This window comes from Setaria viridis, chromosome 6, assembly GCF_005286985.2.
Source record: "Setaria viridis chromosome 6, Setaria_viridis_v4.0, whole genome shotgun sequence".
In the NCBI taxonomy this organism is placed as follows: domain Eukaryota; kingdom Viridiplantae; phylum Streptophyta; class Magnoliopsida; order Poales; family Poaceae; genus Setaria; species Setaria viridis.
The window spans coordinates 1,552,674-1,662,201 of record NC_048268.2 but is presented as its reverse complement, the minus strand read 5'-3'; the positions used below and the strand labels follow the sequence as shown (position 1 = coordinate 1,662,201).

The following is a 109,528-nucleotide window of genomic DNA, read 5'->3' as shown; positions in this document are numbered from 1 at the left end:
CTGCTCTACATGCTGTTGCACTAGAGACAGGCCCGATCCAACGAGTTGTCGTTCTTTTGATACTTGATTCCGATTATGATGACGTGGTCTTTTTGAATTACTGGGGGATAGTTTTTAGCATTTTGCTATGTGTTATATATTTTTTGGAGAAATTTTTTTTAGCATAGCCAATACTTTGTTTTGGGAAGAATTTTTAGCGTTTTGCTATGTGTTATATATTTTCTGGAGAAATTTTTTTTAGCATAGTCCCAATACTTTGTTTTGGGAAGATTTTTTTTAAGAACTCTGGGTTACTTTGAGAAGGTGATTAAATGAATATTTTTCGTGCGACAAGTTTTGGAGGTGAAACGTCAGCTGCGAAGGAATATGAGGGTGAGCGGCGCCTGCTCTGCCAGCCTGCCACCTGCGAGCCTGCGACAGCGATAGCCGCACGCGCACGGGACGCCTGCCGCCGGCCAACGGCGACTGCGGGGAACCCCGCGTCGCGCCTCCGGGGTCGGCGGACTTTTTAAAAACCGTGGGGCGGTTGATGGAGACGTCGGCGGCGGCGCGCGCACCTGCACGCACACGTCCTACTGGATGCGGACGGTGCATCGTGGCCGCGCGTACACCACGGCACCACGCTGCCGCGCTGTCTAGCTGCCCTGCCGACACGGGCGCGTTGCCTCGAGACCACGTCCTACTCCTACCTGCCCTGCCCTGCCCGGCGACGCGTACGTGACGCCGCCGCTTGCTACCCGCATACCCGTGCGCGTACCCAGACCTCATATCCGGATGTCATCCGAGTCTGCGAACCCATATCCCGGCGCGCGGCGCGCTACAATTCGGAGGTTTCAGGAGCTGCTGGAGCTGTGAGACTGGCAGACGAGAGATTGTAGTAAACCGGGAGGGAAGATCATCCTCGTTGTTTCATTGCAAGAAGATGCAGATGTGCCAGTACAAAAAGAAAGGAAAACGAAGGGCTGCATTAACAAATCTGCAGCCTATCTTACACTGGCCTGATGGCATCTGGATCCATCATCAGCTAATTCCTACTGTATGCAATTAACCAATTGATTAGTCTGTCCGCTACACCACCATCGTCCCTGGCGCCGGCAGCGCCAGGTTCAGGTCCAGCCCCAGGCCCACGGCCGGCGGCGCCGAGTCAAACACCACGGGCGGCGAGGAGCTCGACCCTGCGAAGCTATGCTCTTCCTCGCTCTTCGGCGGCAGGAACTGCAGCAGCGCCGGCGCCACGACCACCACCGTCGTCGTCGTCGGGTCCAGGAACAGATGGCAGGGCTGCGCGGCGGCCGTGGCCGGAAGCGCCAGACTCGGTGCCAGCGGAGAGTCCCGAGAGGAGGAGGAGGACGACGACGCGCCCTCTGACAGCACGATGCTCCCGCTCCCGCTACCGCTCGTCGCCGGAGCCGCCGCCGCCTTCGCGTCGGCGGCGGGGTAGTTGGTGGTGGCGCCGGGCCCGCGGAGCTTCAGCGCGGCGGCGTCGTAGGCGCGCGCGGCCTGCTCGGGGGTGTCGAAGGTGCCGAGCCACACGCGCGCCTTCCGCACGGGGTCGCGGATCTCCGCCGCGTACCGGCCCCACGGCCGCTTCCGCACGCCGCGCAGCCTGGGCTGCTCCGCACCGCTGCCGCTGCCGCTGCTGCTGCTACCAGCCGGCGAAGTCGACCGCTTGGGCGCCATGTGGATCGATTAATCCTACCGGTGTCACAGCTCGCGTCCTCGCCGCTCGCTGGCTTCTTGCAGACTAGCTAGAGGAGATTCTCGCTCGCTTTGTTTGCTGTTACGGCTTGCGAAGAATGGATGGGGATGCCGCTGGTCAGGCTTGGAATTTATACACCACGAGCACGAGAGGGCGGGGGCGGCGGGGCGGTGACCAGTGAGGGTGACAGGGTGAGGTGGACGTCGGGACCCACCGCGGGAGAGGTGGGAGGAAGGTGAGGCCTGGTCTGGCTGCGGACCGGACCGGGGCTTGAGGCGTGGGGCCCTCAGGACGCCGCCGCCCCAGCGCGTGGTTTTGGCGGCTCGTGGCGCCGGCCCGGTTTGCGGGGCCAGTTCGTCGGCGCGTCGCGCGCGGTGCGGCCGTGTAGGTGACCCTGCAGCCTTCGGATGAAGGAACCACGTCCGCCGTCCGGTGACCTGCTGACTGCTGTTGAGTGTAGCTGAGTTCGTAGGAGGGTTGGTCTCTCAATCGTAATCCGTGGTTGCTCGCCTGCTGACACTCAAATCTTCTAATAGGTCTCAAACACTCAAAAGTAACATTCTATTAGGTTGAATTGTAGTGCATTCGGCGGGCAAACCTTGCTTTTTTATACTTAGCACATATATATTATATTAAAGCAGCCAAACTACATTGAGGTTTTTAAAATCATGTTTGAATCACGGGATTTCCATAGGAATTATGTAAGAATTCTACATTTTTTTTATAAAAGGAGGAACCGTTCTTCCTTTAGAAACGTTTACTCCGCTTCACAAAGAGTTGGTACGAACTACGAAGCATTTAGCTTGAGCTCAAGTTTTCGCTCAAGCCCGACGCAGGTGAGCATGGGGGAGAGTCGGGCACAGCTGAACCTGTTCGCTTCAGCTTATTTAACCGGCTTATCAGCCATCAAACAGTATTTTCCTATCACAATTAATCAGTCGGTTCAGCTTTTCAGCTGGCTTGTAGCCCGACACAGCTCAGCGACATGCCGATTGACGTCGAAAAGAAAACAACGGAAAATAGAAACAGAAAGCGGTGGAATATGCAGATGTCGGCGCCTGCAGCCGCGCTGGGACCTGCCTGCGAGCGCCGCCGGGTCCAGGGACCTTTTAAAAAAAACCGTGGGGCGGGGCGGCGGCGGCGCGCGCACCTGCACGCTCACGCCGCTGTCTGGAGGACCGGACTGGATGGTGGTGCCCCCGCTCGGCCGCCACACGCGTCGGCATCGCTGCCCGAGGGGTACGGCACCCCTGATGATTTTTTTTTATTCCTCCGTCCAGGTCCCCCACCCACCCCACGCCGCGGCCTGCGGGTGCGTGCGCTGCCTCGAAACCTCCGAGCACCTGCCCGCCGGTGCCAGGACGGGCGGAACGTGGCGCCGCCGCGTCTCTCGGCCGCTCGCTCGCTCGCTCGCTTCACGCGGCCTTGAACTTGACCGTGCCGGCGCCGCGCGTTGCGCTTGCGTACGTGCTGCAGCTACCGGGGCAGGAGGACGGCCGAGGGATTCCGGAGCTAGAACGACGCCGTCCACGTCTCTTTGAACACGCATGCGCCCTACCATTGCCATCGCTCGCATCAAGCGTACGCATGTCAAAACAAACCTTGTTATATTCAAGGTACAAGGATCTTCCATGGTTTCATCACTTCATGTAATTTTGAAAAACTGCACGAGAGAGATCATCTGCTGGGGCTAGTGAAAAGTTGAAAATTCCCTCGTTTCTTGAATTGCACGAGAACAAGTGAGACAGACCTAGCTAGCTGCGCCTATTTACATTTGGCTGGTGATGCCTGTTAACCGATTCGTTAATCTTCTCTTGGGCGTGTTGTTGGCCAATTCCCGTCGCTACATCACCATCTCGGCCGGCGGGGCCAGGTTGAGGTCCAGACCCAGGCCTACCAGAACCGACGACGGCCTCGGCCTCGAGCAGCTGCTCAGCTCTTCCTCGCTCTTCAGCGGCAGGAACTGCCGCAGCGCCGGCACGGCGGGCACGGTCGGCGCCGGCTCCAGGAACAGGTACGGCTGCGCGGCCACCATCGCGGCGGGCAGCCCGAGCCTCAGGTCCAGCGACGACAACGGAGCCGGCGCCGCGGCCGCGGCCGCCGCCGCCGACGGCGAGTTCTCCATGGAAGACGACGAGGAGGACGAATCATCATCATCCACTGTGCCGCGGCTCGCGCTCGCCGCCGGCGCCGCTGCTGGAGGAGCGGGGTAGTTGGTGGTGGCGCCGGGCCCGCGGAGCTTGCGCGCGGCGGTGTCGTACGCCCGCGCGGCCTGCTCGGGGGTGTCGAAGGTGCCGAGCCACACGCGCGCCTTCCGCGCGGGGTCCCGGATCTCCGCCGCGTACCGGCCCCACGGCCGCTTCCGCACGCCGCGGAGCCTCGGCTGCTGCTGCGCATGCTGACCGCTGCCGCTGCCGCTGCTGCTGCTGCTTCCGGCCGGCGACGTCGACGAGCTCTTGGGCGCCATGGATGGATCGAGCTCTCTCTGTATGGAGACGCGCGCGCTTGCCGCTGGGTTTGGGTTCTCGGCTTCTTCTTGATTAGCTTCCGCACTCGAGGTCGGGGGAGCTTGGAGGATGGGACATGGGAGGTCGCGGCCGCCCGAACTTTATACCGGAGCGCAGAGGGCGGCGGACGCGGGAAGGGAGAGGCCAGGTCTTGCTGTTGACTTGGCCGGGAGCGTCCCGTGTCCGCCCTCGCATTTCGGCGGCAGGTCCCGTCGGTTTCCCAGGACGTTCCGGCGGCGGCCGCGTCGGTGGCTCGATGCGGTCCGCGTGGGCTCGACGTACCACGGCTCGTGGCTCACGTGAGGGGCGGCCGCGTCGGTTGCCGGCCGACCCGACGGTTGGAGAAACGACGGGCGATGCGTCGTTGTTGGGTGAACGATATTGCTGCCATTTTCGGAAACGAGGAACGGCAATTTCAGCGTCATCCATTTTATCTACCTGGTAGAATATCCTGCTTTAGTCTCAACTTTTTCACCCCTTTCAGCTCAAATAATTAGACACTAAGCTGATGTAGCCTGGCACAGTGGCAGCAATGCAGCTCATGAACTTAGCAGGAGCTTGTTCTTCCTCCTCGTTTTCTTCCTTGCCTTCTCTTATTGTTCCTAAAAAATTATGGAGGAACTCAAAGGTTAAAGGGTGCTCCACTATTTGAGAGGTGGTAGGGGAGCTTGAGCTCTGCCCGTCCTACCGCTAGATCCGCTCCTACCGTACCGGTAAGTCATCAGGTGCAAAAGTAATATTTGCCTTTGTTTTTCTCCGGTGGCTAAGTGTAAAATTCGTAGTGGTTTGCTGTGCACTTGCACATATTCATGTCAATCAAATAAACTCTATAAATATAAATTCCCCCCAAAAAACTATAAATCTATATGAAGCATATAATCTATACATGTTAAAAGTATTTCCATTCGACATTAATCAAATTATCTTACTACTAATAATAAAAATAGACGATAGCGTCGCAATATAGATACAAAGATATTGCAAAACTTACTATTCACATAATCTGTACAGATTCGTGATAACCAGGCCGCTATAAGGGTGCTTTTGGTTGGGCTTTCCAACGTGCTTGCAAAAGCCAAAAGCTAACGAAAGGGTCTAAAAGCCATATGTGCTTTTATCCAAAAGCCGCTTTTACTCTAGTACAAAACCAAAAGCACATTCTCCCTGCTTTCAAGTGCTTTTGGGGTAAAAAATTACCCACCTGCTACTGGTTACGAAGGTACCGATTCGTTTTCTATTTCTCCTTCTATTTCTCCCACGCACAATCCTCCGTCCACCCCCTCCTCCACACAGCAACCGCCTGCCGTCCGCCACCCCCGGTCGCCGGCACATGGCGGCGATGTTGGAGTCGTCGAAGGGGAGTTGGCCAGTGGCGAGGACGAAGAGGATGACACCGCAGGACCACCCATCGGCCTTGGCGCCGTCGTAGGCCTTGCGGCGGAGCACCTCAGGTGCGGTGTACCGTCAGGCGGTGTGGAGGCGGCTGTCGTCGCGGAGCAAGTCCGGGAACGTGGAGAGGCCGAAGTCCGAGACCTTGAGGTTGCCGTCGCCGTCAAGGAGGACATTCTGCGGCTTGACGTCGTGGTGGGCGACGCCGCACGCGTGACAGTAGGAGAGCGCGACAACGAGCTGTACGAACACGCGCCGCGCGGCGTGCTCCGGTAGGCGTTGCCGCGGGAGCGCGGCGAGCCTGGAGAGGACCTCGTGGAGGCGGAGCACGTTGGGGTGGCGCAACTACGGGCTCGCCGGGCACGCGAGGTAGACCTTGGCGAACGTGCCGCGACCCAGCAGTGGCCTAGCTTGTACTTGCCGAGCAGGCTCTTGCTATCCATGGCGTCCATGCGCGACGTCATGTGGGTTTTTTTTGTGCAACTTGCCATTTCTTTTTTTGTTTTTTTTGTTAATTATTAGATCGAATAACTTGGGTTTGATTAACCATGGTTAGTATTTGTGGGCTGGGGATTCCGGGGCAACCGCACCGCCGTGCTGCCCGACGGGGAGGTCCTCGACGTCATGTGGGACGTGCACGACTGGTGGTTCGGCGGCCGTGAGCGAGAGATCCGCTATGGGTGGACTGGCCAGTGGGAGGAAGAAGAAGGGGCTGATGAGCAGGAGCCGCTCGTCAGTGAGAGAGGGAGAGAGTTGAGTGGGATGGACTGTGGATGGCATCAGTGGCGGATCCAGAAACGGGCTCCGCCCCGGGCTAACTAATATAAGGCTTAAAATCTTACTAGCCATACACTATTAGATATAATATATTTTTCAAAGAGCACAATTCAACCAATAGACTCAAACAATACATATAATATTGAAGGTAGAAAAGTACCAAATTAAGAGTCTTCCATGATAAAAAAAGAACCATACATGTCTTCATGAATTAACACCACTTCCACTTGTTCCGACGTCCTCAATTCTACATTAAAATTTTCAACATATCAGCCCTATATAAAGCAAGATAACATTATGTATTGAAATAGACTAATACAAGTAAACAACACACACCTTGAGCACTCGTTTGGCAAATTCATCTTACGGTTTCTTAAGCCTTGAAAGCGCTTTAGAATTTTTTCATCTTCAATCGACGCAAACAAATCTCGCTCAATATAGCACATCATGCTATTATTCAACCAATCATCATTCATTTTATTACTTCGTTCAGTCTTGATAATATTCATAGCAGAGAAGGCTCTTTCAACTGTTGCTGTTGCCACCGGCAAAATCAATGCAAGTTCAATGAGACGATACACCAAAGGAAAAACTGTATCTCTTTCAGTCTGAACCATCTTCTCAGCAAGGTTCCCAAGATCAATACAAGTGTCAAAATTATCATCATTTCTGACTTCATCAATGAATATAGGAAGGTCACCTGCAAGCTTTATGCAATCATAATCACAGAAGTCATCTTTATAAATCTTAGCAAGCTCAACTAACTTCTGTACTTCAAAGTTGGCAAAAGAATCCCTCGGATCAAGACAAGCAACGCATCTCAAGAGTTGAGTTGATCTTTCTGGAAATCGATTGTTTAACTCACAATAAACTTGATCAATCACAACATTGAAAATTCCATGATGAAAATGATGGTAGTAACTCACTAGTTTAGCACCACGACATCTCGAACGACCTCTAACTGGTATCATATCTTCCATATTAGGAATTTCTATGTTGTTGAGGAGGCAAAACTCCTTTACTTCTTCAAAAAGAGCATCCCAACCATTTTCCCTCATTTCATTCATATTTCTCATCACGGAGCCAATTAATCCTATTGCACGAACAATATTTTGATTTTTCTTTTGCAAATATTGTGACAAGTCTTGAGTCATCCCCAGTACTCTAATCATAAGATGTAATATGAACACAAATTCAAATGACTCCATTCTTTGAATCAATCCAGAGGCTGTAGTTTTTTTTCCCCATCAGTTCCATCTTCACTAATATTTTCCAACACCTCCAGTACAGAGGACCACATGATCATAAGATGTGCCAATGTTTTGTGATGTGTACCCCACCGTGTATCACCAGGCCTAGCAAGACTAGTTTCTTGGTTTTTCCCTCTCCCAGAAAAATAGCACTACTATCTAACTGCTCAACAAGCTTATCATGATGACTTTGAAGGAGTTGATCTTTCCTCTTGCAAGAAGCACTAACAACATTGACGATTGAAGTGACATAATTGAAGAAATCAAAAGTTGAGCCACAACACTTGGCTACAGAAACTACCACAAGCTGCAATTGATGAGCAAAACAATGGATGTAAAAGGCCTATGGGTTTTCGTTCAATACCAGTCTTTGTAACCCATGAAATTGTCCTCTCATATTTGAAGCTCCATCATATCCTTGCCCTCTAATCTTGGAAATAGATAGACCATATCTTCTAAGCATAGTATCCAATGCTTCTTTTAGTGAAGTTGATGTGGTGTTAGAAACATGTTCAATGCCAAGAAACCTCTCAATCACACTTCCTTTATCATTGACAAACCTACAAGAGAAAAGAGAAAATAGTGTTACTTGAAAGCAAGAAAACAAAACTAATAAAATAACCAAATAGAGAGAAGGTATATACCTCACAACCACAGCCATTTGTTCCTTAATAGATGCATCACGAGCCTCGTCGACAAGAACCGCAAAACAACGATCTCCTATTTCACTTTTAGTTAACTCACTTGTCTCCTCTGCACAAGCCCTAACCAAATCTTTCTGAACCATTGGACTACTCATTTGATTATTCCCTGGAGCATTTTCACCAGTCACAAGTGCAGCCTTAGAATCCTTCTTTCTGTACCATTCGAGCATCTCCATAAAGTTTCCTTTATTTCTTGATGTTTTAGACTCATCATGTCCACAAAAGGCTAGAGCTTGCAAAAGGAGAAATCTAGCAATGCCTAACATGATACTTAAACGAGCTTTATATGCCTCCTCTTCTGCTGCACTTGTAACAGTCCACACATGTTCAACACTTTGCCTCTGATTTTTGAAATCAAGTGCACGCTTTTTTGCATTATTATAAAAGCCATCAATTGATTGAGCATGCTCCTTGAAACAATTTTTTGCATTCTTCCAATTTCTAAACCAACCTTGGTAAATGTATCATTAGAATGAAACCCAGCTTGTTGTGGCTTAAAGAGATAGCAATAAAAGCAATAAGCTGCATCCTTGGCTACACTGTACTCTAACCAATCAAATTGATCAAACCATGATCCAACAAATCCTCTTGATTGGCCTTTACCATCTTTTTTCATTTTTGGAAACTTATGACCAGCTGGCCTATATGGACCTATTTGTAGATATGCTCTCCTTGCCTCATCCCTAATGTCATGATGAAAATCATCAATTGGCTTCCTTTGTCCTGGATCAGCAACTATATCTCTCATATCAAGTTCAATCTGTGGTCTTTTTTGCTCAACCCGGCTCTCTATAGTTTCGGCACTACCACCGCTCTTTGTTGCATCTTTTTTATTAGCATAGTATTTCTCCATTCTAACTTCTAAGATATGAAATGTTGCAATTGCAAAGTAAGACTCAATCACTCAAATACCAGTCCTGCTCAATCAGTCAATGAAATGAAATATTCATGATTTTGCATTTTTGCTAGTAGGCAGTAGCAATCATAGAGCAATTTTCAAAAAAAAAAAATAAAACCTCAACACTTGCATATTGCAGTTCAGCAGACAGCAGGCTTGGGGCAGGGCACTGGCCAAGTGGCTGGCCGCAGGGGGCTAGGCACCTAGGCGCCAGGGGCCAGGGGGCAGCCGGGCAGGGCCGCAGGGGCGCCGCGCAGGGCACTGGCCGGCCGTAGGGGGCAGGGGCCAGGCGCCCAGGCGCCAGGGGGCCGGGCGACCAGCGGGGGCGCCGGGCGCGACCGACCGCGCCGCCGGTCAGGCATCACGGCCAGGGGCAGACCGGAGGTCGGAGGAGCGCCGGGCGCCCGGGCGGATTTGGGCCCCTGGCGGCTGGCGCGTGGGGAGCTGCCGAGCCGGGGACGGCGGACGGCGGGGCGCCGGGGCCGCCGGGCGCCGGGGGCAGGTTGCGGCGTGCGCGGCCGGCGGAGGCGCGGCCAGGCGCGGCGCTGCCTCCGGCCGAACTCCGGAGCGGCGGAGCCTGGGGCCGGGACTCGTCGCGGCCTCGCGGGTGTCGGGCGGATGTGGGCTCCTACCTTATGCGCGCGGGGAGCCGGGGACGGCGGCGGGTGGCGGCGCGCAGGACTGGCGGCGCGGCCGCGCGGGTGGCGGTGCGGCGGACTGGCGGAGTGAGTCGGGAGGGAGGCGGTCTAGCGCTGGCAGACAGGGAGGCAGGGGCACAGGGCGACGGGCCGGGTGAGTTCGCGAACCAGTACGAGCCAGAGCCAGCTAGAGCGACTCCGCGAGGCCCGCGACGGGCAACGGCCTGCTGGCCAGCCTACTGGGCTTTCTCCTTCTCGGGGTAGGCTAATAGGCTAATAGGCCTTTTATGCTATTTTTATGAAGCAATTTTCCACTGTTCATGGGCCTCACCCCGGGCTACAGCCCGGGCAGCCCGGGGCCCAAATCCGCCCCTGGATGGCATATAGGGTTCACTCGACAGTTTATTCAAAAGTCACAGCTGATTAACCAAACGGTCTTCTATTTTTTCCACAGCTGCTTTCTCACAGCTGTTTTTCTATAACCCACATCTCACAACAGCTTTTTCAAAAGTCACAGCCCAACCAAACACACCCTAATCCTGGACTCCTCCTTATAACCAACTAGAATTCCGACCCCCTGGAGTATATAAAGGAGCGTAGGGATCCCTAGATCGGTAGGCGAAGACCTCGTAGAACCATAACAAAAGATCAAATCCTCAACACCAAACAATACCCAAGCGTATGGCATAATATACAACACCCTAAATATGACGTAGGGTATTATGCTACTCTGGAGGTCCGAACTTGTATAAATCCATGTCTTATGTCCTCGCTTTTACCTTCAAGTTCTAGGTCCGAAGATCCCCCACCAACCAATCTACTAGCTCAGGATACCCCTCAGCAGGTGGGTATAAAACACTGACATCTGGCGCGCCAGGTAGGGGTGATCGTCGAGATCATCAGGCGAGCTTGAAGCACCTTATCTTCAAAATCAATCTACTCGACGAGAAGCAAGTCGGCGAGTTCAAATTCGAAGCGGATACGAGAAGCTTGTGGGAGATCAATCGTTTGTCGGCTTGTTTGCATGCAAAAAGCTGCATCACTAGTCACACTGCTATAGCTTATCATCCTCTGTGGCTCCATGCGTCGCTCAAGGCTGATGATCCGCTACCGCTCCACACCCACGAGAAGGAAAAATACTGGCAGAATTATTTTTCCATCTCCGAGTCAAAGTCACCGATGATGCATTTTAAGCTAATTGCCTCTAGTTGCTGAATCCTATACTGAAGCAATGAAGGCCAATCAATATTCCATCTACTACCTGTGCGCGGATCGTGGAAACTACCAGCTCGAGTACTCTCCATGCAAGGCTACTTTTTGGAGTTTTACACGTACTAGGAAGGCCACTAGAAGATAGGTTCCTTTTCACTACACGTACTCAAGAAATGCACGTGGGACTTCAGCATGCATGATTGCGCTAGCTTCACTGGAACGCTCGGCGACACAATAGTGACTACCTAAAACTTTTCGTCTCGACTACAAACTAGTCGAGGATGGGTTCCACATGATCAACAACTAGTCGGGATCGACTCCGACTAGTCGGCTTCACAAAGTAACATAGGACTGTAATTCAGATCTAGGCCCAAGAATTTGGCGAAAGCAAACATAGAATACTACCAAGGCATAGCTGAAATACATGGGCACCTTGACCAAGCAAAGCATATGTTAATTCTCTCTCAATTTCTGAACTATTTCCCGGATAGCTGAACTCAGATCTTGTCAATGGTTACTCTAGATTGTGTACAGCACCTGATTGACACAAAAGCTGAGGAAAAATCGGTGCAGTGCAGGTAATTATGTTTTGGCAAGCTTCTGCAATATAATAAAATAATCAAAACACATACCATGCAGAGATAAAAGAAGGATGCCTGTGTGCAAAAAAGATTCCATGAATTACCCTGTTATAATTTATATGCACCAATTAAGGTATGCAAGGAGCTAAGTTCTTTGATCTGCACACTGTGCCGGTCCTAAGATTTTGAGGACCCTCTGGGGAACTCGTCGCAACGGTCCCTCTAGACTATATATAAATCTTATAATATATATAGGAACTAATTTTTCTTGCAAAGCGAAAACAAATCTAGTGATTTATTTTTAATTTAATATGTTTGATAATTATCGATGAACAATGTAGATTAAAACTAATATGATTACCTCCTTAAGCATAGAACTCCATAATATCCATTGCTTCTCATAAAAAGATAGTTCTTCGGGCGTTTCTTGATGCAAAATCATCAAGTACGGTACTGAGATCAATAGTGTCCAAGATATCCTTCTCGATGGTGCACATAGCCAATCCATTTAACCTTTCCGTTTTCTTTTCTAAGCCCTGACAAATGTTTCTTAGGTAACATTCTAAGATTCTAACACCTAAATTAGAAGAAAAAGACGACTATATGAGTACCGAGTACTAGAAGTCCGAAATAATTATTTTAGATTAAAAAATGGTCAAGGAAAAAAATAATATCTAGGGGCAAGGGCCTAATCGGCTGATGAACTGATGATCGGCTGCAGTGATCAGCTAGGGCTTGATCGCCGCCTTACCGTGTGCGATGCCGTGAGTCCGTGCGCTGCATGATCATCCCAAAGAGGGCTTTCCGGTCGTCCACGATGCCACGCCAAAAGGCCCAAGGGAGCGCCGGAGCGGGGCGCGCGGCATGCCGTTCGCAACGACGACGAAGCGGACGCGCCAACGCGGGACAACCCCGGGACGGGAGCCGCACGCTCACGGAGTCGCTCGCACGGTCTTCGGCTGATTGGTTCGCATTCGGTGGCGCTCGCGGAGTCGTGTGTCGCGTACGCGGTAGGTTAAGGCCGGCCGGCCGGGAGTCTCTGTAGTCTGTATTACTGTAACTGTATACCTTGGCCTGGTCCCCTCCCTCCCATGAGCCCTGGGCTGTTGCACCTCCAGCACCCTTCCAGGGTCGGCACTGTCTGCACAGATATCCAAAAGACAGTAAAGGCAAAGTTCTTTGATTTGCAATTGTTCTAACCTTACATATACCATTTGATAAAATATAATCCATCTTCGACAAAGTTACTGCAAAGAACAACTAGTATTTTTTAGTAATTCACACTATACTACTAATGATTGAAAAGGAAGAAAATTGGAAAAAAAACATCAGCTTCTATTAGAGAGATGAAAAAAGATGGATTATATTGACAATGAAATGAAGAGAAAGCTTCTGATTCCAGTTATTAGCTTCTATTAGTCTACTTGGCCTTCTTCTTTTCTGCCTTCTTCTTTTTTCTTTTGACTAGCTTCTGATTCCCGAGTGAAGATTGCCAGGATTTCAATGCTGCACTATTAAGTTCTTTTAGTGCGATTCAAAGTACACGGTATACACATCATAAAGCACATTGGTTAGCTACAAACCGATGGCAAAGTTCCTTAAAATATACCAGATACGAATACACACGGGTAGAGAATTGACCTTTAGTCCCGGTTGGTAAGGTGCAAATCTTCTGAAAATCCATCCGGGGTAAACCAATCGGGACAAAAGGGGGTGTTACCAACCGGGATAAAAGGGGGGGGTCTTTTATCCCGGTTGGTGTTTCAAACCCGGATAAAAGACCTCTCAGGGTCTTTTTTTTCCACTAGCCTTTGTAACCGGGATAAAAGGTCCCGATTGGTGAGCCCCCCACCAGTGATCGAGCTTTAGTCCCAGTTGGTGAACCTTTTGTCCCGAGCCAACTTTAAACCGGGATAAAATGGGGCGCATCGAAAGCCAATTCTCTACTAGTGACAACACACAAGAATGATCAACTTTACTACAGAACACTCAAGTCTATAATGAGCCGAAACAGGTGTCATTTAGGATTGATCAGAGCAACTTCAAAGTTGTAAGGGCTGATTTTTGTTCTTGCAGTCCCACAACTTGGTGCAATGCATAAGGATCCGTTGCAGTAAAATATAGTTTAGTGCTTTCTAGTCAAGTAGCAGAAATAGTTATCCGTCTGTTCCAGTAAAAGCATGGGCATTCTCCAACTTCCAGGCCTTGCTGATATCAAGCTTTTGCAGTCCGCACGCAGCCGCCCTCGATGGGGAAGCTCCTCGCGGCCCTGCGCCACCACTCCCGCGGGGGGAGCTCACTCCTGGCTCGCGTGCCACCGCTGGGGTTTGGGGGGTGCCGTCCCCTCCGCCGGGGCAGGGGGGTCGGGAGAGGGAGGGAGGGGAGGGGTGGCGGCGGCAGGGGCCGGCGTCGGGCGTCGGCAGCAGGGGAAGGGAGAGGGAGGGAGGAGGCTGGGAGATGGAGGGAGGGGAGGGGGTGGTGTAGGGAGATCAAGGGAGGGAGGGGCGGCGGTGGGGAAAGGGATGGGAGGGGGCGGCGCCGACTGGGAGGAAGGGAGGGAGGCGGCGGTGCCGGTCGGGAAGGAGGGAGGAGGCAGTGGTGGGGAGAGGGATGGGAGGGGGCAGCGCCGGTCGGGAGGGAGGGAGGGAGGCGGCAGCGCCGGCCGGGAGGGAGGGGCAGCGGTGGGGAGAGGGATGGGAGGGGGGCGGCGCTGGCCGGGAGGGAGGAAAGGCCCGTGGGAGGGGAGGGGCCAGCCGGGTTGCTTTATAGATGTGGCTTTGCCGAGTGTCCCAGATCGGGACACTCGGCAAAGCCACATCTTTGTCGAGTGCCAGATTTGGGACACTCGGCAAACTTTTTTTTTATTTTTCATTTTTTCCTTCTTTTCTGTAACGTGTTCTTCTAAATTTTTTCCGATTCACTTTGAAAATACCTTGTCAAATTTATTCAACAATATATATTTTTCTATAAATATTATTCCATTATTTTATGCGGTTATAGTTCAAATTCAATTTATATCAATTAAAATTCTATAATTGGACTTAATAAATTAAAATTATCAAATAGTTCCAAAACATTGCCAAAATTTCACATGAAACAATCTATATTCTCTATTGCCTATACAAAAAGTTTTAAAGTCAAACCCCAATTCGACTGTCACTTTGACTTCAAATCTTACCGAATCCTTCTCAATGCTACGATTCTTCTTTTGAGATGCTTCGATTTGTAAATATCGTACGTGACAAATTGTACAAGACCTTCTCAATTTTTTACCACAGCCTCCATGTATGATATCATCACATCATGACAAATCTCATGATTTTCAGAGTTCGTTTGCTTTTTTTAAATTTAAAAACCATTCGGCCACATGTTCGTGGTCGTGTTTCCGGAACGAGATGTTCGAAATTTCTTTTCATTTCCCGGTAAGGCCTCACACTGAACTCAATAACATGAATATTATTTTTCTACTCATTTTATTCTATTATTTGAATCACTTGTAGTTCAAATTTAACTTATACCAAAATATTTCTTGAAATACAATAAATTAATTAAATATAGCAAACAGATCCAGAAATATACCAAATTTTAACACTGAGTACCACATGTTGTATGTGGAGAGTAGAAAAAGTTTTAAGGTCAGAAGAGAAAGAAAACTTATTTCTTTGCCGAGTGCAAAAAAAAACACTCGGCAAACTTATTTCTTTGCCGAGTGCAAAAAAAACTCGGCAAAGAGATTCTTTGCCAAGTTGTGCCAAAAAAAATCCTCGGCAAACCTACATCTTTACCGAGTATTTTTTTTCAGCACACGGTAAAGAATTTGTTTGCCAAGTGCAATTATTTTGCCAAGTGTTTTTTGCGCAGCACTCGGCAAAGAGTTTGTTTGCCGAGTGCCCGAGGGAATGCACTCGGCAAACATAAAAACACTCATCAAAGAGCCGGTTTCTGGCAGTGCTTCTTAAAACTTTCCCACCCGTAGCTAATGTATATAAGGGTTTCAGGCCAGGTTTCACTGCTGTCTTCTGTTGTTGTATTATCAACATGAACAGCTGCCTCCCTTTGACCGTAAGATCCATGGTCTTTTCTCGTCCTTAACCTTTGCAAGTGAACTGTGTTCATAAAATCAACATCTTATTAATAAAGTTACCACAAGGTGAAGGTATTCAGAATCGCAGAAAATTAGCATTGCATAATTGTTTTTTTTAAATTGCAGCATGCATAATTATCATATTACGGGAAATAAAAGCATGAATGTACATAAACAATATAATGCTGCAAGCTACACCTTTTAGCCTTGTATCCCTTATGCTCCGATAAAGCAACTTTCTCTAAAGCACTGATAACAGATGGTGCAATCCCTTCCTGGGAGGATCCATAATAATGACACTTGACCCTTCAAGCCAGTGAACAAGTTCCTGGTGTCATAATGCAGAATTGCATATTCCAGTGAATGCCTAAATATAAGATATAACTGCAGTAGAAATACAAGATTGATTGCTTACAACTGAAACGTCAGTATTGTGCCAAGTGATGGTGCAATCCAGGTTTGTTGGAAGTCGGCTTGCTGATTTCTCAAAAGACATCTTCGATTGTTTGTTGATCTCAACACATTTCACAGACCTGGAAGTGGAATGACTTTTTTCATGAAAAAACGCTAGATAGGAAAGCATGAAACATTGAAACCTAAAATAATGTGCTGAAAGTAGGCATGTCCAATTGGATATGAACAGCACTGAACTGCAGCACAAGGCCCAAAAGAAAACATAGGGATGTTTGGTTCCCTTTACTTATTTTTAGTTCCTCTCCTATCAAATGTTTAGATACTAATTAGGAGTATTAAACATAGACTAATTATAAAATCCATTGTACGGATGGAGGCTAATTCACGAGACGAATCTATCAAGCCTAATTAGTCCATGATTTGACAACGTGCTGCTACAGTAACCATTTGCTAATGATGGTTTAGTTAGGCTTAATAGATTCATCTCACGAATTAGCCTCCATCTATGTAATTAGTTTTATAATTAACTCATATTTAATCCTCCTAATTAGCATCTAAAGATTCGATAGGACACGGATTAACTTTAACTCAAGGATCCAAACACCCAAGATCCAATAAAGCTTCTGGAGCCAAACATAGACTGCCGCAGGGCAAGAAGTAACAAGAGAAATCAAATCTAATCCAATTGGCAAGCAACGAGGAAAAGAAATTGGGCGTCAGATCCAACTTATCGCAAAAGCTGCGACTCTGCAGCATGCTAAAGCAGCGACTGCCTCCTTTGAGCGGGCCACAAATTCCACAGCATGCGGGAGGCGAAGTCACCGATGGCCGATGGGCGAACCCACAGCGCAGGGTGGCGGACCTCGCCGGCGGCGGCGCTGGCGGTTTGGATCTCGCGGGCGGCGGCCTGGGCCTCTGCGTGTACAGGCCAGCTTCCCCTGCCGCGGCCGGGACCACCACCAACGGAGGGGAAAGAAGCAACAGCAAGCTCCCCGTTGTGGTCGCCTTCCACGGCGGCGGTTTCTGCACCAACTGCTATGCGACGCCACACTTCCACGCGGCCTGCACCAGGCTCGCCACGGGGCCGTCGCGCTTGTCCTCTCCTCCGACTACCCCGATCACCGTCTGCCGGTCGCCATCGACGACGCGGCCGCGGTCCTCCTCTGGCCCCGTGGCCAGGCCTGCCCCGTCCCGGCATTGGCGTTGGTGTCGACGACGCCGACGCCTGGCTGGCCGAGCTCGCCAACTCGGGCAGGGTCTTCGTCACCGGGGAGTCGGCAAGCAGGGTCCTCGTGACACCCTAATTTTCAACTTTTGCAATTTAATAAAATTGGTTAGAATTTGCTAAAATTTAATTGCTTGTGTTTAAGGACATAAGGATTTTCTAAGATTGCATTTAATTTATTAAGCATTTAAATCTTTTCTAAAATAAGTTAAAGAATTATAGAAGTTCATTATTGCATTCATGCATGTGCATTGATTTTGGTTGTTTGAATTCAAATTTGTATTCGAATTCAATTGTTTGAAAGAACAATTCTTTCTAAACATTAGAAAAATCTTTTCTTTTTCTTTCTCTTTTCTCCTTCTCCTTTTGGCCCTTGCAGTGCTGCAGCGGGCTGGCCCAACAACGGCCCATCCTTTGCGTTGGCCCTCTCCCGCGCCTGCCTCCGCCGCCTCCCGATGACAAGTGGGGCCCGCTGGTCATCCCTTCCACCGCGCCGCACCCATGCCTGACTCAAACTCGAGTCCGAGCCGGACCGCGCCGCCCTTGCGCCGTGGCGCGCACGGCATGGCCACCCCCCGGGCTTTATAAACCGCGCCGCCGCCTTGCCCCGAAGTCCCTCACCAAACCCTAAGCCCCACGCCCGAGCTCCAGTGTGGCTACAAAGCATGCATTTTTTTTCTTTTGCATGCATTTCATTGTGGCATGTTTTCAGGGGGAGTGCATGTGTTCAGGGAAAGCTTGTGAGTTTTGTGCTCTCTTTTGCTCTTTTGCCGGTTGTGTTGAGCTTTTGGTTTGGTTTGAGCTTTCGATCTTTATATGATTGTTGTTGAGCCCTTTCTGCCTCTTGTTGAGGGATCATGTATTTTTTTTGTCTTGGTTGTATTAAGCCGTTGCCGAAATCTTTGGGGACTGAGACTTTTCAGGTTGATTTGGCTTTTGTGATGTTTCTTATGCCAAGTGACTTTGATCTTTACCTTTATGTGGTTTTTGATTACTTGGATGAGAGTTTTACCTAATTGGTGTCACAACTTGGCTTTTATGGTTCTTCCCATTTCAAATGACTTTAATCTTGGCTTTTGATTACTTCGATGAGATTTTCAAATTTTGACTTTCAAACTATTTCTTTGTGCTTGAATGTTGTCAACACACTCATCAAGGGGGGTGGGAGATTGAGAAATCAAGTTGATATGAACCTTAATTTGAATGTGATGAGCGTTTGACAAATGTTGAAATGTGTTTGAAGATTTTTGGGATGGAGCTCTTGTATCTTTTGCTTAACTCTTCAGTTGTGTTAAGTCTTTGCCTTTTTTTCTTTGGGAATCGAGAACTTTTTTATTCGGAGCTTGCATAATCTCTTCTCATTTCGAAGCATTTTTTACTCGGTGCATGTGTTGGCTGCCAGGAGCTCTCTAGCTTTATTTTTGTTTGGCAGCTCGTTTTTAGTCCAGCAGCCCAGTGTGGGTGGTACAGTCCTGTCACACTGAATGTTTAGATACTAATTAGATGGCAGCTCGTTTTTAGTCCAGCAGCCCAGTGTGGGAGGTACAATCCTATCACATTGAATGTTTAGATACTAATTAGAAGTCACATCGAATGTTTACATACTAATTAGAAGTATTAAATATAGGTTAATTACAAGACCAACTGCATAAATGAAGGCTAATTCGTGAGACGAATCTATTAAGCATTTGACCATGTGGTGCTACAGTAATATATGTGCTAATTATGAACTAATTAGGCTTAATAGATTCATCTCTCGAATTAACCTCCATATGTGCAATTGGTTTTATAATTAGTTCATGTTTAACATTCGATGTGATAGGGACTAAACTTCGTGAAATCAGTTATCATATGCCATTTTCGAGCTACAGTGATGCAATAGTGAACTGATTATTCAAGCAGTCATGAGCGAATCATTTAGATATTAATTTATTTGGTTTCGCTTGCTCAAGTGTGCTTAGGAAAGCTTTTAGGATCTCTTTTTTTTTTGCGGGCTGATTTGTACTAGCTTGTATGCTTGAGCATTCTTTCAATTTGAGTTCCGAAGACAACAACACATACATACAGTAGTAGTATAGCAGCACTTGTGTACATGAGCACTTGCATGCTTTGTCTAGTTAACTTGTTTATTTTCATGAGCTCTTTTAACAGGTTAATTTGGTGAGAGTTTTTTAAGACGTGCTTTATTATTTTGCTTCTGCTACGCATTGAGAGCGTTTACTAAATCGTTCCTAGGATGAGCTTGTCACGAGTTGACCTGTGTCATCTTAACGATTAGAAGCGATGTGCTTTTAGGGTGGCAATTGGGATACAAGTCTTGTTAGAAGAATTTTAAAGGCTTCCATTCATCCACTGGTCGACCGTCTTGATCCTTCACTTTGTACCGGTTTGTTTAAAATACTTGGTACCGTAATTGCAAGAGGTTGCTCACGAGTGCTTGGGGTGTTTTGTTCCATGGACTAAAGTTTAGTTCGTGTCACGTCCAATGTTTGAATTTTAATTAGGAGAACTAAATATGAACTATAAAACTAATTACACAGATGGAGGCTAATTCATGAGACGAATCTATTAAGCCTAATTAATCCATCATTAGCACATCTTTACTGTAGCACCATATTATCAAACCATGGACTAATGAGACTTAATAGATTCGTCTTACAAATTAGTCTCTACGTGCAATCGGTTTTGTAATTAGTCTATGTTTAATACTCCTAATTAGTATCTAAACATTCGATGTGACATAAATTTTAAGAGCTCCTAAGGGGGTGTTTGGATACCCTTTGCTAAACTTTAGGGACTAAACTTTAATCCCCTTTAGCTCCTAAAGAGCCAAACATCCTTGCTTATTTGAGCTAAAGTTTAGCCTCTAAAGTTTAGGGTCTGTTTGGATACACACTCATAATCTTTAGGACTTCACTTTTAGTCCACTTTTAGGACTTGTGCATCCAAACATATGTCATAAAAGTGCATTCATAATGTTTAGGAGTGCTATTTTCGTTAGGAGGATCAAACCATCATAATGAGTCATTTTTCTCCTAAAAGTGGTCCCCAACCCATCATTTACCCCTCTTGCCCCTCCCCTTCTCTCTCCACGGCGCTAGAAACGGAGCAGGGATGGAGTAATTAGGGGTACAAAAGTCATTTCCCCTCTAACATCCTAAAGATTATGATTCCATCCAAACAGCCCACACATAAATTTTAGGACTACCAATTTCTAGCTCCTAAACATTATGAGTGTCCTAAAGTTTATGAGGGTGTATCCAAACAGGCCCTTAGTCTATAAGTCAACTTTGGGTTGCTTATTTGGGCTAAAAGGTGCACTGGACACCTATTACCCTCATTTAATGCCAGTCTGATTCCTCTTTCTCCGCAATGATTAGGGATAAATAGATCATTGTTTAAATGATGTTTAGTGCTCCAAATAAGCAACTTTTAGTCAAAAATAAGCCAACGGAACCAAAAGGCTCTAGAGAACAAAACGGGCCGAACGCGGAGCGCCGGCCCACAATCTGTGGGGAGCGTGAACACGGACGTGGGCCTGGGAGACTTGAAGTCCTTGCGCTGACCCGAGGTCATCGCCCCCGCCGTCCGTCACATTTGCCGCACCTTTCCCTGTACCTTCGCTGCTCCATCGCTCCATGGCATAGCGCCGCCGGCCGCTCGCTCTCGCAGAGGCCGCACGGCTCCTCCCGCTCCCCCGGAAACAACGCGGCCGGCGTCTCCCCCGTGTAGATCCGGGCGGATCCGCTGGTTTCTGGCTCGCCCGTGGTCACCATCCTCCACGGCGGCGGCATCCCAGAAGGGCAGTCAGAATGGCAGAGAAGATACTGGTGAGTGCCTCAATGGGAGTGATGAACTCGCTCCTAGGAAAGCTAGCCACTCTTATGGGGGAAAAGTATGCCAAGCTCAAGGATGTGCGGAAACAGGTGCCTTTTGATGCAATTTTTTTTCACGGTCTCTTGGAGTTTGCCTTTTTTTTTTAATCTTAATTCTTGAACTCAATCCTGCAGGTGGCGTTCCTCCATGAGGAGCTCAGCAGCATGGCCGCTCTCCTGGAAGATCTCGCTGACATGGAGGACCTGGACAACCAAACCAAGCAGTGGAGGAACAAAGTGAGGGAAATGGCATACGACATCGAGGACTGCATCGATGAGTTCATGCACCGTGTTGGAGGTTCCTGCGACGGTAAAGGATTGTTGCGCCGTCTTAAGACGCTAAGGGCGCGGCACCAGCTCGCCAGCCAAATTCAAGAGCTCAAGATCCGTGTGCAAGAGGCTAGTGCGCGGCACATGAGGTACAAGCTAGATGACTGCAAGACTAGATCCGGTGGTGTTACTGTCGACCCTCGGATATCTGCTCTTTATGTGGAATCGTCAAGACTTGTTGGTATTGATGGCCCGAAGGAAGAGGTTATCAATTTGTTGGAAAAGCAGGTTGGCATCCTATAGTACCATTATTTTGGTTTGTTTCTGTGCTGCGTTATTCTGACCACAGCTTGGCTTCGAATTGATTGAAATAGGTGGATAATGCGTCAGTGCAAGAGCTAAGAGTCGTGTCTATTGTTGGGTTTGGAGGTCTAGGAAAGACCACACTTGCAAATGAAGTATACAACAAGCTTGGGAAAAGTTTTGCTTGCAAGGCTTTTGTATCAGTGTCTCAAAGACCTGACATGGTGGTGCTTCTCAAGAGTTTGGTCACACAGATTTTGGGGCCAGGGACTGATACTTGCGAGTTGAATGGGCTCATAGATAACCTTAGAAAGTATCTACAGGACAAAAGGTATTTATTCTTGTCCTACACTCCTAGATTCTTTTCAACACATCAACAGTCACATTTCTAACCTATCTTAACATATTAATAGAAACTAGAAAAGTACTAAAAGAATGAACAAAGCGTGATGACAACAGAGCACAATTCTAATGACACATAGCTTGCTTCCCTGTCTATAGTGGGAGGTGGCTCTCTTTTGGTCTTATTTCACTAGATTATCTGGCATTGATTTGTGTTTCCTGTTCCTTTTTTGTGGCCTTTACATAAATGGCACTATGAATTGAAGTTCAACTGTACCTCTCACCAACACTCTACTCTTTTCTATGCACCATTTTAAGCTGCAGGATTTGTAACTTCCGCGTTTTTAACTAGATTGAATTTCAATTTCTTTGAAATTTAAATATGCACAATAAAATCAGAATTTCAAAATTAAAATAGTGTAGGGTCAAATTTATTTTACTTACTTTGCTTTGCTCATCCAATACAATACATTTCCTTAAGGTTCATCTATTTATTGAGACAATCTCCGGTACATTTCTAGGGCTCATATGGGTGATGTTACTATCTTTACTATGAATCGGAATTTTGGCAGGCTAATTCAGATGGTTTAGCTAACAAGTTACATAGGATGTTATTTTTTATGTTAAAGTTCTACAGATTTATTTTAGTTGAAAGCAGTGCAAGTTGTTTATAAAAAGAAACCTTTTACTTGCGGTATCATATTAATATGTGTATTTGGACACGCATATTGGCAGGTATTTGGTTGTAGTTGATGATTTATGGGATGCATCAGCATGGGAAATTATAAAATGTGCTTTCCCCGAGGGTCACTATGGTAGCAAAGTGTTGACAACTACACGAATTGAAAGGGTGGCAGTGACATGTTGCAATTTTCAGTGGGAATTTGTTTACAGGATGAAAGCTCTTGATGATCATAGTTCCAGGCAGTTGTTTTATGGTAGAGTTTTTGGGTTGGAAAACACACGTCCTCATCCATTTGAAGAACCATCTGAAAAAATTCTACAAAAATGTGGTGGACTGCCACTAGCAATCATCAGTATAGCTAGCCTTTTAGCTAGTCAATCGAACAGATCAGTGAGCCAATGGAACTGTGTCCTTAATTCTTTACGTTCCGATCTGAGGTCAAATCCAACTTTAGAAGGGATGAGACAGATACTAAACCTTAGTTACACTCATCTTCCTCATCATCTGAAGACATGCTTATTATATATTGGTATGTATCCGGAGGATCATGATATTGAAAAGGATCACTTAGTTATGCAATGGGTAGCTGAAGGATTTATCTGTGGAATAGATGGGAGAGATGCATTGGAAATTGCGGGGAGCTATTTCAATGAATTGGTGAATAGGAGTATGATCATCCAGCTTGTGGAAGATCGTGCGCTTTGGAACATGGAGCGTAACTATTATAAAGTTCATGATATGGTTCTGGATCTAATTGTGTCCAAGTCTGCAGAAGAGAATTTTCTGTGCATGGTAGAAAACATAGAGACAATCACCAGAAGACAGCATTGCCAGATTCGCCGGCTCTCTCTGCAGCTTGGTGAGGCAGAACTTGATAAAATCGCACCTCGCATGAGTCTGACACATGTTCGATCACTGTGTAGTTTTGGGTGGCATGATCATAGCATTGAACTGTTGGAGCTGAAGTTTATCCGAGTTCTGTTTGTTTGTAAGGTTGATGGTTTGGACCTCACTCCAATTGGGAAACTGTTTCAACTGAGGTACTTAAATGTTAGTGGATCGAGCATTGAACTGCCTAAACAAATTTGTGGGCTACATCATTTGGAGACATTGGTTATACATGGGCGGGTGTCCCAACTTCCTCATGATATTGTCCATTTGCCTGCTTTGTCATATTTGGAGGTTTTTAAGTGCATATCTTATCCTGATGGGATTAGCAAGATGAAATCTCTTCGTACTCTGAACTGGATCAATCCAAGCAAGCAGTCGGTCGATAATTTAAGGGCTATCGGGGAATTGCTGAATCTAAGGGAGCTGTACATGTTTATCACTGATCGTAGGTTCCCCACTATGGAAACACATAAGGATGCTCTGTTTTATTCCATCCAGAAGTTACTCAATGGCAATCTGAGGCATTTCACTGTTTTCGCATTAGAAGAAACCCTTACAGGCTACTATGATGGGTGGAACTCATTGTGCTTGTCTGACTGTCGTCTCGAGCAACTCCACCTGCTATTCCAGATTCCAAGGTTACCTATGTGGGTTGGTCAGCTTAGCACGCTCAGCAGCCTGGAAATCCATGTTGACAAGCTGTGCAAGGATGATATTTCTGTTCTTGCAGGGTTACCTGCCCTTGCCCATCTTGAGCTATTTGTGCGTGATGTCCCTGATGAAGGGATTGTCTTCAGCAGCAGTGCGGCGTTCAGATCTCTTGATTACTTCGAAACTCGTCAACCACTTATTCAGCGGTGCCACTCCTTCCACTTCCAAGCTGGAGCAGTACCCAAGCTTGAGACCCTCAGGTTTCATTTGGGTGTGTGTGAAGTGAAGACGTGTGGCATCAGGCTTGCCGGCGTCGAGCATCTGACGAATCTGAAAAGAGTAGGCATCGGTTTGAGCTACTCTTGGAATACAAGTGAAAAGTCAGATGTACCAATGATAGAGGCTGCAATAAGGGCCTTCTTCGACGAGCATCATCCAGGACGCCCCGTCATTCATATAAGCTACCTGTTCATATAAGCTACCTGTATAGCTAGGATGATGATTAAATTGCACTTATATTGTAGAACTTCTCTACCAATTAACATAAACAGATTGCGTTAGCGCAATCCTAGCACGCATCTTCATAGATTGTTGTGTCCTCGTGACATAGTAAATTGTGTATCTATTAGCCTGCTTTTAGAAAATGTAAATGTACTACCGTATTTGGAAAAATGTTACAGCAGAAAATTTGGTAAAATTTTATTCGTGCAACACCTAATGGATGGTGCTCATCTCTGACGGACCTAGCACAAAATTGAGCGGCGGCCTAGAGTGCTGGGTACAGTAAAATAGTGCTTAAATATACTACTCGGTTCTTGAATTTGAGGCGTCGGCCTGTGCCCTCACTCACTGTATGCTGGGTCCGCCATCCTCTCACACTGTCACTACCTCTCGTAGCCGAAGATGAAATCAAAAGTGGGAGCGGGAGCCTCGATGGCGGCGACTAGAGGGAAAGGTGTGGGCAATGCACAACCCCACAAAGAAATACTGCTGGAGTTGCAGCCAATGATAGAAGCATAAAACAAAAAATTTGGCCATAGTATCATTGGCCCAGCATATATGGTATGCACGTAAATCCATAAATCTGACGATACATTATTATTAGTTCGATATTTGTATCTTTGACAACAGACGGAGTATAAACAAAAAGGTCACATCGATCTCGTAGGGTGGGCAGCTCGAGCAAAGCGGCCTTTTTGTTGGTACATTATTATTGCCTCGTGCATATAGTTGCCTTGTCCTCTGCCTATTTTGTGGACTCTAAGGGTAAATACATTGCTACACATCAGCGGTCTCATATATCTGCCTTGTCCTCTGCCTATTTTGTGGGCTCTAAGGGTAAATACATTGCTACACGTCAGCGGTCTCATATATCATCTCATGTAGTGCCACGTAGGATTTTTGATGACGTGGAGGAAAGAGAGCGAGGAGAGAGAAAGAGGTCGTTGTTTCGTGAAACAACCACCTCATGAGATAAATTTTAGGATTACGAGACAACTCAACAATTATTGTACGAGTTGTTGTTGCTATGCAATTCATAATATTTCTTTTTTCATATGCATAAATTAAGAAATTATATAGCTCTACCAGACAACTTATAAGACAGCGTATTGTAAATATCCAAGTTTATAGAGAACTGCTATTACAATTCGTGATTTGTTTGAGATGTGCTATATTGTACGTATTTGCTCTTGGACCCGCATGCAGACTATGGTATTTTTCGTATGGACAAAGATGCCCCCATAACACATAGCTATAGTTAGCCATATGGCCCGTGGGCTGGCCCACGGCACGATTTTTTGGCCCGGTCCAAGCATGGCTCGGCACGGCGGCCGTCATGCCCGTGCCAGCCCGGCCCACCACGGGCTGGGCTTGAGCTGCTGCCTCAGCCCGTGTGCTGCCCGGCACGGTCTAGCCCATTTGGCCCGTGGACTTTCAACGGGCGCCCCGACCTGTTTAGGTCCGCTCGACCCGCATATAAACCCCCCCACCCGGCCACCCTCAACCCTACCTTCTCCAGTTCTCCTCCATTCTGCCGCCGCCTCCCCCGCCGCTTCCCGCGACCGCTGGGCGCCAGCCCCTCACACCCTCCACCGCCTCCCACCCTCCGCTGCCTCCCGGCCCTCCCTCGCGCCCTTCGCCGCCTCCCCCGCCACTTCCCTCCACCGCCGCACCCTCCGCCGCCTCCCCCACCACTTCTCCCGTGGCCCTCCACCGCCTCCCTTTGGCCTCTATCTCCTCGCCTCCTCCTCCTCGCAGATCCGTCAGCGCCGGAGGCGAGGTCGCGGAGGCGCCAGGAGCGGCGTGCCTCCCCCGTGGAGGTGGACTTGGGGAAGTCCCGCTCGCGGGGGACCCCGGTGCGGACCGCGGCGCCCACGCACAGTAGGTGTCTGGCGCCAGGCGAGGCAACCTGGGGTGCCGGCATCATCGCCTTGTCGTCACCGCGGTTGAGAAGGTGGTGGTCGGCGTCCTCCGCGCCTCCCCTGCCCCCGAACCCTTGCACCCTCCGCGGCTCCGGCGCTCCGCCGCCTCCCCCCGTCGGTCGTGGGCTGGCACGAGCACGGCGAGCCCGTTAAGGCCTACCGGGCTAGCGTGCCGGTACAACCCGCCTGAAAAGGCAGCGGGCCGTGCCTGAGCTGCTCCCTCGGTATGTGGGCCTATGTGGGCTTGCACTGCCTAGCACAACTACTGTGCATGACTAAATGTGCCGGGCCGAACTGTGCTCGTGCCAGGCCGGGTCGGGCCGCCCATTTGGCCATCTATACACATATAGCTTCTTTCCAGCAATCACCGACGCCTCCCGTCGTCCAAGATCCTTCCTCTCTCCTTCATGCTCCTCTGCCAACGCTGTCGACCTGTCGGGATAGGCTTGAGCCTTCTGCGCAGCACAGTGTTGGCGGGCGCGCAAGCACAGCTAGAGCATGACCGGCAGCGGATGAACGAGGCCGAAGTGGAGCGCAGTCTCGGTGGCGGTCGAGCCAGGCCAGGGGGAGTGAGGTCGGCGTGGGAGCACGGCCGCGGTGGCGCACGGGCAGGGCTAGGTGGGAGCGTTGCCATGGCGGCGCACGAGTGGGGCCAGGGCAGGAGCACAGCTGCGGCGGCGCACGAGTAGTGCCGGGGCGGGAGCGCGACTGCGGCGGTGCAAGCGGGGCCAGGGTGGGAGCACACCTGCGGCGGCGCACAGATGGGGCCGGGATGGAGCGCGGTGTGCGGGACTGTTTAGGAGCACGCGCAGCGGTGTTGACGTGGGGACGGGGATGGGGTAGTGGCTGACGCGCGAGGATGGTCCGGAGCTCGGCAATGACAAACTCGCACAAGGCTGGGTGGAGCTGCAGCCTCCATTGGAGGAGCGAGGAGGAATGGAAGATGAGGAAGAACGAATGCGAGGAGGGTAGAGATTGGGCGGGTTCAATTTTTGTCCATACAAAAATACCAGAGCCTGCATGTGGATCTGGGTCCAAGAGCATTAAATACGTAAAAAATAGCACATCTCAATCAAAGCACAAATTGTAATGGCATATTTCTAGATAGACGAATTATAATAGCAGGTCTCCAAACTTGAATATTTGCAATGGTACATATATATATCCAATTAACCCATTCATCAATCCACTTCGACAGACTCCACGCTAATCCCCACATGATCCAACGTGTTTTCGGATATTATTATTGATGGACATCTAGTCTAAAGCGGGTTCCGACTTCCGCCCAATGAACTTTGGATTATTCGGATCCAATAACAAGTGTTTTCTTGAAGGCTGGTTCATCCAAACCATTTCGTCCGGCTTGTCCTTCCTAGTCCATGCCGCCCGCCCGCCACCATCCTTCCCGCCGCCGCCAGGCCCCTAGCACCCCTCGCCGCGCACCCAACGCCGACAGCAACAGCCCCAGCCACCGCACCCCCAGCCTGAAACGCCGCATGCCCTCCCCTCATCGGAGCGCTTCTTCTCCGACTCCCCGCCACCGCCGCCCCGGCGCGGCCGTCCGACGCTCTCGGACGAAGAAGCTGTACCGGAAACGCCAGATGCGAGAGCTTCCACACCGGATCTACAACCTGCGCTGAAGGACCTTCCCCCTGCCACGCCGATCTTGCGGATCTCCTACGCGGAAGCAGTCAGGCGGGGCAAAGTCAACGGCTCAACCGCGCAGCGCCATAACGCCTCCTACCTTGAGCGCTGCATTTACGGCGACGAGACAAGGCCGTGGTGCCTTCACTCCCCTGCTGCAGCTGCAACGGACCGTGACGGGGCCCGACGTCGGGAACCAGCAAGCAGCGCCGCTCAAGCATGGGTGCCTGTGGCAACGGACCGTGCCGGGACCCGGCGCCAGGAACCTCCAAGCGGCGTCGCTCAAGCATGGGTACCAGTGACGCGTCGCAGACAACATTCACGCCGTGCGCCGCCCGAGCAACCTCGACAAGACGGCGGCCGCAGACGCGAAAACGACCGGCGCTACAGGGCGCCTTCAACGCAGCCAACAACCGGGGCTCTACGCGCCTTCATCCAAGCGACCATCGGGCGCTGCTTCAAGTGCCTCGCCTCGGACCACCACGCCGCGGCGTGCCGCGACCCAGTCCGCTGCTTCAGGTGCCACCGCTCGGGGCATAGGCAGCGTCACTGCAGGGCCACACGCCTCTCCACCTCACTGCGACCTCCTGCTGCCGGCCACCCCTACCCGCCAACACGTCAGCGTCCACGGCCTCAGCAGCTCAACCACCAGCGTCCTCCTCCGCCACCGCCACCACCACTGCCAAGCAGACAGCAGCCCCCCAGAACGGCGCACCAGCCATGGCAATTGGTGACCCCCACACAAGGCCGGAGGTAGAGACAGTCTTTGTCTCCAACTCCTTCCATCTCGACCACGATGCGAGAGATTGGGAGTCATGCGCCCATCCCGTGGGCGCTCCACCTGCCGCCACATGCCGGAGTACGGGACATCGCCGACCTCATCACCCGAGAGCTCCGCTGGCAACCTGGGAAGGTCACCGTCACAGTCCACTAGCCGGAGCCGTACCTTATTCGCTTCGAGCACGCCACAGACGCGGCAAAGGCACGCCGCCACGGACGCTTCATTCGGAGGCGGCATCGACATTTGTCTCCATACCTGGCGCAGCCTAACGCACGCCCTCAGCTTCCCCATCTTCTACAGGGTGCGCCTCTGCCTCGACGGGATCCCGGCTCACGCCTGGACGTTGGAGATCGTCGAGCGGGTCGTCAGTCACAAATGCGCGCTTCAGTGCATAGTCACCAACCTCATCCAACCGGCGGACTCGAGGCACATTGAGCTGTGGGCGTGGACGGCGGACCCGAGTGAGATACCCAAGAAGGTGTGGCTCGCCTTCACGCACAAGCTGACAGACAGATCGTCGGCCTTCTCCGTGTCGGCCGAGCCACCGCCAGAGTCTTGGCAACAGGGCGCGCGTTATGAGGTCTTCATCCACGTGCCCCAGCTCGAGGACTACACGGCGGCCGCGCGCAACCTCCACGAGGCGGTCGACAACCCGGCGAGTATCACCCCGGTACGCCGGAGATACGAGTGGCGCTATGGCCTCGTCAATGGCGCGCTGCCGGACGCTCGCTCCCGCTTCCCAACCTGCCTACCTTGGCCGCCGCGGGAGCCAGAGGGTCGGGATGACGGGGAAGGACGCCGAGCGCACGGTGGTCAGGGCCGCGAACGGCGCAATGGCGACACCCACGGCGATATACCCGCGTCCCTGATCACGCGGGGGACGGGGAGCGTGGCCGTGGTCCACACACGCGTCGCGACCCAAAGGACGACCGCAACCAATGCCCCCAACAGGACCACCTGCAAGGACAAGGGCTTCCTCTGGCCACCACGCCGGGGAGACGACGACGACGGCGGCGACCACGACTACGAGCATCCGGGGCACGGGCGTAAATACGGAGACGCGTACTGGGGCGGCACGGAACTGATTCGTCGGGACCGTACCAGGTCCCCCCACAAAGGAGCTATGCGCCACACCACGGGAGACAGCACGACGGAAATGAAGAGGGCTTCAGCAGCATGCCTCCTGATCAGCTGCGAGCACTCTTCGTGGCACAAGCTAATGCCTTGAGGACCTATTACATGCAAAGCCAGGTATACAACATGTCTTCGTCTAACACTGCAGTTTTGGATGCCAGGAGCACCCGCAGCCTCGTCGGCGCCTATGACTACGTCTACAAGGCCAACTGGCTTGCGGACCTCCTGGGCGTGGATGGGGCCGACGGGGAAACCAAGCCTAGTCCAAACCAGTGCCGGTGCCGCGCGCCTTCGACACCCTGCGAGCGATGTTGAGGCCGGCATCCCCACCTCCGACGGTCGCCGACGTCGACCAAGCGCTGCACCAGCTCCTCCTGGATGCCAACAGAAGCTCATGCGCCCTTGTCTGCAACGACGACGCACAAGACAACGGGGCAGCCCACGCAGCTGCCAGCCCCGAGGCTCTGGCACCCGGAAAATCCACCAAGCTGGCCCAGGCGGCGGCCCACATCAGCGACGCGCCCACTGGCCCGGACACGTCCCACAGCGGGAGCACGCCCACGAGCGCGGCCCGCGAAGGGAGCATGCGCGCCTTGCTGTGCCAGGGGGTTTCCAACTTCCTGGGCCAAAGCGGGGGCGCGCCTACGGCCCAGATACAAGATGTGGCCCACGAAGGGGCCGCGCCTTCTCTGCTGCTGCACGGGAGCGCACCAAGGTCGCTGGATACAGCAGGTGCGGCCATAGACGGAGGCGCATGCGACGTGCGAGATGGTGGGCTGCACGCGGCCAACAATAGCAGTGCGCCCACAGCCCAGTTGCTGGACGAGGCTCACCTGGGGAGTGCACGCACTGGCCTGCAGAGCGAGCAGGACCCTGCACCTGCCGTGCCTGCCCCAAGCGTGGATGACCTCTTCCTGACTCCACCGCTGGCAGTGCTACAGCTTCCAACGCGGCGCACGCGCCCGTGCCGCGCTTTCGACATGAACAAGGTGCGGCGGAGCGCGCGACTGGCTAAGAAGCCGGTCATGCCGGCCATAGAGCGAGCCCAGCGCAACCTTTGGAGGAAGCTTGGCGTCGACGACGATGAAATGACACAAGTCCTACAAGACTTCATCAGCATGTACCACGGGGCACTACCGGACTTCATCGTAGCGGCCATGACTGCCCTCTTCGACCTCGACGACGACGCAACAGAGCAGATGAATGACGCGCTTCTGCAGATGGTGGGCGACGCCGTAGAAGAACTCCAGCACGAGCAGTGCGCGGCTACATGATAATCAAGATGAAGCACATCACCCATGCGTTTTACCACTACTTTATGTATCGCTACTTTTATGCATTTCAGTGCCTCACCCCTCTCCAGTGCCTCACCCTGCTGGCTGCGACCTTCATGGAGGACTTTCCACTAGCCCTGCTGGCTGCGATCTTCGGACAAAACTCGCGAACTACAAACTATGCCCGGCTAGCCATGATCTTCGGACGTTGCATTCGATGATTCCCACGACAAACGGCGCCAATGACCGCCACTCGACGGCCTCAACAACATCCATGCTCTACACGTCACACATCATAACAACGTACTACTCTGCCACATGCCTCGCAACGCACAAGCAAGCACACCAAACCACATCCAAATGATAGGCAACTTTGAAATAATGTGCTGGAATGTGAGAGGTCTCAACGCTCCAGCTAGATGTCTAACGGTCCGCGAAACTATTGCGACAACAACATGCCACATAGTGTGCCTACAAGAAACGAAACTACAAAACATCGATGCAACTTTAGCCAATTTCTTGGGGGGACACCAACTAAATCAATTCGCATACAGACCGGCTTTAGGCACAAAAGGAGGAATTCTCATCCTCTGGGATGACGGGGTTTTTGACATACAGGATGTCCAGATGGGACGTTTCTCCATTTTGGCAACGACGGTAGTAAAATATAGCAACACACCCTTCCAACTAACGACAGTGTACGGCCCATCACGTCATTCCGCAAAGCCTGCCTTCCTGCGGCACCTACGAGCTATGAGACCGGATGATGACACTAAATAGCTCGTACTAGGGGATTTGAACCTAATATACAGTGCAAGAGATAAAAACAACAACAATCTAAATTGGCGGCTGATGAGTAGTTTTAGAACTGCACTAAACTACTGTGGTCTAAAAGAGATACATTTACAGAATAGGAGGTTCACCTGGAGCAATGCCAGGCATCGACCGACGCTGTCACGACTCGACTGAGTCTTCTGCAACGAGAACTGGGATCTAAATTTCAACGAACATGTTCTACACGCGCTCTCCTCCTCACACTCGGACCACTGCCCACTGCTACTGGCATAGCAATCTGGACCTAGGAAACTGACGCCCTTCAAATTTGAAAACTTCTGGACGCGTCTACCGGGATTTTACGAAGTGGTAACCCGGGAATGGTCGAAGCCGACAACCCATACTGAGCCTTTTCACAGACTGGGGCACAAATTACACACCACGGCCCGAGCGCTACAATCCTGGAGTAGATCACTCATCTCGGATGCCAAATTGAAGATGCACATGGCCCAAGAAGTCATCCTATGCCTCGATACGGCCGAAGAGATAAGAATGCTCACAGATTCGGAACACTCCTTGCAATCGAGTTGTTCGTTCCTCCACCACTGCAGCTGCACAGGGACAGAGAGACGGACAGGTGCATCCATCGACATGTGCTGGCGGGCTTCATAAGCGTCCGCCAATACAAATGATTCTATCTGTGCTGGCAGGTACTTATGTAGCTCGCCAGCACAGTAGCTATTGTGCTGGCGGTCGCTCCCCTACCAGCCCGATGAAACTGTGCTGGCGGATGCCAAACACGCTCGCCAATGCAAATCGTTTATGGCGCAGTGAAAAGAACATATAGTCCGCGTACACCTTGCTTGTGCTTTTGACGAGATCCAACAAATTGATATTCATTGGTCCCCATGAGCAGTGGATGGAATAACATTAATTGGACTTCACCGCTTCCATACGGTACTCGGCAATTTGAAGGAAACTTCGGGCACCTTTGGTTTTGGACATAGCTTTGCCTAACCTCGCTTTGCCGGGCATGGCTTGCCTTGCCGACGGCTCTCCGGAGAGCCGTTCCGGCTGGCTTGCTTCAGCAAGCAAAAACTTGCTTGCACAGGCCCCTAGGCAACACGCCAAGCAAACCAAGGCCTTGTTTAGTTGTCCAAGTTGGGACCTCCCAACTTGGGAGTTACTGTGCAGCCGAAATTTGGCCCTCATGCCAAATTCTGGAGGTCCAAACTGCTGTCCCCAAACTTTGCATTACACTGTTGAATCATTATACCAGGCACTGTTTCACCATTATAACACAATTCAGCATTGGCCCATGCATGTTGTCCTCCAAAAAATGCACTGAACCAGGCCAAATGACAACACAATTCATTGCTGTTTCAACAACAAAACTTCAAGGAAAATATTCTCAAGTGCACCGCAAATTATTACAGATTCACAACACATAAAATTGTTACAGATTAACAACACCGAAAATTATTACACCGAATCACAAAGTACATAAACAATTATATGTCCTCAAACACAAATTATTCAAGACCTAGCAAACAAATGTTCAACAAGCATGTCTCGGAAAGCATTCATGCTTGCCATGTCCGCACTCTCCGGTGCAGGCACTATTTCCGGCTGATCCTGAGTGCCTTCAATAGGCACATAGTTAATGTTGCTATCCACTATACCAAAGTGACTATCAAAGTCACCATTAATCCTAATGAAGTTGTGCAACGCCATGCATGCACATATAATCCGTGTCTGTGTTTCTGGTGGATAGGCCGGGATGTCCAACAATATGCGCCACTTCATTTTCAACACTCCATACGCCCTTTCGATCACATTTCTAAGAGATGAATGTGCAAAGTTGAATATCTCCTTCATACCTTGTGGTTCTGGCGCGTTTTGAAAGTCTTGGATGTGATACTTGGTCTGGCGGTAAGGAGCTAGGAAGCCGGTGCGGTTTGCATACCCCGAGTCCACCAAGTAGTATTTCTCTATAGGAACAGTAGATACATGTAAGTTTACAATGGTTGTATTAGAAAACACTACTGACCTAGAAACAGTTGTGTGTACCTCTAGGTGGCTTTGGGAACTTGTCGCTGTAAGTTGTCATTGCATCGTCAAACACCCTCATGTCATGCACTGAACCTGGCCACCCAGCAAGCACAAATGTGAAAACCATATCCAAGTCACAAGCGGCCATGACATTCTGGGTTGTCTTGCCCTTCCTACACATGTGCTGCATAAACTTTGCACTTGGCACTACTACAGGAATGTGAGTGCCATCTATTGCCCCTATGCGACCCTTGAATTCAGGGTAGAACCTATTGTTTTGCAACCTAGGATGCATTGTTCTAAACTCTGGGTCCCTAGGTTTAATGATGTCGGCAGATAGGTCTACCAGACAATTGAGGACTTTGTAGAATAGGCTATGCACAGTGGCTAGTGACCTCTCAAATCTGTCCTCTGCTTGCCTAACAGATTGTGGTGCCCCACATATCCAAAGGAACAATCCTAGAGCCTCAATAGTGCTAGATTTATTTGATGCAGTCAGCCCATACTCAGATGTCAACAAGTCATGCAGCCTATAAAACATGTGTGGGGTCACCCTAAACATGGTGTAGCAAGATGTTTCATTGGCAAGCTTGTTAACTACCCATTGCTCCCCAGTCAATGGTGGATTCCTATACGGTCCTCTATTGCAATACTTGTCGATATGAATAGCATATCCATACGTACCATAGATAAATGGTGCTTCATCATCGTCTTCTACCACCAATGTCCAGAATAGGTCCCACCACTCGGCCAGCAACTTCTCCTCCTCCTCCTAGTCCTCGACCTCCTCCTCCACTTGGGCACCAAAATGAGCAGCAACATCCTGGGCATTCCAAAATAACACAGCAAAAGTTAGTACAAATCAATTGGTAGCCACAGTAGTAATTGCTGCTACCTTCAGTCAAATAATACCCATATGAAGACAGAGGCAATAACTTTAACAAGTAATAACCAAACTGCTCTAATGAACAACCATGCTGTTAATAACCATGCTGTTCATATAGGATTAGCCAACACAGTTCATCAAATGTTCATCCTCACAACATAAACAATACCAACACAACTTAATTCAACAACAAGACATGACAGTAACACAAAAGACATGCCAAGCACAGACAAAAGACATAGGGTCTGGTTTACACCATTGATGCATATTGCTTGATCATTGACAGCCTTGCTTGAACAGGTGTGCACAGGAAGATGTTGCGTAGGTCATCATCCATGCAGATCTTGACGACACCATTCCAGAGTTGTCCTTCCATCAGGTGCACTCCAAGCTCTGTCGTTGAATCTGTCACAAGTTTCTGTTCTTGCTTCCTAGCCTCCTCTCGCTGCTGCTTCTTGTCCATCACATCCTCACCCTCCTTCATCTTATCCTCCAAGGCCCTTTGGATAATTGATGTCCTGTGATCGTAACTGGAGTTGAACCTTGTCATGTTGCTGTTCATGTTCTGAACAGCACCGCCCTTGTTCTTCTTGCTGGGGCTTGTAGCAGTGCTGCGGATGCTGCTTGAGCTCCTCTTGCTCCCACTGCTGACTGGGGTGGCACAGCTGCGAGGGGTGGCACAGTCCGCATCAGCAACATCTTCTTCGCCGCTGCTGATGAAGTTGATCTGCCGGCTGACCCCTGGAACAAAGGACGTATCTCCAGTCACTGCTACTCCACAGAACATGCGGTCCAGCTCGTCAATGTATTCTGGCCATCCATCCTTCAAATCATACCAGTCTGCGTGCCCCTGCATTGCAAATAACAACACAAAAACATTCAGTAGCTACGACAGGAAGGAAAGGAGTACATATGAGGTGTTCACATATCACTAACCCTGCAATTTTTCTACCACCAGTTATCACTAGCAATCACAGAGCCATCTTCTCGGTGCCCCAAGCCTGTGCACTTTGTCCGCAAATCTTGGATGAACTGCCAAAGCAACTTCAACTGCCTGTACTTGTAACCAAACTGCTCACTGTTCCTGAACTTGCCAGTCGCCGCTAGGAACTTCTCCTGAACATCTTTCCAGCCCCACTTGCTCATGTTGCCACTCTTGCAGTTACCCAACTCAATTTGTTGGCAGTAAAGCTCACAAAAGATCTGTGTATCCTCTTTTGTCCACTTGGCCCTGCTTGGCTCATTCTGTGCACAATGTAATTGAACAAGCAATGCATGAACTCCTATTGACAGTAACCATGACTAAGCAATACATTTGATGCACACCAGGGATAAAAGTAATTGAACAAGCAATGCATGAATTCCTACAAACAGGAACCATGACTAAGCAATACATTTGATGCACACCAGGGATAAATGTAATTGAACAAGCAATGCATGAACTCCTATTGACAGTAACCATGACTAAGCAATACATTTCATGCACACCAGGGATAAATCATGATCGAACAAGCAATGCAAGAACTCCTATTGACAGTAACCGTGAGTAAGCAATACATTCCATGCACACCAGGCACGGCTGTACGCGCCACCACATATCCAGATCATGGAAGTAAAGAGGGGGGAGGGGGAGTGGGAACAAGTACCGGATTGTTCTCGGCTTCCACTGCTTGAGCCGCGCCACGACGCCGGGAACCGCGTGCCCTGGCCGTAGGACGCCGCTGACGAGGCAAGGGAGCCGTGGCCTGGACACCGCTGCCGGAACCCTCTCCGCCGGGAGGGCCGACTCGGCTGCTGCCGCCTCCTCCAACTCGGTCGCCGGAGCGAAGGATGCCTTCGTAGTCGTTCATGTTCAGCCACCCGGAGGTTGCATTCAGGTTGAGGCCGGCCATGCCCAGCTGGCTTGGGGTGGGCAAGGTGGACGATAGGGTCTTCTGCGGCACAGAGGAGAAGGGGTTGTACGCACCGCTTCCTGAGCCCGGCGGCGCCAGGGAGAACAAGTTCCTAGTGCGGTGGCCGGCGTCGTAGTCGGGGACGTTGCCGAAGTCCAAACCCGAAAAGCCATCTCCGTATCCGCCGGCGTTGAAGGGAGCGGGGTTGCCGGATCCGCTGGCGGTGAAGCCCGCGGGGAGTCTAGATCCGCCGGCGTTGAACTCCGCGCCGTCCCCTTCCTCGTTGAAGTGGTCCATCGCCGCCGCCTGGGTCAACAACGGTGCACCCGGTACCGGACGCGGTGCAGCGGACTGAGTACGTCCTGGATCTGGTGGTGGAAAGGTCGATTGGAGCGGATGCGGCGATATCCTGGCGGGGGAGTGGGACAGCGGCCGAGGGGGACAGATCTAGGCGGGGGAGAGGCGAGCGCGGCAGGGGAGAGGCGAGCGGTGCGGGCGAGGAGGAGAGCGGCGGGGGAGCGTACACCGGCGAGGAAGAGGGCGAGCGGCGCGGGCGAGGGGGAGATCTGCGGGGGAGGGGGAGATTGGCGGGGGAGATGAGAGCGGCGCGGGCGAGAGGGATAGCGGCGGTGGAGCGAACACCGGCGGGGGGAGAGGGCGAGCGGCGCGGGCGAGGGGGAGAACGGCGGGGGAGAGGACACCGGCGGGGGAGAGGGCGAGCGGCGCGGGGGAGGGGGGGAGAGCGGCGGGGAGGGGGAGAGCGGCGGGGGAGAGGCGAGCGGCGCGGGGGAGAGGGAGCGTGACTGCGGACGGTGCTAGGGTTGGGAGTGCGGCCGGTCGTCTGCCGCTGGATAAGGTTGCGAAGTTTGGGCCGAAATCGGGCAGGTCGTTTAGTTCAAAAGTCCCAAAAGGAAGCCCAAACACTGTACAAAGCTAGATTCGGGCCTCAACTAAACAAGGCCCAAACTCATCTACTATCTCCGTCTTCTGTGCAGACAAAGCGAGGCGAGGCTTGCCACTGGATCCAAACGCGACCTTCCTTGTGGTCCGGTGACTTCGACTTCGACGACGGCGGCTAATTTGCTGGCGACAAACAGGCGCTTGCTATTTTGATGGTGTGGTGATGCATGCTGCATAGCCCATGATCGGGAGTTGTTAGGGGCACTGTAAAGCCCAATAAAAGAACATGCAGTCCGCGTATTGCTTGTGCATTGATCCGCGTGAGCAGCGGATGGAATAAACTTCACCGCTTCCGTACGGGACTCGGGCACTCGGCAAGTTGGAGGAAACTTCCTTGTGGTCCGGTGACTTGGACTTCGATGGCGTCGGCTAATTTGCTGGCGACAAACAGATCCTGTCCGCTCCGATCTTGAAATTGACGAATTGATCTGTGTCAACACGCCACGCCGAGTAAAGAATATGCTCCCTTTGTACGTGCTGTTCAATCGGAAAACATCCCTGGTTCAATCTTGCATGCATCGGTAGCTACATTTCCTTCTTCTCGTGCTGTTCCGGTTCGTTTCATGGAGTCGCATGGTCATAGGGACCTGGTGTACGTAGATGCGTCTGGGAATCTTGTCTGTACGGCCAACCAGAGAAGCGAAGGCAACCTCGGTGGCGACTACGAACGGCGATGTCGACGACCTTCAGTGATTCAGCGTCGAACTCCTCGATCGCGACTCGGTAGCCCAACTCGATGGTGTGCATGTGTTCGCTAACGCCGGGAGGCCCTCCTCCCAGCTCCCACACACGCCCCACGCCCCACGCCACCTCCTCGGCTGCGCCCCACGCCAGGCCTTGCAAATGAAGTATACAAAAACTTTGGTGAAAGTTTTGCTTGCAAGGCTTTTGTCCCAGTGTCTCAAAGACCTGACATTTGCGAGTTGAATGGGCTCATACATAACCTTAGAAAGTATCTACAGGACAAAAGGTATTTATTCTTGTCCTACACTCCTAGATTCTTTTCAACACATCAACGCTCACATTTCTAACCTATCTTAACATATTATTAGAAAGTATAAAAGTACTAAAAGAATGAACAAAGCGTGATGACAACAGAGCACAATCCTAATGACACATAGCTTGCTTCCATGTCTATAGTGGGAGGTGGCTCACTTTTGGTCTTATTTCACTAGGTTATCTGGCATTGATTTGTGTTTCCTGTTCCTTTTTTGTGGCCTTTACATACATGGCACTATGAATTGAAGTTCAACTGTACCTCTCACCAACACTCCACTCTTTTCTACGCACCATTTTAAGCTGCAGGATTTGTAACTTCCACGTTTTTAACTAGATTGAATTTCAGTTTCTTTGAAATTTAAATATGCACAATAAAATCAGAATTTCAAAATTAAAATAGGTTAGGGTCAAATTTGTTTTACTTACTTTGCTTTGCTGATCCAATACAATACATTTCCTTAAGGTTCATCTATTTATTGAGACAATCTCCAGTACATTTCTAGAGCTCATATGGGTGATGTTACAATCTTTACTATGAATCGGAATTTTGGCAAGCTAATTCAGCTGGTTTAGCTAACAAGTTACATAGACACGTTATTTTGGATGTTATAGTTCAACAGATTTATTTTAGTTGAAAGCAGTGCAAGTTGTTTATAAAAAGAAACCTTTTACTTGCTGTATCATATTAATATGTGTATTTGGACACGCATATTGGCAGGTATTTGGTTGTAGTTGATGATTTATGGGATGCATCAGCATGGGAAATTATAAAATGTGCTTTCCCCGAGGGCCACTATGGTAGCAAAGTGTTGACAACTACACGAATCGAAAGGGTGGCAGTGACATGTTGCAATTTTCAGTGGGAATTTGTTTACAGGATGAAACCTCTTGACGATCATAGTTCCAGGCAGTTGTTTTATGGTAGAGTTTTTGGGTTGGAAAATACATGTCCTCATCCATTTGAAGAACCATCTGAAAAAATTCTTCAAAAATGTGGTGGACTGCCACTAGCAATCATCAGTATAGCTAGCCTTCTAGCTAGTCAATCGACCAGATCAGTGAGCCAATGGAATTATGTCCTTAATTCTTTACGTTCCGATCTGAGGTCAAATCCAACTTTAGAAGGGATGAGACAGATACTAAACCTTAGTTACACTCATCTTCCTCATCATCTCAAGACATGCTTATTATATATTGGTATGTATCCGGAGGATCATGATATTGAAAAGGATCACTTAGTTATGCAATGGGTAGCTGAAGGATTTGTCTGTGGAATAGATGGGAGAGATGCATTGGAAATTGCAGGGAGCTATTTCAATGAATTGGTGAATAGGAGTATGATCATCCAGCTTGTGGAACATCATACTTTTTACATGGAGCGTATCTATCATAAAGTTCATGATATGGTTCTGGATCTAATTGTGTCCAAGTCTGCAGAAGAGAATTTTCTGTGCGTGGTAGAAAACATGGAGACAATCACCAGAAGACAGCATTGCAAGACTCGCCGGCTCTCTCTGCAGCTTGGTGAGGCAGAACTTGATAAAATCGCACCTTGGATGAGTCTGACACATGTTCGATCACTGTGTATTTTTGGGTTGCGTCATCGTAGCATTGAACTGTTGGAGCTGAAGTTTATCCGAGTTCTGTTTGTTTGTAAGGTTGATGGTTTGGACCTCGCTCCAATTGGGAAACTGTTTCAACTGAGTTACTTAAATGTTCAATGCTCCTACCCTGGATCGAGCATGCAACTGCCTAAACACATTTGTGGGCTACGTCATCTGGAGACATTGGTTATAGATGCGCCGTTGGTCGAACTTCCTCAAGATATTGTCCATTTGCCTGCTTTGTCATATTTGGAGGTTTCTGTGTGCATAGCTTATCCTGATGGGATTAGCAAGATGAAATCTCTTTGTACTCTGAAGGGGTTTGATCCAAGCAAGCAGTCAGTTGATAATTTAAGGGCTCTTGGGGAACTGCTGAATCTAAGGGAGCTGGACATGCATTTCACTGATGACAGCTTCCGCACTACGGAAACAAGGATGCTCTGTTTTATTCCATCCAGAAGTTACTCAATGGCAATCTGAGGCACTTCGATTTTTCCGCAGCAGTTGGCTACTATGATGAGTGGAACTCATTGTGCTTGTCAGACTGTCGTCTCGAACAACTCCGCCTGGGATTCAACTTTCCAAGGTTACCTATGTGGGTTGGTCAGCTTAGCACGCTCAGCAGCCTGGAAATCCATGTTGACGAGCTGTGCAACGATGATATTTCTGTTCTTGCAGGGTTACCTGCCCTTGCCCATCTTGTGCTAGGGGCGACGAATGTCCCTGATGAAGGGATTGTCTTCAGCAGCAGTGCGGCGTTCAGTTCTCTTGATTACTTCGAATCTCGTCGAACAGGCCACTCCTTACACTTCCAAGCTGGAGCAGTGCCCAAGGTTGAGACCCTCAGGTTTCAATTGGATGTGGATGAAGTGAATTCGTGTGGCATCAGGCTTGCCGGCGTCGAGCATCTGACGAATCTGAAAAGAGTAGCCATCGGTTTGGGCTACACCTGGGAATCAGATGTACCAATGGTAGAGGCTGCAATAAGGGCCATCTTCGACGAGCATCATCCAGGACGCCTCGTCTTTCATATAACAAGCTTCTATGGATAGTAACCTCTCCGATCACTGGCAAGTTTGATGATGATGATTAAATTGCACTTATATTGTAGAACTTCTCTACCAATTAACATAAACAGATTGCGTTAGCGCAATCCTAGCATTGCATCTTCATTAAATTGTGTATCTATTAGCCTGCTTTTAGAAAATGTAAATGTACTACCGTATTTGGAAAAATGTTACAAATAGGGTGTACCGGCAACAGAAAATTTGGTAAAATTTTATTCGTGCAACACCTAATGGATGGTGCTCCCCTCTGACGGACCTAGCACAAAATTGAGCGGCGACCTAGAGTGCTGGGTACAGTAAAATAGTGCTTAAATACACTACAGTAAAAAAAACAGCCTCCTCTAACTGGTCCAATGAAGCAAATAGAGGTCCAAAGCATAAACGAAGCCCGACCTTATAGCAGCCGTAGGCAGGCAAAATCCCAACGCGCTCGGACTAGTTGGGGGCACGGGCTCGGCACGGTTAGCCTAGGCCAGCAAGGAAGATTCTTGACCGCACAGAAATCGAGACAGTGAGCAAGACAACCAAATTCAAGATTTCTTGCCTAGCCTAGCAAAGCAAGATCCGGCAAAGGTACCCAACACTCACCCTGGATCGGTTCGGTTCTTCGGTTCTTCAGCTAATTCTGTTACTTGAGAAGAAGGAACCAATCAGTTACTTTGAAAATGGGGAACCGAGAAATTTCGGTTTCGGTTAATTTGGTTCCATTTCGGTTCTAACCGATGGAACCAAATTTTTCAGGAACCAAGAAACAACTCATTCAATTACAAATTTTGGCGATATTTTGCCTAATTTTGATGTAGTCAAAAGGGACAATTTAAACAGCAATGCAGCATAAAACAACAGTACAACACATATATGTTATTGTTCTCTCAAATATTCAAGCATAGAGCAATATTCAAGCCTGCATTCTATGGGTCTTTCGGTTATTTCAGGTCAATTCGGTTAACCGAGTGATGGAACCGAATTAACCATAATAATTTCGGTTCCTAGGAACCTGGACCAAACCTGGGACTGAATTTTTTGGTTTCGGTTACTTCAGTTTCGGTTAGTTCGGTTTGGTTCTCAATTCTCGGTTTTTTGTGCCTAGGGTTACCCAACATACCCGAAGTTGCAAACTGCCACAGAGACCCAACGACTAAGCCACCTTGCCATCTTTAACACCGCAATCTTCACATACTTCGTTCTTCACATTTCACTTGCTTGAAACCGGTAATCATTGCTCCCTCATCCACCACCAACATAATCACCACTAAGGGTCTGTTTGGCTCCAGTGTACTAAAGTTTAGCACCTGTCACATCGGATATTTTGATACTAATTAGAAGTATTAAATATAGTCTAATTACAAAACTAACTGCACAGATGGAGTCTAATTCGCGAGACGAATCTATTAAGCCTAATTACTCCATGATTTGATAATGTGGTGCTACAGTAACCATTTGCTAATGATGGATTAATTAGCCTTAATAGATTCGTCTCGCGAATTAGACTCCATCTGTGCAATTAGTTTTGTAATTAGCTCATGTTTAATCCTTCTAATTACCATCCGAACATCCGATGTGATCCTGCTAAAGTTGCACCTCGTATCCAAACACCCCTTAAGCTCATTGAGGCCATCGACATGAAGCTATCCCTGTTGATATCAAACTCTCCCATGCCACAAGCTCTGGTGAGCACGATTTTAGTGCACGGAAGTAGAGACGCTTGTATGGTGGTAGTTTTTTTTTAAAAGGGTACGGTGGTAGATTTTAAGGTTGCTTGCCAAGTTTGTCATGCGGCATATGCCACTTTTACTCTATTTCGATTGTGTATTCCTCTATAATACCATCGTTGCTTAATCATTTGTTCTGGGAGAGTAACTGATTAGGTCCAGTGTGCCGTAGTTAGGTTAAGGGGTAGTTACAATGAAAATGTGAAAGTTTTGTTTCTCTTACAAATTTTACAGTAGTAACAATAAGAGTTTAGGAACCCAGATCACACTTTGAGATAAATTTGAAGTTCTAAAAATCTACTTTTGAGAGTTTTGGGATCCGGATGATAACACAAGATAAGTTCAAAGACCGTCGTGTATTTTACTCTTCCCAAATCCACGAGACCCAGATTTTCCCAAACACCCCTGGACCCTGGGTGGAGAAATTGGGGGCGGGAAAGATGTTTCCATTACTGATTGGCGTAATATGCAGGACATGGATGCCACGATCCTCCCGAAATGGTAAGCATTTTTTTCCGATTGACGGCCATTGCTCGTTCAGTTAGAGAAGAGTCAATCAGTTCCCCAGATCAAACAAGGACAGCTATTCATGTGGATTGCGCAACAAGTGCACCTGTCCTCAACGAAACTGTTGACGGGCATGGTTTTAGGAAGAAATATAGACCATCAGCTAGTCCTGGATCTGCATGTGTAGACAGGGTAAGATTGGAGCATCCTAACAAGGTCAACCATGCACAAGGGCTCTCCAATCATTCTATGCATGCAGAGGAGGTCCACGGAGAGAATCAAAGCGGACATGTTATTTCTAGTAGTATCGCGGAGCAGGAACTGTAGAGCCTCCAAGTCAAACTGCTTGTGCTGATCAGGTGAAAGTCGATTCAAGTGATAACACAGCTGAGTGGGATCAGATCAGTAAAAAGGAGCAGCAAAACTAGCGCTGAGGATCGAAAAGGGAATTTCAGTTCTTCAAGTGAAGATATTCATCGCACATGTAGTAAGCATACACGGCCAGAATGTACCAGAAACAGGAATCCTATCCAGGAGCCAGCTTTTTCTACAAATGAAGATCAATTTGACCCTACAGATATTGACAGAATCATCACTAGGTTGTGCCCCAGCGCATTGCCTCAAAAGCAAGTGTTGCAAGCAAGCGCAAATGACCTTGCTAACTGTGTCCACCAATCATGACTGCTTCCCACCTGGCTACGGGCAATACCAAACAGTGGTTACAGGTTCACTTGCCAACCAGGGCTTCACTACAACTTCACTACAACAAACGAGTGTTGCAACAACTCCTTCTGTTGTCTCAAGTTTGTCTCCTTCTGTGCTAGGTTTTATCTTTTGAGGAAAACCTAGCACTGTTGTATGTTCTGGTTTTGCTCTTGCAGGACAACCAGTTGAGCAATCACTACCTCAATGCCAATTATCAGGCACTCCCCATTCCCAGGTATATCCCTCCACTTTGGCCTTGTTTAGTTCCCAAAATTGGGAGTGCCAAAATTACTGTGCCGGCACTGTAGCACACTATAGCATTTCGTTTGTATTTGTGAATTATTGTCCAAACATTGACTAATTAGGTTCAAAAGATTCGTCTCGCAAAGTACAACAAAATTGTGCAATTAGTTTTTAATTTCATCTATATTTAGTACTCCATGCATGTACCGCAAGTTTGATGTGATGGGGAATCTTCTTTTTGCATAGTGTTAAAATTGGGAGTTAGGGGTGAAGTAAATAAGGGCTTTTTCACGTTTGTCACTGTCATACTGAATCCAGTGGCATCTTTCTTAGTGGAAATGCCTCATTTGTATCAATGAATTCGGGCCTGTTTGGCAACGATGTGTTAAAGTTTAACACCTGTCACATCGGATGTTTGGATGCTAATTAGGAGTATTAAACATAGGTTAATTATAAAACTAATTGCACAGATGGAGTGTAATTCACGAGACGAATCTATTAAGCCTAATTAGTCCATGATTTGACAATGTGGTGCTACAGTAACCAATTGCTAATGATGGATTAATTAGGCTTAATAGATTCATCTCGTGAATTAGCACAGGGTTCTGCAATTAGTTTTATAATTAGCTCATGTTTAGTTCTCCTAATTAGCATCCGAACATCCGATGTGACACTGTTAAAGTTTAACACCTCGTATCCAAACACCGAATTCTTATTCAAAGGAAGTGTCTACAAACATTCTTCACTGTTAGTGACTGTACTTGAGCATGTGCAGGGTGCACGGTCTGTTGGCATAGGATGTATAAACGGATCATCCAAAAAGCGCAAGGGGCGGGACCCTACAAAACTCATCGAACCACTGACAGGCCTGTGCTGACTCCAAATAACATGGGGCGAGTACGTCTAGTAAATTCATATGCTTATCGCCAGATGCTGAGGGTGACTTGTATTTCATAATTTTCATGAACATGGCATACTGACTTGTCTTCTTATCCTTCCCCTTTCCTTCCCTTCCTCTCCCTCTTATCCATTCACGCGCCCCAGCCCCTCCAGCTCCGCCCCGCCCCGCCCCGCCCCGCGCCCTCCAGCTCCTTGCGCTGACCCGAGGTCATCGCCCCCGCCGTCCGTCACCTTCACTGCTCCATCGCTCCATGGCATAGCGCCGCCGGCCGCTCGCTCCTCCCGCTCCCCCGGAAACAACGCGGCCGGCGTCTCCCCCGTGTAAATCCGGGCGGATCGGAACGATCAAGCCCGCCAGGTTCCACCGCTGGTTTTTCGCTCGCCCGTGGTCACCATCCTCATCCTCCACGGCGGCGGCATCCGAGAAGGGTTGTCAGAATGGCAGAGAAGATACTGGTGAGTGCCTCAGTGGGAGTGATGAACTCGCTCCTAGGAAAGCTAGCCACTCTTATGGGGGAAAAGTATGCCAAGCTCAAGGATGTGCGGAAACAGGTGCCTTTTGATCCAAATTTTTTGTTCATGGTCTCATGGAGTTTGCCCCCTTCTTTTATCTTAATTCTTGAACCCAATCCTGCAGGTGGCGTTCCTCCATGAGGAGCTCAGCAGCATGGCCGCTCTCCTGGAAGATCTCGCTGACATGGAGCACCTGGACAACCAAACCAAGCAGTGGAGGAACAAAGTGAGGGAAATGTCCTACGACATCGAGGACTGCATCGATGAGTTCATGCACCGTGTTGGAGGTTCCTGCGACGGTAAAGGATTGTTGCGCCGTCTTAAGACGCTAAGGGCGCGGCATCAGCTCGCCAACCAAATTCAAGAGCTCAAGATCCGTGTGCAAGAGGCTAGTGCGCGGCACATGAGGTACAAGCTAGATGACTGCAAGACTAGATCCGGTGGTGTTGCTGTCGACCCTCGGATATCTGCTCTTTATGTGGAATCGTCAAGACTTGTTGGTATTGATGGCCCGAAGGGATGAGACAGATACTAAACCTTAGTTACACTCATCTTCCTCATCATCTCAAGACATGCTTATTATATATTGGTATGTATGCGGAGGATCATGATATTGAAAAGGATGAGTTAGTTATGCAATGGGTAGCTGAAGGATTTGTCTGTGGAATAGATGGAAGAGATGCATTGAAAATTGCAGGGAGCTATTTTAATGAATTGGTGAACAGGAGTATGATCATCAAGCTTGTGGAACATCTTTCTTGGCGCACAGAGCGTATCTATCATAAAGTTCATGATATGGTTCTGGATCTAATTCTGTCCAAGTCTGCAGAAGAGAATTTTCTGTGCGTGGTAGAAAACATAGAGACAATCACCAGAAGACAGCATCGCAAGACTCGCCGGCTCTCTCTGCAGCTTGGTGAGGCAGGACTTGATAAAATTGCACCTCGCATGAGTCTGACACATGTTCGATCACTGTGTATTTTTGGGTTGCATCATCGTAGCATTGAACTGTTGGAGCTGAAGTTTATCCGAGCTCTGTTTATTTGTAAGGTTGATGGTTTGGACCTTACTCCAATTGGAAAACTGTCTCAACTGAGGTACTTAAATGTTCAAAGCTCCTACCATGGATCGAGCATGCAACTGCCTAAACAAATTTGTGGGCTACATCATCTGGAGACATTGGTTATACATGGGCCGTTGTACCAACTTTCTCATGATATTGTCCATTTGCCTGCTTTGTCATATTTGAAGGTTTCTGCGTGCATAGCTTATCCTGATGGGATTAGCAAGATGAAATCTCTTCATACTCTGAAGTGGTTCGATCCAAGCAAGCAGTCGGTCGATAATTTAAGGGCTCTCGGGGAATTGCTGAATCTAAGGGAGCTGTACATGCGTTTCACTGATCACCACTTCGCCACTATGGAAACACATAAGGATGCTCTGTTTTATTCCATCCAGAAGTTACTCAATGGCAATCTGAGGCATTTCACTGTTTCAGAATTCAACCAAAGGCATACAGGCTCTTATGATGGGTGGAACTCATTGTGCTTGTCAGACTGTCGTCTCGAGCAACTCCACCTGCAATTCTCGTTTCCAAGGTTACCTATGTGGGTCGGTCAGCTTAGCACGCTCAGCAGCCTGGAAATCCATGTTGACGAGCTATGCAAGGATGATATTTCTGTTCTTGCAGGGTTACCTGCCCTTGCCCATCTTGTGCTAGGGGCGTGTTATGTCCCTGGTGAAGGGATTGTCTTCAGCAGCAGTGCGGTGTTCAGATCTCTTGATTACTTCGAATCTCGTCGACCAGGCCACTCCTTCCACTTCCAAGCTGGAGCAGTGCCCAAGGTTGAGACCCTCAGGTTTGTATTGGGTGTGCGTGAAGTGAAGACGTGTGGCATCAGGCTTGCCGGCGTCGAGCATCTGACGAATCTGAAAAGTGTAGCCATCGGTTTGGGCTACTCTTGGAATAGAAGTGAAGAGTCAGATGTACCAATGATAGAGGCTGCAATAAGGACCTTCTTCGACGAGCATCATCCAGGACGCCCCGTCATTCATGTTACAAGCTACCTGTATACATTGTTGTGTTAGCGCAATCCTAGCATGCATCTTCATAAATTGTTGTGTCCTCGTGATATAGTAAATTGTGTATCTATTAACCTGCTTTTAGAAAATGTAAATGTACTACCGTATTTGAAAAATGTTACAAATAGGGTGTACCGGCTACAGAAATTTTTGGTAAAATTTTATTGGTGCAACACCTAATGGATGGTGCTCCCCTCTGGCGTACTTAGCACAAAATTGAGCTGCGGCCTAAAGTGTTGGGTACTTAGCAGTTCTTGAATTTGAGGGGTGGCCCGTTCTCACTCACTGTATGCTGGGTCCGCCAAGTCCGCCACCCTCTCACACCGTCACTACCTCTCGTAGATGAAGATGAAATTAAAAGTGGGAGAGGGTGCCTCGATAGCGGCGACTAGAGGGAAAGCTGTGGGCAATGCACAACCCCACAGAGAAATAGAGCTGGAGTCGCAGCCAGTGATAGAAGCATAAAACAAAAAAATTTGATAAAAAAAACCCTAAACCAATCAACTGCTGATTCTGTTTAGTTAAAAGATCGGTTTGCTAAAAAATACAGCGATTCTGTTTAGTTAAAAGATCGGTTTGCTAAAAAAACAGCCTCATGTAATTGTTTGCATCCATCCCATCCCTCTCAACCCCTCTAATCAAATAAAAAACTGGAACGATCCCATCCCTCTCATCCAAACACGAGATGGGTCGACCCCAACCCGAAAAGGAGGTCAGCTACAACCCAACCCATATCGTCTCAAAACCAAACACATGCCTAGTAATTTACAATGCTGAGGGTGACTTGTATTTCATAATTTTCATGAACATGATATATTGACTTGTCTTCTTAGCAGCACCTGGGATGTAGATCCTCCTTGTCCCAAGGTGGCGTCCACCATTTCTGCACTTCTCAAGCAGTGGCACCCAGGATCAACCTATGTACCAGCCAATCGCCGCACAAATGAATTGTACCAGGAAAAATTGATTCTCCATTGGCACCAGTATCATTCAGATACAAAGGCTATCATTATGGATGAATTTCTTGTAAGATTCATAAGTCAATAACATATTTCTAAATTCATCAGGTGTGAATAATGAATACCAATCTATTTCTATTCTCCTGCAGCGACGCTACAAGTGGAATTGGCAGAGCCCCTGAGCACGAAGCAGAGTGCCTGAAGCTATTTGAGCGCAAAATAGTCAGAACATTCACTTCGCTCCTGTGTGATGAGAAGCCAAGGGCTAGGGTGGAATTGGCTTCATCAAGGAAAGCTAAGGAAGCGTTTGATGCTGCCAGGTCCAGACAGACAAATTTGGATGACGAAGATGAGCACTGGGCTTCAGACGAAGCCCTGCAAGTCTCAGGCCAGAAGAGACAAAACCGATACACTGGAGGTTCTGCCCAGCACACTGCAGGCTCACGGAGCATAGCCATGCACCAAAAACTCATGGTAAGTTTTGACGTCTTTTTCGGCTAATACACGAGTGCGCTAGATCGTGCGGGTCGCGAGCGGACCGAGTAGCACAGAGGCTGCGCAGGTCGGTCAGACCGGTTCAGCAATCCGGTTAGACCGGTTTGCTAGGGTTTGGCCGGGATCGATCGTTCGAGGGGATAACAACCACACTTACGTGGTGGAGGACGGCTAGGTTTACGAGCAAACTAGCAAAGAGATAACCGACGCACTTACGTGGTGAAGAACGACTAGTTTACGAGCAAACTAGCAAAGGCCGTCGAAGCTCTCGCCCGGGAGGGACCCCGTCAGGGCGTGGACGTCGCCGGCGTGCCCTAGGTCGACCAACAAGCCTAGAACGCCATCTATAGTCGTGGAGAACAATAGATGAACAACAAGGGGGTCGGAAAAGTATTAGGGTTGAGGAAATAAAGTAAATTGTAGATTGATTCGATTGGGATGTCCTCAATCGGCCATGACCCTTTATACTTATAGCGTGGGGAGGTCTTGCCCCAGTAGGAGTTGAAGATTACATAAATCCCATGTCAAAATACAATTCCTAACTCGGATTTGGCTGGTCAGACCGCCCATCCAAACCGGTATGACCGGTCAGCCCAGGGATGAATCTTGTCGAAGCCATAACTCTCTCACCCGGACTCCAAATTAGACGTTCCACATATGCATAATTGTCTCGACGAGCTCTACGCAATGGTGAAGTACAATATGCATTTCGAGCACTTTGTTCAGACCGGTCTGACCGGCCAAGACCACCGGTCAGACCGGTTGGCCGTGTCAGACCCCGGCTGAGAGCAGCCTGATCGGCTTGATGCCACTTTTGGTCGTCAGCACATGCTCCCTGTTTCTTAGTAAAACTTGCGTACCAAGAAATATTTATATTTGCACAAAAACAATGTAAAGTACAAGTGCATTAACCATGTTTCACTTTTAAGGACGATAGTGTCTATCAGCCATATTCTTGATTCTGCCTAATATGAAGGAACCATCTTGTTGTTGATGTTTATACACCTTGTGCGAGTGAGATAAGCCTGAGTATCACTGCCTCAGCTATGAATTCTTCAAATACTAATTCAAAGTCATTCTCACACCTGCAAACTATCGTGGATGCATAAAGCGATCGAATTGCTATAATGTCAATTGGTCTTTACAATTCTTTTCAAATTGAGAATGAAGAAAGATAAAATGATTCAATATCACACCCACAAGTCATTTCAACAATAAAATAAAGTAAGGTGAGTAGTCAGCCTAAAAAGGCAAATATGACACAATTTCCTTGGAATTGATGATGGCCAGATTACTCTTGAACCCTTCTTGTTTACTCTTGCTTTATATTTCAATGCATCTTGTATTATGCAAATAAATGACAACTGACTTTCCTCAACTACCAGCGTTGGCTCCAGCAAATTCCGAAACTTTATTGGCCAAAGTGGTAGACATAACGATTAGACCGGTCTGCCCAGGATGCGCTCTCTGACATTGCCAAACATCAGCCTTTAAATATAAAAGCGTCCCCATGGATGTTATAGCCTGATGTTTGTTATGCCAGAGTGTTAACTTTTGATTCTCACGCCTAGGTATAGGATTGTATTTATCAAATACGATCTCTAGGCATTTATAAACATTCAATGATCCATTTACGCATGGATATCTTCTGCACTACTAGCAATGAACCATCAAATGTCTCTGTATGATTTATGCTCATAGATTGCAATCTTTCTAGCTCGAACTGAAAAACTAAGATTCAACTTAATTCCTAATGTTGAAGCTTTCAATCGGCTAAGGATCAAAACCACATCATGTGATGAAATAAAGACATCATCAACGTGTGATGAAACCTTTTGAAAACCGATCAATCATAATTTCCATGAGATAAATAAGCCATACCGGTCAGACCGGTTCCAGATGGCGGTCAGACCGGTGCTCAGGATGTACCCTCTTGCATTTCTAAACATCGGTCTTCTCTTATGAGAATGTCCTTTTGGACACTGCGACCTGATGCTCATTATTCCAGAGTGACAATCCTGGACTTCTTATGTCTAGAGCCATGACACATAATAGAATTCGAGAGAATCCTCTTGACTTCTATTAACAAAAACATCCAATGACTCATTTAAGCATAAATATTTGCTATACGTTCAACAATGAGCCATTAAATATTTCAGCATGCTTTCCAACCATGGATTCCAAAATTTTTAGCCTGAGTAGAGAAATTTCATATTCAGCTTAATTACTAATGTTAAATACTTCAACCGGCTAAAGATCTCAAAACAACAGCATTTGGTGAAATAAAGATAGCACCAATGTTTTGAAAACACTTTGCAAGCCAATTTAGTAAATACAAACTCCATGATGGCAAATTACTCATTTTGCTAATATCTTGCCCCTCGAGCACTTAAAGCACTAGTAAGGTAAAAATGATCTCTCATCGGGAAGCCATTACTTTAGGACGATGATCAAAGAGCTTCATCGACCATATACGTTGCCAAGGATGATAATTCAATATCATTCATAATGAATCCATCCGTAAGAATATGCACAGCCAGAAATAAAAGTATATAGAGATATATAAATTCAGGAATTAAAACCATCTCTAAGAACTAAATATTTCGACTTTTGAAATTACACCTATTGCAATTTAATTAATGTGCATAGCAATTTGGTGACAACCCTCTATGATATAAAGACCCATATGACCAAGGATCAAAATAAGAGTGTGAGGGACAACCAGACATATCCAAGGATGAATTCCAAGATATAGGCACATATGGTATTTGTAAAGCAAATGGATGAGGTACTGACCAAAAATTTTGATGATTTGGTGTAAACCTTAGTTTTGGAGATTGTCTCTCAAACTCCCTCTTCTCCTTCAACTGTGTTACACCCTTTGCTTGAACATCATCCTTGCTTTGAGTTTGAATGCTTCTTTTAGGAACCCATGCCATGCTCTTCTTTCTCAAATCTTGAGCACTAAGCTTTTGCAGCTTCTTCTTCTGCCAATTTGATAAACCAAGTGGATGGTTTGACTTTGCTTCAGTTTTGGACAGCAATGCTCTTTTCTTGTTTTCTGCCTTGTTCAACTTCTTTTGTCAGATTTGGCACTTGGAGGATCAATGGCTGATCTTTTTATCATCTTTGCCATCACTAGCCGAAGTACCTAACATGTTAATTAGCTTTTCATTAATTGAATTCCGATATGAACTTTTACCTTTGCAACCATCTCTTTTCACTCGATAAACTTGCTTGACAACCTTGTTCTTATTTTGAACACTAGACCGATCATTTTCCTCAAATTGGTCATTTTTCACATATGGCTGCCTTGCACATGATGGTTCTCTAGGCGCTACATACTCTACATGATATGGTCTAAAATGTGAAGGAGTATGCACCCATGGATCATTCCACCCCCATAATGAGTAAGGATAAAAACTAGTGGGATGTGGAGCACATGGAACTAGCATTGATAGCCTAAAAGGAGGACAGGATGCCGCTGAATAAAACATTTCTCCTTGCCAATTCCCATTCCTAGAATTACGTTTAGGAGGCAATCTTGATAACTTAACATCTTTTAACCAATTAGCACGCTTGGCCTTGTTATCTCTTTGATATTTAGCCAGAAGTTCATTAAATGTGAGCTTCAGCTTTTTAACATTGTGCTTAACACGGTTTTTACCCCCATTCACTACAGGATGCTCAGGCCTAAAGCGTTCCCACATCGGCGGAGACTAAATGTGTTAGAAATATCAGTCCCAGGAGGCTGATAACACATCTATTTCATCAGATAGTTCAGAAACCGTATAAGTCCCGAAGGAGCGGGAGGGCGAGCCATCCCCAAAGGAGAAACAAACAGATAACGATACAAATCCAAACCAAAGTCCAGTCAAAGTCTGAACTGCAGTTGGAACTAGGCGACAGTGGAACCATCTGCAAAGGCCAACACCACAGGCAGTGTTGGGTGCTGAAGCGACCTTCTACTCAAAGTCCTCGGTGACATACTCCAGGTCTTCCTCTGGAGCAACAAAGCAAGGGTGAGTACGAAAGTACTCAACAAGTCCAACCCCATCCACAGAGCGGGATACAAGCAAAAGTATGCACAGGATGTATATCAAGGATAAGGTTTAGGTTTATTTGCAATAAAGCCAAGTTTTCTAACACATGCAAGGGTTTATTTTCAAATGGTTTTTGCAAGCAATTCCATAATAACCAAATTAAGTAGTAGGGTTGATCCTACTCAAAGGATCCAAATTTTAGTGCTACTGGACTCCCCGTCCAAGGTAGCTCATGGCACAACAGCCGAACACTTCCCAAAAACCAAACTCACACCATGAAACTATCCCTTTCCCAAGCACTAGTTATGTGTCCAAGCCGTAACTCATCCAATACCGTGGATACGACTACCTGGATAGATTTTAACTCTGTAGAGGTTGTACACTTTTCCCACAAGTAGGGTACCGCAACACGAACACCTTAGTGCCGGGGCAGATCTTATCAAAGCCATTACCCAACTTAGCTAAACTGTCTAGCCATCACGGAAGCAAACCAAGGGGCTAACAATCCTAGGGAGGTCTTAGCCAGGATCTAAGGTCATACAGGGTTTAGTCCCGCTCCATGGTCTCCCGTTGCTCACCAGCTCTCCTGACGGCTATCAGACTAGCTAGCAGGGTTTATGCTAAGCTGTTGCCACATACAACGGTCGAGTGGGTTGCACGATAGTTGGGTTAGGCAATATGGCACATCAACTCGGTCCTTAGCTGGGACAAGATGGATATCTCCCAACCTTGCTCAACCATAGAGGTACGAGCTCAACATTTCGGTACTCCACACAAGAAATTGTTGGGATACGAGGTAGGCTACACTAGCGCAATTCAAAAAATCTACCGCGTATAACCAGGAAGAACTGCCGTATAAGGATCACGGGATTACCACTCGACGCACTACTGGTGCGGAAGATGTAGATATGCGTCGATGCAGTGAAGACGATCACGTAGTCGTACGTAGTCGATCAACGTAGTTGTACGTAGTCGATCACGTCCAGCAGCTCCTCAGCAGCTCGTCCACGTGCAACAAGATCGCCTCCGGTACCGCGGCTCGTCGTTGGCTCGTCGTGGCTCGTCGGCGGCTCGTCGGCGGCTCGTCCAAGTGCTGCAGGCACAACACCTCCAAGGTATCCACACGTGCAGGGAGGAAGCGTCGCAAGCCGGACTGCTAGATCCACGAGTTGCAACAGGCGAGGGCGTGGGAGGCGCGGTAGGTGTGTTTCGCCAAAAAGGTGTAAACCCTAGGGCGCCCTCACCCCTCTATTTATAGAGGTTCCTGACGGGCCTCTGGATCCGAGGCCCATTAGTACATCTAAACCTAATCCAACTCGGATCTGATCCGAATTGGGCTTCCAGCCCCTTAAGTGTGTGACCCTATGGGTTCGGATACGTATGGACATGGCCCGAGTACTCCTACTCGGCCCAATAGTCGGTAGCGGCCTCTAGCAAGACGTGCCAACTCCTATACGCACACGAAGATCATATCAGACGAACCATCACAACATAATATACATACTATTCCCTTTGCCTCACGATATTTGGTCTAGCTTCAAGCCGACCGCTCTTTCTCGATCCTGTGATTCGGAATCCCTTTGTAGGTTAACTCTTAACCGTACGTAGCATGGCCATGCATTTTCGGATCCGATCACTCGAGGGGCCCAGAGATATCACTCTCAATCAGAGAGGGGCAAATCCCATCTTGATTGACCATGTCTCATAGCATGCTTCTTGACAAACCCGAAAGCTACCTTTATAACTACCCTGTTACGGCGTAGCGTTTGATAGCCCCTAAGTAGGTCGATCCACATCTAGAATACATGCGACAATCTCAGGTCTAAGGACAAAGCGTATATGTTGTTTAAAGAGAGAACTACTTCTCGTGTTAGGTCAGTCCTAGCACATGTCTCCACATGTGTCCACATTATTAGTTCAACATCTCCATGTCCATGACTTGTGAAACATAGTCATCAACTAATACATGTGCTAGTCTAATATTCATGTGTGTCCTCACATGAACTCCGACTAGGGACAACTTTAGAATAACCATACAAGTAAAGAGTTTCACATACAATTCACATAATTGCAAATCAATTCAAGTAGCCTTCAATGGATATTCAATGATACAAATCATGGATACAAATGGAATATCATCATCTCTATGATTGCCTCTAGGGCATACCTCCAACAGAAATACCCATCCATCTCATCTAGGCAACTCTTTCATTTATTCCCAGACCTGTTTACACATTGGAAAAACACTCACACTTCTAGTTGTTAACAAAGCATGTGATAGTCATATTGGAGTGGAGTAACAAGTCCTAAGCAATCTAGCAGTAATTATCTTCTGAACAGAGCGAGTCATATTTAGCGATAATTATAGGACAATTCAAGGAATGTTTATAGCAATTAAGGGGTGGCTATCCAATTGTGTTTAGCAATAAAACATTGTGCAATTTTATAAAAATAGGCCAACAGGTTGTGTTTGAAAAACTAGGACAAATACGTATCAAAGGGTGACATTAGACTTGCCGTCCTCGAAGTCGGCCAGGAGTTCTTGCTCGCGGGGTTGGTTCTTGGGCTCAAGCTCGTAGTCAAACTCCTCCTCAGGCTCCTCCTCGGGTACTCCCCGATCTACGGTACACACAAACAGGCACACAATAAATAAATAAAAATTAAAGCTTTTCCCGTTGAGCTTGAACAGAGAACGTGAACGGTAATTAGAGGAAACGAGTTTGAGCATGTAATTCAGAGGTGACTTGGTGGAAATATTTTAGAGAACGGCGTGATCGAATTTGGGATCGAACGGAGGTGGTTTGGTGCATGAAATGATGAGTTAACGGGGTATTAGGGGATTAAAACAAAGCTTAGGACCAAACTTTAAGAACCAGGGACCTATTTGCAAATATTTCTAGGAGGTGGAAGGGCATATCCGTGAGAAAACTTTGAGAGAGGTGGGAGGGCTGGTTCGCGAATATGGAAAATGAGGGGGTTAGATCAAAATTGGGGGAAAAGTCTTGTTCTTCCTTGGTCCTGTGCGTGACAGGGATGGAGGGAGGGAGGGGGGAGGGGGGCTGCCGGCGGCGAGCTCACGGTGGGGGAAAAGGGGGAGGGGATCATGGAGGTCCCATTTTGCCTTTACCTTGGGCGAAACGGCTAGGGGAAGGGGGTGGCCGGCGGTAGCTTGGGGCGGCCAGAGTTCTTGTCGGGCGGCAGCGAGGGGGCGCAAGGGACAGTGGGGGAGGCACTGGTGGCTTGGACAAGGAGGTTAGGCGGCGGCTGGGGCGTCACCCCCATTTTATAGGCCGGTTGGGGAGGAAGAAAATGAGCCACCGGTTATGGGCCCCCGGTCCAGCGAGCTTGGGCGGCCGGTGAGGTAGGGGATCGGCGACAGGAGGGGCCGGCGGAAGGCGAGTCACGACCGCGGCGGCAGCGTCGGATGTGCTACCGGCGGGTAGGGGTCCCAGGCGTGGCCTACGCAGGGAAGGGGGCCAGGCGCACAGCGCCGGCTAGGGCGCAGGTGGGGCTGGCCAAGGGGAGGGCCAGGTGCGTGTTTGGGGCCTCGGGGAGCCGGCTAGGGAAGGGGCAAGGGGGAGGCGCGGTGCGCCGGGGGGGGCTGCGCACATTGCTAGGAAGAAGGGAGGAGGAGGAAGAAAGAGGAAGGAGGAAGAAGAAGGAAGAAAGGAAGAAAAGAAAAGGAGAAAAGAAAAGAGAAGTGAAAAAGGGAGAGAAAAATAAAAGGAGAGTTGGCGGGAAATGCGGAAACGGTCGGGCACATATGAGATTTTTGTTTGAGCGCGCGGCGGAGAAAAATGAAGGAAGGAAATCATGGCGGTTGGCTTGGTTGCCGGGATGGCAAAATCGCCAGAAAGGTTAGAAATTTTGGAAGCTCAACGGTCGAAAGATTTTGAAAATAATTTTAACGAGTAATCTAAGAGTGGTGATTTTTACGGATGTTACAAACCTACCCCACTTAAATTGAATCTCATCCCCGAGATTCGGCTGAATTCTGAACAGATGGGGAAACTCTTTCTTTAACGCGTCTTCGCGTTGCCATGTAGCTTCCTTTTCTCCATGTCGGCTCCACTGAACTCTGCAGATCCTTACTGTTGAATTCCTTGTCCTTCTGATGATAGTATATGTTGGCGTTGAAAATCGACCGATGATCCCCAGCGTCCGACACACGACCCGGGAGAATCTACTTAACTCCTGTTCGAGTTATCGCCTTGGTGCGGTTCGCGCGGCGTGCCAGTCAATCTGACCTGTTGATTGACAAGAAAATGAAAGTATTAAATTCTAGGGGCTCCGATCGGCTAAAGTTCCGATTTGTCTTTAAAAGCGTATCGGCGAATCGACCGATTTACTGTAGAGGTGACCAGCTATAAAACAGCCGATACCGTGTAACGATTGTAAAGAAAAGCTACTAGAGCAAACTAAGCAACGCTAGAGAAGCAACACTTGGGATAGATCTAATCGGCTGTATGATAACAAAGAACGAAAGCAATAAAAGCCGACAATTCGTACCTGAAGCTAGATAACTGATAATAAAAACTAAAATAACAGGTAAGACCTACGATTCTAGTTGATATCGATAACTGGTGAATAAATCTAAACGAAACAGCAGCGATGCGTCCGAAGTTAAAGCCTAGATATTACTCGATAAGCGGAACTTACAGAATCGGCCGAAGATCGTGTTGATGCAGTCCTGCCAACCCGTACGAACTCGTGAAGAAAAAAGGTGTTTTGGTGAAGTCGCCGACTTGAAAGTAAAGTACGCTGCCTCAGCCTCAGTCAGTGCCCAAGATCGGATGTTGGGATACCAATTAGAAGGATGAAACGCGAACTAATTATTAGAAAACTAATTGCATAAGCCGTAGCTAATTCACGAGATGAATGTATTAAGCCTAATTAATTCATGATTAGCAGATATTTACTGTAGGTCAAATCATGGATTAATTAGGCTTAACAGATTCATCTCGCAAATTAGCCTTCATTTATACAATTGGTTTTGTAATTAACCTATATTTAATACTCCTAATTAGTATCTAAATATTTAATGTGAAAGGGACTAAACTTTAGTCCCTGGAACCAAACACCCTCATAGCCTGGCACAGTGGCAGCAAAGTCACCCTCCGGTAAGCAATGGCAGTTCATGAACTTAGCAGGAGCTTGTTTCCTTCTCGTTTTTCTTTCTTGCCTTCTCTTATTCTTCCTCAAAAACTATGGAGGGACTCAAAGTGGGCTCCACTATCCGAGAGGTGGTAGGGGAGCTTGAGCTCCGCCCGCCCCACCGCTAGATCCGCCCCTGCCGGTAAGTCACCAGGCACAAAAGTAATATTTGCCTTTCTTTTTCCCTGGTGGCTAAGTGTAAAATTTGTAGTGGTTTACTGTGCACTTGTGCATATTCATGTCAATCAAATAAAATCTATAAATATAAATTCACCCCAAAGAAGCTATAAATCTATATGAAGCATATACCCTATACATGTCAAAAGTATTTCCATTTGACATTAATCAAATTATCTCACTACTAATAATAAAAATAGATGATAGCACCGTGCAATATAGATACAAAGATAGTGCAAAACTTACTATTCACGTAATTTGTACACACCCGTGATAACCAGGCCGCCATAAAATGGATAATTTATATTATTCGCTTCGCTCTTCGTGAAAGCATCCAGTCACAACCCAATTGACAGAGGAGGCACCGACAACAAAGATGGATCCCAATTACACACAAGGAATAAAGAAGATGGACTCCTACTATGATCCTTCTGTAATCCTATTAGAACTCATACCATGTAATCCTACTATGACTCCTTCTTGTAACCGACTAGTAATTCCCCCTATAGTATATAAATGAGGGCAAGGGTCCCTAAATCGATAGGCGAAGATCTCATAGAACCACATCAAATGATCAAATTCTCAACATCAAATAACAACCAATCGCAAGGCGCAATATACAACACCCCAAACAAGATGTAGGGTATTACGTTACTCTAGCAGCTCGAACCTATATAAATCTGTGTCTTGTATCCTCGCTTTTACCTTCGAGTTCCAGGTCCGACGATCCCAAACCAACGAATCTACTACCGAGGACCCCTCGGTAGGTTACCAGGTATAAAACACCGACATCTGGCGCGTCAGGTAGGGGTGATTGTCGAGATCATCGAGCGAGCTTGAAGGAACTCATGTTAAAAATCAATCTACTCGAGGAAAAGCAAGTCGCCGAGTTCCAATTCAAAGCGGATACAAGAAGCTTGCGAGAGATCAATCGGTTATCGGCTTGTCTACATGCAAAAAGCTACAGCACTAGTCGCACTGCTATAGCTGATCATCCTCCATGGCTCCGTGCGTCGCTCAAGGTTGATGATCCGCTACTGCTCCACACCCGTGAGAAGGAAAAATATCGGCGGAATTATTTTTCCGTCTTCGAGTTGAAGTCACGAACGAAGGCATCTTAAGCTAATTGCCTTCGGTTGCCGAATCCTATACTGAAGCAATGAAGGCCAATCAATATTCCATCTACTGCGCGTGCATGGATTGAGGAAACTATCTATTGACACCATTTTTTAACACATGTCGAAAAACTAATGTCAAAAGGAGGCCGAGGTGCTGATACGTGGTGGAAGAGCAACGGCCAGGGAAATCAGCAGAAGGAGTCACCAATTTTCAGCCGATGGAAGATAATGGAGACTCAGCTGATGAAGACAGCCGATGCGGATGGAAGGGTTCCAGCCGATCCAGCTGATGAGGACAGGGGGGCTCAGCTGATTCCGCGTGAGGCGAGCAGGACTCCAGCCGATCGGGGATATTGGAGGTTCGGATGATAGAAGGCAGAAGAGAAGCTGGATCGGTGAAGATATCCTGACTTTTATACAAGTTTTTTTTATTTAGTGTCCGTACTCTTGTATGAATCGTTTTTATTTAGAAAGTTTGTTTTTTTAAGTTACAGATATTGTATCGCGTCGTAATCGACTAGGATTAGGGTTTTTGAGGTTAGGCTACAAATAGAGACCCTACGAGGTCTAGAAAAACACATACACATCAATAAAAACAAATCTATTATTGTCGCAATTTACTTTCAAGTCGGCGACTTCGCCAAAGTTTTTTCTCTTTTCACGAGTTCTTTCAAGCTAGTGGGGCTGCATCAACTTGATCTCCGACTGGCCTATGAGTTCCGTGTCTACCGAATAATCTCCAGGCTTTAACTTCGGGCACATCGCTGTCGTTTCATCTGGATTTATTCAAGTTATCGATACTTGCTAGATCTTCAAGTTCACCTCGTTGTTCTAGCTTTTATCACAATTATCCAGCTCGTAATAGTTTCAGATCGGCTTCTTACTCTGTTTTGCTATCAAGGATACATCGTATAGCCGATTAAATCTATTTCAAGTGTTTTCCTCGTAGCACTGTTTAGGTTGCGCATTATCGTTTCCTCTGCAGCACTTACATTGGCTGACCTAGCCGATCGTATATCTCTATTTCAGCTAATCAGCTGTTACGATCTTCATAGGGCCAATCGGCAAACCAGCCGATTCGCTTTCATATTTGACATCCGGATTATCCTTGTCAATCAGCAGGTCAGATTCATTGGCACGCCGCGGATCAACAGGGCTTCAACCCGAACAGGAGCTAAGCAGATTCTCCCAGGTTCGTGTGTTAGCGCGTGAGGATCGCATCTCGATTTTCATGTCAACACTATCAGCTCAAGCACTCTCCGTGTAAAGCTACTTTTTGGAGTTTCAGTGCACGTACCAGGTAGGCCACCGAGAGATCTATTCCTCTTCACAACACGTATTGAAGAAATGTACATGAGACTTCAGCATGCATGACTGCGCTGGCTCTCGGCGACACAATAATGACTATCTAAAAGTTCTCGTCTTGACTACAAACTAGTCGAGTGTGGGTTCCACGTGATCAACAAGTAGTCGGGATCGACTCCGACTAGCCGACTTCATCAACAACTGTCACGGCTTCACAACGAACGCCAAGGCTTCGTCGACAATCGTCCACAAATCAAACTAAATCACTTTTTTTAATTATTTTATATAATTTTACAGCTTGTTTTCCACATACATGGCAACGCAATTTTTGGTTGCTAAATGTTATTATTAGTGATAGAGATAAGGTATTCACTAGCAATTTTTGGCGAGAGTTATTCAGGCTCACTGAAACCACCTTAAATATGATAAATATGAGTTCATCCTATCACCCTCACATGGATGGGCAAACAGAGAGACTTAATCAATGAAACTTACTTGCGATGCATGGTTCAAGATTGTCCATCCAAGTGGGCTAAGTGGTTGTCATTAGCGGAACATTGTTACAACACCACGTATCACTCAGCGTTGGGCAAAACTCCATTCGAGGTTGCTTTAGGAAACCCAGACATTTCTGTGTTCCATCTGAGTCTAATGTGAAAGTACCAGATTTGGTGCGGTGGCTTTAGGAAAGATCTTTAATGAACAAATTGGTTCAACAATATTTAACTCAGAGCTCAAAGCAGAATGAAGGCACAAGCAGATAAGAATAGAACAGAAAGGTCATTCGAAGTTGGAGATTAGGTATGTTTGAGGTTACAGCCATATGTGCAAGTCTCAGTTGTAAGGAGATCCAATCATAAGTTGAGCTTCAAATATTTTGGCCCCTAAATCGTTCAGAAGGTGGGAACAGTGGCATACTAGTCTGCATAAAGTGGGTAATTCAGTAACTCCATATGGCCTCATTCGTTGGTCTTCCTCGCCGGCGGATTGGACTACTTGGTCGAATTTAAACTATCTGCATCAGAGGTTTCCATTACAGCAGCTTTGGGGCGAGCTGATTTCCAATGGAGGGGGAGTGTCACAGCCCAAGTGACAGAGGAGGCACCGACGGCAAAGAAGAAGAAAGGAGAGTAGTAGTTGGGCCAAAGGCCGTGTAAGTAGCAGCCTATGAGCCCATGTATCGTCTCTGTGGGCTGAGAGCCGGACTGGATATGCAAGCGCTAGAGAACGCTGAAGGGGGGGCATGGAATGGAGAAAACATCAAACCTATCCTACTGTTCTTCTTCTCGCTGCCGGCTGCGCAACTCTGTCCAAAGCTCGCCGGCGCGGCGGCGCGCCGCCAGCGTAGTTAGGACCATAACACATCCGAAATCATAAAGGCATAGAGGGGAGTATTTACGACCTGTAGAAGCGTCTTGTATTTCAAAGGTGAGTAAAGGGGAAAAAAAAATTGGGTGCAGGAACGGACGCGTGGCGTCCTTTTCTACCCGACGCTCAACGGCCTTCCGCTGGGGAATTGATGCTCAGCTCAGGCTCGAACGGACGCCGCTCGCCGTCACCGCCTTCCTCGGTTCCTGTGGGTCTTGTGCAAGCTCCAGGAGGAAGGACCTCTCCCGCACGCTCCGGTTCCTGCTGCCCGTGCCTCCGTGGAGGCCTCCCACGCCCTGGTTCCTGCAGTCCCCTGGAGCACTTCATGATTTTCGATTTAAAGTTGTTATAGATAAACTAAGTCGTTCTGTTTCTACAGGTCCATGCAATATATATGCAGGATATGATCATCAATCTCTTTTACATTGGTTACTGGCATTGTTTTGAAAAAGATTTCTGCCTTTGAGTTCACTGGAAGTTTCTTAATCTTGACAATCGCCAAACAACAGATACTGGTTTAGCAGCTCTTACACGTATATGCTCCTCATATTTCCTACTTGGAGGCTTGGAGCTCGCATAACTGATGGTGGCACGCTGACAGTTGTAAATGAGATGACAGAGATGCGTTATTTTTACTGTTATGGATCACCGGCGGATTTTAACACTCGGGCGTCGGCGGCGCACCGCTGGCTTGGCGTGCAGCTGGGACGGGCGGGCAGCAACCGTCACGCCGCGCGCTGTCAGGTCCCGGACGGCGCCGTACGCACGCACGCAGGCGCCAGCCGAGGAGGGGAGCGCCGCCCGGTTTTTTCTATTCTTCGGCCCGCCGGCTGCTGCTCGTGGCTGCCTGCCGACATGGGTGTGCGTTTCCGCGAAGGTGCGTGCAGTGCAGGCCTGGCGTGGCGTGTCGCCGCCGCGGCCGCGCGCGCACGCGGCTGCCAGTTTTGTTGTCTGACTCCATTTCAATTTGGAACTCGGAAGCTTTGGCTAGTCCGCAGTTTTGCGCCCTCCAAATTTTAGGCCCGTTTGGCAGTTCAGATTCTAGCGAGACACACTAATCACTGCTAAATGGGCAAAGGGTGAAACGTTTCTTGTAGAAACGGTTCCAAGTGATTCAAGTTTTTCTGCTTATGAATGTGAATCGGTGTAAACGTGGTTTCGCAGTGATTCTGATTATGCAGCCAAACAGTCCAGTGATTCTGATTCATCATCCCAAACTCATCCGAAACGTTACCGGTGAGAATCTGGATCCCTATCAAACGGGATCTTAAAATTTGTGCGTATATCCTCTTTGCTCCCTCCGTCCATCTTTGTCTATCGTTCTCACTTCCCGAGAATTTAGACGCAATCAACTTTGACCAAATATATATATATATATATATAAAATATTCATATTTATAATACATAATCAGTATCATTAGATAGATCGTTAAATCTATTTTCATAATAAATTTATTTAAAAATATAAATATTGCTAATATTTTAAATTTAAAAAAGTTTGACCATTCCCACGACGACATATATTAAAGGACAGAGGAAGTAGGACTCAAGCAGAGCAGGTTTTCCAAAAAAAATATACGAGGGAATTCAAAAAAAATTAGAGACACACGTGGTGTTGCAGGTTGAAATTTTTTATATCTCCAGCCGTCCCAAACAAACAAGAAATTCACGGAAACCAATTCTCTTTGTTAACTCCTGCATCGCACCTTTCATATACACAAAACAGTTGACTATCTACACACCGGGAAGTGCTAATAATCATTTTCATTTGTGATTAACAAGCCGACGGATGATGGATCAATCTATTTTGCCACGCCCATTCCTACACCAGGATCTCGGCCGCCGGCGGCGGCAGGCTGAGGTCGAACCCCATGTTCCCCGGCGGCTCGTGGGGGTCGGGATTGAGATGCCGTCGCGTGTGCGGGCGGCGTCCGTCTGCGTCGGTGCGTCGCCCCGCCGTGGCTGGGTATAGTACGGGTACAGCCGCTGAGTTTCAGGCCAGAGTTGGGCCTGGTGGGTCATTTCAGGCTGGCTTTCCCCCCCCCCCCCCCCCCCCCCCCCCCCCCCCCCCCCCGAGAGGGGCCATGATGGCGACTCTACTATTCGGGTTTCAACGCGGAGCGCCGGCCCACCATCTGCGGGGGGCGTGAACACGGACGTGGGCGGAGACTTGAAGTCCTTGCGCTGACCCGAAGTCGTCGCATTTGCCACACCTTTCCCTATACCTTCGCTGCTCCATCGCTCCATGGCATAGCGCCGCCTGCCGCTCGCTCTCGCAGAGGCCGCACGGCTCCTCCCGCTCCCCCGGAAACAACGCGGCCGGCGTCTCCCCATGTAGATCCGGGCGGATCCGCTGGTTTTTGGCTCGCCCGTGGTCACCATCCTCCGCGGCGGCGGCATCCCAGAAGTGCAGTCAGAATGGCAGAGAAGATACTGGTGAGTGCCTCAGTGGGAGTGATGAACTCGCTCCTAGGAAAGCTAGCCACTCTTATGGGGGAAAAGTATGCCAAGCTCAAGGATGTGCGGAAACAGGTGCCTTTTGATCCAATTTTTTTTCTCATGGTCTCATGGAGTTTGCCTTTTTTTTTTTAATCTTAATTCCTGAACCCAATCCTGCAGGTGGCGTTCCTCCATGAGGAGCTCAGCAGCATGGCCGCTCTCCTGGAAGATCTCGCTGACATGGAGGACCTGGATAACCAAACCAAGCAGTGGAGGAACAACGTGAGGGAAATGTCGTACGACATCGAGGACTGCATCGATGAGTTCATGCACCGTGTTGGAGGTTCCTGCGACGGTAAAGGATTGTTGCGCCGTCTTAAGACGCTAAGGGCGCGGCATCAGCTCGCCAACCAAATTCAAGAGCTCAAGATCCGTGTGCAAGAGGCTAGTATGCGGCGCATGAGGTACAAGCTAGATTACTGCAAGACTAGATCCGGTGGTGTTGCTGTCGACCCTCGGATATCTGCTCTTTATGTGGAATCGTCAAGACTTGTTGGTATTGATGGCCCGAAGGAAGAGGTTATCAATTTGTTGGAAAAGCAGGTTGGCATCCTATAGTACCATTATTTTGGTTTGTTTCTGTGCTGCGTTATTGTGACCCCAGCTTGTCTTCGAATTGATTGAAATAGGTGGATGATGCGTCAGTGCAAGAACTAAGAGTCGTGTCTATTGTTGGGTTTGGAGGTCTAGGAAAGACCACACTTGCAAATGAAGTATACAAAAACTTTGGTGAAAGTTTTGCTTGCAAGGCTTTTGTATCAGTGTCTCAAAGACCTGACATGGTGGTGCTTCTCAAGAGTTTGGTCACACAGATTTTGGGGCGAGGGACTGATATTTGCGAGGTTAATGGGCTCATAGATAACCTTAGAAAGTATCTACAGGACAAAAGGTATTTATTCTTGTCCTACACTCCTAGATTCTTTTCAACACATCAACGCTCACATTTCTAACCTATCTTAACATATTATTAGAAAGTATAAAAGTACTAAAAGAATGAACAAAGCGTGATGACAACAGAGCACAATCCTAATGACACTTAGCTTGCTTCCCTGTCTATAGTGGCAGGTGGCTCATTTCTGGTCTTATTTCACAAGATTATCTGGCATTGATTTGTGTTTCCTGTTCCTTTTTTGTGGCCTTTACATACATGGCACTATGAATCGAAGTTCAATTGTACCTCTCACCAACACTCCACTCTTTTCTACGCACCATTTTAAGCTGCAGGATTTGTAACTTCCGCGTTTTTAACTAGATTGAATTTCAATTTCTTTGAAATTTAAATATGCACAATAAAATCAGAATTTCAAAATTAAAATAGTGTAGGGTCAAATTTATTTTACTTACTTTGCTTTGCTGATCCAATACAATACATTTCCTTAAGGTTCATCTATTTATTGAGACAATCTCCAGTACATTTCTAGGGCTCATATGGGTGATGTTACAATCTTTACTATGAATCGGAATTTTGGCAAGCTAATTCAGCTGGTTTAGCTAACAAGTTACATAGACACTCTATTTTGGATGTTAAAGTTCAACGGATTTATTTTAGTTGAAAGCAGTGCAAGTTGTTTATAAAAAGAAACCTTTTACTTGCGGTATCATATTAATATGTGTATTTGGACATGCATATTGGCAGGTATTTGGTTGTAGTTGATGATTTATGGGATGCATCAGCATGGGAAATTATAAAATGTGCTTTCCCCGAGGGCCACTATGGTAGCAAAGTGTTGACAACTACACGAATCGAAAGGGTGGCAGTGACATGTTGCAATTTTCAGTGGGAATTTGTTTACAGGATGAAACCTCTTGACGATCATAGTTCCAGGCAGTTGTTTTATGGTAGAGTTTTTGGGTTGGAAAACACATGTCCTCATCCATTTGAAGAACCATCTGAAAAAATTCTACAAAAATGTGGTGGACTGCCACTAGCAATCATCAGTATAGCTAGCCTTTTAGCTAGTCAATCGAACAGATCAGTGAGCCAATGGAACTGTGTCCTTAATTCTTTACGTTCCGATCTGAGGTCAAATCCAACTTTAGAAGGGATGAGAGAGATACTAAACCTTAGTTACACTCATCTTCCTCATCATCTCAAGACATGCTTATTATATATTGGTATGTATCCGGAGGATCATCATATCAAAAAGGATCACTTAGTTATGCAATGGGTAGCTGAAGGATTTGTCTGTGGAATAGATGGGAGAGATGCATTGGAAATTGCGGGGAGCCATTTCAATGAATTGGTGAATAGGAGTATGATCATCCAGCTTGTGGAACATCATGCTTATTACAGTGAGCGTATCTATCATAAAGTTCATGATATGGTTCTGGATCTAATTGTGTCCAAGTCTGCAGAAGAGAATTTTCTGTGCGTGGTAGAAAACATAGAGACAGTCACCAGAAGACAGCATTGCAAGACTCGCCGGCTCTCTCTGCAGCTTGGTGAGGCAGAACTTGATAAAATCGCACCTCGCATGAGTCTGACACATGTTCGATCACTGTGTATTTTTGGGTGGCGTCATCATAGCATTGAACTGTTGGAGCTGAAGTTTATCCGAGTTCTGTTTGTTTGTAAGGCTGATGATTTGGACCTCACTCCAATTGGGAAACTGTTTCAACTGAGGTACTTAAATGTTGAAAGCCTTGGATGGGGCATGCAACTGCCTAAACAAATTTGTGGGCTACGTCATCTGGAGACATTGGTTATAGATGGGCCGTTGACCCAACTTCCTCATGATATTGTCCATTTGCCTGCTTTGTCATATTTGGATGTTCCTGATTGGACAGCTTATCCTGATGGGATTAGCAAGATGAAATCTCTTCATACTCTGAACTGCTTCAATCCAAGCATCCAGTCGGTCGATAATTTAAGGGCTCTCGGGGAATTGCTGAATCTAAGGGAGCTGTACATGCGTATCATTCATGACAGCTTCCCCACTATGGAAACACATATGGATGCTCTGTTTTATTCCATCCAGAAGTTACTCAATGGCAATCTGAGGCATTTCAGTGTTTTCGCATTAGACTACTATGATGGGTGGAACTCATTGTGCTTTTCAGACTGTCGTCTCGAGCAACTCCACCTGCGATTCCAGTTTCCAAGGTTACCTATGTGGGTTGGTCAGCTTAGCACGCTCAGCAGCCTGGAAATCCGTGTTGACAAGCTGTCCAAGGATGATATTTCTGTTCTTGCAGGGTTACCTGCCCTTGCCCATCTTGTGCTAGGGGCGCGCTATGTCCCTGATGAAGGGATTGTCTTCAGCAGCAGTGCGGCGTTCAGATCTCTTGATTACTTCGAATATTGTCGAGCAGGCCACTCCTTGCACTTCCAAGCTGAATCATTGCCCAAGGTTGAGACCCTCAGGTTTCGATTGGCTGCGGGTAAAGTGAAGACGTGTGGCATCAGGCTTGCCGGCGTCGAGCATCTGACGAATCTGAAAAGAGTAGTCATCCGTTTGTGGTACTATACAAGTGAAGATTCATCAGATGTACCAATGATAGAGGCTGCAATAAGGGCCTTCTTCGACGGGCATCATCCAGGACGCCCCGTCATTCATATAACAAGATGCTATCCCTCCGAGTTGATATGAAGCTATCCCACGCCGCAAGCTCTGGTGAGCACGATTTAGCGCGCGGAGGTAGAGACGCTTGTGTGGTGGTAGTTTTTTGTTCTTTTTTTCGAAAGGGTATCGTTGTAGATTTTAAGGTTGCTTGACAAGATTTTAAGGTTGCTTGTCATTTGTTTAATCATTTGTTTTGGGAGAGGGAGGAACTGATTAGGCTCAGTGTGCCGTAGTCAGGGCAGTTACAATGAAAACGTGAAAGTCTTTTGAGGAACCAGATAACACTCTAAAACAAATTTGAGGTTCTAAAAATGAGTACCTTTGAGAGTTCAGGACCCGGATGATATCAAGCCCAAATCCACGGAATCAGTAGTCTTTGCACGTGTACCCCTCAAAAACTCAGATTTTCCCAGACACCCCTGGACCCTGGTGGAGAAACTGGGGGCGGGACGGGAAAGATGTTTTCGTTACTGATTGGCTGCGGTGAAAACCCACTCTTTTCCCCTAACACCGCGGCGGAACACCCCTCCTTCCCACGCTGACGGCGGAAATCCTCACACCCGCCCTCCGCGATGGCCGGCTGCGGCGCCTCCCTCACCCCGGCAGCCGCCGTACAGGTGCGCTGCGCCGGCTGCCGCGGTGTCCTTGCTGTGGCCCCCGGCCTGACCGAGTTCATCTGCCCCAAGTGCCGCATGGCGCAGCGCCTCCCGCCGGAGCTCATGCTGCCGTCCCCGCCCAAGGCCTCCCTGACCCCGCCACCCTCAGCCCCAACTCCGCCGCCTCCCCCGCCTTCGTTGCCGCTGCCTCAGCCTCAGCTGGCGCCCCACCCTCCTCCCGCCCGCCGCTCCGCTCCCCGGGCGTAGGGCGTGGACCCCACCAAGATCTAGCTCCCCTGCGCGTGCTGCAAGGCCGTCCTCAACGTGCCCCACGGCCTCGCCCGCTTCCGGTGCCCGCAGTGCGGCGTCGACCTCGCCGTCGACGTGTGTATCTTTGGTCACAGGTTCCCCACTATGGAAGCACATAAGGATGCTCTGTTTTATTCCATCCAGAAGTTACTTCAATGGCAATCTGAGGCATTTCACTGTTTCCGCATCAGGCTTTTCAGACTGTGATGGGTGGAACTCATTGTGCTGGTCAGACTGTCGTCTCGAGCAACTCCACCTGAAATTCATTGTGTTTCCAAGGTTACCTATGTGGGTTGGTCAGGTTAGCACGCTCAGCAGCCTGTTCTTGAATTTGAGGCGGCGGCCTGTGCCCTCACTCATTGTATGCTGGGTCCGCCACCCTCTCACACGATCACTACAGGGACGTTTGGATATCAAGGGCTAAACTTTAGCCCTATTACATCGGATGTTTCGATGTTAATTAGGAGAACTAAACATGAGCTAATTACAAAACCCCTAGGCTAAATCGCGAGACAAATCTATTAAGCCTAATTAATCCATCATCAACGAATGGTTACTGTAGCACCACATTGTCAAATCATGAACTAATTAGGCTTAATAGATTCATCTCACGATTTAGCCTAGGAGCTGTGCAATTAGTTTTATAATTAGTCTATGTTTAATACTCCTAATTAGTATCAAATATCCGATGTGACAGGGACTAAAATGTCCCAAACACCCCTACCTCTCGTAGACGAAGATGAAATCAAAAGTGGGGGAGGGTGCCTTGGCAGCGGCGACGAGAGGGAAAGGCGTGGGCAACGCACGACCCCACAAAAGAAATAAAGCTCGAGTTGCAGCCAATGATAAAAGCATAAAACAAAAAAAATTTGATAAAAAAACCCTTAAAGATTCTGTTTAGTTAAAAGATCGGTTTGCTAAATAAACATGATCCTCTAACCAGTCCAATGAAGCAAATAGAGGCCCAAAGCGGAAACCAAGCCCGACCTTATAGCAGCCATAGGCGAGCAAACATCCCAACGACCTCAAACTGCCACAGAGATCCAACAATCCTCATACGTAATCATTGCTCCCTCATCCACCACCGAGTTTGCGTAGCTATGTAATCATAATCACCGCTAAGCTCATTGAGGCCATTGACACGAAGCTATCCCTGTTGATATCAAACTCACCACGATTTAGTGCATGGAGATAGAGTCACAGAGATGATTGTATGCTGGTAGTTTTTTTTTCTTTTTTGGAAAGCGTATGGTGGTAGATTTTAAGGTTCCTTGCCAATTTTGTCATGCGGCATATGCCACTTTTACTCTATTTTTGATTGCGCATTCCTCTACAATACCATCGTTGCTTAAACATTTGTTTTGGGAGAGGAACTGATTAGGCCCAGTGTCAGAGGCGGGCGCAGGATCTGGACTATGGGTATTTAAAATTGGAGATGGCAAGAAAAAAAATTTGATAGAATAAATTATAATTTTATAACACAGAATTAAGTGGTAGCATCATTGATTAATAAAATTGATCACAAATTAAAATTGTCCAGCTACTAATGATCAACATATAAAAGTGGCAACATGTGAAATAAATAGAGGCTAAAACAGCAAAATGGTAACAAAGATTACTACTTACAAGCTATAGGCTAAAACAATTGAAAGTTGATGTGCTTCCTAATTTGACAAACAATTGAAAATGGCAAAATGCTCACCTCAATTTCACAAACAATCAGGAATAGCAATCAGTAGACTTGATGAATCACTGGACTCGCGGAGGAATAGCAATCAGTTCTGATAGCAATCACTGGCAATCACTGGCTCGGGCGCTCGGCCACCAGTAAAGCGCAGCGCGCTACACCTGCGCGCCCGCCGCCGCCGGCCCGTCGTCGGCACTCGGCCGTCGCCGGCGTCGCGGCGCCCAACCGCGCGCGCGGCCGCGCGCAAGCCGCCGGGGCAGCCCTGGCAGGGCGGCCGCCAGCAGGGGCGCAGGGCGCAGCCGCGCAGGCCGCCCGACGCCCGCTGCGGCGCTGGCGCGCTGCCCTCCTGGCTCGGTGGCTCCAGTAGCCGCCGCCCGCCGGTAGCAGCCGAGCCCGAGCAGGCGCGCGCGGCGCGCCCGCCGCCGCCGGCGCGTCGGCAGCTGCGGCCCGCGGCGCCTCCGCTTGGCGCCAATCGCGCGCCGGCCGCAGGGCCTACCGCCGGGCGCCGCCGCCGCCGCCGGCCGCCGCTAGGGACCTAGGGTTCGCGCAATCGCGCGCCTGGACGTCCCTGTGCCTGTGCTCACGGTGGCCGGTGGGGGTGGCCGGGTGGGCCGGTGGGGAATTTGGGGTGTGGGCAGATGCAGGCCGGATGGGCCGGATGGGCCAGTTGGGCCAGTCGAGGGAGAGCGAAGTTGGCCTCCGGTGGGCCTTTTCGAGTGAAATGTGTATGCTAGCTTTTGTATTTTTGTTTTTTTCATACATACACCTAAAATACACTATATACATGAAATTTTTTTGCAAAAATAATGGGTATTCAATTGAATACCCTTGAATCAATGTGGGCCCACCACTGCCCAGTGTGCCGTAGTTAGGTTAAGGGGCAGTTACAATGAAAATGTGAAAGTTTTTTTCTCTTACAAATTTTACGGTAGTAATAATAAGAGTTTAGGAACCCAAATAATACTCCGAGATAAATTTGAGGTTCTAAAAATAGAGTTTAGGAACCCGAATGATATCACAGGATAAGTTCAAGGATCGTTGTGTATTTTGCTCTTCCCAAATCCACAGGACCAGAAGTCTTTTTTACGTGTACCCCTCTAAAAATCTAGATTTTACCCAACACCCCCCTTGACCCTGGTGGAGAAACTGCCGGCGGGAAAGATGTTTATTGGCGTAATATATATGCAGGAAATGAATGCCACGAGCCTCCCGAAATGGTAAGCTTTTTTTTTTCCCGATTGCCAAAAAATGCCAGAACCCCGGTAAAAACCCACTCTTTTCCCCTAACACCGCGGCGGAAACCCCCCTCCCTCCCCACGCCGACGGCGGAAACCCTCACCCCCGCCCTCCGCGATGGCCGGCCGCGGCGCCTCCCCCGCCCCGGCGGCCGCCGTCCAGGTGCGCTGCGCCGGCTGCCGCGGCGTCCTCGCCGTGGCCCCCGGCATGACCGAGTTCATCTGCCCCAAGTGCCGCATGGCGCAGCGCCTCCCGCCGGAGCTCATGCCGCCGTCCCCGCCCAAGGCCTCCCCGACCCCGCCGCCCTCGGCCCCAACTCCACCGCCTCCCCCGCCTTCGCTGCCGCTGCCTCAGCCTCAGCCGGCGCCCCACCCTCCTCCCGCCCGCCGCTCCGCTCCCCGGGCGCAGGGCGTGGACCCCACCAAGATCCAGCTCCCCTGCGCGCGCTGCAAGGCCGTCCTCAACGTGCCCCACGGCCTCGCCCGCTTCCGGTGCCCGCAGTGCGGCGTCGACCTCGCCGTCGACATGTCCAAGCTCCGCCATTTCCTCGCCTCCGCGGGCCCGGGCTTCGTCCCGCCCCCAATGCCGCCGCCGCCACCGGTGCCGATGCCGCACATGCCCTTCCTGCCCATGATGCCGCCGCACCTCCAGGTGCCCATGGCGCCCATGTTCCCGCCCGCTGAGCCACCTGAGGAGATCAACGAGGTGAGTGGCTCTGCCTGTTCATCGTTACTGCTATGCTGTCAGTTAGACTACCGTATCACTAGTCGCCTGACATGATTAAGGTCAAACGTCAAAATTGAGGTGTCTGTTGACTTGATCTTGGGTCAAATGACCTTTTTTTAGCTGTGGTGAATGACACATTTGATTTTCTCGCATGCATGTCTGGATGCCAATGCCAATGACTTCTCTGTAAGACTAGAAGTAGAAACTGAACTTCTGGTTGCACAAGACACCATAGCATTGTCTATCCCTGGTTGTAAAATTCTGTTGTGTGACTTAATAATATCATGTGAAACTCATGCTGTCATGCACTAGTTTTCTAGAGTCTTCAGAGGGATACCAAGGGCATCTGTTTATGGCTTTGCAAATTACTTTGGTTCTGAAAACCTATGAGGTGTTTGGAGTCAACAAACCTTGGATCTTTGGAAACCATGGCATTGTTAAAACTGTAGTCTTTTTGGATGTTTAGAAACTCCACTGACGACCTCTTTTTTCTAAACTGTGCTTTACCACACTGCTGGTTTCTAAAACTACAGTTTCTCCATACCGTAGTTTTTCTAAACTACAACATCCAAACAGGCTCAGTTTAAATCTTAATAATTATGCATTAGCTTACTTTGCATAAGCACCTTGTATTAATTGAGGTTTTTTTTGTCTACCTTATGCATGCGCTAACCACTATGTTTGCCTTTGCTCCCGCCTTTTCTTATCTGTATTCAATCAAGTTTGGTTGTTGAATGATGCATGTAAATATTGAACAGTCAACAGTCCATAGCATCCTATCATCTGCCATTTACCAATGCCTTTTTGATATGGTTCTGGGTTCCTGGCTTTATGACTATATGATGATAATTGGTTTCATGCAGGTTGCAGTTGATGTTGAGCGTGACGAAGATGAAGGTGGCACTTTTGGGGAAACTTTCACTGATTATGTAAGGGTTTATGTTTTAATAAATTTGATGAAAAAAAGGGAGAGCAGCTTTGGACTTCGTAGATCCCTTTCTATTTCACTTTTGTTGTTGATTTGAGAAATTTACATATGCATATTATATTTCCAGAGGCCTCCCAAGCTCTCTCTCGGTCTTCCTCATCCTGACCCTGTAGTAGAAACATCCTCCTTATCAGCGGTGCAACCTCCTGAACCTACTCACAAGTTGACTATTATGGAAGAATTGGATGAAACCAATGCATTATCTTGCTTACAAATTGAAACGTTAGTGTATGCTTGTCAGGTCAGATACCTTTTCATTGTCTGATATTTGTTTTCCGTGAAGTTTTTGTAAATACGTTGCATCTCATGTCAGTCTTGTATGGCAGAGGCATCTTCATCATCTCCCGACTGGTGCTAGAGCAGGTTTCTTCATTGGTGATGGAGCTGGTGTTGGTAAAGGACGTACTATTGCTGGATTGATCTGGGAAAATTGGCAGCAGGGAAGGCATAAGGCTTTGTAAGAACTTCTGCAAGAAAAGAAATTCTGTAACTACCTATCCAATTTTTCGGCTGTGCTAGCATTATTTGTTGCTTCTTTGTACTTAAATGATGGATAAACTATTCAGGTGGATATCGATTGGTTCGGACCTGAAATATGATGCCCGTAGAGATCTGGATGATGTTGGTGCAAAGTGCGTGGAAGGTGTGAATCTACAAACACACCATTCTTTGAGTTATGAGCAAAATGGAATTGCAATTCGCTCTAAGTGAGCCCATCTGATGCAAATAAATGGAATTGGGAGACAGGATACATCTACACCATGTCATTGTTGAAAACTTCTATAAAAGTATATCGTTACATGTAATGCTACTTATGTAAAACATTGTAAAAGGTGCATATAGGAGAGAAAAGTATTATAAATAAACTATAAGTATCAACTCATGGTCAACAGTATGGAAGCATTATTATTTCCATTTTTCAGATGTCTTTATGGCAGTCTTCATGAGAAACAAGACTAGCATGAATTGTTAAACACTTAATAGAATTCATTGATCAAATGGCCTGTCTTAGCTCTATCAATTGAGTTGAAATGAACAACCTTGAACCTTTACCAGGAATGTATGTCAATTATCTATTTCATGTCTGTTGCTGATGTTTATGACTGACACCAATATTTCTTCTGCAGTGCACGCTTTAAATAAGCTTCCATATTCTAAGCTAGACTCTAAAGCCATTGGGATCACAGAGGGAGTTGTTTTTGTAACTTATAGTAGCTTGATAGCATCCTCTGAGAAAGGCCTCTCCCGTTTGCAGCAGTTGGTACAGTGGTGTGGATCTGACTTTGATGGTCTTCTGGTGTTTGATGAGGTATATAAGGCACATGCTTGAACGTACAAGCCACCAACAAAAGAGAAATAAGATTAATTGAACGAATTTGGCATATTCTAGAAAACATCCATTTATTATTCAAACATGATGTGCATTAGTTTAATATGCTGAAATGATCTCTCTTGCAGTGCCACAAGGCCAAAAATCTGATTCCTGAGGCAGGGAGCCAGCCCACCCGCACTGGTAAAGCTGTCCTTGAGATTCAGGTGTGTGTAGATTCCTGTTTGGTGATGTTTCCTTGTTCAGTTTGCCCTTGTGATCAACATAAAGCATGTTCTGCTGCTGTCGCCTTCCTGTGCAATTTCTTGAATGCGAGCTGTGTGGCTTTGAAAGAGCTAAAATTTTTTGTATAAATTACTGTCTACTAAAATATACGTTTGAAACCATAAATTCGAATTGTCCTCCCATAGGAGCATAAACCTTAAAAAATTATGCAAGGGTGTTTATTTGGAGGAAATTCTTTTGCCACCATAGTCTTACTTGATATGCCATGTTCTTAAGTTCATTTCTGAGAATTTTGTGATTGAGCTGGCAGCCTGCCAACTCTGGTAGTTGCCATGAATTTTGTAACTTTAAACAATATTTATGGTCTTATCAGTGTGCCCCTTCTTTGTTGTAACAAAGATCTTTTACTTTGTAGGGGCGGTCTTATTGATGTTAGTTTGTCAGATTACTTGGTATTTTTTTACAGTTTTTTTTTCTGATGATATATTGATACACTGATGGCAAACATCACAGGAAATGTTACCTCAAGCTCGGGTTGTTTATTGCTCAGCAACGGGTGCATCTGAGCCTCGAAATTTAGGTTACATGGTTCGGCTTGGTCTCTGGGGAGATGGAACATCATTTGAGAATTTTCACCAATTTCTAGGTTTATGTTTATTCCTCTTTTCTTTTTTTCTTTTTCTTTGTGTATACTTTTTTTCCTTTGACATTTCTTATCTGAATTTACAAACAAATGATCACTAATCTATCCATCCTAACCGCACTTACTATATGAATATCGAGTTTTACTATCAGATTACTTCCAAACCATTTATAGCACAACAAAATGTACAAGAACTGCTACATTTCTTGTACATTTTGTTGTGCTATAGATGGCTTGGAAGCAAATCAGATAGAAAAGCTCAGTATTATCAGATGTCTTTGCTGTTAAATTATCATTCAAACATGAATGCTGCCCATAAATGGAAATGAACTGGTGCTTTATCTGCATTTTCTTTACTCGAATGATAGGACAGCACTATCTATTTCCTATTCAGTTTATTGATTAAAAAGGCTTAGAGGTAACCGCTTTCCATAGGGATTTATAAATTGCAGGTATGCTGCTAATTGAAAACTACCGTTGTAAAAATGTACACTACCAGCAAATACCATTATTAGTTCTTCTCACAGTTGTATTAGTGTAGGGCAAATATTCCTTTGTCTTAGCAATAATGGATCTTCTGGTTTTAGGCACATATATTCCACGATAGTAAGCATTGTATCCTTTACATGATACTACTATGCTTAGCTACCATCAGAAATTCAGCCTGTTAAATCTAAATAAATATTAGTGATTTTAGCTATTGTTCATGCTTTATGGGAATAATTTTCAGGTGCTCTTGAGAAAGGAGGTGTGGGTGCTCTTGAACTTGTTGCTATGGACATGAAAGCCAGGTTAGTGTGTCTGGTACTGCTATATGACCATGCTCTGCCTTATATTTGCACAAGTGCACACTAATTGACATAGGCAGTGTTTTTGTGCACCATTAATATTGCTCTTGTTAAATCTTCCCCAGAGGTATGTATGTTTGCCGTACCCTAAGCTATAAGGGTGCTGACTTTGATGTTCTGGAAGCTCCTCTGGAGGAAAGAATGATGGTAAATTGACATGCAACCTTTTTCTTCTGTTTTGGTGATATGATTAGTTTTATTGGAGCCATTTTTATCTGTTTTGTTAGAATGTTTTTGTTACAAAGTGTGATTTCTCATTAACATAAAGTAATATCCTTTTAAAATCAACTTTTCCTACTAATTTTTTTTAACCTGTAGTTATCTCATGTTGCAGAATATGTATAAAAAGGCAGCTGGACTTTGGGTTGAACTGCGTGTTGAACTCCTATCAGCCATCGAATATTACGCAGAAGATAAAGGCAATTCAGCTCAAATATGGCGGCTATACTGGGCCAGTCATCAGGTGATTCCCTTTCAGGGTTCAAAAATTAAATTTCGCGAATTTTGTTCTTTACGCCGGGGAGCAAAAAAATAATTATCGTTTAGAAAATTTGTTTAGTTTGAATTTATTTTTGGTTATATAGAATAGATAAGTATGTTTAGACTAAAAGCAGCATGTAGCGCAGTGGTTTGGATGTTCTTTGGGCACAATAGAGGTCTCAGGTTTGATTCCTGCCTCTGAGTTTTGCGTTTTTCACTGCCACTGACAAGTGGGCTCCATTACGCCACCGCAACAAAAAAACTAAAACAGCCACGAACATGATTCGAACCAGGGACCTGTTGACCGGGCAATAGGAAGCATACCATTGAGGTAGAGAGAAAGCTGTGAATACAAATTACACATGATTTCTTATAAGGACTTTAGAAATTTAAATTGATTTTTTTTTGAGAAATTTTATCTGAAATTTTTTGACCGAATTTCACGAATTTTGCTGATTTCACCAAGGACCAAAAAAAGGAAAACGAAATCAAAAACCATGTCCCCCTTCATTTTATGCAACAATATGTTTATTACCGTAAACATGTTGACCAATAAGAGAGTTCATGGGCTCCCCGAAAGTCATATTCACATATTGTCATTACTCCTTGATGATCACCGGATGTCCAGATCAGAGAGAAAATTCTATTGCGGTACTTGTGAAGTCTTGCAGATTATGTGCTTCTCATATACTCTTAACTCTACCCCATATTGTTAATAATTTAATAACTGTACATTCTGTACATTCTTTTTCACAGCGCTTTTTTAGGCATATGTGTATGTCTGCGAAGGTACCTGCTGTTGTGAGATTGGCAAAAGAAGCCTTAGCAGAAGAAAAATGTGTGGTGATCGGTCTTCAGAGCACCGGAGAAGCCCGAACGGAGGAAGCTATTGCAAAATATGTGTGTTATCTACTCATCATTTTCTACCCATCTTGTGTATTCTATAGCTCGACAGGCGAACTGATGCTCCAAAATTTTGTTTCCCAATAAAATGTGGCAGGGCGTTGAATTGGAAGATTTTGTCTCTGGTCCTAGGGAGCTTCTTCTTAAGCTGGTAGAAGATCATTATCCTTTGCCACCAAAGCCTGATTGTTTTCAGCAAGGTTTGCATCGGCAACCAGCAAAAACTTTATAGATGGAACATAATGCTAATGTTTGAGTTAAATCTGTAGTTTTGTGATAAGTTTGCCAAAGTATCTGTAGTTTTGCAAATTTAGTCTCTTATTGTCTTCCAGAATAAGTTAAATTTCTACATAAAATTTTTAATTGATGTTTTTGTTATGAGTAATTACTTCATTTTTCTCGGTTTTTCATGGTTTTGTGCTGAAATCAAAGTGGTTTTATGTTTGTAACCAGATGATGGTTTGCAATAGATAAAGGACTTATGAACTCCTGTTTTCGCTATGGTTTTTGCAAATGGGGTTGGCTTTTTTTTAGTTTAAGTAATTGTAATGCGGTCATGCTGCCTTCTATTGTTGTGATATAAGACCACACACCTTACTGCTACATCACATTTATGCACATCATATTTACCATCACTTATTTCTGTACAAATGTACAATAACCCCACTTGTAGCCATCCTGCACTATCATAGACACCTTTTGGGAAAAAAAGGTCAGGACTTGTGGTTTAAGCAAACTTCAATGTTTCGGATGTCAACTGTCGTAACACTCACAAAAACTACTACTACCTCTGTTTGTCATTGTATACGTCCTAGAATGTGCGCAGTCAACACCTTTTATCTTTGACCATAGATTTAACAAAATGTATATGGATTGGTCACGTTGACATAGTATCATTGTATTTATCACGGGAAATAATTTTATAATATAGGAAGTATATATTTTTTGTTACCATTTTCACACAAAAAGTAGTAGTCAAATGTGTGTCTTCGAGGCTGTTGATGTCCAAAACATCATACATTTACGTACTGATGGACTATTTGAAAATTTGACTAATTATATTGCGGAAAGTGAGTTTTAGTACTCTCTTGATTTTTATTTAGAAGAGAATATGAGGATATATCACTTTTTATTTGTGTTATGAAGGATATAACATAGTGACATAATAGGGTACTGTAGTTCTTTTTGTATTCCTATTTCCACTCTCATGTACCCTCCATATATTTTGCTCCCTTGTTGGTATTTAGTACAAGTTCTATTCACAAAAAAATGCATATGCTGTTGCAGATGAAGAAAAGGTCGTGGAGTTTCAGCGTAAGCGGCATTATGGACCCGATGTGTCCTTGAAAGGACGAGTTAGTAAACTTGGAAAACTGGAAGATGTGAGTGACGATGGAAGTGACGGGCATCCTCCACGTAAGTTTCTTGACAGTGTGGTTGCTAATGAATGCTATGTATGGTACTGCAGTGGCAAAAGATTTCTATTTTAGTTATAGTTATCTCTTGGAAGCATTATTCTCAATGATCTAAGTATTCTCGAAATTGGTACAGATTTCTGTGTGCTCCGAGGTTCCATAGTGTAGCACTGTAGCACAACCACAGACCTGACATTGGTGGATGTTCTTAACCACCTCAATTATTTTGAGACTCTGGTGTAAATCACAAAGGCTATGACCCATGATCATTGGTTACTGCAAGAAATTGCAGGGATAATTATTGCCATACTTTCACATTAAAAATTGACAAGGAAATCACCTTTTCTATCTTCAAGAACCAATGCACATGGTTTGTATTTTATATATTATTCCATCTATTTATTTAGTGTCAGTACAGCAGGCTAGTTTATTTTGTTGAAGGTGACTATGCGTGTGCATACACTGATATACACATAGATGCCATGCTTTATTACTTGACAATTTCATAATTGCATGAAATGACTTGGAAAGCATCCGAATAACACTTATGACCTCTGAAACTGTAAAAGTAATTTCTTCTGATAGTACTTTGTGGTGTTTGAAATTTGAAATAGTTAATTGCTATTGTTGCATGGATTTTTGAAGAATAAATATGATCTATTTCCTGATAATCACTTGAGTTAATTATTGATCTATTATGTAAAATTTTGCAGCAGAGTCAGATCATGAATCAACAGATTCTGATGAGGAATTCTATACGTGTCAGATCTGCAACACTGAGGAGGTGACTTGTTATGTTTCAATAAACACTGCAGATTTTAATCTATTTGTGATTTAATTGTGCCTGGCACTTTTACCCATCAGGATCATTTTATTGTCACACCAGAGCTTAAAAATCATTTTAGGAAAAAATTCCGCAAATGTCAATACCGGTTTGCTGGCAACCAGTTTTAATTCACCTGCCAAATCTAAATTGAATTTGTAACGTTAGCCAGGCCCCAATTGTTCAAACCACCGCTACCTGGTAACTGTTCAGTATCGTCCAGAAACCAGTAAATACAAACCACTAACTGCATCCGGCCTGTTAGAGTATGCAGGGATTTGACCAAATTCCTTTGTTGGAAGGGAGTTATCCTCCCTCCTAATCCAAGGCAACTGAGCCTGCTCCATTCAACAAGCCCTTAAGGGTTTGTCTTAGATTTGGGGTATGTGGAAAATGTATGTTTTTAATTGTAACCACCTTTAGTTAATAATAACATAAAATATTAGAAGGTAACCCATGAAAGAAAATCAACACTTATTATTAGATCTTTACTCTGGAAAGGAAAGTTGTTATTGCAAAGCCATTAAGATCAATGACGCGTGCACGAAACTGGGTATGAGCTGTTGTATATTTCTTTTTGAGAACTTTGTTTGACTTTTTCTAGGTGATGGAATAACCATCTGATCTTCTCTTTATATGATTTATTTACTCTTACAAGCTGCAGCTACTACCAAATAATGTTCAAGTATGTTTGGGCTGTGAAAGGGCCTCTAGCCTAGTGGTTAGAGCACCTGAGTAGCATCCAGCAGGTCTGGGTTCAGCTCCCTGGAGCGAAATAAACAGGTCTGGAATAAAAAAATATATAAAAAAATAGGTTGGGGCTTCCCATGCTGACTTCGGTAAAAAAAAAGAGTATGTTTGGGCCAGCAAAATAGGCTAGGATCTATGTCAGCCATCTATAATATCATTTCCGATGTCAGAACTGGACTCCTACTCTGATTTATTTCTTTGTTTCAATCTTCTTACGTAGATCATTTAAAGCAGCTACCATATCATGCTCATGCATGTTCATATCTTTGCATTCTGATAGCTAATATTGTGTGCAAATCTTAAAGGTTTCACCTTTAAGTCCTTACCTGAATGGATATATATGTCCTCCCAAAGTACCTTTTTCGAATTTTGAATTTGACCAGATTCTAGTTTGCCGGTAAATTTACAAAAGCAAAAGGGGGGAATAATTGCGGCAGCCATTTTATATTCATCATTGGTGGATAAAAACTTGAAATTGATATGTATGTCACCGCACTAGGCAATACTGAGATTGGAGAGAATAGCTGTTTTATATTCTATTTGCCTACTTTTTTATTTGTTTGACCCTTTAATTTGCATGCCATTTCAGGAGAAAAACCTGTTGCTTTATTGCTCTGTTTGTGCTGCACGTGTTCACCCTGGTTGCCTGACTCCACCTTGGACTGAAACCTTGACTGATGATTGGTCATGTTATAGTTGCAAGGAGAAAGTAGAAAACTACTTGAAAAAAAGAGATGCTTACTTGACTGAACTGTCGAAGAGGTGCCTGTTATGCAAATCAATAATTATTCATTAATTTGACATGCTCATATGGCCCAGTTCAGAAACTTACCTGCAAAATTGTTTTCAGGTATGATGCTGCAGTGGAGCGAAAGTTGAAGATTCTTGACATTATCCGGTCATTGGATTTACCTAATAATCCTCTAGATGATATCATCGATCAGGTAATTGAAGTTTCAAAATGGAAATGGTGAATTCCCCTCTTATGAAATTTTTGTTGAATGCTGAGCAGTAGTTGGTATTAGTAACCTCAGGCTACAAAGAGGAGTATGTGAACCCATATCTAAGCCATGGAAATGTAGAATGACCTATTGATAACTGCTTATGTGGCTTAATGAAACACATGAGTAAATGTGAATAAGTTATGTGTTTTAGGAGGTGTCATTGACTTTTGATGTATGATCTAAGACATCCAGAGCCCATCCAGTTATCATCTTGATAATTTCAATCCTATTTGTGTACTTCCTCAGTCCGTCACACTTTTGAGTGAGCAGAGTGGTATGGTTGTGTAAAGAATTTAGTTGATTATTTGGTCATCGACAATGCCATTTTGTATTTTGTAGCTTGGTGGTCCTGATAATGTTGCAGAAATAACTGGGCGACGTGGTATGCTAATAAGAGCATCAGACGGAAAAGGTGTTACTTACCAGGCGAGGAACACGTGAGAGAGCTTTCTTACAATGGGCCTGTTATCTTCTTTGATTCAGTAATTCTCATTTACAACGTTACGCCCTTTTCTAGGAAAGAAGTCGCATTGGACATGATCAATATGCATGAAAAGCAGCAGTTCATGAATGGAGAAAAGAATATTGCTATAATCTCGGAAGCAGGATCAGCTGGTGTTTCTCTACATGCTGATCGAAGGGTGAAAAATCAGGTTTTTTTTCCTCTCTTGCTCATCCATATAATTATTTGAGACGATTGTCTATAGGATTGCTCCTTATCTTTCTTAACTACACATGCCAGAGGAGAAGGGTACACATAACACTAGAGCTTCCTTGGAGTGCAGACCGTGCAATTCAGCAGTTTGGGAGAACCCATCGTTCTAATCAAACTTCTGCACCTGAATATAGGTATTATATGAACACGAAACTTTTCAATTGCTCATCTATACTGTTTGTTACATTACTTTCAAAGAAAGTGATCAAAATCAGGGTCTTAGTGTAGTTCTGATTGATGAATTACTAATTGTTGATGATTAAGTATTCAAGTTTTAATTTTTGAAACACCAATCTAGGCTTCTTTTTACAAACCTTGGTGGTGAGAAGCGATTTGCATCCATCGTGGCGAAGAGACTGGAGTCTCTTGGAGCTTTAACACAAGGAGATCGAAGGTTCTTTCTCCCTTTGGTTGATCTCAGTCAGCTTAGATCTGTAATAAGTATAACCTCGAATATCTCTGAAGATTACATCGTGTGATCTAACTTTTGTAGAGCTGGACCATCACTTAGTGCCTTTAACTATGACAGTAATTATGGAAAGAAAGCCCTGACAATGATGTACAGAGGAATAATGGAACAGGTTAGTAGTTAATATTTTTTATTTTCCCTGTGGAAGGAAGGGTTATTTCAAAGTCCATGCATTATCCTAAAGCATTTTTTTCAAGGTTACCAGGATGCATTTCCAGTTGTGCCTCTGGGATGCTCTGAGAATCAATCTACCCTTGAAGAGTTCATCACTAAAGCAAAAGCTGCTTTAGTGTCAGTTGGAATTATTAGGGATCCTGTAATGTGTAAGTTGTTTTAGACCTATTTGTATTGTTTCAAAATTAAAAGTATGAACTTTGGAAAGTTATATTTTGTTTGTTTTGTTATCAAAATATCATGTTCTACTATCCAAATCTAGTGATGCTTCGTAGCAATTCCGCCACTTTTGAACTTAATATATTTCAGCTGTTTCATTCTACTCTTTGTAATAAAACCTGTTATTATCATAGACAAAAGGTACCACATTCTAGATAGCCTTTTTGATGGGTACACATCCCAAAGCTACGAACATATGTTTCTTAGCCACAAATTTGATGTTTTTGGCCAATTTATCATATAAACTTCACTTCTGGATTTGTTGTTATACATGTCCTTTTGTAATTTGTTTGAAGTAGTAGTTTGGCTGTGGCCTGAGGTCATAACCATGAGTGTAATGGTGCTTGCTACTGCTACTTAACATACTTGCAATGCACAACAGAAATGTTCTGCTAGTTTTTACATTATAATCTGTCCTATTTAGTTTCAAATGGAGCATGTGATTAGCAATTTTTGTGGCAGGCAATGGAAAAAATGGTGGAAAGCTTACTGGTAGGATTCTTGATTCTGATATGCATGATGTGGCCCGTTTCCTTAATCGTATTCTGGGATTGTTTCCAGACATCCAGAATAGGCAAGTTTTCTGAGCACCAGTTTCTTTCACTATATTTGTATCTTGTCAGTCGATATCTCATGAACACACTTAATTTGACAGATTATTTGATCTTTTCACAAGCATACTGGATTTAGTCATTCAGAATGCACGGACTGAAGGGCAACTTGATTCTGGTATTGTTGATATCAAAGCTAAAAGTGTCGAAATGAAAGAATCCCCAAAGGTAGTATTTCCTTCAGATAAAACTTTGCTGCAGTAGTTGTACTTCCAATAGTTATAACTGAAGTTTGCTTGTGCAGACTGTTCATGTCGATACCTTGTCTGGTGCTACTACAATATTATATGCTTTTACAATTGATCGTGGAGTTTCTTTTGAGGTAAGCTGCATTTTGAAGCCCTTATCTGTTTTTCATTAGAATTGGTTCTACATAAATTGTAGTCATATTCCAGTTTGGTTCTGCATTAGTTTGAAGACTGTAACTCTTGACAACTGCATTGTTCTTTATATTTTCAATTGCAAATGTTTAGTTAGCAAATGCAATTCTTGAAGAAAGGCTGAAAGATGAAGCAGGTTCTTCCAGTGATGGATTCTATGAGTCCAGAAAAGAATGGATGGGGAGAAGGCACTTTCTGCTAGCTTTTGAGGGGTAAGATGTGGTTGATGAATATGTTTGTAGTTATCTTTAGTTCTGTTTTGCAAAATATCTCAGGATTGCAAATTTCTGTCTTAAAATTTAAATAAGAAAGATTCTTGTTGAGAAAGGTAGCTATCCTAAGTAAAAGAACATTGTGTAATTCTTCATTTGATCAAGAGTGAAGCAATTCAGCAAGTAATCTGCACTTTGTTGGGAATCCTTGGACACTTTCGATATATTTTGTTACACTGTTGGAGAATTCAGCAAGTATTTCATGAATTCCATGAATTCTAGGAGCCCTATTTCAGCTTGGAGTCAAGCAATAATTTTAAATACATAAGAAAAGGTGCCCTATTGGTCCCATAAAAATTTGACATACATCTATTACTGTTGTTTGAAGTTAGGTATATGGATATTGAGGTGCTTGGTTTAATAAAATACGCTCTGTTATACATCTATCATGATTATCACACTACTGTTTGCTTGGTTGCCAACAAATATAATGCCACGTTGTAATTGTTGCAACTATGCTTTTTTACAACCTGAACCCTTATTGCAATTGTTCTCGTTTTTCCTGTACCAGCTCAACTGAAGGAATGTACAGAGTAATTCGTCCTGCTGTTGGGGAGGCTTCAAGGTACCTGATTCATCATTTTTCTTTTAGTGTTCTTTTCTATTTCTGCTTCCTAAATACATCAAACTCTTGATGGAGTTTTATGATTCATCTTGAGTACTCTCTGCGTTTATAAATGTATGACGTTTTGGACATTGAATTACATGATCTTTACTGTGCAACGTTAACCACAAATTTTAAATGAACATGATAATAAAAAGTCATTAAATTACTATATGATGAAAGCATTTTCCACGAATTCAATGATACTATTTTCATATGATCAATCCAAATGGTCAAAGATAGAGAAGTTTGACTGCACGCATTCTACAAAGTCGCATATTTATGAACAGGTTGTAAAGCTTAGCTGTTATTTGTGGGCTATGAATGTCTTATATCATGTTAGTTGGCTAAATTTTGGGGCTAATTTTTTTTATTATCACTGTCTTTTTTCAAGGGAGATGCCTTTGGTTGAACTTAAAAGCAAGTATAGGAAGGTCTCATCTGTTGACAGAATTGGCAAAGGTTGGCAAGAAGAGTATGATGCTTCATCCAAGCAGGTAATACTTTAGTTCGATAATTTCATTGAACATTGATTGTAATACTTGTAGAAACTATCCAAAAACATATTAGGATTAAGCTGGCTTACTTCATTTCTAAATTTCCAGTGATCTGTTATTGCCAAATGAGTTAGCAAATTAGGAAAAGAAATGCCAGTAGTTTTTTACCAGTAGCACAAAGGGGAAAAACATGAAAATGATACAATAATCCATTCATCCAGTCTACGATGTGCTTTTAGCTCTTCGTTTGTCTCTACCCCAACTTGCTTGGGACAACAAGGCTCTGTTGTTTTGGCTCTTATTTTATTTCCATAGATTATAGTTCCAGCATCTAAAAATGATAATGCATACCTTCTTATGGGACACTGAGGAAAATCAATTGGTTACAAGAAATACAGCTAATTACAAGAAAATACGTTCTTGGCGGTGTCCTGCAGCAAAGAAACTAATGTGTTAATACAGCAAAGAAAGCACATTTCAGTGTCCTACAGCTAATTTCATGAAGGAGCAGAGTTATGTAGCAAAATTTTCCATTTTGTTATCCATGACATGATTGGCTATATTTTCTGCCCTTTAACCAACTTGGCCTAGATTCATTCATTAATCAGTTTTTTTTTTTACTTTCAGTGTATGCACGGGCCAAAATGCAAACTTGGAAGCCATTGTACTGTTGGGAGAAGGTTACAGGAGATTAATATCTTGGGTGGTTTAATACTTCCTGTATGGGGTGTAGTAGAAAAGGCACTAGCTAAGCAGGTTTGTTTTTTTAATTATTTTGTTCTCTCTTTACTACAAGGAGCTGCCGCAGTTATCAGTTCATTACTTCAAATATTATATTAGACAGCTTGGTGAAATTAAATAATTGGGTCTTCTAATCTACTCTTCTCTAATTATTTTGCTTACGTAATCAAATAGGTGCGACAGATTCACAAGAGAATACGTGTTGTCCGCTTGGAAACGACAAATGACAACCGGCGATTTGTTGGGCTTATTATTCCTAATTCTGCAGTGGAATCAGTACTCAAAGGTCAGTTCCAGTTTTCCACCTTCAAAGCACTCCCATCTGCTTATTACCTTTAATGGTCTATAGTGAAAAGGAAACTGTGGATGATGTGCATGCACGACTGGAAAATAATGCCATCAAATTTTGGATACTGTTATCTGTTAATTACTCCCTCTGATCACAAATATAAGCAGTTTAGGACATCGACATGGTCTACAAGGTGACATTTTGACTACCAATTTCTACGAAAGTATTCCATTCCAATTATATTACGAAACTATTTTTGATTAAGATACAGTACCGCAAGCTCATGTTGCAAAACTATTTGAATTTTAGTCATCAACAGTTAAAAAACCTTTTACTTGGACGGATCTAAAAGTACTTATATTTGTGATCAGATGGAGTATCTTTGAGTATTACAGGAGATATACACAAGAAAATGGCTATATTTGTTGCCTAATGTTATGGTAGTTTTAACTGAGTTTTTAGTTGGAAATTAGAGATAAGAATATGACCTTGTATTTTTCCTCCTCTTTTTTCATGCACTTGCAATTTGCTTAGCACGGGATATTGCATCCCTTTTTGTTATCCTATGGCAGGTTTGCAATGGGTCCAAGATATTGACGATTGACTTGGAAAGATGCAACTCTTTTCGCATCCTTTTCAATGTTGTGGACCAAATCTGTGAAGCTAAGGAGAGGCATCCTGGGAGGCTTATCTAATCTGGTGTGATTCTACTTGTGATTAGGAAAAGTATAATAGAGAACCTCTCCTTGCATCTTTTGTTTGTTATATAGTTAGGTTTATCAATTTAGGTCCAGTTACAGGTCTGGTGTGTACCCATGGACCATCTGCCAGTTAAATCAGAGGTCTACATGTATGATATGCATCTTTGTCATGTAATGTGGCTGTGGCTCTTTTAGCTACCATGTTTGACAGTCGGCCGCGCTAGCCTTTCTGACTGGATTGCACAACAGAGGTTAAGGTATCAACCAGATCGACGCGGTGATGTAACTTTTCGCTCCACCAAATTGGTGCGTGATTTTTCGGTTAACATCTCCAGTTCGTGTTCTTCCGTTGTTTCAAGAAGGAATTTGTGTCCCCATCAGAGAGAGAATTTGTGTTCCAAATTCAGGTTCAGTAGCTGTGGGCTGAGTCATACAGCACTTGCTGCATTGGTAATATTGCTGTGGGCTGACTCGCCAGTTGCCACGACAGTGACTGCCTGTACTTGTCGACGTGGCAACCGTTTCTTCTTTTTCCTTTTTTTTTGTTAGTAGTACAAGGTTTGATGCTGATGAGGGGAAAATCCCAAGGGGTTCCAGGTCGGCCGAAAAATTGCCTGTTTTGGTGCCACTTCAGCACAATGTGTTTGAACATCATGGTAAGTATTTGTGCAGTCCAGAAAAAATTGGAAATATTGTGAAACTATTTTTCATGAAATGTCTACGCGTATGATAAGTTTTGAAAGTGATTGGTGGTCAATGTTTTGACCGGATCGTGCCGGAAGTGAAGTATTTGTGAACGGAGGGAACCGGTCGCTTTGTTTCAGCTTACTGCGCACGGCACCTCCATGGTTCCAACTAAGCAAAGGAGGCCCCCTACTTTATAAAAAGCAAAAAAAAAAAAATAAAGCAGAAGTTTTTTCATGCACTAATTGTACATCGTTTTAGTTTTTTTTCATAGATATTATTATACATTTAAATACAGTGTATGTCTAAGTGCAGGATAATATCTATAAATTAAAAAATTAAAACAACCTACAATTTGAAATTGTACTACCAATGCTGTCATGTCCATAGGGTCAAGACTGTGAACCATAAAAGATGAGGCTTTACGGAATTAATTATCTTTTTTTAATAGACGGAATTAATTATCTGATGTGGCCACGCCGGAATTAATTATCCCGTTAACCACAAGGAACTCATGAACAGAGACATAGGAGAGAGAGAGAGAGATGGGGGGAAAGAAATGAAATTCACGGGAGCAAGGACACGGACACGCCGATGTAAAGTAGAGCCACTGGAGGGAACCGAGGAGACCGACCCAAGAAGTCCTTTTGCGGCGGCGGGCGGCCATGATCGGCGGGCAGGCGGCGGACAGCCAGCCGCCGTCGGCGTCGGCGTCCTGCTCCTCCTCCTCCTCGTCGTCGCCGTCGGGCCCGGCGGCCGGGGGCGGGCTCCGCATCCACCGCAGCAAGAGGCGGCCCGACATCCTCAACATGCTCATGGTAATAACCAGCTGTCTCTGTTATCCTTTTTTGCTTCCCCGGCGCCGGCGAGGCCGGCTGCCGCCGGCTGGCTAGCTCGCTGGCCTCGCCCGATTGCGGGACGAGACCCTTGAATTCGCGAGCCTACATGATGTTACTGTACGCCCTGAGTGCTAATTTAGGAAAGTTGCTTTAAGTTCACTTCCTCAGAAAGGTTCAAGCTTTTAATTTGCTAGCTTTTGCTCCTCGCGCGGGCGGGTGGTCTGTGCCATCGGCCGGCTCAGAGCAAGCTGTGCGTCCAGGACATGAAGCGACTTCCGATTGGGGGTGCTCGGACGTAGGACGGGGATTGATCGTTAGCTTGGTCATGAGGGTGGGGGAAGACTGAAGAGGGCTACTTACCTTGGAGGAGCCTTACACTGGGTAGGATCCGATGCTGGTGGGCAAGCGTTAGCTTGCCTAGTCCTGAGCCTGCACAAGAACGCTGCAAAGCCAGTAAGCCACACGTGCTGCGATAAAGAGCTGGGTTTGGGGTGTAGTTGCTATGAATCATTCTTGTCAGAGTGGCAAATCGCAGAAGTGAGGCTTCTCAAATCTTGATGCATTCCAGTTCTAGATTTTCAGCTAGCCTTCAGGGTTTCTGAAATTGAAACTGCAATATAGCAGCTTTTGGTGTTACCGTGTTAGGTATAACTGTATAAGGAGTAACTCTGAATCTGAGTGTCATGTTTCAGTAGGGGTCTATGGGCTATGATGGATCTGTTGGATTTATGAATGCCACATATATGTTTGTCAACCCAGCACATGCCTATATGTAGAAGATAGGGCGGTGAATGTGGTCGTCTGTGTCCCAAATTGTTGCATTAATGGATGAGAAACATCTGCACAACCATCAGGATTTAACCATGCCTAACATTAGGGATGAATAATTATAACCATCTCTCAAAATGTTTTTTTTCTTTTGGAACTCCCAAAACATACAACTCCCAGTTTCCATTTTGTCAAACTAGTACTGGGCCTGTCTCAGCTGATATCTTCGATGATTTTCTCTTCCCACCTACGCTGGCAAGCTCCTTCACAATAACTAGTGAGGCTATGGTGTACTTTTTTTTTTCCTTTGAGCAGAAACAGTAGGGGAAGCCCCTAGTGGTAATTGGTAAATATATTATATACAGGAATAAAAACGGAAAAGAAAAACTGTACATGGTGTCAAAAGGCCAGAAAATAAAAAGACTAAGGGAACATGCACCAACTATGGCCAAAGCTATAAAAGGGCATTTAGCCAGGAAGATAAATAGCTCTAGTGTACCATTCATTCTGTGCAGTTGAAGGGAGACTAAACGGAAGAAGTCATTTTTCCACTTTTGAAACCTGGGTTTGATTTGTTAGAAAATACAGTCATTTCTCTGTTTCCAGATGATCCAATCCAAGTCCAAGATCCTATAGTGAACACTTCAATTTTCATGATAATTATATAGTAATCAGAATATTAATTTTCATCAACTATTTTTATGACATTATAAACTTCATTTTCATTGTAAATGTTAATACTTTCACACTTGGATTCCTTTTCTTTGTTGTGTTCCATCAGTGCTTTAACAATTGCTAGCGATTTAAAATGAATCTGTTGATGTAACCTTTGTTTTCTTACATGTACTCTAAAGACTGCAGCGTGTCTCAGTTCATCATCATCTGATACTGGAAAAGGACAAAGTAAGTTGTCGAGCAACAAAGTAACACATGGATTTCACTTAGTGGAAGGAAGATCTGGCCATGACATGGAAGACTACCACGTAGCAGAGTACAGATATGAAAATGATCATGAACTTGGTCTGTTTGCCATTTATGATGGCCATTTGGGAGATAGCGTGGCCAGTTATTTGAAAGCTAATCTTTTTAACAACATACTGAAAGAGGTAAGATTTTCATTTTCTTGTGTATTTTCCATGTAAAACATGACTACATTTATGTAATTTCCATGTAAAACATACTGAAAGAAACTTATGCAATTTCAATTTATGACATTTCCTCTACGAAGGTACTCATCCTGTTTCCGATTTATGGTATTTACAGCCTCTCTTCTGGTCAGACCCTCAAGAATCCATTAAAAATGCATACAGCTCTACAAACAAATATATTCTGGAAAATTCTAAACAACTAGGACCAGGCGGTTCAACAGCAGTTACTGCTATTGTAGTTGATGGTAAAGATATGTGGATAGCAAATATAGGTGATTCAAGAGCTGTTGTGTGTGAAAGAGGTACTGCTAATCAGCTTACCGTTGATCATGAACCCCATACAACTAATGAACGAAAAAGGATTGAAAAGCAAGGTGGTTTTGTTTCTACTTTCCCCGGTAAGCATCTAGTTGCCTAACTATTTCATCGTTGTTTTATCCTATCGCAATGTAAACTGTCTCAATGCATTTTCTAGTTGCTGATAGGTGACGTTCCTCGTGTAAATGGCCAACTTGCCGTTGCAAGAGCTTTTGGTGATCAGAGCCTCAAGGCGCACTTGAGCTCAGAACCGGATGTTAAGCATATACAGATAAATCCGAGTGTAGAATTTGTCATACTTGCCAGTGATGGATTGTGGAAGGTATGTGTTTTCTCCGCCAATTTCACTTTATGATATCACCTTCCATAGTACAGAATTTGTGACCACACATTGACATTTTCATTTGGGAAATCAATCCATAAATTTTTTTCTTATTGTTTTCTTATCCATTAGTTTATATTTACCTTTTTTATTGCGAAAGACAAGAAAAACTTTCTGAGCAGAAAAATTGCAATTTCGTAAGACCAATTAGCTGATCTGTCACTTGGTTAAGATGGGCCAAATCGTAGTAGCTTTGATTAGTGATCCAGTTAAAATACTGCTATTTCTTGTCGTATGTTAAACACAAATAGATATGCCTGAGCAACAAATTAACACGTGGAGCCATGTATAATTATGATTTATATTCCTAAAAGTGTGCTTATAAATCTGTTGTTTGTCTGTGTCTTTGCTGGGTAAAGGTAATGAAGAACCAAGAAGCTGTTGATCTGGTGAAGTCGACCAAGGACCCACAAACAGCAGCGAAGCGACTAACATCCGAGGCCCTGGGGAGGATGAGCAAGGACGATATCTCGTGCATCGTCATCCGGTTCCGATGCTGAGTCTCGGACCATCCATCTCACTAGTGTGGGCCTTTTCGCATTTCTCCTTATCTGCATCCACGGAATGGTCTTCTCCTCCTATACCAGGTCTGTGTACATTGTAGCTGGTGAACTCTGGATCTGTGGGCAGCTCGGGACCGAAGATGTGGGCAGGTTCTTGACCAAAGGAAAAAACTGTTGGGTTGGGTGTTTGCAGCCTGTTCAGGCTGTTTCTTTTATGTGCATATATGTATACACGTTAGAAGCAAATATATACTGTTGGGCCGGAGACAAGAAAATAAACTGCCCAAAGATGCAAAGACGGTACAGATTGTATATGTAAGACTTGGTAGTGCTAGTTTGATTGTTGTTTTTAGTGACTCGTGTGTGTTTGATGTGAATATGTACACTTCAGAATTTGAGATGAAGTACCGTTGCCATTCACGTCCGAATGGAGCCAGAGCTAATGTTGGATGGCTTTTCTCTGGTGTTTTATTATGCAGCCTCTGTCATTGGCGTCAGCTGTGCCTTTGAAACTGCTGGTAACTTCAAAATTAATGTAGCATGCATGGGTGAAATTTTTTTGTTGTTGTAGAAGTTGTAGTAGATACTTTAAACTAGTGATGAGAACTGCTCCAGCACTCCTCTTTTAAATTCTTGCACGAATCTTAAAGCAGCCCGTAGTTTAATTAACATTCTTTAGGTGCTTTCATCTGGGTCCCGAATGAGCCTGATCTTACCCGTGCCCAGCCCAGCCCATGCATGCTCGCCCACCCACCCATCGTCAATCACTATCCGCATTCACCGTTGTTCCTTCTTCCCGACATGTTCGTGTGAGGAGATCGACCGAGCGAGGGCGGCGGCGGCGGCGAGCTCATTTGTGCCATCCGCAGTCTGAGAGCTGCTCGGCGTCCCGATCTATCCTTCGTGGCTTCAGGGCCGACCTGTTCGTGTCCAGTGGACTCATCACTGCCTATGCGAACGTCGGGGTCACATGCTCTGCTCGACTGCTCACAAGGTGTTCGACGAAGTGCCCCAGCGAGACATCATAGCCTGCAACTCGTTGAGATCGTCGTATACCCGTGCAGGATGGTACCGGGAATGCCTGCCTGGATTCCAAGAGTTAACACGGGTTCATGCTGATGGTAGTGTGGAACTCAATATTTGGTTTTTATGCCAAATATTAGGCGGCTGCGGTATGCAAGCAGGGAATTGTTCTAACGGATGCCTAAGAAAGATTCAGTCAATTACAGTTGCATTATCACTCGGTACATGAACCCATGGCCATGTTAACTAGGGAATGGAGCTTTTCTGGCAAGCAGATGCTCAAACAAGCATTTGGACGATTGCATGAGATTATTTGTTCTGGCATGCTACCTAATTCAGCCACACTTGCAATCATCCTTTTTTTTTTTGAAACTAAAGGCCCGGCAGAGATTGCCGGGTTTGTATTAATTAATAGAGAAGGAAATACAACACACTTGCAATCATCATTCCTTCAGTAGTTCCTTTGTTCTGCATGCAGCTGGGAATTTAAGCAAGTTCATGGGTATGCTATCAGAAAGAACTATGACCAGAATATCAGTGTTGTGAGTGTGTTGATCGATGCTCACTCAAAGGATGGAGTTTTTATGGGAGCTCTGAGGGTGTCTGAATTGGTGATAGAAGCAAAATTGTATGGACATCAATCATACCAGCCGTCGCTGCCCATGGGGAAGAACCTGCAGAGGCACTGCTCCTGCTCGATGAGTTGATCAGTGCTGGCACTAGTCCAGATAACTTAGCTTTCACTGCCGTCCTTGCTGCTTGCATGCTCATGCTGGCATGGTAGTTGAGACTTTTGAGGCTGTTACAATGTCTAAGCATGCCGCCCGGATAGGTAGTGATTGCAAACCACATGTGGTAGGCGTTGTATTGACTTCTGAAATACTCCCCCTCCGTCCTTAAAATACATGACGTTTAGGACAAGCTAGTTAATTTAAAAATGAACTAATTTGTTTGTCCTAAACATCATATATTTATGAACGAAGGGAGTATATAGTAGCATTCATATTCGATTTGTTTCACTTAAACTGCTGTATATTCTCTTTGTTCGGTAGTGTGTGTCTAGCGTACGTACGATGCTATCAGCGAGTTGCAGGACACGACGACATCTCGTCGAGGCATTCTGTCAAACAGCGCCAGCGCCCAGCAGTCCAGCAGAGCGCGTCGTCCCCGGCGTTGGCAGAGGTAGTGATGATCGAGCCCATAGGACACGAATGGATCGGCCCGGCCTGAAGCCGCGCAAGATCGCAACGCCATGGAGCTCCCCGGCCGGCCGGCGACGACTGCGGGCAGCCCCGGCCCGGACGCGGCGGCGAGCGACTTGAACGCGGAGAGCATGATCTCGTCGAGGGAGATACCTGAGGTGGCCGAGGGCCCGCCCGATCGGGGCGTGAATGGGAGGAGCGTCGGCTGGCAGAAGGAACGAACGGTGTGCGGATCGGGATGGACTATGGGGGTGGGCGGGCATGTCCTGGGCACGGATAGGGCCGGGCCCATTCAAGATCCAGATGAAAAACAATTAAATGCTTGTTGCGTAGTCTTTTGTTTAGTTTGTCCACAGCTGTGATAGATTCTAATTAGGCGGCTAAGTAGAAATTGTAGTACCTTCATTTCATACGGACTTGTACTCCATCCGTTCCAAACTGTAGGTCGTTTTAATTTTTTTTTCAAAGATATTATTATGCATCTAGATATAGTATATGTCTAGATGTATAATAATATTTATAAATCTAAAAGAACCAAACCGCATACAATTTGGAACGGAGGGAGTACTTCATATCTTCTTTAAGGTGTGTATTAGCATTTGATAAAATTAGCGTAAAAAACTTTGAACATTAATTCTTCTAAAGTATAATATCAGCTATTATAAAATCAATATCATATTGAAGATACGTGAAATATGAATCTTTAGGTATAATTTTTAGACCTAAATATGTATATATTCTTTTATCAAAACATTTAAAGCTTGATCTTTCGTAATACGCTCTATGTAAAGAAAAGGTAGGAGTATCTTATTCCAAACGGACAAACGATAAGACGAGGGGAAGCTTCTATTTGGTGGAAACGTGCATGAAAACCATCTAATACAAAGCTTGAAGTTCTTGAAAAAATTTAAAAGATGCACATCTTGCAGTGCATCCATTTATGTACTTTTGTCACAAAAGTTGAGGTGCAAATTTGTTTTGTGAGAATTCGTAAAAGATAACAAATTTGAGGTGCCAAAAGAAAAATTCTCATGAATTTTGCTTGCCAACTATCTTCTTTGTTTATTGTTGCAGTGTACACATATGCTATTTTATTATCTTGTGGTATGTCTATAGTGCTATGGGTAGTTTTTACTATTTCTTCCTTATAGACCACTTCCACAATGGGATAAGAGGGTTGAATGGAATATTATATTCCCTCTTCCACAACATTGTAGTCACCCTAACGCACTTATCCACATGCACCTAGAATTTATCATTTTCATTTGAACTTTGCTGGATTGAATTTCGCATCTCAACTTTTAGAAGCTTACATGGACCTATACACGGAACTAAAATAAAAAGTTTGAACCCCAGGTCATTTCAATAGTTTTTCTTTTTTCAGATGAAAGTGCTAGCTTTGTTATTTTCCTTTTTGTCTGATATACGACTGATGCCACTACGGCGGCTATCTATATCGTGCTAAACAAACCTGAATGCGCAGACAATGGCGCTACTGCCTTGACCAGTAGCTGGACTGTCTTGTACAATCGGCTCACTGTTTGTTTACTTACTCCATGATTACAACCACTCCAGATTAAACCAAGTTGTTATCCCATCCAATGGGTAGAAGGATATGGGTGTGCATTGCGTATACTCCTATAAATATACTACTAGTGCGAGCTGGTGGAACCTGAGACTTCTCAGCAAGGTTCGAGTTCTCCACTCGACACTGGTGCTCGTATTTTTCTAAATTTATTTTAAGATTTAATTAACGTTATTTTTTCAATGATAGATGACGTGCTCGTCGATAGTGAGGCGCCAGTGGTGGCTTTATCAATCTCAAGAATTTCCTATCTCAATTCGAAGGTGCTCATAAGGGTAGGGGTGCATGCGTGTATTTGCAGGGGGTAAGTGTGCGTCCGTGTATGTAAGCATACGTAGCATCTGATTCGGAAAAAAAATATACTACTAGTATACGGAGTAGAAAGCTGGCCCGGTGGTGTGGTCCACACTGCACGGCAGGACCCATCTCGTCCGTCCCTCCCCGATCCGACGGCTGATGCGCGAGGAGGGAGGAATGCATAGGATATTGGTGGGCTGGGCCCCACGGCCTCTCAGTCTATCACCCTCAACAACCCCACCCCAGCGGCAGGTCGATTCAGTTCCCAAGGGAGACCGCCGCCGCCGACCGACCGAGCCATCCCCTCCCCCGCTGACCTCCGCCGTCGCCGGAGCCCGGAGGCGAAGCAAGCGTAAAGTAACCCGCCCCCCCTCACCTCTCCTATCCCTTCCTTCGCATATCCAGCTCTGGTCTACCGTACCGGGTTCGCGGCGCGGAGGGCGCCTGCGCCGATCGTTCTGGGACCGCCCGGCCTGGGTTGTTCCCGGCGGGTGGGGTGGGGTGGGGTGGGGTTCCGGACGTTGCAGCCGGCGGCGGATTTGATTCTGGTTAGGTCGTTGCGCTAGCGCCCTGTTTATTTTCCCTAACATTTTCCGTTAGCTGAAGCGGCCGCAGCACCTGATACCTGGATACGCAGTATTGCTCGCTGAATTAACCCAGGCCGTAGTACCATCTGTTAGTGCCAGTTCGTTCCCGGAGTTGCTGTTCCTTTGACTTTTATACAGCTAGAATTCTGCCCATGGAAAAGTGATGAGACCGCCCCTGTACCACTACTGAATTCCAAGTTGCTTGTTGTATAGCGTGTACAGAGTTTGGAAAAACCCTGTTGCTTGTTATAAAACATTGTTGATGGGACTCGTTGGGTATTGGAAGTTTGGAACTGCGGCACTCCAGGGTTCTTGTATTCTGGACATTTTGATTTTCGGGCGCCACCATTATATCAGCAATTTATCTCTTAAGACTGCAAAAACTGCTGTACCATCATGTTCTTGATATATTTTCCCTATGCCCAATACTAGTATGATAGTTACTTTCTTGAAGCATTTATTGTTAAACTATGATGAAAAGCTCATGAGACATTATTTTGTTTTCCTGCTTGCATGGGGACCGCAGATTGTGAAATCACCCAAAGAGTCAGGGAACTGTCCAATAGTTTCAATGGCTGCTACAAAGCTTCAGGCCTTTTGGAACCATCCTGCTGGCCCCAAGACCAGTGAGTTCTTTTCTCTGGGATTTTATCTGTCATTGCTGATCTGTCCGTGAAACAATGAACAAAGAACAATGGCATCTCTCATTTTGTGTAATGTTCTCTTTATCATTACTGATCATGCACTGTGCTTTGGTTTGATCTTGCACAATGATAAGATATATAACGACTAAACGTGTCTTCCTAGCCTGTGCCAATTCCAATATTGCTAATCATGCTTAATTCCCGGTGGTATTTAATACCGAACATATGAACTTACTATTACACTGGCATCTGTAGTGGGAAATGTAATGTGCTTGGTACTGCAAAAGTGCGAAGCATGTTCTAACAAAAATGGCCGATACTTTTTTGCATTCATTTGTCAATAATGTGATGCTTAGTGCGCTTAACAAATTATCCCTACGGCCTGTGACTTCAATCTGACCATCACTGCAGTTCACTTCTGGGCGCCGACATTCAAATGGGGTATCAGCATTGCCAACATTGCTGACTTTGCTAAGCCACCTGAAAAGATATCTTATCCTCAACAAGTTGGTATGTTTCAGTTACCCAATCAGTTTAAGTTTAAGATAACATGGCCATTAGTTTACAGTGCATTCTTGTGTAATTCTGGTATGCTTACTCTTTTGCGTGGTGTTCAGCTGTTGCTTGCACTGGACTCATTTGGTCAAGATACAGCTTGGTGATCACACCGGTAAGCCCATCAGTATCTGGTAGTGGTACTTGTCCATGGTACTAGAATTAGGTACTGAAACGCACAAGGTGATGTAGAGTAACTTTTAAACTTGACCTTTCTTGCATCAAATATATACATTCTTCTATTAATATTGTGATGTATTTTTTTTATGTTCCTCCTTGAAATGCAATGATGATCAGTTTGCTTGTCACATGTTGAGTTCTGCAGTACTCATCATCCTAGCAAAGAGCAATCTCTGTTCTTAGGAGTTTGAACTTTTAACTGATAACCAAAACTTTTCACCTTACTGATTCTTTATATATCTTGTTCTGGTTTTGTTCTTGTTGAAATGAGCTGATATTTCAGAAGCGAAATTCTCACACATTTTTTTAAAGAAAAAAACTGGGTTGTAATGTTGTCCTTTCATGTTAATTGCTGCTTATCTGATTGCCATGGGTTGTTATATTGTTTCAGAAAAACTGGAATCTTTTCAGTGTTAACGTTGCAATGGCTGGTACGGGCCTTTATCAGCTTTCACGGAAGATAAGGTTTGTCCCAAAGCCAAGCCATCAAGTTTCTTCTTGCTGTTGATGTGTCCAGTGGCAAGATGACATGGTTTATTTGTCAATCTCCTTTGCAGGCAAGATTACTTATCTGATGAGAAGGATGCTGCTCCACAACTGGAAGCATAATGACAACAACAGACAATAATAACCGATTGAAGAGCCTGAAGTCTTGGAGTTGGTCTTTATTTTCCGGGGCTGCAAGGACCTTTCAATCCAGGACATGAATCTTCTTCTAGATGTTTTCTTGTTCTAAAGTCATGAGCAGATCAAAGTGAACTTTCTGCCAAAAAGAAAAGTCATGCACATGCATCTTCCGCTTTGCTTTTGTTCAGTCAATCTTTTGCTCGCTAGTAATTTGGAAATCATTTGCTAAGCGGATTGGTCATAACCCAGTGTTCAGAGGTGTTGGTACCCTTCACCGTGAAGATGCTCGTTTTGTTATGATTTATGAAGCTGAGTTGTTGTCCATGGATAGTGAGGGTACTCCTCAGCGAAGAAACATTTCTTTTTTTCTATTGCAGGTTGTGGTTGTAGAAATTAGCCTCTCATGTCCATATTTCATTTGCAAAATTTGGCCACAATTCTCTCTGATTCAGCGACTTCTCCCAGAGATACTGGTAAATGTGCATGCAATTCATGTGACCAGGCAAGACGGTGACACAAAGGAATGAGCACATGCATGGGTGCTTCTCCAGAAAGCATGGCACAAGAGAAGAGACCGAATTGGCCGGCATGCCTACCTATTTCCGGGGGGTTCGTTCGTTGCCCCCTGATCCCAGGCATGTCAACTTGTGAAGAATCCTGGCCAGTGGACAGTGGTATTGTTTGTTCGTTGACTTCTGCAGATTTAACGGCCCCGTTCCCCGATTCCCCGCGGGGAATTCACTCATTAGGGGATGGGGATGGTAGAGCTTTTACCCCCACGGGGATCTTAACAGTGAAAAAGTCTCCCCCGTCGGGGATGGTGGGGACAGGGAAGGGGAAGCATCCCATCCCCGTTTCCCCGTTCCCCGCATTAGCTTAGTTATTCTCAGCATTAGCTTAGTTTCTGATCCGTAGTGCGAAAAATCACTCCTGGAGGCCGATCTGCCGCCGGCATCAGCCCTCGGTGTCGCATCACGGGATGTTGCATCCTGACCGGTGATCGCCGTGACTCCGGTACTCGTCAATCGGCCGATGCCAACGAGGATCAGCGTCGCATATAAACGATCCCAGCACGCAACGCCTGATCTGGAATGTTCTCATTAGCTGGAGGAGCCTCATCAATGTTTTTCTTAAGAAAAGCTGACTCATCAATGGCTTACTACAGCTCCATGGCCCAGAATCATGCTACATGCAGAGTTTATTTCCGGTTTTCCTATTCTGATTGCCTGGACGCGACAGTCGTTGCTTGGCTGCAAATACTTGACCCAGAAATAAAGTGGAGGACAAACTTGCATTTGCAGCAACACGTAATTAAACTTTGACCCAATCGTGAGTAGAATATCTAGAGCTCCAATGCGCGGTCCCATCTGTTGATCGATAGGGAAAGGAGGCCTCGCTAACCTACTTAGCTCAAGTTGACTTGACCAGAGTTCAATTTATTTCTTGCCATATCAGGCCTTCTTCCCGACCACTTGTGTTTCCCTTTCTTTGAAATGGTTATTGTCCCGTTGACTTCACCCACAAGTATGTCCTCGTGAATTACTCCCCTCATCTCAAATTATTATTCGTTTTGACTTTTTCTAGATACATATGGGACGGAGAGGGTATTATAAAAAAAGAGTATTATCCTTGTGATTCGTACATACAGGGAAATGGATGAATGGCAAATCAAATAAACGCCAAGGAAGGAAGAAAGTTAAACAGGATCGCAGTATCGCACTTGCTTGTTCATAGACTAGAGTCGAGTCATCAGCCATGACTTTAATGTGGCGTGGCCGATGTTGTATGTTGCACAACAAAACGTAGGTACTATACAATGCTTGCTCAAAACATTAGCCTTAGTTCACCACTAGGGATATCGCCTCTAGTACCGGTTCGGAACCCCCCTCTAGTACCGGTTGTGCAATCCGATACTAGAGATGGTTGCCCATCAGCAAGGCCATCGCTTCGCTGTCCGTCGCAGTCTGTCACAAATAAAGGTTAGTGCGGCGGGCAGCGGCCACCATGTCCTGCACTAAATGGAGTGTCACACAGATGCAAACGCACGTAGGGTGTCACCGCACATGCCTTCTTGTCCACAAAAAGATGCCAAGTGACTGCATCGGACCAAGTAACGTTTCAAGTAGACAACCGCTGGGGGTCGGGGTGGAGAATGGAGAGTGCAACATAAGCAGACTCTCTCTGTAGGTTTAGGGTATGGCAGAGCAGACATCCTGACCTCTTCAGAGAGCGTCGGTCAAAGATTAAGGGTCCAGGGCTTATTAGACAGCTTCTCGGGCGGCTTCTGGAAAAGCAGTACCAAACACCCTTCCAAAAAACAGCTTCTCTCATGAAGTACCCGTGAAGCCATTCTCCAATTTGTAATGGGGAGGAGAAGCCAGAAAAACCAGCCCCGCGTGGCTTTCCCTCCATCCACGCCCCCCATATTACGAAACTACCCCTGGACTTCGTGAAAATTACAGACAAATTACCACTGCCTCCTTCCCAAACCGCTCAACTCCTCTCCCGTTCTCACGGTCTCATCTAGTGGCGGCGGGCGGAATGGATGAGGGGGATGCGCCTCCGACGGCTGGAAAATGGGCTCCGGCGGCTGAAGGGGGCAGATCAGGTGGTGGGCTCCAGGATGCGGCCAACGGCGCACTGTTCATGTTCGGCGGAGGGGCTGGCGGCGCCTCGTTCGTGTGGCCGGGAGGTCCGCCGACGGGTTCCTAGGCGCCCTCTGGCCACTGCGGGAGTGCCTCCCGGCATGGTGGTGGGCGCATGACCCGGACTCCCCGGTGCGCCTGGAGGCGCAACAACCATAGGGGCGGACGGCGCCGCCCAGACCGGCCACGCTGCCGCATCGTGGGGTGGCATCCCAGCCGCGACGGGCCTAGCCACCAGCGCGTGGCCCGGTGAGGCTTGGGGATCATATGTTGGAGACGAGTACTGAGGCCGCGTAGGAGCGTGATGACAAGATCCGATTCCGACATCGGAGAGCCAAGATCATGCAGCTGATCTGTCGCAACCCCGAGGCCACCGGCGGTGAGGACTGGGACGTGAGGAAGATAACAAGCTCAAACCGGATAAATTATCCTGTAGCTGCTGACGAGATCGCCATGACGTAAGATGGAATCGCCGCCGCCGCCGCCACCGAGGACGAACAAGCAAGGGAATAAGTTTCTATTTGATTTCTTTCATTCCCTTCTCTCTAGCAGCTGTTGGCTTTTATGACTTCACTCAATTATCTTACACGTGGACCCTGCTGTTCATAGACGAGTCCATGGGTGTTACATGATCGGCGAGCAGCTTCGCCTTGGTGCAGTAGGCCATGACGTTCAGATCACCCTGATGGATGTTCCTGAACTCAATGCCATTGTACACGGAGCGGGTGGCGCTGTTGTCGCGGAAGAGGCCACGGATGGAACGCCACAGGGAATACGCCGTGTCGGAGGTCGGAGGAGATGGTGCAGTAGAGCCAGGAGACGATGGAGTAGTCGTTCTGCACCCAATCAGAGGTGCCTTGCGCGTTGGAGGAGCTGATGTAGTCGAGGAGACCGAACTTGGCGAAGACGGCGAGGAAGCAGGCGCCATTGTCCATAGTTGGCGGCGTCGAACTCAAGAACCATGGGACACATGGGGCTTGATGTTGATCATCTGGACCTGGGAGGCAGGAGCTGGATTGGTGACAACCTGAGGAACGCCGTGTTCCGGGGAGGACGGAGGGGACGAAGCGGCGGAGCCAGAGGAGGAGGAATCCATGGCAATCGCGAGTTAGACTGATATCATGTAGGATATGATTCTAGGAATGCCAACGTATTCCATCGATGAATCTGTTGTCCATATATAGGAGAGTACAAGGGCTGAAAGCCCACGTCTAACTGCCTAACAGTACATGCGCACGATCAGCTACATACATGGAGAACTAGTCAATTCAGTTCACTAACATGCGCAATTCATAATGAGATTTAACAGAGTTGCAATTCATAATGAGATTTAACAGAGTTGCAATTCATCGGGAGTGGCTCTCATAAAAGATCACAACTGAAGAGCTATTTGACATAAACAAACCAACATAAAAACAGTACACATCCATTATCAAAATAATACATAGATGAGCTCTTAACCGACCCACGACACGAATGCAGAAGAAAGCATCTTCAATTTCCACTATTAACCATCAATAAATAGAATATTGTGGAACTTGGCAGGCTTTTGAACGTGGCAGATGAGATAATCATCCAATTCCAGGTGACAAGCACACGGGGAAAAACCCTCCTCCCTCCCCTCCTTATTTCGGCGGAGATCTCTTGGCAGCGTGGTCGTCCCATCCTCGAATTGGTAGGTACCGAAGCGGCGAACACGCTGCCAGAAGTAGTTCATGTACACCGTGTTGGCAGCGATCTTGGGAAACTTGCCGGTGGACAGCATGATGGAGTGTGTGTCGCCGACAAACACCGCCGCACTGTTACCGATTCCGTGCAACGGGATCAGCCGTCTCCCGTCGATGTCCATCTCCGACACCTCCATGCGAGAGGGATTACCGCAGGACATGAACGTTTTCACTGGTGGGTTACCATCTCCATCCGTGAGGTCACCGTGGCGCGAGAATGAATAGCGCACCATGAGCATCCGGTCGTCGTTGTGGGACCTGACGAGGTAGGATGCAGCTTCCACTCGGTCTCCGAGCGCCATCTCCCTGTGCAGGTACACCATGCGAGGCTTCTTGGGTGACCGATGGCTGGTCATCGGACCCAGATCCACCGTCATGATGTCACCCCTCGGCGTCGTGAAGTAGCAGCGTCCCCTGAAAGACAACAGGGACTGGAGCAAGATCCCGCCGAGGGCGGTCACTAAAACAACACGCTGCTCGCCGTGATGGACAGACACCCAGTGTCCGTCGCCAGGCTTGGCGCAGACCACGTGCGACAGCTTATTCCTCAGGCAGAGCACGAGGGTGGGCGGGCACGTCGAGTCGTCGATGCCGGCGCCCTTGATGACAGGTGGATTGGGAACGTCGACCTTCGTCGAGGGTGGATCGAGAAACTTGAATTGGACACGGTACGTGAACAAGTATGCACCGGTCGGGACCGTCAAGACCCGGACATCGCTAATGGCGGGGAATTCAACAAGGACTCGTGTAAGCGGATTGAGGAGGCGAATAGCATTACTAGCCTTGTCGCACAGGACGAGGAGGTCCTCGGCCAAGCAGAAGTGGCGGTGATGGGTGGAGAGCTCCGGGAAGTCGACGTCGACGCGGGCGCCGGTGGCGACGTTGAGGGGCGTACAGCGCGACGGCGAGGCACAGTGGGACATGGCGATCCAGTCGCGCGGGCGGAAACGGTGCACATGCAAAGAAAACAATTAAAAAGCTAGCACCCATCACAAACAACTGCAACTTTGGCGGTCCTAGAGACAATCCTGATTGAAATACTCATTAAAGCTCCTAACTTCTTCCTTGAACTTTTCCACCGTAACATAGGGGCGGAGCTAGGCAACAACACCACCGGGGTCATTACCCTTTACACGCTAGGGTCATTAACACATATGAATGGTAGTTTCTATAGGGCTAATGGAATTTTATCGTAAGCTTAGCTCCACCCCTGCCCCCCTACCTTCACCTTTCAAGCAGTTCAGTGAAAGGTTTGATATTCTTGTTTTATTGTTCTTCACTTCCATGCTCTATAAAAACGACACAAATGCATGATTGGTTAGAGAAACCAATAAATTCCTTCAATTTGTTTTAGTCAATTCTAAACACACTTTAATTTTGCTGCAAAATCCAACACGTTCAGTGTTCATGTGCATGTCTGCTTGCATTGGTGACGGTGGGGTGGGTGTGTTAGTTTCTACATCTGTCCAGAAAGTCCAGCGAACGAAGTTCAGCCAACATAGCAACCGAATATGAGTATTCAGAAAAATGGAAAAGGATGGATTGACAAATAGTAGTCCCATCCTAAGTAGACAAACTGGACAGTTGGACAGTAACAGGCTTCGTTGTGCTCCTTGGAGGTGAAGCGCCTCCATCTACTTCCACCTTGCTGCAACAGGTAAACAAAACGAGCATAAGGTAAATTAGCTTGCAAATTTTATTAAGGCAACTGCAAAGTAATAACGCTGTATACATGCAGCAGCAATAAAAAGAAACAGGTTGGCAGAGCACGTGGAAATATGCAAGAAGAACACTCACAAATGCAAATTACCAAGAATCTTCAATAACCATAGTTAGTAATGAACACAAACAAACATTGATATATGCTGCAAAAAGATAATAGTTCCAGTGCCACAAAAGTATGGCCTCTCAAAATAGATTAGAGCACCTATCACCTTATATTGATCTTGGCTAAACTGTCTAGCATCTATACCTTAGATCCATTCAGATGTTAGCAAAAGAAATAGGAATGAATTCAGGATAGCACCATAAACTACTGTATTTCATACTTTCGTAATCTCACCTGAAAACTTGATGTATCACCATCATGTCAGCTACCTTCTTTCTAGGACTGCTCGTACTCTTCAGGAACACCGGCATCAATTTGCCAATCATGTTCAGCTCCATGATTTCAGAGCTAAAGTACAGAACAGCCAAGCCTACCATTTGTCGTATCTACTCTACTGCAAAACAGAATGCCACATATATTAGATCATCATATTCAGGAATCACCAGCTAGCACTTGCAAAGGAATGAAGGATGTTCGTTGTTGTGATGTACTTATTTGTTCTCATCAATCATCATTATAAATGCAATTATACAAAGTATATTGACAGAGCGGAGGGGGGAGCGAAGGGGAGGAGAGGGGAGGGAGGGAGGAGGCTGGTGGAGGAGGGAGAGGGTGAGAGAGGGGGCCGGGTGAGCTGAGGGAGAGGGGGGGAAGGGGGGGTGAGTTGAGGGAGAGAGGGGGTGGATGGATAAGGAGGGAGGTGGAGGAAATTATTAAGGCCAGCTATAGCACGCGCCTCGAGGGAACTCTTTAGTACCGGATAGGGTCCTCAAATTTGGATATACTAAGGGAGTGGACGAAAGGTTCATTCCCTAGTAGTGTAAAACACCTACTGGGCGCGCATGAACAACATGTGGAGCCGATAACACGTTCATAAACAAGCGCAAGAAGGTCCCCACGTGAATAGGAAAACCACAAACCAGGCACAACGTGTGTCACAGGCTGGCTCACTTTACATTGTTTACACATGAGATGATCATTGATGCCCGCCCAGAATCCAATGACCAAGGACGGTGGTCGACAACAATTAAACATGCATATTATTAGGTCCATTATAAATAATACCTTCATAACAAACACTGAACTTTTGATGGAAGAAATTGATCGATGTGTCATGTTGTGCGGGACTTCCTAATTAATCTACTAATAAAAGTCCTACTTGTAACTTCAAAGGAGCATGAGTCAAGCCATTGTCCAAGGTTATTTATATTTTTTGGACACCTACAAATAAACACTCGATCGATCGATCAGCTTTTCACGGGAACAACCTTATATGGTGACGCCACCAAGTGCAGCTGGTTCTTTCTTTTGACTGTTGCACCAACAAGTATGTCCGTGTCAAGCTCATCAGGCCGCATTCCACCTGGGAGGCTCCAGTCGATATAGTAGAGAAGGCGTGCAACAATAAGCTCTAGCACATTCAGCCCAAAGGTATCACCGGGGCACCTTCTCCTCCCGGTCCCAAATGGCAAGTACTCAAACCGAGAGCCTTTGTAGTCAATCATGTCATCCTCAAACCTTTCCGGTTTGAACTTCTCCGGGTCATGCCAATACTCAGGGCTCCTTGCCATAGCCCAAGTATTGACCATGACCCTGGTACCCTTGGTGACCTCGAACCCACTAATGTCGCATGTCTCTTGACAAAGGTGGGGGAGGAGCAGAGGCGCCACTGGGTTCAGCCTCATGCTCTCCTTGATCACCATCTTAGTGTAGTGTAGCTCATCCATCTTGCCCTCATGGTCCTGTGGGCGCTTGTTGTCGAATACTCGTCGCACCTCGGCCTGTGCCTTGGCCATTACCTCCGGGTTCCTCATGAGATCAGACATGACCCACTCTGCAGCTGTGGAGACCGTCTCCGTCCCTCCAGCGAACATATCCTGAATGAAATAGACTACATGAACAAGAATGGAAAAAGGGCTAAAGCATCTAGAGTGATTCAGCGCTAAACTATTACCAGTATAATGGCCTTGATATTTGTTGTGTCGATGGGGAATTCAAGCTCCCCCTCGTCCCTTATCCGGAGGAGGACTCCCACAAGAGAATCACCTCGCTGCGCCTCACTTTGAGCTATGATCTTTTCTAAGAACGTGTCCATCTGCCTGTGTGCTCGCCGCACCCTTCGCCTCAACCCAGTGAAGGCATCAATGAACCACAGCGATGGGAATAGGTCCCCGGTGCTGAAGCCCCCGCCGATCTTGAACGCCACATCAACCGCCGACAGGAACTGCTCCTGGAGCTCGCTGCTGCAGGCCTGGCCGAATGATGCCTTTGCTACGATCGAGTTCGAGCAGGATAAGAGCAGCCTGGCGAGATTGACAGGCTCACCGCCATTGCCAGCAGCTTGGATCTTGCTAACGAGGGACAAGGTCTCGTCATCCCTGACGGGTGCGAACTGCCGCACCATTTTGCCACTGAGGAGCTCCACCGTGCAGAGCTTGCGCAGAGTCCGCCAATACGGGCCGTACGGCGAAAAGAAAATATCGAGATTACCATAGCAGAAGATCTCCGAGACCACAAGGCTCGGCCGTGACGCGAAGTTGACGTCCTTTTCCCGGAGCACCTCCTGCGCTGCCGCCGGCGAGGATATCACGACAGTGTCGATCTGGCCGATCCGGAGGAACATCACGGGGCCATGCTTCTTGGCCAGGTCCCGGAGAGCAACATGCGGATGCGACTTGAGGAAGTGGAGGAGGCTTCCAATCAAGGGGAGGTTCCTTGGGCCTGGAGGCCGCTTCCTCTTGGGGCTTGGCGCGGAGTTGCGGCTGAGCAAGGTAGCCAAAATTGGCAGGGAGATGAGGGAGAGGAAGATAAGAGTTGCTGCGCTTAGCTCCATGACGATGGCTTGATGAATTTTACTTTGCAGTTTTGCCTGGGAACGAACAGCAAGAGTTAAGGGCCTTTTATAAGCTTTTGCCGTTTTATGGCTCAGTCATATATATATCCTCTAGTATAATCTGAAACCATGACATTTTAGGGGATCTGAAACCATGACATTTAATTTAGGGGGATCTGAAACCATGACTTGATTTAGAGGGTGTTTGGATACGAAGTGCTAAACTTTAGCAAGGTCACATCGAATGTTCGGATGCTAATTAGAAGGATTAAACATGAGCTATAATTATA

General features: G+C 46.3%; 12 protein-coding genes, 1 long non-coding RNA gene and 1 pseudogene across 14 annotated transcripts; 8 read left to right on the top strand and 6 right to left on the bottom strand.

Moving 5' to 3' along the window:
* Nucleotides 1-872: 872 nt before the first annotated feature.
* LOC117859728 (uncharacterized) lies at nt 873-1,813 on the bottom strand. Its single transcript, XM_034742908.2, has one exon. The coding sequence runs from the start codon at nt 1,678-1,680 to the stop codon at nt 1,069-1,071; it is 612 nt and encodes a 203-aa protein (XP_034598799.1). The 5' UTR covers nt 1,681-1,813; the 3' UTR covers nt 873-1,068.
* Nucleotides 1,814-3,287: 1,474 nt separating this feature from the next.
* On the bottom strand, nt 3,288-4,676 carry LOC117859727 (uncharacterized). Its single transcript, XM_034742907.2, has one exon. The coding sequence runs from the start codon at nt 4,164-4,166 to the stop codon at nt 3,543-3,545; it is 624 nt and encodes a 207-aa protein (XP_034598798.1). The 5' UTR covers nt 4,167-4,676; the 3' UTR covers nt 3,288-3,542.
* Nucleotides 4,677-5,670: 994 nt separating this feature from the next.
* LOC140223090 (CBL-interacting protein kinase 4-like) lies at nt 5,671-6,059 on the bottom strand. The gene is made up of 2 exons (XM_072294531.1): nt 5,991-6,059; nt 5,671-5,940 (listed from the first exon to the last, which is right to left on the bottom strand). The coding sequence occupies exons 1-2, from the start codon at nt 6,057-6,059 to the stop codon at nt 5,671-5,673; spliced, it is 339 nt and encodes a 112-aa protein (XP_072150632.1).
* A 322-nt stretch (nt 6,060-6,381) lies between these two features.
* On the bottom strand, nt 6,382-8,496 carry LOC117860729 (uncharacterized; annotated as a pseudogene).
* A 6,733-nt stretch (nt 8,497-15,229) lies between these two features.
* Nucleotides 15,230-17,237, bottom strand: LOC117861527 (uncharacterized). Its single transcript, XR_004641796.2, has 3 exons — nt 16,155-17,237; nt 15,938-16,067; nt 15,230-15,761 (listed from the first exon to the last, which is right to left on the bottom strand). It is a non-coding gene; the product is annotated as an uncharacterized lncRNA (long non-coding RNA).
* Nucleotides 17,238-20,945: 3,708 nt separating this feature from the next.
* Nucleotides 20,946-25,097, top strand: LOC117860714 (disease resistance protein RGA5). Its single transcript, XM_034744085.2, has 4 exons — nt 20,946-21,304; nt 21,389-21,811; nt 21,898-22,157; nt 22,904-25,097. Exons 1-4 carry the CDS (start codon nt 21,191-21,193, stop codon nt 24,870-24,872), a joined length of 2,766 nt encoding a protein of 921 aa, XP_034599976.1. The 5' UTR covers nt 20,946-21,190; the 3' UTR covers nt 24,873-25,097.
* Nucleotides 25,098-38,778: 13,681 nt separating this feature from the next.
* Nucleotides 38,779-41,870, top strand: LOC117860726 (disease resistance protein RGA5). The gene is given in 4 exon segments (XM_072294530.1): nt 38,779-38,832; nt 38,983-39,185; nt 39,933-41,217; nt 41,220-41,870. Coding segments are annotated over 4 exon segments (2,193 nt in total).
* A 4,225-nt stretch (nt 41,871-46,095) lies between these two features.
* On the top strand, nt 46,096-48,727 carry LOC117861045 (disease resistance protein Pik-2-like). Its single transcript, XM_034744511.2, has 2 exons — nt 46,096-46,504; nt 46,590-48,727. The coding sequence occupies exons 1-2, from the start codon at nt 46,391-46,393 to the stop codon at nt 46,986-46,988; spliced, it is 513 nt and encodes a 170-aa protein (XP_034600402.1). The 5' UTR covers nt 46,096-46,390; the 3' UTR covers nt 46,989-48,727.
* LOC117861044 (disease resistance protein RGA5) lies at nt 47,756-48,553 on the top strand. Its single transcript, XM_034744510.2, has one exon. The coding sequence runs from the start codon at nt 47,756-47,758 to the stop codon at nt 48,551-48,553; it is 798 nt and encodes a 265-aa protein (XP_034600401.2).
* Nucleotides 48,728-65,348: 16,621 nt separating the features above from the next.
* On the top strand, nt 65,349-69,502 carry LOC117860677 (disease resistance protein RGA5). The gene is made up of 4 exons (XM_034744055.2): nt 65,349-65,698; nt 65,786-66,208; nt 66,295-66,554; nt 67,302-69,502. The coding sequence occupies exons 1-4, from the start codon at nt 65,585-65,587 to the stop codon at nt 69,253-69,255; spliced, it is 2,751 nt and encodes a 916-aa protein (XP_034599946.1). The 5' UTR covers nt 65,349-65,584; the 3' UTR covers nt 69,256-69,502.
* Nucleotides 69,503-73,158: 3,656 nt separating this feature from the next.
* On the top strand, nt 73,159-89,207 carry LOC117860675 (protein FORGETTER 1). 2 transcript variants are annotated; one of them, XM_034744054.2, is made up of 32 exons: nt 73,159-73,761; nt 74,646-74,711; nt 74,838-75,011; nt 75,097-75,227; nt 75,337-75,413; nt 75,898-76,079; nt 76,229-76,306; nt 76,839-76,971; nt 77,699-77,759; nt 77,882-77,963; nt 78,151-78,279; nt 79,053-79,196; nt 79,297-79,399; nt 80,487-80,615; nt 81,331-81,398; nt 82,777-82,949; nt 83,038-83,131; nt 83,531-83,628; nt 83,709-83,844; nt 83,934-84,040; nt 84,205-84,300; nt 84,400-84,487; nt 84,581-84,698; nt 85,231-85,342; nt 85,424-85,547; nt 85,624-85,701; nt 85,853-85,971; nt 86,543-86,596; nt 87,030-87,132; nt 87,760-87,888; nt 88,048-88,159; nt 88,735-89,207. In XM_034744054.2, exons 1-32 carry the CDS (start codon nt 73,174-73,176, stop codon nt 88,764-88,766), a joined length of 3,918 nt encoding a protein of 1,305 aa, XP_034599945.1. In that variant the 5' UTR covers nt 73,159-73,173; the 3' UTR covers nt 88,767-89,207. The 2 variants fall into 2 exon arrangements, with proteins under 2 accessions (XP_034599945.1, XP_034599944.1); XM_034744053.2 differs by having other exon boundaries at nt 81,328-81,398.
* An 897-nt stretch (nt 89,208-90,104) lies between these two features.
* LOC117860678 (probable protein phosphatase 2C 44) lies at nt 90,105-93,979 on the top strand. The gene is made up of 5 exons (XM_034744056.2): nt 90,105-90,365; nt 92,009-92,260; nt 92,418-92,700; nt 92,788-92,942; nt 93,362-93,979. The coding sequence occupies exons 1-5, from the start codon at nt 90,213-90,215 to the stop codon at nt 93,500-93,502; spliced, it is 984 nt and encodes a 327-aa protein (XP_034599947.1). The 5' UTR covers nt 90,105-90,212; the 3' UTR covers nt 93,503-93,979.
* A 3,836-nt stretch (nt 93,980-97,815) lies between these two features.
* Nucleotides 97,816-100,529, top strand: LOC117859637 (mitochondrial pyruvate carrier 4). Its single transcript, XM_034742799.2, has 6 exons — nt 97,816-97,969; nt 98,726-98,825; nt 99,255-99,353; nt 99,461-99,513; nt 99,970-100,043; nt 100,136-100,529. The coding sequence occupies exons 2-6, from the start codon at nt 98,771-98,773 to the stop codon at nt 100,185-100,187; spliced, it is 333 nt and encodes a 110-aa protein (XP_034598690.2). The 5' UTR covers nt 97,816-97,969; nt 98,726-98,770; the 3' UTR covers nt 100,188-100,529.
* Nucleotides 100,530-107,419: 6,890 nt separating this feature from the next.
* On the bottom strand, nt 107,420-109,308 carry LOC117860109 (cytochrome P450 99A2). Its single transcript, XM_034743333.2, has 2 exons — nt 108,360-109,308; nt 107,420-108,282 (listed from the first exon to the last, which is right to left on the bottom strand). The coding sequence occupies exons 1-2, from the start codon at nt 109,236-109,238 to the stop codon at nt 107,653-107,655; spliced, it is 1,509 nt and encodes a 502-aa protein (XP_034599224.1). The 5' UTR covers nt 109,239-109,308; the 3' UTR covers nt 107,420-107,652.
* Between the last annotated feature and the right edge of the window lie 220 nt (nt 109,309-109,528).

What these genes read in the sequence shown, in the direction of transcription:
- LOC117860109 (XM_034743333.2), bottom strand. Translation starts at nt 109,238, where the DNA reads ATGGAGCTAAGCGCAGCAACTCTTATCTTCCTCTCCCTCATCTCCCTG. An exon ending in ATATCAAGGCCATTATACTG is followed by an intron (nt 108,283 to 108,359) that starts GTAATAGTTTAG and finishes TATTTCATTCAG; the next exon opens with GATATGTTCGCTGGAGGGAC.
- LOC140223090 (XM_072294531.1), bottom strand. Translation starts at nt 6,059, where the DNA reads ATGACGTCGCGCATGGACGCCATGGATAGCAAGAGCCTGCTCGGCAAG. An exon ending in ACAAGCTAGGCCACTGCTGG is followed by an intron (nt 5,941 to 5,990) that starts GTCGCGGCACGT and finishes GCGAGCCCGTAG; the next exon opens with TTGCGCCACCCCAACGTGCT.
- LOC117860675 (XM_034744053.2), top strand. Translation starts at nt 73,174, where the DNA reads ATGGCCGGCCGCGGCGCCTCCCCCGCCCCGGCGGCCGCCGTCCAGGTG. An exon ending in ACTTCTGCACCTGAATATAG is followed by an intron (nt 84,041 to 84,204) that starts GTATTATATGAA and finishes ACACCAATCTAG; the next exon opens with GCTTCTTTTTACAAACCTTG. An exon ending in AAATGAAAGAATCCCCAAAG is followed by an intron (nt 85,548 to 85,623) that starts GTAGTATTTCCT and finishes TTGCTTGTGCAG; the next exon opens with ACTGTTCATGTCGATACCTT.
- LOC117860714 (XM_034744085.2), top strand. Translation starts at nt 21,191, where the DNA reads ATGGCAGAGAAGATACTGGTGAGTGCCTCAATGGGAGTGATGAACTCG. An exon ending in TCAAGGATGTGCGGAAACAG is followed by an intron (nt 21,305 to 21,388) that starts GTGCCTTTTGAT and finishes TCAATCCTGCAG; the next exon opens with GTGGCGTTCCTCCATGAGGA. An exon ending in TCAATTTGTTGGAAAAGCAG is followed by an intron (nt 21,812 to 21,897) that starts GTTGGCATCCTA and finishes TGATTGAAATAG; the next exon opens with GTGGATAATGCGTCAGTGCA.
- LOC117861045 (XM_034744511.2), top strand. Translation starts at nt 46,391, where the DNA reads ATGGCAGAGAAGATACTGGTGAGTGCCTCAGTGGGAGTGATGAACTCG. An exon ending in TCAAGGATGTGCGGAAACAG is followed by an intron (nt 46,505 to 46,589) that starts GTGCCTTTTGAT and finishes CCAATCCTGCAG; the next exon opens with GTGGCGTTCCTCCATGAGGA.
- LOC117860678 (XM_034744056.2), top strand. Translation starts at nt 90,213, where the DNA reads ATGATCGGCGGGCAGGCGGCGGACAGCCAGCCGCCGTCGGCGTCGGCG. An exon ending in TTAACAACATACTGAAAGAG is followed by an intron (nt 92,261 to 92,417) that starts GTAAGATTTTCA and finishes TGGTATTTACAG; the next exon opens with CCTCTCTTCTGGTCAGACCC. An exon ending in CCAGTGATGGATTGTGGAAG is followed by an intron (nt 92,943 to 93,361) that starts GTATGTGTTTTC and finishes TGCTGGGTAAAG; the next exon opens with GTAATGAAGAACCAAGAAGC.
- LOC117861044 (XM_034744510.2), top strand. Translation starts at nt 47,756, where the DNA reads ATGAAATCTCTTCATACTCTGAAGTGGTTCGATCCAAGCAAGCAGTCG.
- LOC117859727 (XM_034742907.2), bottom strand. Translation starts at nt 4,166, where the DNA reads ATGGCGCCCAAGAGCTCGTCGACGTCGCCGGCCGGAAGCAGCAGCAGC.
- LOC117859637 (XM_034742799.2), top strand. Translation starts at nt 98,771, where the DNA reads ATGGCTGCTACAAAGCTTCAGGCCTTTTGGAACCATCCTGCTGGCCCC. An exon ending in ACAGCTTGGTGATCACACCG is followed by an intron (nt 99,514 to 99,969) that starts GTAAGCCCATCA and finishes ATATTGTTTCAG; the next exon opens with AAAAACTGGAATCTTTTCAG. An exon ending in CAGCTTTCACGGAAGATAAG is followed by an intron (nt 100,044 to 100,135) that starts GTTTGTCCCAAA and finishes TCTCCTTTGCAG; the next exon opens with GCAAGATTACTTATCTGATG.
- LOC117860677 (XM_034744055.2), top strand. Translation starts at nt 65,585, where the DNA reads ATGGCAGAGAAGATACTGGTGAGTGCCTCAGTGGGAGTGATGAACTCG. An exon ending in TCAAGGATGTGCGGAAACAG is followed by an intron (nt 65,699 to 65,785) that starts GTGCCTTTTGAT and finishes CCAATCCTGCAG; the next exon opens with GTGGCGTTCCTCCATGAGGA. An exon ending in AAGTATCTACAGGACAAAAG is followed by an intron (nt 66,555 to 67,301) that starts GTATTTATTCTT and finishes GCATATTGGCAG; the next exon opens with GTATTTGGTTGTAGTTGATG.
- LOC117859728 (XM_034742908.2), bottom strand. Translation starts at nt 1,680, where the DNA reads ATGGCGCCCAAGCGGTCGACTTCGCCGGCTGGTAGCAGCAGCAGCGGC.